Source organism: Psammomys obesus, unplaced genomic scaffold (assembly GCF_907164565.1).
Source record: "Psammomys obesus unplaced genomic scaffold, mPsaObe1.curated_primary_1811, whole genome shotgun sequence".
In the NCBI taxonomy this organism is placed as follows: Eukaryota; Metazoa; Chordata; class Mammalia; order Rodentia; family Muridae; genus Psammomys; species Psammomys obesus.
This window is the reverse complement of record NW_026592732.1, coordinates 10,149,488-10,288,609: the sequence shown is the minus strand read 5'-3', so window position 1 is coordinate 10,288,609 and position 139,122 is coordinate 10,149,488. Positions and strand designations below refer to the sequence as shown.

Sequence of the window (139,122 nt, the reverse complement as noted above, 5' to 3'; positions counted from 1 at the left end):
CACACACACACACACACACACACACACACACACACACACACACACACTATGGTGATAATAGATAAGCACAAACAGCCAAGAAAAACACTATAAACCCCAGCATTATATGTTATACTTCTAAGCCATGTTTAAATTTTTTACTATTAACATCATCACCTGTTAATATGATTTAAAGTTGACAGGTTCTCTTCAGTTCTAAAGAAAAGCTTAACCAGGGGCTGGAGAGATGGATGACTCAGTGGTTAAGAGCACGCTGTTCTTGCAGACAACCCAAGTTCGGTTCCTGACACCTGTGTCAGGTGGCTTTCAGTGCTGTGACTCTTCCGGCTACACACATACACACATAAACAAACACACCAATCTTTATGAAAGAAAGAAAGAAAGGAAAGAAAGAAAGAAAGAAAGAAAGAAAGAAAGAAAGAAAGAAAGAAAGAAAGAAAGAAAAAAGAAAGAAAGGGGAAGAAAGAAAGAAAAAATCTTAGCTAGATGGGATGTGCTTTTCTGTGTTCACTGGAATAATGCATCCAGTTTTTAAAAAAATCACATTTTTAATAATTTATTAATTATTTAAACTTTATAAAATCTTTTTTAAAAAAAGCAATGAATTGCCAGACTGGATTTCAGATAGCTTTTCTTCCTTACAACACAGAGTCGCACAGATGCTGCGACCATTAGTTACTGCCTAGGGTTCGATATTGTGTTTCTGCAGATGCAAAATGGGCCCTGGATCTGCTCAAAGTCAGTATGTTTCAGCTGCAAGGTCTATCCCAAGAGGAAAATTAGAATAAATTTTACAAGATAAAATCACTGATTTGCATTCCACAGCCTTAGCTGATTTCTACACTAATGTGGAAGAATTATAGGAAATCATTTCTGGAACACATCCATCATTAAGTTTCCTGAGAGATAGCTGCTTAAACAGGTTAGAACAAGAGCTGGACTCATGTATTCCTAGCTGCTGAGAACTCTTTGTGTCAAACAAATTCTGTCAGAGTATTTATCTCCGTACAAGATATTAGATCTTATTTGTAGATTTTCATTAAATTTCATAGAACAGGTGTATTCATAAGCAGAGATTTCACTGATATGCACCTCACTCCTTCTTTTGGAGCTCTTACCTTTAAAGCAGTATTTTAACAACTGGCTTTTTAAAATGTTCTTTGGTTTCAGTGCATCTCCCAGGGTCAAATCCCATTCTTCCAAAGCTGGATTGAAAAGGAAACTATCACTCTTTCGGAAACTCTTGGCTTCCCTGCAGTAGCTGTGTGTGCTACCACCTCTCTCATAGTCCTTCAAATCAAAAGACAGAGCTCAAGAACTGGAAACGGCCTTGCGATTACTGTGCCACCAACCTACTTTAAGAATGGCAATTAAAGCCCACAGCTGCCTCTTGTGTAGACATCAGAGCTTCGGAAATCAGCACCCCCCACTTTGTCAGCACTTGGTCCTGTGGATGCAGTCAGTTCAGTCTTAGGTTCCTGGTGGTGATGCCACCTGAGCTCTGTTTAACACTCCCCATGTTGCTGTTGTTCCCTAGCACAGACTCTTTCCCAGGCCGGGGAGCAGGCTCTCTCTTTGCATCATTTTGCTGCCATAGCTTTGTACATACTTTCACACCTTGGGTTGTCAAAGCTGGATGCTAGCTAGAGGCTCAAGCCTGTAATCCCAGGATTTTGGAAGTAGAGAGAGAAGGACCAGAAGTTCAAGGCCCTCCTTAGCTTTATAATGAGTTTGAGGCCAGTCTCAAAAATCTGAAGAGCTATAGAAATGGCTTAGAAATAAGAGCATTTGTTACATTTGCAGAAAGGACTAGGGTTCTGTCCCCTTTTAAGATGACTTTCTTTAGTATTTTGGAGAAAAGACTGATATAGGGGTTATTAAAGGTTACATAGACTATTCTAGATTTGGGCTCTAACACAGTTCTGAGTATTACCCTGCACATCACCATTTTGTGTATCTTTGGACAAACAAACTGATGACTCCAAGCATCTGGACATGTGGAAAAAATTAAAATACAGTACCACTCCATATGGTCATGATGATAGTTTAATGAAATCCAGTTCTGTAGCCATCACTGGACATATGATGGCTCATGTTTGTCCTTCTGATTTCAAGTACCCAAGGAGAAGCTTGATTTTCATCCAGGGAAAACACAGAAGACACAACATCATATAGGCAGAAACAGCCTTAAAATATCCACTCAACAATTAACACAGTCTCAGAGGTGAAAGCAGTTTCATGATGAGAGAAAGGAAAAGAACAATTTTCAATCTCATCTCAACTGGGGCAGCTGAAGGAAAGCTCCTCTGATATCCTTGTGGCATCAGTTGCACTGGTGAACTTTTACAGGCTCACAGATTCCAGATGCTTGGGGTTACCTAGGCCATAAGCTGTTTAACAATCTAACCAACCATTCCCTGTGGAACAGTGAGCAGCCCAGTCAGAGTAAGATGTGAAAGTCACCAGCACATTTCTGTCCTGACTGACAGGTGGAAAAATTAATTTTTTTAAGTTCATGTTTCTTGCAACGGTTGTCTTTTCTAAATTTATTGTGATTAATCTATAAAATCATGTTAATCTATAGGGTGATATCTTGATCAACTTAAAGAAGAAAGGACTTGTTTTAGGTCAGGGCTCAAGGTACAGTCCATCATGAGGGGAAGCTAAGGCAGTAGGAAGGAGCTTGAAACAGCTGGTTACACCACATCGGAAGAGGAGTGGAGCTCCCTTTCTCCACTTGTACAGCCCAGAATCCCAGCTAGGGAATGGGGCCACCCACAGTGGGCAGGTCTTTCCTCAACACAATCAGGGGAATGCCTCATGGGCATACTCAGAAGCCCATCTATTGCGTGATACCAGATTCTGTCATGTTGACAATTAACATTAAACATCACACAATCCTTGTCAGGTAGGTATACAATTTTCAGTGTTTTCCTGTGCTATGTGTGGCTGGATCCAGTTTGATGGTGTTTTGTGGAGGATTTTTGTGTCTATGTACATCAAGAATCTTGGTCTATAGTTTTCTTCTGTTGTGTTCTCATCCCGCTTTTATAGCAAGATAAATAACTTGAGAAGAACCGATGTTGGATCTTCTGGAAACGTTTTGTCAAGCCCAGCAGTGAATCTGGTGCAGGCTCTTCACAAATGGGTAGCATTTAAGTAATGACTCAAAAGTCATGGCTTGCTGCTACTCCATCCAGGCTGTCTGTCTCTTCATGACTCGGTGTTGTTCGACTCTATGTTCAAGAATTTGTCAATGCTTTTAGGTTATTATGTTTTTAGAACCAATCATAATAATCCCCAATGGCCATTGTATTTGTATGATACCAATTATAATGTGTCTCTGCTCTCATTTTCTTCGTCAGCCTAGCAAAGAGTTTATTCTGTTTATCTTTCAAAGAACCAGATTTTTATCATTAATCATTTGCATTTTGTCTCTGTTTTGTTGTTGTTTTGATTTATGCTCTAGTCTTTATTAAATCTTGCCTTTCACCAATTCAGGGTTTTGATTGTTCTTGCTTTTCTAGTTTTTTGAAAAGAAAGACAAAGTTACTTGTTTGAGACCTTTCTATTCTTTCTGTTTGAACATTGAGGCCTATATAATGTTTATCTTTGCTATCTTTGTTTCCATTTAAAAACAAATTATTGAGACATGAATTGTGGCCCAGCAGATGGCTTTTCCTGGAGAAAGCTGTGAGTGTAGTTAGCAGCTTTCTGACAGAATGTTCTGTAGATCCCAGTTAGGTCTGCTTGATGAAAGGCACAGTTTAACTCTCTGCTGGATTTTGGATGAGTTTCTTTCTGCACCTTTGAGCAGATTGTTAAAGTCTCCAGCCATAATTACACGGGATCAAGCTTTCCTTAGGTCTACTGATACTGTTTTAGAAATTATTTCTTCTTGCTGGATCGATCCTTTCATGATATAAGGTACAGTTTTTGGTGGTGGTGGTGGTGGTGGTGGTGGTGTGTGTGTGTGTGTGTGTGTGTGTGTGTGTGGTGTATGCTTGTGTTCATAATGGGGTGAGCTCACATACAGGCAGTGCAGAGGCCAGAGGTTGGTACCAGATGCTGTCCTAGCTCTCTGCCCACCTCGTTTTTCAAGACAGAGTCTCTTACGGAATCTGTAGTTTATCGATTTACTTAGATTGCCTGGCCAGCCATCTTCAAGGACCCCCTGGTCTTTGTGCCCCGACCCCAACCCTTGGGTTACAAATGTGCAGTGCTCACCTAGTTATTAAGGTGGTCACAGAAGATCTGGACTCAGGTACTCATGATTGTACAGCAGGCACTTTACCCATAGAGTCACCTTCCAGCCCTACAATACATTTTATCTGTTTAAGTATAGTTACTTTTGCTTTCTTTTACTGTCCATCCCTTCACGTTCAGGGTGCATGTGTTCTGCCAGGTGAAGTGAGCTTCTTGTAAACAACACATATTTGGGTATTGTATTTTTTTTAATCCCTAAAGTTGCTCTGTGTTATAGTGAGCATTTTAGTTTCTTTAAAAAACCCAGTTATGTGATTATGTTTTTGTTCTAATCCCAGGTATGGGATAAGAGGCCACTTCACAGCAGGTGAGTATGATTTGCCTCATGAACTAGTAGGGACATGATCTTTACCAGCTAAAGACAGTTTACATTTAGAATTCTGGGGACTCTAGAGAGGGGATAAATACCAGAGCCCTGAGAGGGTTGGTGGGGGGAGGACATGGAGAAAGAGGAGGAAAAGGAGGAGGTAACTGCTACCCCCCCCCCGCTGCTCCTGGTTGCTGTTGTTACAGTTTGTCAAATGATCCTGAGCAAAGTGACAAGAAGAAAAAGTTGGCGATGCCCTGACTATGAAGATTGGACTTTCCCCAAGGAATCCAATGACCCCAATCAGCAGGAAGTAGTCTAGAGAGACATATGCTCCCTTTCCCCTCTAATGTTCTTCCTCTCCTATCTAGTGTTGGGGTCTTGGAAAGGATTAGGATGGAATAAGGATTGGAAGGGAGGTAGAGGTAATATATAAAAATATTATATATATAATATATATATAATATATAACATATAATATATATAATATCATATATATATGATAACCCTATGTCACTCAAACTGGGTAAATTAATCCATCAATATTTACAGTAACTACTGAGAGTAGTTGGCACCACTGTCATTGAATGACTTTGTTTCTAGTTTTATTATAGCGGGCCTTTTCCCCTCCTGGTCTTCTAATGTTGTTAAGTGAATTATTACATTGATATGTTTTGATTCCTTGCTTGCATTTTGCTTTGTCCACCGATGGACTTTATTTTCTTTGTGTGGTGGTTTAAATGAGAAATTTCCCCACAGGCTTGGGTGTTTGAATACTTGGCCCACAGTTGGTGGCGCTGTTGGGGAGGTTTAGGTAGTGCAGCCTTACTGGAGGAAGTACAATCACTGGGTGGGGTTTGGGCTTTGAGAGTAAAAGCTCATCACCTTCAGCTCTGTTTGTGTTTCATGCTTACGAATTCTGTCAGCCTTTGTTGTTCTAGGAGAGTCTTTTTCACACCTGTATTGCTCTGTTTTTTCTTTTGTTGCCATTTCCTGATACTGGTCCTGCACTGTAAGCATCTGCCAAGAATCCCTTTGCTGCCGCCTCTTAAACTTCATCTCAGGCACACTTGGTTAAGTTTATCTGGCTGGTGACCTTAGAGCTTTCCTGTTCCTGTTGCTTGTACGCTCTAGTTTTAGAGATGTTGTCTGTGTTATTTCTCTGACTAAGGTTTTTCCACTGGGGAATTCTCAGGTCTTCCCAGCCCTAATAAGCCAAGTGTTTGCTCCCAGATCTCCCATTAACATTTTTTCCTTCAGTTTTTTTCTTCTCTTCTTCTCCACCTGTGCTTCTACTCTGCCTGTCTTTGAGCTCACTGACTCTTCTGTTTCATATGGCATACCACTGATGCCTTCTGTTACATTTTTTAGTGTATGTATTTGTTTACTTTGGTCACTTTCATATATTTCTTAAATTTCTCTGTTATAATATTGGAACATCACTGTTTTCTTCAAGTTTGTTGAGTTACCTTATTACAATTATTTAAAATTCTTTGAGAGTTCTCCCATGTTGAGTAGTATTTGGTTAATTTATGGCACCATCCTAAGTAAGATATAGTAAAACAGTTCTTGATGATGCCTTGCTGATGTGTCCACAGGATCTGGAATTGAAAGTGAAGTGTTCATGTATATGATCCCTGCCTAGTTTTATCTTTGTCAACCTTTCTAAAAATTCTAGCAAGCTGCTTGTTTTTTCTAAGTCTGTGTTCCCTTTAATATCACTGAATCCATGTCCACTGTGAATCTGTTGTTGCCATGTTATAATGAGAGAGTAATCCAAGCTCAATTCCATCCCCACTACGTTATAATAATATGGATATTATTATATATAATAATATAATAACATAGTAATTATAATATGTATAATAATATGTATATTATATTATTCAGAGAAAAAGAGGATAAGAAGAATCATCTGTCCCAAAGTCTCTCTCCTTGGGGCCAGGCAGAGCATACCTTGTTTGTAGTTACCACCTTGAGATCAAGAACCAGGATGTACCTGGATCTAGACAGTCACCCTGCATGGGTACTGGAAACTAGGCTCTAGTCTTCTGATGGAGCAGTGAGTGATCTTAACTGCTAAGTCATGTATTTAGCCCTAACACTTTCTTTTTCACATGAGAATATTTCCATGCTAAGCTCCTTAAAACGAAATAATTCATCACACAATGAATATCCATTTAAAACCTATTGGAGCCAGAGAGATAGATCAGTGACTAAGAACATTTGCTGCTCCTCCAAAGGATCAGAATTCAGTTCCCAGCACTCAGGTGAGTGGCTTATCACCACCCATAACTCCAGCTCCAAAGGATATGATGCCTTCTTCTAGTCTCTACAGGTAAATGCATTTATATGGCATATCACACAGAGGAGAGGGGCGGGGAGAGGGGAAAAAGGAAAAAAGGTGGGGGTGGAAGGAGACGAAGAGAGGGGGCATTAAAAAACAACTGTAGCATAGAATGCATGCTCAGAATACTTTGATGAATAAATAAATACTTTGGTGAATAAATATAGTGAAGCTGAGGGTGGAACCAAGTTGGAAGAGATCTTGACCAATGGGCACAAAGCCCTTAGGTTCAATTGCCAGCATCACATAAGATCGGCATGGAGGTACAAGTCTATAACCATATCACTTGGGAGATAGGATCAAGAGACCAGAAACTCAAGGCCAACCTCAGCTAAATACGAAGTCTGAGGCCAACCTGAGATGCATAAGACTCTGTCAAAACAAAGAAACAAACAAAACCCTAGACCAGAAGCATGTGGTGTTACAGACTAAAACATCTGTATAGCAGGACCAGGAATCCCGGGTTGGGGTTGAGGAGAGGGGTAGAAGTTTCAACCATCGTCATTGTAAAGTGAGCTTTCCGAAAGTCCCACGGAAGCACTGTGATTCCAGCTGTGCTGGGTACCTTCCATAGCTTTTAAAAGGCAGCCCAGACTTAGGGCCTATCCCAGCAAAATGTTCTTTTTATTTCAAGAGCTCCCTTCCTAGTGTGATCCTTGGGTCTTTGCATAAACAGGATCCTGCTTAGATAAAATAAAAATAGAAGGGAAGAAAGAGCACTATGGTCACAAGTGTGTTTTCCAATCAAAGAGCCTGTGTTCAAATCCCAGCAAAGTTGCTCGCTTGTTACGACCCTGGTTAGCTCACTGATTACACCAGCCAGGGACTATTGCCAAAATAAAGTATAAGAATTGTATTACCTTTCAAATCACTTTAACAAAACCTGCACTTTAACAAAACCTCCACTTGGCATGGAGATACAAGTCTATAACCCTATCACTTGGGAGATAGGATCAAGAGGACCAGAAGCTCAAGGCCAACCTCAGCTAAATACAAAGTCTAAGGCCAACCTGAGATGCATAAGACTCTGTCAAAACAAAGAAACAAACAAAACCCCAGACCAGAAGCATGCGGTGTTACAGTCTAAAACATCTGTAGAGCAGGACCGGTGCATTAACTTTAATAAGCAGCACTTTCTAAATGTATTCAGCAAGAACTTAATTGTGTGTATGTGTATGCACATGTGCATGCATGTGCAAGTATGTGTATGTACATACATCCATGATTGTTTGTGTAGAGACCAGAGGCCAATATTTGGTGTCTCTGCAGCCACTCTCCTCAATGAGAGGCATGTTCTCTCATTGAACCTGAAACTTGGCTTGCTGGCCAGAGAGTCCCTGGGTCCCTTTGTCTCTGTCCCTCAGTGGGCCCAGCGGGATTACAGGCATGAAATGGTGTGCCCAGATTTTTATGTGGGTGCTGGGGATCTAAGCTCAGGTCTACCTTCATGCATAGCAAGCACATTACCCACTGAGCCTCTCCCTAGACTCCTAAAAATCCACCTTTGTAGGTTTATAACTTATTCTTAACATATATACAAAAATTTTAGATCCCTGCTATAGGATTGTAAAGTTGGCTGGTAGCCACACAACAATCAGAGGGGAAAAGACTGAAGTAAGTTGATAGTTGCCTTAGTTACTTTTCTGTCTCTGTGATAAACACCATGACCAAAAAGCAACTTATAAAAGGAAGTTTTTTATGTGGCTTGTGGTTCCAAAGGGAGGGCCCATAATGGCAGGGAGGCATGGTAGCAAGTTGGAAAATGGCTGGACACATTTTCATAGAAACACCAAGAAACAGGGAACAAACTGAAAATGGTGTGTTAGGATGATAGTCTTGTGGAATGTATATAATTTACCCTTGTTCATTCAAATGCTGATTGATTTCCCCCATTATCTGGCTTCAATTGGACATACTTATTCTAAGCATCCTGTATCTCAAATTTGTGTAAACATGCCACCATTTGTTTTCTGTGTTGTCAATAAAACAACCATCCTCAATGCTGAGCAATGGAGAGAATAGGGTGGGACATCCTGGTCTAGAGAGGAAGAGAAGGAAGTGAATGGGAGTAGAGAGGAGAGAGGTTGGGAAGAGAGGACTTGGAACCATGAGGACAGGACTTGGAACCACATGGAGAGATGAACTGGACCTAAGATATGACTAAAAATAAGTATAATGGGTAAAACTGAATGGTAGGAAAGTATGCAGGCTTGGAGGTTTAGGATGGAGTAATCATTGCCCAGCATTGTGCTCTAGGTTAATTAAATAAATCCTAGTCTCTGTGTGGTGATTTGGGTATAGCTGGTTTAGGAATAACCACTGATTAACTAAAAGATTTAGCAATGATAAGTATTAATAACCCTCAACAGTGGGATGATGCTATAAATACTCAAAGCTCACCCCCAGTAACGTACTTCATCTCCCAAGGCTGCACCTCCTAAAAAGTTCCATAACTTCCCTTAACAGCACCACTACGAGGAGCCTAAGTGTTTAAATATATAAATCTATGGGGACATTTCTCATTCAAACCACCATACCAAGCCTAAGCAATGCACTCAGTGACTCTAGTGCTGTATCCATTTGTTCTTAGCCCCTTGCTTCACCCCAAGGGGTCATCATTTTCTTGATTACCAGTTGCTTTTCAGCAACAGACTGCAGTGAGCCCCTGGGCAGGCTCCCTGGGCACTTTTTCTGTATGGCTCTCTTCCCTCTGGTTCCTTGGTCTACAAGATATGAGTGTCTCAACCTCCCGAATCTCTGCCTTCTGTGTTCTCCAGACAAGACTCACTGGTTCTGTTCAGACTCCCCTTGAGTACTGCCATCTATAATGCAGAAAGCTGAGGTGCCAGCTTTTTCTTTGCTTTTTTTTTTTCTTCCTCCCAGGGACCACAGTCCTGGACTGCTGTGCAAAATCTGAACAAATCTCTTACATGCATATTTGTCCAATTTCCTGTGCTCTGGGTTAGGGGAGCAAGTCCAGCCTCAGTTACTGAGTTACATCTGGAAATGTAATGCCAGAACTGTTTTAATCACTATTACACTTTAGGCAAAAGAGCTTTCCAATTAAAGAAAGAGTCTCACGACTCCACACAAGACAGCCTTCCTCTTCAAAGGCCAGAGAGTCCCTTTTAATCACCGAGCAGATGCCCTGAGGTGATGAGGCTTAGTAGGGCTTTGATTAAGACAGGAGTTTCTGAACCCTTTCCACTGAGCTTTCTCACCTGCATCCCTGGTTCTGAATCCTCCACTTTCTTTTCTAAAGTTGTTCAGTAGAACAGTCTGTGTAATTATCCATTTGTTCATAGTCAAATTCCCCATTCAGGGGCTATAGAGATGGTTGTGCCCCAGGAGTGGTGGGGAGACTGGCTCTGGGGTAACTGCCTTTTTTTTTTTTTAAGCCAAGGTAAGAACACCTGTTCTTTTAGGAAAATACTTGCTGGAGATAACAGTTCTACCTTTATTGTTTAATACAGAAGAGAATGTCTAACCAATCAGTGAGGAACAGGAGCCTCTACCCGTCATTTAGAAGGAGCACTTTAATTAGGTTTGGACTTAAATTCATCTCCAGAAAGGTAGTTAATAATATTGGAGAATTTTTAATAATAATTAGCCAAAATATGCCTCTCCTTCCAGAGCAATGGAAGGGACCATTAAAAACACTGTCTATCTAATTGACCTCCTGAGAGTGATGACTTACACCTGGCAAGTATTTATAGGTTTTTAATCTGGGTTTGTTTTTACTCTTTTAAGTAATTCACCAAGGAACATGTGTGGAAGCCTTGGTTCATTAACTCAAGAAGCATTTACCCTTGTGTTGTGCTGGGTATTCCCTGGTGATGAAGTTGAGTGCGATCCAGTAGCCAAGGAGCACAGTCTCCAGAAGGAACAAATAGATATCTGGATCACAGTATGTGATTATCACAATATGTGTAATAGAAAACACAATGTGGACGCTTCCATCTAAAGACGATAGGCTTAGATAGCTGCTGGAGCACAGAGGCCTGGAGACGAATTCTTCATGGCATAGAAAATATTCCTAAAGGTGGTCCCATTCCGTTAGTAGGTGACGGACAACACATCTGAGCCAGGTGGAACTGGAGATCATGGCAGAGCTACAGAGAGCGAGCACTAACACTGTACTGTGGGGGTGGTGTAAGGATAGGTCAGAGATTCTTAGCTGTATTTGGATCATTGCCAAGAAGTGGGGCCAAAGCAAGAGGGCAGGCCTGACAGATGCCTGGAGGAAGGAGCCGGCCTCAGCTGTCTGAGGGTTGAAGAACACTGATGAGTGGAGAAGGCAATTGTCACATAAGTGCAGCAATGTCTATCTCGAGGCCTGAGGATAGACTTCAGATGACAATGAGCCCATTCACCACTACCCCCAAACTTGCCTTTTCATGTGTCTATATGTGCATTTGGGCAGTGAGCATTTATGTAGCTTCGAATAAAGCCTCAGAGTGTGAAGCCCACGGCTGTGCTGACTCTTATAAGATGGTGAAGTGTAGGAAGCCAGAAGACACAGGAGACTCGTGTCCTCCTAGTGTACAGCGTGGCCTTGCAATTCTCTATTCAAAATTCTGACTTGGTTCCCTGCACTCTGCCCAAATTTGTCTATGAGTCTCAGCCTCTGCTTCAATACCTCGATCAGTAGAGTCTTAGAGAGGCTGTCTGTGGTAGGCTCTTGTCCTGTTCCCTGTCTTCTCCTGCTTCCAATGTTTATCCCATTTGTCCTTCTGAATGAGGACTAAGCATCCTCCTTAGGGTCTTCCTTGTTGTTTTCATTCTTTAGGAGTACAGATTTTACTATATTTATCCTATATTATGTGACTAATATCCACTTATGAGTGAGTATATACCATGTGTGTCTTTTTGCTTCTGGGTTACCTCACTCAAGATATTTTCTAGTTCCCACCATTTGCCTGAAAATTTCATGATTTCCTTGTTTTTAATGATTGAGTAGTATTTCACTGTGTAAATGTATCACAATTTCTGTATCCATTCCTCCACTGAGGGACATCTAGGTTGTTTCCAGCTTCTGGCTATTACGAGTAGAGCTGCTACGAACATGGTTGAAGGGGAAGACAGAAAGATATGTAGGGGACAGGAGCTCCAAAAGGAGACCAACAGAACCATAAAAACTGAGCCCTGGGTGCCCTGAAGAAAATGATACCCCAATCAAGACAATGCATGGAGAAGACCTAAAACCCTGGCTCAGATGTAGCCCATAAAATCAGTCTCTGAGTGGGGTCCCTAGTAAGGGGAGCAGGGACTTTCTCTGGCATGAACTCAGTGGCAGGCTCTCTGATCACCTCCTCCTGTGGGGTACAGCCTTGTCAGTCCACAGAGGAAAACAATGCAACCAGTCCTGATGGACCTGATATGCTAGGGTCAGATGGAAGGGGAGGAGGACTTCCCCTATCAGTGGGCTAGGGGAGGGACATAAGGAGAGAAGAGGGAGGGAGGATTGGGAGGAGATGAGGGAGGGGGCCACGGCTGGGACACAAATTGAATAAATTGTAATAACTAACAATAATAAAATCTGACTTGAGCTAATGCAAATATTTTATGATTTATTCTAAATTATTCATTTCTCTGTGGAGTACAGAAAATCCTGTCTGGAGATTAGCTCCTATTCGCATGCATATACATGCATGTATGGGTTTGTGTGTAAGCTTCATATATATATATATATATATATATATATATATGAAGCTTACATATATATATATATATATATATATATATTGGTGTGAAAGTTTACAAACATACAGAGAAGGAGAGAAAATCATTAAAGAACTCTCATATGGCCATGACTGGTATCCAAAATTATCAACATATACCCATTATTGTTGCATTTATGCCTCTTCCCCTTCTCCCTTGATTGCTATGAAGCAAATCCAAGAAATGGTGTTTCATTTGTACACATTTTAGTATGTTTCTTTGAAAGCACACTTTTTCCGCTTTTTTCACTCAGCCAAGGCTGGCCTCAAACTCTCTGTGCAGGTGAGGGTAAGCTTGAACTTCTGATTCGTCTGGCTGGGTCCTCTCAGTGCTGGGATTACAGTGTACATAGTGGGCCTGGTTTATGGAGCACTAGGGAGGGACAAACACAGGGAAGGATTCGTGTATTCTCAACAGGCATTCTACCAACTGAGCTAATCCTCAGGCTAAGAACTCATTTGAACAAAATGAAGCTATCATCTAAACATAAAAATACACTGTCCCCCAACTATCACAGCCAATGCTCTGCTTCAAACGTGTTTAAACCTCTCTGATTGTTCTCTTTTTAAAGACAGGATCTTACTGCATATCCTTGGCAGGATTGACTAGAATTCACCATGTAGACTAGCTTGGCCTTGAACTCTCAGAGCTCCTGCCACCACATCTGGTCCTAGTTGTTTCCTTTAAGACAGAGTCCCAACCAGGGTAATTGATCTTTTGCTGTTGGGACTCTAAAAATTCACTTGATCTTGGCCATTCCTACCATCAGGAGCCCCAGGTGTTCCCTTGGGAAGTCCCCAAATCTGGCCAGGGATTGTAGCAGAAGCCTCAGGGACCAGTAGGTTTACATGAAAATTTGTTTTCCATTCCTTCCTCAGGAGCCCTTTAACTAGAGTGGGCCTGGTTTTGCTTTTATCTTCTGCCTTGGTTTCCTGAAGAAGACTTGCCTAGTAGACCCTATCTTTTGTGACTCCCGATGGCTATACATCATTTGGCATTCTACCTTGAATAATGTGTTCATGCCACAGTGTGCCTGGATGGGCCGCTATATCCAACACAAAGCAGCAAGAGTGTCGGAGGATGACACACATAGGCGGCTAGGAAAGCTTCTAACGTTTTTGCTGCTTCCTGGGCTGACAAGCCCAACCACCACATGAAACTCGAACTACTTAAAGAGACCTCACATAGGAACTCTAATTGGCAGTCCCAACAGAACCCAGTCCTAATGCCACCCCACTAGCTTCTATGCCTGTTCTTAAAGATGCTTCTAGATGATTCTGCCCTTTGTTATCGGGGTGCTCCAGATGCCTCACAGTTCCCAACTGAGCCTCTAGATGTTGTGAAGCAAGTAAAAGCCATTCTCACTTAGGGTGTATTAGAGTGTGAGGCCTGAACACGGGGCCTAAGAAACCATCAGCACAATAAAGTGGTGTGTTTCATGCTGTCATATTGTTGCAGTTTGGTAATGCATTAATAACCACTCTTGTTCTTGTCTTGCCTGTTTTACTTGGAGGATTAAATCCCCCCAAACTTATGACTCAACACAACACACAGAGTGTCTATAATTTAGCTGAGAATTCAGATAGATAAGTGGACTTAGAGATCTCACCATCTTTATGCAAAATGTAATGTCACCCCCATATCTACCACGCTGACTCACTCTGGCTTTTGGCCAAGTCTGTCATCACTACTTGCAGAGAGTATTGATTTAATTTTTGTTGTGCAAGCCTCCAGATGACTGCCTGGAGAGGGATGGGCAGAAGGTTTCCAACAGTCTAAGTCCTCATTGGTATTTCACCCAGCTCAATTTCCCTCTTGCTTCACTCCCTCCGCCTTGCCTGGATCCTGGAGAGCACAGCTGCTCTGCTGCTGCTTCTCAGCTCTTCCATCTCTACTAAGTCAAATCCCGACCCAACTGCTTTCTCTCTTCTAAAATATTTATTGGCCCGTCTTTGTTCTGTGTGTATGTGTGTCTTTCTTGATGCCCTTAGGCTGCTTTTCAGTTTGTTTGTTTGTTTGTTGTGGCTTTGGATCAGTCTTCTCAGTTCCAGCCCTCTGCTTCATTCTCATCCTCCATGTTCCTGAGGCTGAGGTGCGGAGTCCCGCAAGGTTTCTGTGGAGGCTAGCTCATGCTACTCCCCACTTCAAAGCCCTTCGAGTCTGCTAACAACACCTAACATAGTTCACACACTGGTGAGTGTCCAGTTTGCAGTGTGCTGACATTTTCTAAAACAGTGCAAAAGTAGGTGTATGTGTGAGAGTTAGTTATGTCTTTTACAAACTCAGAAAGATTTTTTTTTTTCCCATGCCTGGTCTGTAGCTCACTGGCTGAGTGCTGGACTAATGCATATAAAGCCCTGGATTTAATCCCAGGCATGGCAGGAGAAGGGGGAGGGCTGATTTCCTGTCCATGCTGTAAAATGAAAATAGGAATAGAGACACGTATAAAGAAATGCATATAAAATGCATACTAACACTCAAAAGCCATTAGCAAGTTTCCACATTCTAGCAACCAGAGGATGAGTGAAAAGAAAATAACTCCAGCTCTGGGCATGTCCCTAGAAGCCTGGGACAGGAACGTTCAACATAAACAGCATGCTATCCTCAGTTCTATTGGTACTTATTAAAAAAAAAAAAAATGTTCTGCACTCCTTCTTAGATTCCAAGCTATTTCATCATTGTATCATTCTAAGGCCTGCCACATCTGCTGTTCAGCTCTGAAGGAAATGTGGACGGTAAAGCTGGGCAGGATGTCCAGTTTCACAGCTAGTGACGAAGAAGCTTTGTAACTGCTTTGACATGGTGAGCTCGCTACTTTATTTTTCTTAGACTGTTTATTTTCTTTTTTCTTTTGTCTATCTGTCTGTCTAAATATATATACACATACATATTTATTTTCTTAATTTTGTCTGTGTCTGAATATATACATATATGCGTGCATATGTGTGTATATGTGTGTGTGTGTGTGTGTGTGTGTGTGTGTGTGCAAATGTGGATGCCTGAGGAGGTCAGAAGAGGGAGGGCCTCAGATCATCTGAAGCTCTAGTGACAGGAGAGGGAGCGCCGAGAACGCATGCTGGGAGCCAAACTCTGGTCCTTTGGAGGAGCTACAAAGACACTGAACCATCTCTTCAGCACTGATTTTAGATTTTTAAATACTGTTTTGCATATGGACTTAAAACTTTAAAGTGTACTTTTCTTTTTTCCATTGTCTGCGCTCTACATGGGACAGCATTCATGAACTACACATTAAAACCATAGATGTTCTGCTACTGAAAGTCAGTCAGCGCCTCAAAAAAACAAATGTCAAGTCTGCCAAACGGAGTCAGCTTACACCATGTTCCCATCCCTACGTTTTCCAAAACTGCCTGTTTCTCCCTGAAAATGCCATGTGCTCAACAACAGACACAGGGGATGCTGACTAACATTTAACAGGACATGATATTTTTTGTCGTGTGACAAAACATTTCCTGGAGAGACACACACCTACTCACCCCAGATAGGGAGCCCATGACAGACGAGAGTATGGAAATCACCAAAGTCCAACTTGGTAAACAATGATTTTTCGAGGAAGGGGAGGATTTACTTACAGGAATATGGGCAAAGAGTTACTTACAGGGCAGAAATGACCCAACGACAGCTTCATCATCACCAAAGTTCCCCCCGGCATGGTGACAGACCACAAAGCTGCAACCTGGAGCACACAGCCCGAAGGCAGCTCACCAGGTTGGAGGGTTCCAAGTGACATATCTAAACCTCTTCCAGGCAGCTCAGGTAGTTTCTGCTTCTTCCAGGCAACTTGTCTGGTTTTAGAGAAAGGGTTCTACAACCTTCTTAGTGCTACAACCCTTTAATACAGTTCCTCATGTTGTGTTGACCCCAACCATAAAATTTATTTTTGTTGCTACTTCCTAACTGTAATTTTGCCGCTGTTATGAATTGTAGTGTAAAGATCTGTGTTTTCCAATGGTCTCAGGTGACCACTGTGTCTAACTCTTTTTTGTAGTTTGGCTTCTTTACTTTGGGCAGGAGGTACCTAAGTGAATCTGGTCAATTTTAGGAACTTCCTGGAGCTATTTTGAGCTGTTTGCCTTTCCTGCTTAAGGAGCTTTCCTACAGGATAGAATGTTTGAGGAAACTGGTACACAACAGCATTCAAGAGTTGTTAATATGACTTCATGAGAGTGTACATGCACCCATCAGAATTCAGAAACAAAAGTAGAGTGATAAACTAATGTAATATATAAATATATCCTATAAATATGTAAATATATCCTAAGTGTACTTTGGAAGTTTGTGAGGAAACAATTATTCTGAAGTTTGCTCAAAACAAGGTAAAGTATGTATGGGAAGTTGACACATCACTTGTGGCACCCACAGTGGCCACACCAGCAATGTCCATGACTGCTCACATGGACGGTCTTTCCCGTGGTGTAGAGGTCTGGTGGCCATGCTCACACTGCAGAGGTGTGTGCTCCTCGCTACAGCTGAACAGATTTGCAACTGACACTTAGCACAGGTCAGTCAGCTGGGTTCTCTCAGCTAAGCATTTGAAATTTAAAATTGCATCTGCAGAGAACAGACTGAAAGAACACAAAGCTGAGCTGTGAGTAGGGTCTCTGGTGGTAGAAATGAGTCCCAGCTGGCTCAAGAGGGCTGCTCTAGGTGGGTGAGAAGTAACCCATGGGGGAATCCATCAAAAAGTCTTCATTCAGGACTCAGCAAACAAGCTGGCCTTCCAGACCAGCAGAAGGCCACCAGCGTATGGCATGCTCGCATCACAAGTGAAGTAAAACATCCCCAGTCTTTTAGAAGGGGACTCCAAGGAAACTTGGAGAACCTCTGATACAGCCACCTGCCCCATTTTAAGAAGTTAGCTCTAACATCTGCTAAGTCCAGAGAAAGAAGCTGTCAAGCAAAGCCAAGGATGGCGGTGCATGCCTGTACTCTCAGTGCTCAGGAGGCAGAAACCAGAGGATCAGGAGTTTAACGTCATTTTTGCCTACACACTGAGTTAAAGGCCAACAACCTGAACTGTCTCAAAACCAAAACAAAACTCAGCTCTTACTGTTCTAGTCTCCCTGCTTTGGTACAAGCTGAGCCAGAAACAGCGTAAACTGAAGAGCTGACAGATGCTAGTAAAGGGCTGTGGCCTCTCCATCACCGCAAATGGCTGGAGGCAGCCGTCCATTTAATAGGATGCTATGTGCTTGCTTAAGAAACCTTTGGAAACATTTGAAGAGATGTGTAAACTAACATTGGAACTAGGAATGTGTGCAAACCTATCACTTATGACAATATATAAGGCCGAAAGTAATGACTGAGTAATGACTAAAAATTAGGCAGCAAAGGGCTTTGGTTCTGTCTTCACATTTGTTCCACCCCTTATTTCGAGTTTCATTCATTATCTTTCAGAAATCTTCTAAATTAAACCTTGAATAAGCTACAACACGCCAAGTACATTATTCAGGGTGTTAACCCATAAAACATTTGGTCCAGTACCTCTATAATACTGGACATTCATGTAAAAATTGTTAAGAATTTCATCTAACAAAGAAAATTGACACACTTTATCCTCGCCAAAATATGACAGGTTTTCAGCAGCAAAACAGACACAATCACTCGAGCTGCACTGAAAATTAACAATACAAGAATAATTTACAACAGAAGCTAAACAGCCCCACCAGTAAGATTCCTGGTTTCCTAGTTGTTCAATTAGTGATGCATAAGGGAAGCTTCATCATACAGAGAAAAGCCTGTCACCTGAAATGTGCAAAACCAAGTTATATCCACAATATGACCCTTTAAGAACCGTCTAAAGCGGTTCCTAATGCTCAACCCTTTAATACAGTTTCTCATGTGCTGACTCTGAACCATGAAAATATTTCATTGCTACTTCACAACTGTATCTTTGCTACTGCTATGAATTATAAATATTGATATGCAGGATGGTTTTAATGACTCCTGTGAAACGGTCATTTGACCCCCAAAGGGTCACAACCCATAGGTTGAGAACCGCTGACGTAAAGCAAGAGCTTAATTCAAAGCATGCCCCTTCTAGCTTGATGGACACTGAAAGCACAGAGGTACCTTGATGGTTGCACAAGCTTTGTGTTGTGTGGCACCAGGCTGCATCCACAGAAAAGCACAGTGATGCATTATCCATGTCACATCTCCCCAGGACGCGCTGTCTTTGTTGGAGATGTCAGCTTCTAATTCAGGACTGTTATCAAATGCAATAAGAACAGGGATATTGCTGAGTGTACATGATGGGGAGAGGACAAACAAATATTGTACTCCAAGCATTTTAGTGGTTCTAGTCAAAGGGAAATAGATGTTCAGAAATATTCAGTGTAGTGGCTCTTAAGGCAACTTAAAAAAAAAATACTAATTCTAAATTCAAAAGCAACTCATCCAAAGAGAAAACAATCTTTTTAAATTTACTTATTGAGCTTATCGGTTGACTGGACTGGAGGGGGTGTTGAATTGCCTAAAACTGATTGTTTCTGAAAACATATTCTCACATATAACAACATAAAGTAACCAGAGGGCTGGCAATGACTCAGCTGTTACATGCTCAGCTCACAACCCAAACCATAAACCAGCTGGAGAAGCTTGCTCTCACCACAATGCACCCTAGGGCTGGGCTGCCTGGGAGGGAAACACTGCCTGGTTTTGTAGTAGAGCCCTCCCTCTTGTGGACATTGGGAGGAATTTTAACAAGTACCAGGCATGGAGATAACCTAGAACCCCTGCACAGATGTAGCCCATGGCAGTTTAGTGTCCAAGTGGGTTCCATAGTAATGGGAAGAGGGACTGCCTCTGACATAATCTGATTGGCCTGCTCTTTGATCACCTCCCCCTGAGGGGGGAGCAGCCTTACCAGGCCACAGAAGATGACAATGCAGCCACTCCTGATGTGATCTGATAGACTAAGATCAGAAGGAAGGAGAGGAGGACCTCCCCTATCAGTGGACTTGGGGAGGGGCATGCGTGAAGAAGGGGGTTGGAGGGTGGAATCTGGAGGGGAGGAGGGAGGGGCTTATGGGGGGATACAAAGTGAATAAAGTGTAAATAATAATAATAATAATAATAATAATAAAGGTTAAAATCTTCCCAGGATGCTTCATTGCCTCTTACTGTGCAAAGATCTGCAGTTTTGTGTAAGTTGTTTTAAAGTCAAGGTCTTTGGGACTATAGGAGGAATGAGATATAAACCCATTTTCAGGGATTCCAGCTAGAGGAGTTTGTATTTGTTGTCTTTCCCAAGTTTCTCCGCTGGATTACCAAGTGACCATTAGAGTGAGGGAATTAACTAGCTCATGCCTTAGATAAGAGGAGCATCAACTTCTCACTGTTTGAGGATGTGATGAAGAACCATCAGAGAATGAGCCTTTTCCATAAGTGGAGTCAGCAGTGCCTTCATTACAGTGCTAATACTCCACCAGTCTAGTGTGCACTAGGTCAGATCTCAGCCCGAGCTTGCAGCCATCTTTACTAACAGCTCTTGGCTGTGGAGGCTTGTTTGCTGCGATGTAGCAGGTAGACCCAGGAGCAGCCTGCATCCAACCCCACTGTTGTGATCATCAGAAACGTCTCCAGGAGTGGTCACTTCAAAAGAGAAACCACTGGAGGCCAGAGAGGTCATTCAATAGGCTCACTCAGAACTGACTACAGCCAAGTGACATACCGGAAGAAATGGGGTGTATATGTGTGTGTGTGTGTGGGGGGGACTAGTCAAATTCTGGTTGTTTTGAAGTTAGAGCTGGCAGAGAGTTTGAAAGAATGGTCAGAGTGTGACAAAGAGACAAGTTTGAGCCCCAACAATTACGTTTCCACCAACCACGTGAGAACACCTGGAGAGGCTGGCCTGGCTGCCATTCGGATAGCTATGTGAACACAATTTTGGACACTAAATTTAAAAGGGTTGACTGGCAAGATGGTTCGGTAGGTAAAGGCGCTTGCCACCTAACTTGATGGCCTGAGTTTGGATCCCAGGATTCACATAGGAGAGAACTGAGCCCTGCAAGTTGTGCTCTCACCTTTACATGCACACTGTGGCATGGCTATACACACACACACACACACACACACACACACACACACACACTAAAATCGTTAAATATGTTTAAGAGACTCAGACATCTAAATGGAGCTGCCAAGAGACTGAATACAGTGTGGAAATGAAGGTGGATCTGTTCTGTTATTGTATGTTTAAGCAGAACTAAACTTAAGGGTAACATTTAATAAATCAGAAAATGAATATTGTTTTAAAATTAAAGACACAGGATAAAGGCCTGAACACCAACCTTTTGATAGACGGGATGGGTGGGGCAACCAAGAACAGGAACAAGGCAGGAGACACAGGGACACATGACTCCAGGGACAACCAGGAGTGCTGGGGACATTTTCTATTTTCTTTCTTACTTGGATTTAATACTGCTAACCTTTTTTTCTTTTTCAGCATACATGTATTAGGATGAGTATAATTTGATAGGGATGGTTGGTGCAGGGTTTTGTCTGAAACCCTGTCTCAAAAGACAAAACCCTGTGATTTTCCTGCCTCATTAAGTGTTAGTATTACAGGCATACACAATGTTTTTTTTTTGTTTGTTTGTTTGTTTTCTTTTTTAAGCTTTATCACAAAAGTGGGACATATCGTGCATGCAAGAACTCAGGAGGCAGAGATAGGGGGATCCCTGAGTTCGAGGCCAGTCTCATCTGCAAAGTGAGTTCCAGGACAGTCAGTGCTACAGAGAAATGTCTTGAAAAGACACAGCAGGGACGACAGAACTTAGCAGCAGACACTACACATCATCCACTGGAAGCAGCTTGACCAATCCTGCTTCGTTTATATTCCCATCCATGTCTCCCCATGAAATGAATCAAAACCTAGCATTTAATGTATTTAGTAGGAGTCACAAAGACTTGTAAAGAGTAATTATAACATCATTATCACATCGGAAAAACATTATAACCAGTATATATTCTATTGTATACAATTCTAAAAAAACAAAAACAAAAACAAACAAACAAAAAGAAAACCTTGTTTGACTGATATTCTAAATGGGAGCCACCAAGTATAATTATTTCCCGAGTACTTCTTGGTTTATAGGTTCCATCTCTATTGCTTTCATCCCCCTTGAAATTTATGAAGAAAATAAGTGTCAACTACATCCTTTTGCTATGCCTTTCAATCTGATTTTCAGTTCTATTTTTTGCTAATTTGAAAGATGCTAAGTCTAGTAGGCAACAAGTAGGCAACTTTTTAAATATAATTTTTATTACAATTTATTCACTTTGTATCCCAGCTGTAGCTCCCACCCTCATCTCCTCCCAATCCCACCCTCTTTCATCTCCTTCCATGCTCCTTCCCCAGTGCACTGATAGGGTAGATTCTCCACCTGACCCTAGCCTATCAGGTCTCATCAGCACTGTCTTTTAGTCTTCCTCTGTGGCCTGGTACTTTATAGGGCATGTTTTTCCATCAGAAACACTCCATGTGACAGCATCCTTCCCAGTTTTAGCTACTGTTGATGCTCTCTCTACTGCAAGTTACAAAACCATGAGATCATTATTCCATCGTTAAGTTTTACATTAATTAAGTGGATTTTCCTCCCAAGAAAAACTGCCTTTCATCTATTTGCCTAGTGGTTCAAAACAAAATAATGGATACCAGCATTCAAAATAATGAATTAGTCCCTAACCATTTGCCAATGGTGACCAATTACTGCTCTGGTTTTGTGTTTCTCTGTATTCTAATTATGTATGAATATTCACTGACTGTTTCAATTCATTGCTTTTATCTTCTGTAACTGTTCAAACTGCCATATCCAGATTGGCCTACCCATATCACTACAGCAGACTGAACCAGATAGGATGTACTTTTAATGTTCAGTCCCAGTCATTTCCTGCGTAACTACTGTGTTAGGACTTCATTGGGAAAAGGGAAAACCACGAACCTTGCAGTATGCTCAATAATGCTTCACTCCAAAATGTCCATAATTGAATTTTTAAACCTGGAAATATGGCACACAACTGAACAACTGGGACTTTGCAGATCTAACTTAAGAGTGTGAACTGGGGGAGATTCTGCTGACCCAGAAGGACACAGTACACCTTATAAGGAAGACAGGGACCAAGGAGCAGAGATTTCAAGAGGTTACATTGGGCTATGATGGTGGAAGATGACCAACTAGTGAACGAACTGGAACTGACTGGGAAGAGGCAAAGGAATGGCAAGACCCTCCCACCACATCTGGGACTACCCTGCCAATACCTTGATTTCCGATGGAGGCCAATTTTAGATTTGTGGTCCCCAGGACTTGTGTGTTTGTGTGTGTTTTGCCACCCAAATTACAGCAGAATCAACACAAAGCTTTTGGCATATTTTTATTGTGAAATACTGGGTTTAGAAAAAAAGTACAAAATGTCAACAGTCAGATGTGTACAGGTACAGTATTTTGTTAATCTATACAAATGACCAGCATAACAGGTTCGTTGTAAAATGCATATTTAGACCAATACACTCTAAAAATGACTGTAATATTCACAGGCTATTAATACATGATAAACTGGAGCCCAAGTGGCCCTCACTGGGCTATGCTAACTGCAGCAAACAGGCTAAGAGCACAATACAGCACACCATAGCATCTCTGGACAGGCCACATTTAAAGACCATCAACTCAATAGGTCAGCACTACAGATCTGGGGCTGAGACTCAATTACTAATTTATACAATTGCAAAAGAATCTAAGTTATAAAATAAGTTCATGGAATAAAGAGTGTGTCCAATTAGGGCTGAATACTGTGACACCCTGCATTTCAGTTTTAGCCTTGCACTTTACAAAGCTTCACTATTTTAAACTGATTTTCAATTTCATGTTAGCTCTAAAGGGGAAGGGATTCCATTTCTATTATCTCCAACAAGGTATCAGAACTACTGTAGTTCATTTAGAATCGTGACTACTGTGGAATGTAAAGTGGCCAGGAAACTGTAATACATAAGTCATTACAAAATTCAAAGCAAAGTAACGACCACTTTATGAATGCAGCAAATCCGCCAGACATTAACATCCACATTAAGGCATTATCTACCATGGTTTGAGAATAGTAAATTATTCTTTCCAAATGTGACTAATTCAATCTTACTGTTACTTGGAAATTATGTGTTTCCAAACTGGTGGATTTGCTTTCTCTTATAGTAAACAACTGTGTGAAATTTACTAAAACTTGAATAATTTAAAAAGAATTGTTATATTTATGTACTTTTAAAAACACTAATCTTTGATATGAAGATCATATAAACATTTCTCTAAAAACAAAACCTTCAAACTGATGAAAACAAGGTAAACTGTTTGAACAAGAGAAGTCATATGGTGTTGCTAGCAATGCCTGAAGTTTTGAAATTCACCGTGAAGCCAGAACTAACATTAAGTAGATCAATTTTGGTTACTTGCTTAAAACCACTGAAGTTCAGAAGCTAATGCGTTATTTCTCAGAATCTATCCCACAATATCTTAACCTTTTATAGACAATTTTATTCTTTGAGACAAATTACTTATAAATAGTGTCTGAATTGTATGGATTTCAATCATTCAGACATAAGCACAGATTTGATTATAAAAAGTTATTTAATTTTCCAGATTTGTATTAAATTTACAAAGTATGGTGTACATAAATATTAACTTAGCCACACATTATAAAAAAAGCAGATATATGGACTGTTATAGAAACATTATAAATTTTAAAGAAATTTTATATAAAAATAAAGCAAAACATGTAACTCACAAAATATAAACATGGAGCAACACAACATAAAAATAAATCACTCTATCCAAATGGAGTTAAAATTAAATCTTTAGGAAAGTATTCCAACATAATTAAGTGAACTTAAAAGACCAACAGCTTCCCTTATGATACAGCAGCAAACCACAAAATCACCTAAAGTCTATATGCATTATCAGTTCATTCTTAATATGCAATCTTGCATTTACTAATAAGTTTGATTTTTTTGAAATTGGGTTCTGTACATATGCACTTATATACAAACACTTATTAACATGATTTTTTTAACAAACCATATGTACAAAAGATCAGCATTCCTATAAATAAAAACATTAGGTGGCAAAAAGGCACTTGTAAGTAAAAATCTACAGTTTTTACAAAACAAAAACACATTTTACCTTGGATGCTGTACAGTAAACATCAATCCTATAACAGTAATGAAATGTTAGATTACTAAACTAATGTTAGTGAAGTAACTTTTAAAAACATATTTACATATACTCTGAAGCTCTTTTAATAAAAGCACCATGATTCTCTAAATTCATGTTGATGTGAAGTAAAAATACAATTTAAAAAAAAAACAGGTTCACCATTTTCCTTGTTTAAAAGTTTTGCATTTCTAAATTGAAAACTAGTTATTTGAAATCAGCATAGTGTTAAACAAAAGAGAAACACAACCCCTGCTGCTGTTCTTCCAACCACACCATTATTGCATGTTGCATTTTATACAGCGCACACATGTGCACTCCACAACCGTTAATACTATTGCTAGAAAAAAGTTCTGGGTATCAAAGAATTAAGAAGTCACTCCAAACCAGCTGAAGTTTATCTGCATGTTTACAACTTAAAAAATGCTGTGTGTCAGTTACAAAAGTGAATAGGAAACACACCAATGTACTTGGCATGTAAAAATATCTTTCCACTGCACAGAACCTAAGGGTTTCACAGGACCCCTCACACACACTGTCAGGCAGAAATGCTAGACCAGTGACTTTCTCAAGGAGATGTTAGCACGCTTCCACTCTTGTCAAACTTTTTACCCTTTGACAAGGCTGCAACCTGTTTGAGTAGTTCTCTGTTTTTGGCCTGTGAGAGACAAAAATTCAAGTTTTAAAAAGTTTGAACTAATAAGCCAAAACTAGTACTTAATACTATTTCCTCATTTACATAAAAAATTGTATCAGTGAAATACTGAAGAGATCCAAGAGTTGGTATATTTAATCTTTTTAAGGTTAGATAGGTAGATAGAAAGAAAATTCTAGATTGTTTACCAGCCTTTTACAATTATCAATATAATTTGTCCCAAACTACAATTATTTACATAAAAAAATGGTAAACGGCTCTCTCCCTAGAGGATTCAAATTTAAAATATGAAAAAAGCTTTTGGTTCTTTAAAGCATGAAAGCTATTTAAATGCATGTTTTTCTACATAAGACTGAATCATATGTTTATTCTGGAGAATTTTCCAAGCAAGATGAATGAGGTCTTCTACTGGTAGGCAGAAAAAGAATGAGACTATTTTGTAAAAATCATTCTATCGTGTCGGCCTTTAGGAAGGTCAAGGTCCTTCTCAAAATTTTTTTTAACTTATTTATTTACACATGTGTGTGCGCGAGCGCGCAGGCCATGATGTACACATAAAGATCGAAGGACAGCTTATGGGAGTCCAGTCCCACTTCCCACTATGTGGGTCCTTGAAATTAAAGTCTGGCTGTAAGTTGCTACTCTTTACCATTTGTCACCAGACCCCAGTGTAACTTTCATGTATACTTACTTTAGTATCGTCTCAGCAACCCCCTAACAGTACTGGTATAATTTCATGAAAACCTTCCCCCCACATCTCCAATGACTCAAAATTTCACTTTACCAACGATCTGAATTTCCCCCTGACTACACAATGCCTGGTCTTCAGGCAACACTGCCTGCAGGGGTGCCATTTGGTAACAGCATTGCTTGTGAGGGATCTACAGGTAGGGTCTGCACTGAGTCTTTTCTCATTCATGTGTTTGTGGTACTATATGCCCTTCGGGAAGTTAGATAATCAAAGTCCCTCATGGAAACAGACAATCACCAGGGTCATTCTGAAGTTTCTGAACCAATAGAAACAATATGCAGCTCAGGTACTCCTAAGAAGCAACACAATTTTAAAATCCTCAGGCACTGGAAATAAGTTCCCATTACTCATTATCTGTCACTCTGACAAATCTAGTTGCCTGCCAGATGTAAAAAGTAACAGTGTAGCTACATATTATTTAACACTGAAGTACAGCAGACCCACTGGCTAGAAATAGGAAACTCAAGAAATAAATTTCAGAGTGCAGAGCAATGAAGGACATAGAAAGGCAAAGGCCAGGGCTGCAGAGGCAGCAGTTACCAGCAAGAATTTACCCTGGCTTATCAAATCATTAAAACTATGCTTTCAATTATCAAGAATAACTGAAATTACATTTTTTCCTTAATAGAACAAAACTCAGGAACTAAAAAATAAATCTTCAGTTTTTCTCTTGAATATTTTTGCAGCTAATTTTCAATATATATATTCATAGTCTCCCAATGATGTCACTAACTTTTTGATAAATTACACAAGACACAGGCTTTAAGAAAAATAGTGCACTGGTTGCTATTTTGAGTCTTATTTTAATACTTGAGTCAGCCTAAATAAAGGAAGAATATTCAATGAAAAACTACACAGACCCTGCCTATCTCCAGGTCCACTTACCCATGACTTAACTGGAGGACACCTTATCTGTAACAAGAGACTCAGGCAGTTGAAAGAACTAACCACACAGCCAAGGCTCAGCAGCCTGTACACAAGGCATTCATATGTAACCTCCCTTCCCCTCTTAGCTTGTCTTACTAAAGAACAAAATTATTACTTGGCATTATTGGTACTTAGGATTTTACACCACCTGAGGGACGAGTTTCAGTCTGTATTCCTAGGCTTGATAGTTTAAAAATATTTAAAAGAGCTATAAGAGCAAAATAAATTTTGTTAATCATTAAATTCTCTGTATTATAAATTATTAAGAAAACAGGGAGGAGTAAAGGGGCACAAATCCTAGTATTTGGAAGCTAAAGGAGGATCTTTGAGGGCAAATTAGGCTATACAGTGAAGCACTACTTCACAAACAGAACAATAGGAAAGATAAGAAAATAATTAGGTATACTCACCTCAATAACTGCTATAAAGGTAGTAGATAGGACTACACTTAGCTGTAAAGAGCGTCTCTAGCAGAAACTCAAAGTGTACAGGGAAGCAACTGATCATGAAGGACACACAGATAACTGAGTAACCTGAGGTATAAGCTGTTCCAGGACTGGGGAACATACAGCTAAATCTTGGATGTTAAGTGTCTATGTTTCACTACATATGTGACCAGTGTCACCTGTAATTTGGAGGTAACTCATAACTCAGTTCTTATAAGAAGCAAATATGGACAGCATATATAAAACATTGATCACACCTTCCCTTCTGCATGAATGGCTACCATGGTGGTAGCATAGAAAAATTCAGCTACAAGAAAGTAAGCTGAAGACACCAACCAGACTAAAGAAAAAATGGTTCTCTTGCAACTGACTTTTTTTTTTTGAAAAAAAAAAAAGAAAAAGAAAAAAAGAAGAGGAGACAGGTGAGGTGGCACACACCTGCAATACCAGCACTCATGGAGACAGAGGTAGGAGGATCACTGTGAGTTCGAGGCCAGCCTGGTTTACAAAGCGAGTCCAGGACAGCCAAGGCTACACAGAGAAACCCTATCTCAAAAAACCACAACAAAACAAAAAAACCCTGCTCTTTGGAGCAGTGGAAAGGAAATAACAAATCAAATTTAGGAAGTGCTTACTGTTAGCATGGGTTACTCTATATCTTAGAAGTATTTACTTCACTGTTTCAGTTATTTAAGGTTGATTATATCTCAGTGACTCAGTCAGTATAACACAGTAAGAATATAATAAAACAAAATAATGGCTGGTGGGCAAAGACAGTAACTAATGCACAAGAGGCCCAACTCATGATAAACAATCTCTGAGGAGGAAGGGCAAATGCATTTCCAGAAATCACCACCAATGAACACATTCCCTGGATGCACTATGTCCCTGCTTCTACTGAGGCTACTTTTCAAATTCCTTTCACTAATAAGATCGGGTTAAAGAGAAGGGCATATACATCTGGATTCTAGTAAGTATATAAATTCTATTCAATTATGAGGCAAACCAAACTATAAAAGGAATAGAAAATATGTCTTAGTGTTATGGAAAAATGAGCAGAAAACAAAACATACAAATGAAATAATATTCACACATTTCTTTCAAAGCTGCACTTTTCCTTCAAGTCTGAAGTCAGAAGATGACATCATCTGTATGGTTACAATTGAAAGCTTCCTAACCTAGGGGCTATGCTTCAGAATAGCCCTTACCTAGCATGAGAGGAAACCAGGGTTTGATCCTTAGAACAGTAAAACAAACAAAAAACCAACCTAATAAAACAACCCTAACCCTGTTACTCAACGATTAACTCTGTCAATGTAGTGTGGTTTCCTGCCGCTTATAAAACAGACAAAGACAAGTTTAAATAAGGGAATAGCCCTTTCTATGCTCACGATCACTGTCTACCCTCTTTGTGATAGTGGTGCTTCATTTTGAGTTACTCTGTGTGTGTAAAGCCTACACGTCCACACTAGACACAACAGTGCACCTACTACACTGCCAACACTTTCACAAGTCCACAGCTAAGCACGGTCTTGATTTGCAGCACTTGCACACAGCACGAAAGCAAGCCCTTCAATTATGGTCTTGAGAACTGGCTTTTTTTTTTTTTTTTTTGGGGGGGGGGGGGGTGCCGAGGAGGTTTTGAGACTTTTTTTTTTGCATAGCTTTGGCTGTCCTGACTCTGTAGAAGAGGTTGGCCTTAAACTCAGAGATCTACCTACCTCTGCCTCCCTAGTACTGGGATTAAATAGATGAGCCACCACCGCCCAGCGAGAACTGGTTTTATCTCTCTTCCGGGTATCCAAAAGGAAACGACAAGAATGATTACAGTGCAACTTCTCACCTCAGTATCATAAATGATAGCCTCATCTTAGCTCAGTAGTCAGGTGCACAGTCTTCACTATTTTTTTAGAAATCCCAATTAGTGCGTGTACGTTTGCAAGATAAACAGTGAATTACCTTTCAAGCGACTTCAACTTTTTAAAAAAACTTTATTTCATTTTATTTTATATGCATTGGTCTTTTGTCTGTATGAGAGTATCAGATCCCCTGGAACTGTAATTACTGTGGTTACAGACAGTGGTGAGCTGTCATATGGGTGCTTGGAATTGAACCCAGGTCCTCTGGAAGAGAAGCCAGTGCTCTTAACCACAGAGCCATCTCTCCAGCCCTCAAGTGATTTCAAACAAGAACTTTTATGGGATCAGGATCAAAACTTTAAAGTCAAAATTAAAACTGAAAATGCACAAAATAGGGGTAATAATAACAATCTACCTAAGTCAAGAAATACATAAATATATTTATTTAAATCTCCAGCCCAGCACTTCACATAAAACACCATTTACCTGAAGTTGTTCCACAGTTTCTTTGTGCGCTTTTTCCATACTGTTCATCTTAGTTCTCAAATTTGACTCTTGGTACTGAAAGTCTGCCTTCAGTTCAGTTAACTGAAATTAACAAAAAAAAAAAAAAAAAAAAAAGAGGCATTCATACACACACATACATCTGTCCAAGTATTAACACACTATGTAAATATTGTTTGCATCAGGCGCATATTTGTTATGAAGGTGGAGGAAGTTGGCAGTAGCTGCATCTTTTGTGACACAATGAGTTGTCTGTCCCAACACAGTTGGGATTTTAATGTTAGGAAAGATCTTTGAGAAGTTTCTTTTGGCTTAACTGTTCACTTTCACAACTAGCATGATAAAGGAAAAAGCTTAGTGGCCTGCACCCTGCAGAGTGCTTCACCTAAATGTACTTCAAAGTAAGTTAACAGGTTTCCTGTGAAAATCCTCTTCACAGAGGAAAGGAAAAAGGAAAAAGGCTTTATAATGGGCAAATTTACACAATGGTTATCAACCAAGAGTGATGGTGTTTGTAATTGTTAATTTGTGCCCACTATTATGTACACAAAGCCATTATACTACATTTACCTATCAGCAAAAATACATTCAATGTGGCATATGAAAAGCAATCACTGTAAAATATGAACCAAATTAGGCAAGTATTAGGAGAAAATTCAGTGTTGTGAGGAAGTAGAGACCACAAGACAATGTTTTCATTGATATGAACACAAACAAAAGTATAACATCTTGCAATTTCAAATTTATAGCCTAAGTCACTATGAACAGAACCACACAGAAACAGCTTCAGGTTATTCTTTTAAATTTCTGCCATTATGCAAGCTTTCAAAGTTTGTGTTTTCCCCATAGTTACCAAGTACCTAGTAAATAAAGAGGTACAAAAGCCAAGAAAAAAAGTGAAGAGTTTATGCTCATCCTTCCAAACAAAGGATTTTAGTCTCTTCTATGTCAGTATGTATATTATAGAGACTTCTGTTCTGAAATGCCAATTCGCATTTATTCTAGTCGCCGTATGCTTCCAGACTATGAACTTCTGAAAGGTAAAAACTACCTGCCTGTCATTCTTTCTGACTTAGTACAGTGAGTAACTGCCTGGCTTTGGGAGTTACTCAATAGCTGAAACAGGGGCAAAAGACTAATTTGATCCTTTTCGATTATAAAGAAAAACTGCAAGTGTGTAGTTTAATTTAGATACATAATTATTTTCTGTACAACCTAATTGTAAACTTGCTGGTGTTTTTTGTTTTTAAAAGAAACACTAAGGCAGGAAATGCTAAACTACTTAAACACAACAGTGATGCTTGGGATAAGGGACCTAACTGCCTACAACAGCAGTTTTTAAACCTGTGGGTTGCAACCCCTTGAATGACCCTTTTATAGTGGCTACCTAAGACCATCAGAAAACACAGATACTTACATTATGAGTCAGAGCAGTAGCAAAATTAGTTAAGAATTAACAAGGAAAATAATTTTATGGTTGGCACCCAGGGTGAAGGGGATAGGGTCACCACAACATAAGTAACTGTATTAAAAGGTCGAGGCCTTAGAAAGGTTCTGGGCTACTTGCAAATGCCTAGTTTGGAATTACTGCTATTTTGCATTAAATCTGGCATTTTATTCCATTTTGTTCAAGGTTAATGTAGACACTCTTGGCTCTGTGTAATATATTAAAGTTTTGTGTACACATTTTTAATAAAAGCAAATTAATTTAAAACTTCTGTCACTCATAAAGAACCATAAAAAGAAAACTACAATTATCCAATTTAATCTTGCATGCCAATTTTTATAAACTGAGTTTACTCAAGCTGTGATACATACTAAAATAATCACAGCACTGGGGAGGAAAAGGCAAGCAGATCCTGAGTTCTAGGCCAGCCACAGGCACACCTTGACACTCTGTTAAAATATAAAAATGGAACAGTAGTAGAATGAAGGCCACTAATCATCAAGGGCAAAGGGTGGGAACTATTGCACCAAAAGGGCTGAATGCAGGCTCAGGGACTAATTTCATCTTATTGGACCTGTCTCAATTTGAATCTCTTTGCTGATGGCAAGACCCTTTTAAAGATTCTAGGTCTTTTTTGTGCTCATTTCTTTTGTTAAAAATTGTATTAAAAACACAATTATTATTTTGTAGGAGTTATTCAAAATTTTTTTAAATGTTTTCCTAGTGGATGCTTGTCTGGAACTTCTAAATATGTAGATGATAAACAGGAGCACCAATACACTGAGCATTTATACATACCAAGAGCTGCAGGAAATACTTCTCTCACACACAATCATCACAGCTACTCCATTAAGTAGCATGAAGCACTTTATGAAATGAGAAATCAAGGCCTCAACTAGTGAACATGTTCTATTTAAGGGCACACAGAAATAAATAGCCAGGATTGGAATTTTATCCTGAATGACTAATGACTAAATGACTATAAAGCCAGTAAGTACATCCACTTCCTAAAAAATGCTCTCAGACTCTACTGCTAATCACTACCGCAGGACATGAGATTATTACTTCTCACAGCAAAAGACTGACACAGAGACATGACCAATATATATCAAAGACTGTTTTCAATTTCTTTTAACCCACAACATTTATATATTCCATTTATTATCTTAAAATTAAAATATCGGACCCATTTTAAATTTGCATGCTAACTGAAAACTATTTAAAAACTACTCCTGTAATTAGCTCTCAGTTCTGATTCTTAGAACTATGAACATTCTCAAACACCATTTTTAGTTATTTTTATTAGACAGCTCAGAATTCCAATTTTGACTTCTGTAATTTGTTTTGTAGGAGTTATACATTGTAAACATTACCAAAAAATTATAAAGAAAATTTGCAAGGGTTAAATAAAGTCAAGATGCAAATCTTACCAAGCCTCAGTGAATTATATTCTCACCTTTTTATCTTTTTCCAAAATGGTCTGGTCTCTTTGCTGTAAGAGACGCTTAAGTGACATCACTTCTTCTTTCAGTTGACTTATTAGGACAAAATTGTCTGTTCCCCCACTATCTGCTGACTGATTTATAGAGCTACTAAAAAGAAAAACATAAAACAGTTACATAAAGTAGAAGGAAAATCTGCAGATGTTCAAATTGCATAAATTAGACAATTCCACAAACATCCTTAAGGCTAATGCAAAAAAATATGTACCTGACAGAAATGGATGCAACTGGCAAATTACCTTACTAATGGCACACATTACATACACCTGCAGAAATATAATTCAGTATTAGCTTTTAGGGGGTCAATACTTCTAGTGTAAAGCAATAGGCAGCCAATTTGTACAGTAACATCAGCAAACGTTGGCTAATGAACTAAAAACAAAGTCACACTCATTTTAAATCAAAACATTTTCTAAGCAGGTCAATTTAAAAATACCACAATCAGATTTGTGTTTCTTTTCCTTGAAGAACAATTACAGTAATGTTCTCTATTCAGATTTGTTCTTTTCTCAAAACCCAAATTTATTCCCCAGTTATTACATAGTTCAGTGCCACTTTCTTATTGCCAAAATTAAATTTTTTCTTAACTGATTCTGTATGTTTTATTCTCCCGGTGACTTAAAAAAAAAAAAAGTGTCTAAAAAGTCGGTGTATGAGACCCAATGTATCTATTCTCAGATAAATATGTAGTGAAATTTATAATTAACCAGAATTATTCAATTAAGTTCAATTTTCATAGCACTAAAGACACTCATTTTTACCTATCTCCATTAGATGGCTTAGATTCCAATTTGGGCTTTTTCTTTGGAGTTTCATTCTGAATTGCTGCAGAGGATTTATGGCTGGAAGAAAACATTAGCAAAAATGATTAGAATATAAGAAAGGCATTAACTCATAAGCTAGTCTTCCTCTGAAATATCACAGAACATCTAGTCTTTTCAATCTAAACAACCACATTAGAGAGGCGACTTAGATACGTGCACTTCAAACACAGCACACACTTACCTCTGTTTCCACAGTCCCTGCTCCTGCTCAGGACTTAGACTGCTGATTCTGAAAAACACAAGAGTAACATCTGATAACATTATTTAACACTTTCTTTTCCAACAGAATCAAACTGTTATAGACCTTCTGTCACAGAAGCTATATAATCTGATAGACGGAACAAATCACATTTTTAATAGGACAAACTCTAATTCAATGATTACTAGCCAGCTTTAATTTTTTAAAGACCTGTACAAGAGTAGACTGCATTTTCTTTTTAGTATTTCCAGTAACGCAATTTAAAATTATATTCAGTTTTGGAGTACATGAGCACAAGACCACAGCAGGCTCACTTAAGAATCTAGGAATGATGATGTCAGCTGCCCTGGCCATTCCATATAGGAGACTGCATTAATTCGGCTCTGCTAAATGCAGATAAACTTCACATACTCAGGCTGCTGAGAACCATGTGTTAAGCTGGACGAGGAAGTAGCTTATTTCTCTCATTTCTTCTTACCTTCTCTAAGTAAGTCTTAGATCTCTTCAAAGTCTGTAGAACTCTTTGTCAGTATTGCATAAAAAAGTCACACTTAACATATTGGAAATTTCATAAAAACAACTGACTTCACTCATAATACTATGATTTCCTTTCCATTTTTCCATATTAATAACCACTACATAGTCTGTGAACCAGAAACCCATTTTTATACAACTTAAGAAATATACATCATCTAGGCTGTATGACCTTAAAGTTATTTAATATCCTCAAGTCTCAGTTCCACATCTGTGAAGTAGGTGTAATTCACTTTGTTTAGGGCTACAAGCACTTATAATTAACACTGCCTAATACAGCATTAATGTGTATAACAAATGTATACATGTATATAAAAATCATGTAAGTCACGTTTTCGAGGAAAAAAACAAACAATTAAAGTGTACCCAGACTGAGCTGTTAAGTGAAGAGTTGGGGAAATAGGAGTTGTGACCCTATTAACCAAGTTCATTCTTAGATGCTCAAACTTCAAATTTCAGTTCTAAAGGAGGAATTCCTCTGTACATGTGTAAGGGTGTTTAAAACAAATCTCATTACATTCCCAAATCACATAATTATTCATTTAAGTAGCAACAGCACATTAATGATCTGTCAGAGACTTCTGGAATCTCCATTTTAGTGATCTGGGGCTGTCATTCCTGGATCCAAACTGACTTTAGTGCCACAGCCTGCTACAGTGATCCCCTCATCATCCATCATCATCTATCATATCTACATGTTCTTCATTCTGATCTACTCAACTTAAGACCCAACAAACTGCCTTGCCTATTCACAGCGTGATCTTTACAGCCATCAGATGCAAAATTGTACTGTCAGCCCTGTGTATTGCCAGGTTCTGTATCCGAGGCTTCAACCAACTAGAGAAAATGTAAGTCAGCCTACAGTGATCGTCTGCACCAAAAAACACAGAACTTTTTGTCTTTTCTGCATAAACAACATAATCAACAATGAGTTATGACTATGTCCCTTATGTTAGGTATTGTACTACTTTACAATAAAAAAGAAGGCACAGGTCATGCAAATACTAGATCACATCATGAAGGAGACTGGGTACTTTGGAGTTTGGTATCCAAAAGACTTGGAACCTTTCTCCTGTGAATAACTTAGAATAATAATGTATATGTATTTCTTAAGTGCCTCTCCAAAAGAGAAAAAATTTGAAAGTTGGCATTTTCTTTTTCCCCTTTCCATTAGAAAATTGGTATTCTTTTAGAGTAGATGGCTGCCACCTAACTCTACATCTTGTTCTTTTCTATCATGCCAAAAAAATTCCTTCTGGAAACACAGCCAGAGAAGATATTCTAGAGTCAGAGTAGTAGTTCTTGTGGTCCATAGTTACTTGACCTTCTTAAAGCAAGAAACAATCAAGGCTGTGTTCCTTTGCTCCTAGGGCTACTCAGATGTAAAATCCCAAGATTTCTTTTTACATGTCACTGCATTGCAGTCAACCATCGTCACCCTAAGAAATACTACAATATAATAGCAAATATTAAGGCCTCAGTGAATCCTCAGTCCAAAAGGTATTTGCTGGCAGTTAAGCTAAAACTTTTATGTTTCAAAATGCAGGAGCCATTTGTTTCCTGCACATAAAATATTATTTTAAATAACTCTCTGAAATCTTAAAGATGCAGAGTAAAATTTACAGAAAAAAAAATTTATTCTGAAAAATGGGTATATATCATATCCTTATTTGAAATTTGCATTTACATATTAAATTTGTTTTAATGTTTTTTTTTTCTGCAAAAACTAAAATTACATCTTAAAAACCTCTTAATAGTACAGTTAACACATTGCTACTACATAATTTCTCACCATCCAAAATCACTTTAAGAATTAAGGTGCTATATTTGAACAGCATTACAACTACACAGCCAACAAAAGTCAAAAGCAAAGTACCCATAGCTAAAAAATACTATCCCTTATATTTTGGAACCTTTAAGATTATGTAAGCTTTCAAAGTTTGTGTTTTCCCCATAAGTTACTAAGCACCTAGTAATAAAAAGGTGCAAAAACCAAGAGAAAAAGTGAGTTTTATGCTCATCCTTCCAAACAAAGGGCTTTAGTCCTTTCTGGGTCAGCATTTATAGTATAAAAAGACTTCTGTTCTGAAATGCCAATTCCCACACTATCAACTGCAAGTATGTGGTTAATTTTAGATACATACCAATTTTCCGTACAACCTAATTGCAAACTTGTTGGTGTTTTTTGTTTTGAAAAGAAACACTAAAGCAGGAAATGCCAAACTACTTAAACACAATGTGATGCTTGGGATAAGGGACCTAACTGCCTACAACAGCATGTAGCTCAATGGTAGAGCCTGTGCTTAGCACACAGGAGACCTGGATTCAATCCCCACTACAATAATGACAATATTTCCTATCAGTCACAAATGATGTTACAATCTGTTCACAGAAAGAGCTAAACGTGTATTCCTCCACACTGGTTTAAATATGTTTTATTAAGACAAAGAAATGGCAAGTGAAATAAACTTTAGATATGGGGACAGTAAACAAGGGCTTCCTATGAAGCCTTCACCTGAGCTTCATCTCTGGAAGTCACATAAGGTGGAAGGAAAAACTGACTCTACAAAATTGTTCTCTAATCTCCAAGAGTGTGTTGGCAAACACACACCCATAAAGTTAAAAAGTAGAATTTATATAAATTAGACCCCCAAATTATCTTTAAAATGGAAGCTTTTGTTAACTAGCATAATTGAAATGTCAACGTTGATCTATCTTGATTTTTATACATGATGATTTTATAAATGTATTCTTTACTACTTCGATAAACAATGAATATATTCTGTGTGGAACTTATTCAGAGAGCATGAAATAGGGGCATGACCAGACACTAAAGCAGCTCAGTATGTGTACCAGAAACTAGCCCAGCATCTCACCACTGCATGGAGGCTAGTACAAGGATCATTAGCAATGTCAGGAAGGGTTTCACAAAGGATTTCAAAGTGCTTACTTGTGGTGGCCACTACTGTGGCGGTGGTGGTGATGGTGGTGGTGGTGATGGTGTTTTGAATGGTGCTGGTCTTTCTCAGTGAGAGATGAAGATGAAGAATTGGAATGTGAAGACCCCAAACTCTTCCTCTGTTCTTTTGTCTTCTGTAAAACTCTCTTGTATGATAAGGTACAGAGCCAGCACAGTAACTTCCCATCAACCTTTTAAGAAAATAACTGCATTAAGCACACTTGTAAACTAGCTCACGTGAATCCAGCAAGCATACTCAACTTGCAATTATACTTTACAATTTTGTGTGCAAAATTCTGAGTTTTATGAAATTCCAGAGTAAGTGTACATAGGCAGATTTTTTTTTTCTTTTTAAATCAACAATTTGACACTTGGAATAAGAATGCAAGAGAATTATAAAATTTGCTAGAATTGATTTATAGACCTTTGGTACTGTTAAAGTATTTTAATTGAGAGACACTTTATTTAGTCTAGAAATTAAGCACAGTAAGGGATAGAGAGATGGTTCAGGGAGTTAAGAGCACTTTTTGCCCTTACAGAGGATCCAGGTTCAGTTCTCAGCACCCACATGATGGATCACAACCACCTATAACTCCAGTTCCAGGGCATCCATGACCCTCTCTTAACTTCTGTGGGCATCAGGCAGACAAATGGTACATACTCATAGATGTAGGCAAAATACTTACAGACATAAAAAAGTCTAAAAAAATTTTTTTGAAAAGGAGTACAAATGGCTGATTATCTCTAAGAAATCTAGCCTGAATGTTTTAGTCTCAGTATAATTAACCAAAATAATAAGAGTATTTCCTACAATAGTAAGTACTGTGACTTTAACAAAATCAGAAGCCTAAATATCAGTTCTCATTATATTCAGTTTATATACCTGTAGATTTGCCTATTATCTCTAAGTCTAAAAACCTTTTTACAGTCATTCACACACACACACAAAGCAGTACAAAACTCCTGTCAGATGTCACAGCCCCTACTATAAACAACTGTTCTTCCCATAAGTCATTCAGTACTGTCATTTTTAGTTTTAAAAATTGTTCCAAAGGCTGTGATGGATCTTATAAAAACATGTTAAGTTTTATTCAGCTATTATTACTGCTCCTGGCTATGAGTTCAATTAAATTCACATATACGTTATCTTCAACAGACACAAAAATCACAAATGTATTGGTGAACTGTCAAACATAAGCAAGAATGCAATCCTGCATTTCCCCTTAAAGGCCACAGCTCACTATTCACTGGTGTTTCTGGCAATTTTTCAGACCATAACTACTGCAAATAATGAGAATCAATCATATGAGTCCAGTAGAGAGAAAGTAATTTCTTTCTAAAATTAAGATTTAGTTTCTGAGCCAGGTATAGTGGCACATGCCTGTAATCCTAGCACTTGAGGAGGCAGAGGCAGGTAGATCCCTGTGAATTCAAGGCCAGCCTGGTCTACAAAGGGAGTCCAAGACAGCCCGGGCTTCACAGAGAAACCCTGTCTTGAAAAACAGAACAAAACAAAACAAAAGTTTCTGCCTTTCTTCCTTTCATACAGGAAATGCAGACATGTCTTACAACTAACGTACATACAGTGCTGTTGGGGACCTGGGTAAGTCCCTCAAAGACAGTCATCCTCCAAAGACAGTGAAACTGACAAACAGGCCTGTGTGAGTGCTGGTCAGCAGAGGAATGGCACATGCACACCTAATAATTAAGTCACTGTAGGCAGAGAGAAACAAACAGTTTCAAACATGAGCCCAAACAACAGGCAGAATACTAACTTGGAATTTTATGTGCTAATATGCCACCGGTTATTTTTTTTTCACAATTTCAAGTAACCAGCAAAAGGTTATAAGCGAAGGATTTACCCTGTAACTGAGCTGGGGTGAACAGTGAAGAATAAATATCAAAGTAGTTTTAAAAACTCTTTGAGACAGTTTTACTGTATTGTCTAGGCTGGTCTTGAATTCCTGGGTTCAAATGATTGATCCTCCTGCTTCAGCCTCCTAAGGAGCAGGGACTATAGGCATACACCATATTTAACATGACTGACTTTTAAAGTATAGTCATCCTAACTGATCAAGATAAATCAATGCATGATGTAAAGATAATATGCTATCCTGTCATTTTTGTTTTGAGGCAGCAGAAACAAATGTCTTAGAAGTGTACTGATTACAGTAACTGCTACATTTTTTGCTCTTAATTCTAGAAGACATCATAGCATAGATAAAACATACTTTTCTTCTTCCTTCCTCCTTCCGATCAAAAGCACATTGCTGTTTGCACTGTTCACAGGTCTGAGGTGGTCCGTATTTTTTTTCTGAATTTGTACACCGCTGACACTTGGTACCAATAAATGCTGCAATTATGTTACAGTACTGACAAGGTTTAGGCTGAAAAATAAACACACTTAGTTTAACTGAGATACCTTAAAACCTTGTTGTATAAGACACATCCAGTGTTAGTAAAATTAGGAAAGCATTTAAAATAAAAACATTTGTTCTGCTATATAGTCAAAGACAAATATAGCGTGTCTATTCTTTCAACTAATATTTATTGCTACAGTCATGAAGTTCAACTACGCCTGCTCAGAAATCTGACCATTGTGAGAAATATACTCAGCACATTTTATACAAGACAAAATTTGCTTATGAGGTTAAACAATTATTCACAAAAAGTCTCATAAACCTATAACAAGGATATACACTTGCAGTGATATGCTAGTTGGCTTAACTGTTAAATCATTTCTTCAATTAAAAATAATTTTACCATATATAGGGTGTTACCACAATAAATAATAAGTATCTTTCCAATAATAAAAAAATAGCATAAGCATATTCAGTTAAGTAACAATGAACACCCTTGACTTCTTGGATACTCAGGACACTACAGTCTTAAGCACTTTGACCAATTACTATGCTAAAATCTACAGCATACATGTTGGCCTATTTGTACCATGATACCGTCATGAGTTTTGAACACCTGAATGGTGCCGCCATATAAAAAGTTCCAGAAATCAGGGAATGTTTGAGTATGTGGAGAGTGTAAATAAATGTTCTCCACATTAAGGACTTTGCTTTATACTTTTAAGAAACAGCTTCAGAAATTTCACACTGCATTCACTATATAGCATGTAAAGCATGCAGCTGTTTTTTTTGGTCATCAAAACTATAGAAAATATTGCCCATGAACTACTTTGATATGTTGAGATACAGAAGTAGAATGGCCAATAACAATGACTTAAAATGAAAAACACACTTACTGTTCCAAATTGCTTGACATTTTGAGCACACTTCTTACAAATTGTATTAGTTTTGCTGAAAAGGAAATTATATTCAGATGATTATACTCATGTAGCTTTCCAGGATAAGTAACACATGCTGACCTATAATAAATGGATGAGTCAAAGATTTGTAGAGTACTTATTCTAATTCACAATGAGTAAAAATATAAATAAAAAATATTAAGTTTAGGATAGTTTTTTATAAACTTATTTCTCTTAAAGACAAATTTTCTATATACTATTTACTTATTAGAAACAATGCCTCCAGGTCTCAGGATGTATCCCCAAGTTGGTCTCTAAGTGGTAATTCTCTTGCCTCCACCTCCAAACACTGTGCTTATAGGTAGCCAACTTACCGTACATTTTCTGAAAGGAAAACAAAGCAGAAGTGCTAATGTGTTCCCTCTGGTTCTAAGCTCTCCCTAAGAGTACAAATGCACATCCTCCTGCATCAGGGCCCACCTCACTTCCAGTCACCTTTTCTCCACTGTAATGTCCACACGTACTCAGTAATAAAATTATTTTGTGAGCTTAGTTTGTGTCCTCTAAAAAGGAATTCCCCATTAAAAACATGTTTGCCAGAGTTACTGCTAAAGTCGGTGACTTCAGTCTTGAAAAGCAGTTGGTACCTCAGATTAATTAGCAGTTTTCCACTAAAAATAGTTTAAAAGTAATTGTTCATATTTTGATTGTTGGCAAAAAAGTGTTTTCTATCCATCAATTTATCCCTAGTTTCTCATGTTCAAATTGAACTCTATTTTTAAAACCAGGATCTTTTAGTCAGTGCGTTCTCTCAGACTATATATAAATAGTTCTTAATTTTAAATTTAAGAAACAGAAACATTTTTTCAAAGTTCTTTCACACAAACCCCAGATATTCCTTACATGAACTTGTAACAATGAAAAACTGTTCAGTATACAAACCTCTCCTGCTGAAATTCTGATCTGCAGTAAGTACATTTTACAATAGGATGTGCAATCCGACATTCCTGTAATAAGATAATATATGTCAGTATGTATCTCAGAGAGCCAATCTCACTTTTCTGGTAGAAATTACTCGACCTAATCAAGTGCCTGAAATGTCAATAAAATGTGGCTAGCAACGTAAACAACTGGGTGACTTATCACATCAGCAGCCAGTCTCAGTATAATTCCATGGGAAGGCCACAGACATTTTTGCCATTACTGGACGTGGAGGAATATGGAAAAGATAAATTAGGGAAGCTGTCAGGACTGGCTTCCAGGGGTGATTGATTACATGTGAAACTACTAGTTATTTTGTACAGTTGCTCACAGACAGCATCCCGGCTTTTATGGGATGGGAGGAGCTCCAAATCAGAGCATTCTGTTCCCAAACCAGTCGCTTCACTTTCCGGGACAGGGAAGCAGGATGCCATCAGCTCTGCAGCTTCGGGTTCGGGTTCCTAGCAAGAAAGTGCAAACACGGCGCCCTGCCTCCCAGTGGAAGGAGAGGGCAGCCCCTGCCAAAGCTGGGGTGAGAAAGTCTGCACCGGATCTCTGCGACACGGTGGACTGGTGGCCGCCTGGCTCAGCCCCACCCGAGACCGCCAGGAGCGGCCGAGCCGGCCCCAGCCTGCAAGCAGGCGGAACGCGGTCGACCCGGGTCTCGCCCACCTGATGCCCGGGACCCGGCGGGGAGCGCTGCGCTGAACGCCCGGCGCCCACCGACCTTGCAGAGCTGTTGGCCCTGCGAGAGCTCCTCGAAGGGGTAGCGCTGCGTGCACTTGGTGCAGGCGTACAGGGCCGACGCCGCCATCCTGCTTTCGGGCTCCTCCGCGCGCGCTCAGGCGGGGCCTCCGGGAACTCGGCTGCCCCGCCCGCGGGCTCCTCGGCCGCTGCAGCCCAGGCCTGGCAACCGCCGGGCCCCCCGCGTCTCCCTCCGCCTCCGCCGCCGTCCCGGGACACCCACTGCCGCCCTCCCCGCCGCTCCCGCTTAGGCCCGGACCGTGGCGGAGGGAGACGAAGCCGGGGCTAGGCTGTGGATTCCGCTTCCTCCTCGGCCTCGCGTCCCTCTCTATGATTGGCTGCAGAGAACCTTACGTCACTTGAAAGCTCCGCCCTGCCCATGGCCTATGTTACACAGGAAGCGCCCACAAAGAGGGGAAAGCACCGACCAATAGGAGGCCGCCTCTCTGAGAGCGCGAAATCCGCTTTGAAGCAGTCCCGCCCACAAGCCACAGCCAGTCCTCGTGTGGGCGATGCGCCAGAGCTCATTGGGCACAGGTCGCTCTTTTTAAGCCCTTGGTTTCCATTGGACCATGTCATTAAGCCCCTCCTACTCTTGTTCTTTATTGGTCAAAAGATCAGTACTTCACCTGGAGAGGCAACGCCCTCTGGAATTTATTGCTGGGGTACTGATGAAGTGTTTCAACTTCCCAGTCGCCTTTGTTCGGCTCCCGTCATCCGCCGCAGCAGCAGCCGAAGGCTCCAGAGGCCCTAGCCTTTGCTTCCTTCTCCTGAACAGCCACCCCTTTCCAGATGCCCCGAGCCGTCGGTCAACTCACGGCGTTGCCGGACCCGTAGGCTCAGTGCCGCGCTACCTTGTGACGTCACCGAGAGAAGAGGCGGGCTCTCGCCTGCCACCAGAAGATGTCCGCTTTTCTGATTGGTCACTGAAGACGTCCGTCAGGACGCGTTGCCCTTTCCGCGCGCGCTGAGTGTGGCGTCCCTGTGGGGTGTGAGGCCGGGATTCCTGGTGGGTTCACCCCGTGCCCGCCCCTTCCATCGGGGGCTGGGCTTCAGCTCACCTCACGCGGGCTGCTTTCGAAGCCGGAGGAGGGGCTCGAGGACGGCGGCCCGCGGTGCGCAGGCGAAACATGGCGGCGGCCTCGGTCTCCGCGGCTTCTGAGGCTCAGTTTTCGGTAAGCGGCGGCGATCGCGTGGGCTCCTGGCAGGCTTCTCTGGACCTCCGGGTGGCCTCACGCCTCAGGAGGGCCCTGGGTGTGGCGACAGCCCGCAGGGCGGCGGGTTGCCCGAGGTCGCGAGCCGCTCCGGGAGGGTGCACCTGTGTTGTGAAGCAGCAGCCCTGCCCGCCTCCTCTCATGCCTCCCTGCGTCCCCTTGGCCTCGCAGGCGGCGCTGTGGCGCGTTGCCCCGGGCTGGGGTGGGTGCACTCTCAGGCCTGCTAAAACAAAGCTCCGTCGGTCACGTGAGCCTAACGGCCTCTGAGAACAGGTAGGTGTGCAGGCCCGTTGAGTGACAGCCGCCGAGGCGTCCGTGGTCCCCGGAGTGCATTTTGGACCATGTGTGCAGTGCCTCTCAGTGACAGCCGGAGCTCGCAAGTTCCCACTTCCCGCTGCACGCCTAGGACTCAGGGTGGAAATTGCTGCTTTGGAGGAGCGATCGAGGGCATTAAACACCGGAGGGTTTAGTCACTGGCGTTTGTAAAATTGGATTGTGGAGCTCAATCTTTTGGAAAACGCTCCAGTAAGAAGAGATTAGAATTAAATGTGACAAAGTATTCCGATGTTGGACTCCAATTGACTAGAAACTCCACTCTGAAGGAGGAGCAAGGCACTGTGCTGGTTCGATAATTACTGCAGTGCATGTTTTGATACCAGAGGAGTCTGGGAGAGACTGATTGGCAGTGTTAGGGAAAATAGTTTCTTGAAGAGAGGAAGAGGTAGCTGCCCGTTGAAGGAATTGTAAGAGAATAAGGCACTGCAAGCTTTTTGAGGTACTGGCAAGACAGTAGGTACTTCAGGACACCAGAGGGTAATTTGGAATAAGCTGAGGTAATATAGAAGTAAAGTTGGGCAAGAAGAGCTAGAAAAGGGTGAATATTGAATAATGAGGGATGTCAGAAAACTACCAGGGTATTTTCATAGTAGATGAAGGAGAGACTACAGAGATTGCAAGTCACCTTCAGGAAGTCACATTTAGGGATATCAGTTTCAACTTTCCATGCCTACTAGAATTTGTGACAAAGTCAGATTATCTCAAGTTTCCCACACAGTATGGTACCTTTGCCAAGAAGTCTAGAGGAGATTAAGAAGTAATGAAGCAAGCAATTGGGAGTTCATTCACTGTAAGATCAATAAAAGGCAAAAGAAAAGCTATGAGAAGTGAGTCAGGGGATGTGTGAATTATATAGGAAACACGATTGATTAAACTTGGGAAAGGAGGGCTCTTCCTTGCCCTCAAAACTTAGAAATTGGAGAGCAATTAATGAGTACATAATGTTAGCTTGCACTGTACCCAAGGCCTTCAAGGCAATGCCACAGGGATGTGGTTAATCCTTAGTCCTAATGATAAACCCAACAGAAATCCTAAAGCCTGTTCAGTAGGAAAATATATGAATTTTGTGCACTGGCATTTTTTTTGGGTTTGTTTGTTTTTGTGTATTTGTTAGTTTTTTGAAAGGGTGTATTACAGGTGTTTGAAATAAAAAATCATATTGCTGAAAAATTGGTAAGGAGATAGTATCAAAGGCGTTAGGAAACAAAACAAGGCTGGGACCATATTATGTGGAGGTTTTATAAATTATAGTAAGAATTTTGAATTGTACTTTGTTTTGGAAAGCCATAGAAAGGTTTTGATTAGAAATAATTTGAATTGATTTTTTTTTAAAAGGATAGTTATAACTCGCAAGCTGTTTGGAAGAGCATACTTACTGAGTTTGAAAAGTAGTATTTCACAGTAATTCAAACTTAAAAAATAACTATAGGAACATCAGGGGTGTAAGGGATTCTAAGTATGTTATGGAGAAAGAACCCTGAATGATTTACAGAGAGATTGGATATGAGGTGAATGGAAATGACTCCACACAAAGATTATGTACAGAGCAATTTAGTAAATGGCATTTGTTGCAGGATATTTGATACCATTCTGAACCCTGTTTCTAGTTGTGGAGTGGCTCGGTGGCTCAGCCCTAGAATACAACTTGAACCCAAGAACTTTCTGTTTATTGTAAACAAGTACTTATGTGTGTGATATACGCCTTTAATTTAATCCACAAACTGTCTGTACACAGGATTCAATCAAGTTAATCCTAGGTCAAGAGTCAGAGCAAGAAGCCAGCTGACAGGGAGTAAACAGAAAGGAGGGACACTGAGAGAAGAGTATTTAAGACAGTGTGGAGAAGAAGAAAGGACTTTTGGGCTTTTTCCTTCTGGAACAAGAGCTGAGTAGGAATGTCAGCTGGGTGCTTTCTCTGTCTCGCTGAACTAGCAGGGTTTCACCCAAGCATCTGGCTCCTAAGTCTTAATTGGTAAAATTGAATGATTGGGATTTTTGTTTACATGGCAACATGGCAGTGCCATTTGTTTTGGTATTCTGTGAAAGGAGCAGATTTGGGAACTAACCAAGAATTTGGTTATAGTTATATTACATTTTAGGTGCCTGTTAAGACATCCAAGTAGGTAATGAGTAATCTGAGTTTGGAGTTTTAGGTTCAAATCTCAATTCAGTATTTTAAACTTGAAAGCTACTGACAAGTAAAAGTTAAGATGCCTGAGAGCAAATGAGATTTTTCAAGAGAATCCATGTAGACAAGAAAGGAACCTTGAAGACCAAATACTGGGGAACTCTGGCATTTAAAAAAAAAAGTGGCAATTAATCTAGGGAGTTTATGAGAGAGAGGAATAGGAGATTGAAGAAAAACACTGTTCCCTACACTCAGTGAGGTGTTTAGGTGAATGATTTGTGACCCACGCTTCTGAGAGTATTGAATTCAGCAATGTAGAGCAATTGGTGAGCTTGATGAGCTGTTTGTGTCATAGGACTGAGTAAAAGAGGGTTGACTTAAAGCAACCCTTGCAAAAATTCCTTTGAAAGATTATTTTACGTAAAAATTTTATAGTTGTTATTAGTGTGTACATGATGATGGGGGGTGGTGCATGTTTTAAAAATTCAAAATCAGTCTATGGTTGAGGACTCTTGGAGTTCAGGAAAAGGTTATCCTTTCATGGCACTGGAAAAGATGTCATGGGAAGAGGAATTAGAGGCACCAAGAGGGGTTTAATTTAGGAACTGAGACTTTGAGAAGTACAGACAGGCAAGTTTTATGTTTGCTGCTTGTTTTCTGTTTAGAACTAGTTGATTTTTTTGGTTCAGATGGTCACATAAATTGATTCTGCTGCTTTTGTGGAGGGCAAACTCTATAGCAAAATCACTTAGCTTATTCTGAATGTTAAATGATGAGATTCTAGCTGTTCCAGATAACCAATGAAAACACAATGTTCTCTATTAATTATGTACAAGATTAAGGTTTTGAGACAAGTCATAATGCTATATAATAATGACCATATTTTAATATTTTTAAGAATTGAAAACTTTCTGTTTTTCAAGTTACCTTCAAAACCTCATACCAATTTGCCATTACACTTTTAAAAAGATAAATGTTAGTCCCTGCATCCATATGTTAAAATGGGGAGAGGTCTCATTTGATCTTATCTGAAAGGCTGAGAAATGATAGCATGTGATTATGACTCATTTTGAGATTTGTCCCTACTTTTCCTAAGCTCGTTGCCCCCTTGTAGTTTTCACAGCAACAGTGTGTTTTGCAATTGCTCTTACAATGGATGTTTTGTTTTACTTGTAACACAAAAGTACAAATTATTATAATTATTGCTATTATTATTATTTGGTTTTATTATTATTTAGGTATTTGTATAGTTTTGTTTATTCCAGGAAGTGGTTTATTCTTTGTCTCTACACAACTATACCAATACTTTAACAATAACATTCTTTAGGAGATTGAAAAATCGTAATTTGTTGTGGCAATCTAAAAAAGCAAAATAGATATGTGAGAATTTGGCAGTCATCCTGTCTTCTACCTTAGCTCCTAACATTGCTATTATTTCCCTCTTATCTAGAGTCCAGCACTATAAATTCACCTACTACTAAAATTCCATTTAACATTTAGAGGTTTACTATGGTAAATTTGTATCATGTAAAGCATAATCCCAAATTTGCCAGATTCATGGTAGATTTGTGGCAAATGGTGTATGTAGAGAAATAGTTTCATATGAGAATATTTGATAAGCTGGAATGTGTTACAATTGTTTCCCCCTTTTGCTAACTAAATATAAATTCTTTAAGAACATGCTAATGTCTGGGGCCATGGTTCTTGTTTGTATGCTGTTCCCTGAAGCCAAGTCTATGTGGGTTGGGCTCCCTCTGGGGGCCAAGTCTGGGTCAGTGGTCTACTGCATCTGGGGGCCATCTTGATGTCTGTGCTCTGTGCTCCTTCTGGAAGCATGTCGATGTTCATGGGCCAGCCTGCGCTAAGGCCTATATTGGTTTTTGTGGTCCATGTTGCCCCCGAGGCCATGTTGTTGTCCTTGGCACAGGCTGCCTTGGAGGGGTATGATCATGTCTGTGGCCCATGCTATGACAGAGGTCCATGCTGATATCTGTGTACTGCTACTGGAGACCATGCTGATGTCCTTGGCAAATGCAGATGCCAGAGACCTTAAGGATGTTCGTGGTCTGTGTTGTTGCCAGAAACCTTATGGGAGTCCATGATCTGTGCTCCTTCTGACCGTAAATGGGAAGGAATCTGCTTTTTCAGTGAAATTGATAACTGAAGATGCAAAGTTAAGAAAGAGGGACATAGATTTCCATGACAACTTCTCCCCGCAAAAAAAAAAAAAAGTAACAGCCCAAACAGGAAGCCATTGAAGATAGAACTCTTAAAAACTGTGATAAAGATGCTGAAGTGTAGCTCTGTACAGTTGATGGCTTCTGGTGGGGGTGTGGCTGGGGAAGGACTCAGTTTTCTTTATGGGGGCTAGCCACTCAGAGTGTGACCATGCTCCAGTGAATATATGGGCAACACAAATTGGACTTAGAAGTTTTTTTGTATGTTTGCAGGGGTTGGAGGTGAGTCACAATGGTAGGGGATGGATATGGGAGAATTGGGAAGTGAAAGTGATTTTGAGTGCATGGTGTGAAATTTCCAAATAATAAAGATATTATGTTGTTTATTGATGATAGAGTAATTCAGCAATTTGTGTCTGTTTCTGATCTAAACAAAGATTTGACTTGCCTAAATGTTTGTACTGAGGTATGAGCATGATTTATTTTTACCATGTGGCTTAAATAGATAAACATTTAACCCTAAAAGTTATCTCTCTTCATAATAAATAGTGGTTGGGTTGTGTTGTAAGATCAGTGCACAGCTTTTCTATTGTCTTTTAGAGAAGCATACAGTATTATTTAATGTCTGAAAGGAAAGGTAATTTCGGTATTTTATTTTTCAGAACATCCCAGCTGAACCATCAAGATCTAACGGAAGTAGGGTTCGTCATTCTTCATCTCCGTATGTATTATATCCACCTGATAAGCCTTTCCTTAACAGTGATCTGCGACGCTCCCCAAATAAGCCCACACTTGCCTATCCAGAAAGCAACAGCAGAGGTAATCAACAAAGTAAATGCTGTTTGTTTACTTGTTAGTTAAAACAATTTTTTTACTTGTGTTTTGAAATTAGAACAGTGTAAGTTTCACCTTTATGTCTTTGAATTTATTGTGCATTTCATATTGACTGCTGCACATTATTCACCAAATAATGGAAGCTAAAATACTTTGAGTCACATATTATCAATCTGTCATCTCTAGAATCAGTCAGGAACCAAAGTTTTAGGTAGGGGCCTGAGTGGTGGCTCAGTAATTAAGAACACTAGCTGCTCTTCCAAGAGGACGTGGGTTCAATTCCCAGCATTTACATGGAAGAGCACTATAGGAATCTGATACCTTCTTCTGGTGTCATGCACATGGTGCACAGATATATATGCAGGCAAAACACCCATTACCATTAAATGAATAAATACCTCTGTAAAAAGTGAGGGTCATCTGTAGACAGCACTGACTAGACTCTGAATTACATTTTTGTAAATAAAACAGACATTGTTGAGAGTGTGTGTGTTACAGATCAGGTCCTGGGGCAGTGTGAAAGGAAGCAGATAAATATGTGATCAATGTATGTTACATACGTATATGAAAGTGTCAAAGGATAAACAAAACGAATCCTTTTTATTTTTATTTTTTACTTATTTTAAGCAAGGCATTTTAGCCCATTTCTGTTCCCACTGCTGTGTACCAGAGGCAGACATATCTCTGAGGTTCACTGAGCAGCCAATGTAGAGTTTTAGTGAACCTCAGTTGTGAAAGACCTTGGCTGAACAAACACTGTGTTACCTGAGAAATGGAAGCCAAGATTGACCTGTGACCTCCACATGCAGATTTATGCACTTGTGTGTACATACAATAAAGACTTTTAAGATGTCTGTTCTGTGCCTGTTACTGGGAATATATGAACAAATGTCTGCTTGCCGCAGAGGTACCAACCACAGACAAAAGAAATAATTCCATTAAAGACCATTTTGATGAAGCAGTAAAGTCTATTGAGCTTCCGCACATGAACATGGGCAACCTACAGGTGACTAAGAATGAGTCTTCCCTGAACTGACAGTTAATATCAACTTCTGAGGAATCTCTAGGAAAAAGGACCTTGTATAGTGTGCCTCCTGAGCTGCTTGGTAGGCTTTGTGAGCCTCCTCATTTTTTAGGAGGGAATGTTAGAACACTTTTTTAGGGTCTTCTATGCATAGCCATAGCTGCTGATTTCAGTGCATCATCCAGGGGCCATGAGGTTGACAACATTTAATGGTGTACTTGGGACTGTCTTAATGTTCTGTTGCTGTAAGAGACAGCAGGATGATGGCCACTCTTTTAAAGAAAAGCTTTAATTGGGGTTTGATTATAGTTTAAGAGTGTTTTAGTTCATTATCATGGCAGGGAGCACAGTAGCATACAGGCAGACACCGTGTTGGAAAGAGAGCTAAGAACTCTACACCCAGACCTGAAGGCAGCAAAAAGAGAGACACTGGGAAACCTGAAACCCACCCCCAATGATACACTTCCTCCAACAAGGCCACACTTATCCCAATAAGAAGTGCCATTCCCTGTTGACCAAGTATTCAAATATATGAGCCTATGGGTGCATTTTTACTCAAACTACATTCTACTTTCTGACCCCTATAAGCTTGTAGCTATAACATAATGTTGCAAAAATCCATTCAGTCCAACTTCAAAAGTACCCAAGTGTATCAGATTTTCAACATTATTTAAAAATCTTCTGAAAGTCACAGAAATGTCTTAATTATAACACTGTGTAAAATCAAAATCAAAAAGCAGATCACGTACTTCCAACATATAATGGCACAGAATATATGTTACCATTCCAATAGGGAGGAAAGGGTGTGTACTGAGGAAATACTGGATCAAAGCAAGACCAAAACCAGAAGGACAAACTCTAAATTCTACATCTCAAGTCTGATGTCAAAAATCTCTTCAGATCTTCAACTGCTTTCAGCTTTGTTGACTGTAACACACTTCTTTTTCTTTGGCTAGTTCCACATATCCTTAGCAAAATATCCCACAATTCTGGTATCTACAACAACTTGGGGTTTCCAACACAATCCCAGGCTTCACCTTGACAGCTTCATGCAGTGCTTTCTTTCTATAAGAGTTGTCGTGCTCATAAACACCTTTGACACTTGCCTGCCCTCAGCAGTTTTCCTTAGCCTCAGAGGGAGATTCCACAACCCCTTTCTTGTATTCTTGACTGTAAAGGAAGAAGTAGCACATAGCCAAAGCTGCCAAGTTCTTCTGCTTGCTGGTGCCGGAACTTGGCCCCCTGGTTCAAATACATTTTCACTAGTTTTCTGTTGTAGATGGATTCCTTCATTGCTTAAACTTTCTTTTAATTCCTCTCACAAATTGGAAGCTTAGGTAGGTGAGGTCTTGACCTGCGGTCATAACTCCCTTTATTCCATTTAGCATCCAGCTTTTTACTCTTTTTATCTCTTGAGCATTGGACTTAGTTTTATTACATTTCCTGGAGCTCCTTTTCTCTTTATGCTATACATTTTGTATTTTTTTCTTGTCAGCTTGCTCCTTTTCATTATAGATTCGCATAAGTATGACCACTAATAACCAAGCCACACAGTTAATAGATTGCCTTTGAAATCTCCCCAAAGCCATTAATCCAATATTCTTTAATTTTGCCTCAGGCAGATTTTTTTGGACAAGGTTAGAAAGCAGCCACATTCTTTACCAAAATATCACAAGAATGGTCTCTAGGCCACTTACTGATATTCTTTTCTGAAATCTCTTGAGAGGGGGCCATCATAACCTATACTGCTCTCAGCACTGCTGTCTTCCACACTCCTACTAGTAGGGACCATTAAGCCCCACTTAAAGTGTTCCACTGCTTTTCTAATCCAAAGTCCACAAGCAGCGTAGTCAGCTTTGTCACAGCAATACCAACTACAGTTTTAGTGTTCTGTTCTGTCAAGAGACATCATGAACACCCATAATTCTTACAAATGAAAATGGGGCTTGTTTATGGTTTCAGTGGTTTAAGACTATTGTTATCGTGGCAGGGAGCATGGTGGGATGTAGCTAGATCTGGTTCTGGAGAAGTATCTTTGAGTTCTACATCTCAGCAGGGAGAGAGAGACACTGGGCCTGGCTTGGTCTTCCGATTGAAACCTCAGAGTCCACCCCAGTGACATTTCCTCCAACAAGGCCTTATCTACCCCAACAAGTAGTGTTAGTCCCTGTTGACCAAATATTCAAATATAAGCCTATTGGGGTCATTCGTATTTAAAGCACCATAGGTCAGTTGTGAATTGAAGCATAATTAGCCAAGAGAGTTTTGTTTTGTTTTTATTTTTTTTTCCATATTTTTTATTTTTCTTTTTTTTCATTTTTATTATTTTATTGTTTTGTTTTTAACTTATGAAATAATGGTTGGTTGTTTTTTTTTTAATGATTTGCTACTTGACTTGACTTGCATCAGTCTTCTAAAATTTTCTTTTCAGAACTAGGCTCTATGGCTCATACATATAACTCAGCCCTTGGAAGGCTAAGGCAGACAATTGCTGTGACTTTGAAGTTATCCGGGCATACAAATCTCTTTTTTTGATGAACTTCTCTGTATGCATTGTTGACTTGGGTGTGCATTTTCTATTTGGCAGCCATATTTTCTGCTCTTAAGAATCTTCAAGATAAGATTCGACGCCTAGAACTGGAAAGGATTCAGGCAGAAGAAAGTGTGAAAACCTTGTCTAGGGAAACAAGTGAATATAAAAAAGTATTGGATGAACAGATACAAGAGAGAGAAAATTCAAAGAATGAAGAATCAAAACACAATCAAGGTTTGTTAATTATGAAAGAAACTAAAATCTATCCAAATATTGTACATTATTTTAGAATTCCACATTGGTATTTTGTAGTGGTCACTGTCTTTAGCGACTACAGAATTACATCATAATCAGGTGATTGTGATGAGCATGTGACATCACTGCTTATTGGTAGTGTGTGTCATATTTCAATCGCAGAAGAAAGAACATAATATCTTCCAGAGAGGTTTCTAGGAGTACTGAAAGGGAAGAGACTGGCAGTTTGTTTTGTAGTATTCTTACATACTGAGCAAGCACTCTACCACGAACCTTAGCTCTGGACCAGTTCCTGTTTACAAGCTGTTGGGACAAGCCTATGTGTTAGCTAATTACTACTTTTTTGTATGTATTTATTTTAGAACTGACATCCCAGTTGTTAGCTGCAGAAAATAAATGTAATCTTTTAGAAAAACAATTGGAATACATGAGAAATATGATAAAGCATGCCGAAATGGAGAGGACATCTGTCTTAGAAAAGCAGGTATGACATCTCCCAATTGAAATCAAGCAAGAATGGAGACAGATAATGGAAGACCTCAGAGAGGCCTGATGGCACCATTGTTTTAACTCCATGCTGGAATTTCTTAGGTGCAGTGTGGTAGATGGCGGTTTGATCGCTTTTATTTATTATGATTGTTGTACTTCTTAGACTTGTGCTTAAAATTTGAAAAACAATCTTTCATGTTAATGTCTTGGAGTCCGAATTATCAAATATGTAAAATAACCCTATGTACCTCTGAAATCCACTGATCTTAGTAAAATTCCATGCAGTTAAAAAATACTTTATAATTAACTTGCTTATTGAAACAGGGTTTTGTATAGCCTTTGTGGGTTCATTTATGTTGTCCAGGAATGATCTGGACCATCTGATCTTCTGGACTCCATCTCCAAAGTGTTGAGATTACAGGCACACACCACTATGCCTGGTGTATGTGGTACCACTGTGGATCACCCCTTCTGGTGCTAGGCAAGCACTCTACCAAATGAGCTATATGCCAAGCTACTACACTTGTTAAAATTTATATCAGTGTCCAGTATAGATTTTAAATATCCTTTTCATATGAACAATTTAACATGCTTAGATGCTAGATAATCTCCAGTTGTAAAAGAGAAATACCATTTTCTAGCCCCTGTCAACTTTTGGTCCCAGTTTGAGAAATGATACTTAAATGCAGTTATATACAGTGTTTGGAAAGATGTGCCAGTGATTAATCTCAGGTTACCCATCTCTTGACTGTGTGATTGCTTGGATTGTTTGTTAGTATTCATAGCTCTCTTATAATTCCCCATTGTCATGGACATGTGAAGAAATGGCAGTGTGGCATACTCAGGTGCTTAGTGTTGGACTTTTCCAAATATATCCATCTAGTATATTTGCCCATTTATTTTGATTTGTTTATTCATTCCTTAAATATATAGGCAATCTTTCCAAATGAGACCCTAGGTTTGGAGGGAGAAAGTATATTTTGCTTTCAAAGAAAATAAATACTTAATGAGTTCCCATAGTTATTAACAGGTTACTTAATAGGATCAGACTGACTGGAAGTATTTGTGTATTTATGTACTCTGTGTCTCTACTAAATTTATTCTAGGGTGTAAGGATATTTTCATTAATATGAAACCACATACCAGGAAAATACTGTAATTAAGATTAATATTCCAATATTCCAAGGCTGGTGAGATGGCTTAGTGGATAAAGGCATTCGCAGTCCCAGAAAAGCCAAGCTTGGTCCCTGGGACCCACATGGCAAAAGAGGGAACCAGCTCTTTTGTGATGTCCTCTGACCTCCAAAGGCATGTGAGACTCAAAGATTACTATACCACTTAGGTCTTCTCTTAGTGTTCGATTCCTAGAATCCATTTTCATTCCCAGTAGCTCTGTGAAAGGACAGGCAAATTACAGGTAGTATGATACTGGATTATTTGCAGTGTTTTTAACTTTTTTATTATCATACTGTATTTTGATGCTGTTTCTCAGGTTTCCTTAGAAAGAGAACGGCAACAAGATCAAACCCATGTTCAGAGCCAGCTGGAAAAACTGGATCTTCTTGAACAGGAGTACAACAAGCTCACCACAATGCAGGCCCTTGCAGAAGTCCGTGAACATGACTTTTACTCACGTAGAATGCTGTGGTTGTCACTAGTTTTCTCATAAACGTGTATATTTATAATGTAAAGGTCTTGTACATTAAAGAAAATATTCATTTTTAAGTTTATTAAAACTGCATTTCTTTAAAAAGAAAAGATAATTTAAAAAAATGTTGGCATTTTGCAATCTTGGTAGTTGGACATGAGATAGTTCTTTTTGAAAACTGAAAGGTGAAATGTTTTTGATACTTAAAACTGGCAGCATGTAATTTTTTTTAACTAATTTTACTTTTGTTTTCCTTGGGAGATATTGTAAAGATCTAGATTTATCTTTATGTAGTCTTTACCTTTATACAAAGCTGTGTTCTTTGGCCATAGACATTTTTTTCCCCATAATTTGGCCATTTAACTCAAAGCTACCTCACTAATGACTATTAGTTGATCTATTAGGATACTCTTGGGAGAATGTCATTGATATTATCTAGGCCTGGTCCAATACTCACATGAACTAATATGCCTTGACTATCCTTAAAACTCTACAAAAAGATAACTTTTTTGACGTTGTTATCACTAGAAAAAAATGCAAGAGTTGGAGTCAAAACTCCGTGAAGAAGAACAGGAAAGGAAGCGTATGCAGGCTCAGGCAGCAGAGGTGAGTGGAAAAATAAACAGTTAAACACCGTGTTCTAATGGTTACTATTTACACATGCGCATGCCAGCTTCCTATATTGACCTCAGAGATAGCTTAGTATTGGAAATTAGGAATGTAATTTTGCAAAGTAAAATTTGAGCAGTTCTTTGGATGTTTCAAGTTACAGAGTCTGGATCAGTAGTTGAAAAATCCATGAGGTTGGAGCTAGAGAGATGGTGCAGAGTATTAGAGCATTTGGTTGTCCTTGCAGTGGACCTGACTTGGATTCTCAGCAACCCACATGGTGGCTCACAATCATCTACAACTCTGGTTCTATAGAGGCTGACACTCTTCCAGCGCCTGTGCACCAGGCACATGTACATACATAAATGTAGGCATAATATCCATACATGTAAAATATAAAAAGCACTTGTGGGGTAAAAACATGTCAGACAGAGAAGTGTTTGTGTAGAGCATAGGTGTGATAAGCTACTACCAGATCATTGAGTATCCAGTGTACATGTGTGTCTTGGGTTGGAGTTACAATTGAGTGGAACAACTGCCTAGCCTTCATAAGACACTTGGTTCAGTCCTCAGTGCTGCAACAACAAAGCTGCCACTTTTCCTTGAAACTATTAAGATACCAGGACACACATTTTTTATTTTTATTTTATATACATTGGTGTTTTGACTGCATGCATATCTGTGTGAGGGTGCTGTATCCCCTGGAACTGGAGTTACAGTTGTGAGCTGCCATATGGGTGCTGGGATTTGAACCCGAGTCCTCTGAAAGAGCAGTTGGTGCTCTTAACTTCTGAGCCATCTCTCCAGCCCAGGACAGTTGCCTACTCTAGTAGAAGAATGAACTCTCTCCTAGTTTTGAATTTTATACCATGCAGTGGCCAGCCACCTGGTGGTAGAACTTCTAGATTCAAAGCATATGTTTATGTATTCCAGCCAAAACTGCATTATATAAGACACAGTGACAATAATAAAGTCCTGTTTAGGCTCTGTAAGATAAAGTTTTATATTTTAAATAGAGACTTTCATCTGATTATTTACTTGCATATTTCCCAGATCATCTTTTCCAACTTCTTTAAGATTATGCTAGTGCATGACTTTTATTATAGTAACCAGGAAGCAGGTCCTGGTCTCAGAAGTTATCAGTGGAGACTTTGTAGTATAGTCTGGTGCATCGTGTCTAGTGCCCTGCATTCTCAGGTGTCATTGCAGGAATACATTACGGTATCTTTCTTCTAGTAATTCTTTGAATCATTGATTAAAACTGATAGGATTTGTAGATCTACTCTTTCTCTGTGTTTGTTGCATTAAATGGCCACTTAACCATTTTTGATTAAGGGAATTTGTTCTGATGTTAGGGAAAACTATTTTACTGTGTCTCTGCTCCTCACATGTAAAATTGAGGGTTAGTGTATAGTCCTTGTATGCTAAGTAGAAATTTTCACAAATTCACTGATTGATGAATTATTATCAGTTTGAGCTCTGATGGCGAACACTATGGTAGTGGAAGGCCGGTGTTGAGGGAGATGCTTTTCTATTTCTTGCTGGTTCTGGTTTATATACTTGAACAGATTATTTAACCATTCAGAGCCTGGGTTTTTTAGTGCTAAAGAACTCACATAAGAAATGATAAGAGAAGCACTTTAAAACCCAGGCACACATATAAGATGTCAGCTAGAAAAATAGAGGCATGAGCCAAAGTCAAAAAGTAGCTCTTAAATGGTTCCCCTGTTTCTGTTCACACTTGCTGACATTGTAAATATTCCAGAGGGATGCTTGCTTGTGGAGTTATGTCTAGTATAAAGTATTTCTCAGTATGGTCAAGGGTGTCATGTTCTGAGGGTGGAGAGCCCAAGACTGTGTCCTCAGAGTGCATGATGGGGAGGGTGTGTTCTTAGTATTACTTGCATTTCATTCACTACTTCTGCTGTTTCTTAAAAGTCAGTCATAACTTCTGGGGAACTTTTCCTCACATAGAAATTTTAAACTTTTTAGGGAAGAAATCTGGTTTTTGGGATTTTTACCAAATTCAGACTATTTTTGGTATATAGAGAGGCAAAAAATAATCACGTTTATAGATTTTTGGAGAGTGTGGCTGTTGAAAGCTAGTTCAGAGAAATTTGCAGCTTCCCCCCCCCCCAAGATTTATGTTTTATGTATAAGGGGGTACTGCCTACTTGTCTGTATGTGTGCCACATGCATGCAGTGCTTGCAGAGATCACAACAGGGTGCTGGATCCTTGAACATGGGGTTAGATGATTAAAAGCTGCCATGTGGGCAGGTGCTGAGAACAGGGCCTCTGGTAGCAGCAGCCAAAACGTGCTCTTAATGCCTGAGCCATTTCTCCACCACAGACAGTGCAACTTAGAAAAACAAAAAACGATTGTAGAATTTTTACCATAAGTGTAACATTTGCTGAAATAATTTTTGCCAATTTTGAGTTTAAAAAGGAAGAAGTGTATTTTGCTCTTGAGCTGCTCTTAGTCTGGTTTTAGGGTAATCATGTTTTTTACAGCATGATGTCCGTTTGGAGCTACATGCATTCCATTTAATTCCTGAGTAACCACCAGTAGTGAAACCGTGCTTCCAGGGAAGACGTGAACAACTGTAGCTCAGCAGTGCACACAAATGAGAGACTAAAGACATACTGTACAGCCATGCTTTTTTTCATTGAGATGATGTATTTTATAGACTTTTTTATATATCTCAAATGTGAATTAAAGCTTTTATTTTACAGTATTGACTTTGTGCTAATTTTTTTTTTCTAGTTGCAGACTGGTCTAGAAGTTAATAGACTTATTTTTGAAGATAACACAACTTCATATATTCCAACCAGCAATAGAAGAATTAAAAGAAAAAAGTCTAAACCACCAGAAAAGGTATGAAAACTGAAATCAGTCAAAGTACCAATTTTATTTAGAAAACAAAAGCCCTATGGTATTAAAACCTTGGAACAGTAAGTCTCGTTTACTCTTAGTTTCTATACTCAAAAGTGAAGTAAAATTTACTCAGGAGTTCTTACCCTGGTTGTGAGGCCCTATATGAAAGCATTGGTAACTACAGAAGAACATAAAAATACTAGGAATATTCAGCCTGTGTTCAAATACTTGGTGAATACTGTTCCTGTAATTCTGACATGTTTTCTTAGTGCTGACCATCACTCTTAGCCTTCAAGTAATACTAGGTTGCTTAACACTATATGATCCCAATATAAACAAATGGTGTAGTGTGAATGTAAAATGTCCCCTATTAAGTCAGCGGAAAGCAGTCCTAGAGGTTTTTATTCTGGCCCACCTCCTGTCTTCTGTCTCTACTTCCTGACTGTTGGTGCAGTGTGATGAATACCCACCCACCCCCAGGCTACTACTGCCATGCTTTTCCATGATGGGTTGTTAGCCTATAGTTTGGTTCAAGTAAACCCCTCCTTAAGTAGCTTCGGGAAGCCTTGATTCTGCTTGGTCACAGCAGCAGAAGAAGTGACTGGTACAGCAAGGTAGTCGGCAGTTCACAGTGAGTTGGAATGCTAGGTTAGTTCACCAAAATAAAATAAAATAAAATGGTTTTCTTTTTCTCCATCAGAGAAGTTCTAGAAACTATTTTGGTGTACAGCCACATTACAGATTGTGCTTAGGCGATATGCCTTTTGTTGCAGGAAAGGTGAGTTGTAGCTATTGATTTTTCTGTTTAAATTATTTCAGTGTCTTTTGCTTTTTTCTTTTTAAGTTTATGATCCCATACACTTTAAGTGTATGGGTGTTTTGACTATCTGTGTGTCTGTGTACCATCTCTGTTTAGTGTTCAGAGGCCAGAAAAGTGTGTTGGATACCCTGGGACTAGTGTTACAGCTTACAGTGTAAGCTGCCATGTGGGTGCTGGTAATTGAACCTGGAATTCCACTGGAAAAGCAGCCAATGTTCTTAACTGCTAAGCCATCTCTCTGGCCTATTTCAGTCTTTAGAACACATTTTGGGGGATATAAGCAAGCTTTGAACTGGAATCGGGAGTACATGTTTCCTCCTAACTCTCTGTATAAACTTCTGTAAGTATGGTTGTAATGTTATTTTTTTATACAAACTTTTGTTTTTTATTTTAAAGTGTTTATTACAAACTTTGTTTTCAGAATGAAGAAATGGGGAGTGGGGTGCACTGATGGCCCCCGTACATGAGAAGGTCAGGGTACAACTTGAAGGGAGTTTTCTCTTTCCACAATGGGTTCTGGAAATAGAATTTAGGTCACCACACTTGTTGAAGTTGCTTTATGTATTTAGGAAATGTTATTCCAAAAGTTTAAGAAAACAAAATTCCTTAGCTGACCTTCTCTGTGGGTTTTGAAGAACCTGTTTATAAATTACTTATTGTTATAGAGCCATTCTTATGTAATAGGTAATAAAAATGAAACACTAGAAAAGATTATAAGCCCAAATTTTTCATTACATTATGAAATGCAACAGTAACAAAACTTTTCATGACTTGTTCATTACATATTAAAGTATACACATCAGCCATTACACTCTCTCTGCGTAAATAAGTGACTGCTAAGTAGTGATTATTCTGATTGTCATTAGCCACTTTTACATTCCTTGGGTCACTCCATTTGGGTTTAGCTGTAGGATTCTTTTCCCAATGCAACTAATCAGGACAAGCTTAGGCAACATTTTTAAGCAACAAGCACATTAGGTCTTAAGTTCTTCCCCCAAGTCTGCATTTTAAACAAGCTGTCTGCTGGTGGCTTATGGAGTTAAAGACAAGCCCAGCTAACAATTGAGATTATTTTCTATCGGAAACAAGTTCATGAAAGCTACCGGGTTTTATTCTTTATGTTGTGGCAGATATAGATATACTTCAGTACTTCCTACTATTTAAAGAAACCTGAGCATGGTGCATACCTGTAATCCCAACCCAAGAGGCTAAGGCAGGAAGCATGCAAACGAGAGAGACAGAGAAAGAGAACTATAATAGTGGAGACCACATGCCAGGTGGTGGTAGTGCACACCTTTAATCCTAGCATTTAGGAGGCAGAGGCAGGCATCTCCAGGTTCAAAGTCACCTTGTTCTACATAGTGATTTCCAGGACAGTCAGGGCTACACAGAGAAAACCCTGTCTTGAAAAACAACAAAATGTTTTTAAAATGTGCACTGAGTCTAGAATAGTGTTTCTCAACCTGTGGGTCATGACTCCTATGCCAGTCAAAAAGGGTTGCAGCATTAGGAAAGTTGAGAATCCCTGCTCTAGGCTCTGGAAGAACAGTTGAATATGTAGAATAGATATGCAGGCACATAGAGTATATTGTGATAAACACAATGATAGACAGATACAGAAATTGCCAATAGGCAAAGTGAAGCTGATAATCACCCAGGCCTTTAGAAATATGGTTATATTTGATCTAGGCTTTAAGGCATCATGAAAAACAAACAAACAAACAAAAAGTCATGTGCAAATAGTTTGCTCACAGAATAAGTCAAGGGACCATAGAAGGTAAAGCAGGAAGTGCAGGCTGTGCCCCACAGTTAGAGAGCTGTTTTCTCCATCCTAGAGTTTGACTGCTTGAGGGCCTATCACAGGATTTCAGGTAGAGTAATGATAAGGGTAATGATAGCCAGGAACAAGAAGCTGAGGCAAGGCCATTTGAGCTGTTTGGTTTTGGTGGTGTTAAGTGGTGTTGAATCCCACTTATTGGGCACACGGTGAACAATTTCTGGCCCTCTTGCCTCTACCTCCCAAGTGCTGGAATTACAGGTGATCACCACCATACCCAGTTTATATAACGCTAGGGACAAAAGAAGGGCCTCATAATTGTCACTTAAGCACCTGCCAGCTGAGCTGCAACCCCAGAAGGCTGTTCTTTATTAACTAAAGAGGTAGGTACATCAACCAAGTGTGTAATGGTGGATGGGTGGCTACTAATTTGCCACACTATAGTAATTTATGCCTTAGGCTTTGGAGGGGCAAAGTAAGGCTTTACTCTTACCTAGATTAAGAAATAGAAAATGGGAATAGAGGGTACTGCTTGCTTGACTTTCCTTTCTCTTTAGTCCACCAGTCCCAGTCATGCTGTGGTAGCCAATGTTCAGCATGTATTGCATCTGATGAAGCACCACAGTAAAGCTTTGTGCAATGACCGAGTTGTTAACACTATTCCCCTGGCAAAGCAAGCCTGTTCACGAAGTATTAAGACTAAGAAGTCAGTGATGCCTCCATCCAGCACGGTTAATGAAGAACTGTCAGAAGTCTTACAGACTTTACAGGATGAATTTGGGCAGATGAGCTTGTGAGTTTTGAGTTCTTGAATTTAAAGTTACATTTGGTTCTAAAATTTCATTTTTAGCTGCTTGAATTTATTAAGCCTAATTTTGTTAACAAATGTTACACTAGCCCACTGGCTGGAAGTTAAATAAACATAACTATCTGGCTAAACCCCCCTTTCTAATTGTGTTAGATGCCGACTGCCAAAGCTTAGGTAAGAGCTTGATATCATTGAGGGTTAGCCAAATGTAACTGACGAGTTGGAACAGTGTTTGAAAACTGGTGTCCTGTAAAATTTGCTTTATATGTAATACTGACAGAGGGAGCAGAAAGTAGATAAAAGGATGAACCAAACCTGTCTGGAATTAAGAATACTTGAATATATCTTCATTTTGTAAACATTTATTTTATTCATGTGTGTATCGTGTGTTCAAGTGCCCACGGAGGCCAGAGGGCATCAGAGCCTCTGGAGCTGGAGTCATAGCTGGTTGTGAGCCACCTACGTATCGCATGCTTGCTGGGAACTAAATTCAGATTCCCTGGGAGAGCAGCATTTTGTTAAAAAGCAAAATGGGTCATGTTTTAAAGAGTGCTGAGCCCCATGCTGAGATCTAAAGGACATAACGTTAAAAATGGGAAGTTTAAAGTAGTCCCATTGTGTTTTCCATGCAGCGATCACCAGCAGCTTGCTAAACTCATCCAGGAGTCACCAACTGTGGAACTAAAAGACAACTTAGAGTGTGAACTGGAGGCTTTAGTGGGAAGAATGGAAGCAAAGGCCAACCAGATAACTAAAGTGCGAAAATACCAAGCACAGGTAGCTCCTCCCTTCACTTGTCTGTCATGATTCACTTGTCCCCTTTCATATATGTTGATGACACTGTCTTTACCTGTCTAAGCTGTTCCTGTGAATTGTTTTTAAAAAAGTCTGTGTTAAGTGGTTTACTTAAAGAAGTTCTGAGATTTCATTCAAGTCTTTACTGAATGTATTTAATATCCTTAGCTTTATAAACACACTGAACTGGTTGAGTTTGACTAAATTGTCTAACATACAGTTAGAACTTGTTGGTTTCCAAAATAGTAAATATGTGAAAAAGTAGTACATTTGCTCATACTAAGTAATGACTCAAAGGTTTACTCACATTAAATAAACCCACTCAGGGCGCTTATCAAGAGCAACACACCATGTATTTGAGATTACTGTGAAACAGAGCAAGGACAAAGGAGGAGTCCAACTCCTGGGCTGACAATAATTTGGAGTTTGGAGGAGAAGTAGATTTTAGAAGTTAAAATATCAAGCTACCAGATGCTGCATGATATGGAAGAATTGTTTCACTGATACAATACCAAGTATCTGAGAATGTCATCCTATTTAATTTCCATAAACCCCCTGTGAAGTGGGTGGTTCCCATTTTATAGGCGAAGAAACTGGGACCTTATTTCTAAGATATGGCCCTATTCTCAGTGGAATGAAATAAGTAGCTTGCCCAAAGAAATCCAGGCTATGGTTAATGGTGAAGCTATACTTCATCTTTCTCCTCTAGGAAAATATCGCAGTATTAGTTTAATAAATATTCTTACGTACCTGGTTGTGTATCTTCACACACTTAAGTACTGAATCGTAAATGATTTAAGATTTCTGCACTTTATGTGCCCACCTAGAATCTATCATTTGAGTGTTAAAGGAAGATTATTTAAGTTATTGGTGCACTGAAGAGGTTGAGGCAAGAGAATCAAGAGTTTATGACTGTATGTATAGCAAGACTCTGTATCAAAAACAAAGTACCTGAGCTAAAAGAAAATGTTTTTATTGAATTCACTTTTTCTTCTGCCTTGATTATTTGGATAGCTGGAGAAACAAAACATAAATAAGCAGAAGAAGGAATTAAAAGTTAACAAAAAGACTCTTGATGAAGAAGGAAATAGCAGCAGTCGTTCACCTGGAGTCACAAAGACCACAAGTAAGAAGGATTTTGCCAAACAGAGACCTGGAGAAAAAAGCAAGAAAAATCTTCAGTTACTGAAGGACATGCAAACCATACAGAATTCATTGCAGAGCAATAATCCGTGTTGGGACTACTGATACCAGGTCATAAATAATGTACCTTACCGGATAATGACAATAGACTTTTCCAGGTTTCATGTTTGCTAATGTTGCCATTACTAGCAGGTGGTAAGGGGCCCAATTTTCATTACACAATCTCTTGTGTTATAGCACAACTAAATGGAAATGGAGTTTTACAGGCTGAGAAGCTGCAGTGTTTCTTTGAATTTGCTGTATTCATATACTGCATTTTGTAAACAAATGATGAGCTTTTTTTACTTTGTGGGTGTGTTTTTAAGTAGGTGTAGATATATATATATATAAATTGGGTTTGAAAATTCAGAATATGGGGCGGTCTCCATAGTCAGTGCTTAAAAAGTCTTGTTTCTAAATCTTCCCATAGCATGAAGTGCCCACTATTTTTCCTTCTCCATATGACCATTAAATGTACTATCTTCAACTGCTGATAGAGACTTTCTGTATTTAAATATTTATATATTTAAGAGGACTTTGTTTTGCTTTTTGGTGTTTCAGATGTTCATCAGTATTGAATTCACTGTTAAACACCCAAACATTTTAAGTCAGTTACCCATGAAATATGTAACAATTTCTTTATAAAACCATAAACAGTTGTTAATGAACTTTTGCAATAAAGACTTAGGAGAAGGGAGATGTTGTAAAGTGTACGCATTTGCAGATTTTAGACAATCCCTATCTGTAATCATGTTATTCATTGAAGCACTGGTTTTTAATCTTGACTCTTAGAAAACCCCATGCTTTTTTAGCACATAGTATAACAGTAGAATGTGAAGAGAACACACAGCTATCATTATGTCAATTTAAATTATAATTTTGAATAGATGGACATGTTAAACTTCATAAATTTGGTACTTGAAATAAATAAAGCAATTTTTAAATTTAACAGTCAGCTGACAAAAGCTTTATTTGTTGTACAATCCCAAATGTGCATTATTAGTATCCTGATTGAGAAACAAGAGTACTCAATGCATGTCTGTTATTCTTGTGCTTAGAGACCTAAGCCCAATGTGACTGAACGGTTTAGACAGGCTGGTGAACATGCTAGTCATATACTATAATAACTGAGAAGCTTAATAGCATGAATTGTTTGTGCTACCTGGGCACTCACTGGAAGTTGCCTAGTCTCTTGCTGAATTAATATTCTAGTTAGAATCTTTATATAGATTTTTTTTTTTGAGATTTATAAATCTCCAGTAATTATATATAAACCTTTACTTGTGTGTGCAATTTTCTGATGAGCAGGTTTGCAGCAACAATGAAGTGACAACTGAGTTCATAGACCCCAGAAAGGTGAGAAACTGCTCTGGTGATATGGTAAATATTTCCATCTCAACCACCATTCTGTTTACTCCTTGTTTGAATTTCAGGACATTAAACTGAATAACTCATTTGAATAGAAATGGCTCCAACTCCTAATTAGAATAGTAATTGAGAGATGCTAAATCCTACCTATCTCCAGCTGGATCCAAAGTGTAGGGCTTTGGGTTTTGATCCTGCTTGTTTCTTGTTCACTCACTCACAGCAGAGTTCCCATGTATTCTCTGTACAAGTTGACAACATGGATCCCATGCTGAGTAAGAAAGGAGTGCTTTCAAGCTGGGGGAAAATGTGAATTGTTACCTCGGTACTATATACCAAGAAGACAGCTGAATTCCACATAAAGTGCTTTTAGTGTGTACATTATACACTGAAGATATTTTGGAGGTCATAGAACACGTTAGAAGGTTTAGAAGGGAGACTCGACAGAGTTCCTCTTATATTCTCTGGCTTCTGAGTAAGTGTATGATCACCTTTAAAGTCTGGATCCCATCAGCATTCCTTTGTGTCATACCACAATGATAAAAGTTTCAATGAGGAAGCAGACTAGAGAGGAAAGTGTGAACTACGTAGAAACCTTACTTGAATGCTAGTTAGTAACATAAATACCTCCTAAAATTTTTCTAATAACTAATTTTGCACCAACCAAATCATTTGGTACCAATTTTGTTAACACTGGGTATGCTGGGGATATAGTTCAGTAGTACAGCACTTGCCTTGTAAGTTTAAGACTCTAGGTTCAATGTCCACTTAAAATATCCAAGGAAAAACAAAGAGAAGAAGAGCTCTGTGTGCATATGTATATGATGTACTAATTCCAACATCAGCAACAGGATATAATAAATTAAAGAACTATATATATATACACATATATATATATTTAGTTTGATTTAGGTGTCAAAAAGCCTGGGGGGGGGGGGTCAAATTGAACATTTCTAGGTAACATTTTGGGAGTTAGGGAGGATACTTTAGACAACTAGACAGGACAAAGTTTGAAGTCATTTAATTAAAAGACCAAGTGGTACGAAGTTCCTTTGTTACAGTACATTACATATGGCTCTTATACAGAGTAAAATAGACACCAGCACCCTACTCAGGTGAGCAGAGAAGCGAGGCTTTACTTGCTGATACTGAGACTAACTCTTTCAACATGCAGTGTTCTTTGGTAGTGTTCATGTGAAATTTAAACATGGCACTAAAGTCAGACTTTTAAGGTCTTAGAATACTGTTTTAAAACTTGCCAATTATCATCAACATAAAGTGGAGTAATAAGGTTTTAAAATGTCTTCTGTGATGTTTATGATCAACATACAAATGTAAATTCATCTGAAAGGCGTATACTGTTCTTTGAATTCTTGGATGACAGCTACTACTTTGTCCCTTCATCCCCTCAAAGCACATATATAAGGCATCATTTCCTAACTGCTGTTGCGAATACCCTAGTTACAATGTCAGCAATTACTACTATGCTGTAATAGTCTCAAGGCAATGCTTTTTACTAAATTGGGAAATTTGACAAAGGAGCAATTTTGACCTGACAGACATCAAGGCTCTAAGTATGCTCTCTGTAAAAACAGCTGCTCTTGTTTTTCTCCCACCTAGAGAACTTAACCAGGTCCTCAGTTCTTAAGACATTTTGAAATGAAAAACTTGTACCCACCGTGGATACTGGACTGCACTACTTTAGTATTCTTTGGGTGACTTAAGGTTAGTGTCATACTTTAATTACAAATGATCTCCATTGTCACCTGCAATGCTGTTTCTAAACTCATCTAAGAGAGACTTGAAATAAATCTCCTGTAGATGGATTTAAAACATGAAAGGCTTTCTACCCATAAGGTGCTGTGATGCAGAGTTCCTGACCTAATAGTCCTTTCATACAACAGTTTGGACAGGAGTCACACACTGTGCAGGAGAGCTGGCTCTTTCTGAAGAAGAGGTTGAGCGGTTGGAAATTTCTCTCTGAAGTTCCTCTACTTTTCTCTGAAGCTCTGCTCTTTTGGCAAGAAGTTCTTTGTATCTGCTGTGGATAGGTTCCTGCAAGAGCAAACAAAATCACTGCAATAGGAATCCCAGGCAAAGTAGATTTTAACCATCCTTGAGCTTTCTGGCATTGGCTGTTTCAGCTGTTGGACAGCCCCACCTTCAGTTCCTCAATGGAATCCACATGTTTTGTTGTCACCACTGATCTTTCAGTGGCTTCAGGTATTCCAAGAAGATGCTACTTTGCAAAGTCATCATTTAGTTAAAACTCTTCGGGACTATGGACCTGCAGTTTTTTGGCTTTTAAAAAAAGCTTTTCTTCAGTATACTTAAAGACCACACAGAAAGATGTGTGTAGTCAGGAAAGTCTCCTGACAGAGTGGAAAGTTTTGAGAGTGACAAACCTAGGAGAGTCATAGTGTATGTACATTGTAGATGTGTACCTGTGGTTTCATCCGGGGGTTCCACCTTATATAATATCCCACCCAGAGCTCTAGGTGGCGCATGCTGGCTACTGGGTAAAGGACATGATTGGAGTAGCTCCCATAGAGAGGATTAGTGAAGTCTTCCAGCTGGCTGTTTATGTAGGACCACAGTGACACCGTCCTCTTAGGAAGATTCTGTAAGAGGGAAAATAGATAAAGATCCTCCCCTACCACATCAGCCATTTAAACCTTAGATGAAACCTATGTTGGGCTGTGTGATCTTTAAAATCAACAAAAGAGGATGCTCAAGATAGGATCAGAGTTCATCCACATTGGGTAGCTGAAAGCACCAGCTCGAGGGCATTCAATACCTTCTGGTCTCCCCAAACACACACACTCCACACACAGAAAAATAAAAGTGCTCCATATGGTTAAGGCAATACTGTTTACAACAGCCAAAATAAAAATACAAAGGACCACCAACTGATGAGATACACATAATGCAAGATTATTTGAGCACGAAGAAAAAGTGCATGCTAGGACATAAATATTGAAAAGATAGTAAAGGTGACGTGGATGATTCCATTTACATGAAGTGTTCATAAGAGGCCCATCCATAGAGAAACCTGATCAGTATCTGCCCAAACCTAGAGGAGGACTAACAAGTTTGGGATGACTTCTGTGTGGTGAAAATGCTCTAAATTTTAACAGTGTTGGTCCCACAATTCTGTGGTTATAAAAGAGGGTTTCTGTGGCATTTAAATTATATGAATAAAACTTTTAAATCAAGGGTAGTTTCTCAACAGATTGACTGTAATTACAGTACTGCTGTGCTATTTGTGATTATCTAATATGCCACAACATAATGAAAGCCTACATGCATGGAAATACATTCACTATAAAGTAAAAATACAGTCACTATAAAGTATGCTTACAAGGTACAGTCTGGGGAGCACTAATTTCCACAACAGTAAACACTGTCCCTGTTTCACAAAAACAAATGAACTTGCATAATAGTGAGTCTAACATCTGTAATAGGGCTTTCCAGTGTGAATACTCTCCCAGAATAACCTACTTTCTGACCATGCTTTCTGAGTAAAACTTGATGTCCACGAGGGCTCTACCAATACCACCAACAGTTTCTACAAAGAATGGTTCTTTTGCTGTAGCAAGACTGAACCCGACACTGAGCCTGTACATCTCCAGCATCTTCTCTCTGCATCTTTTCTTCAAATTTATTTTGAGAGGATCTGTGTTTAAAAAGCTAGCCTCAGATTTGTGGTCCTTCTACCTTAGCCTCTAGAGTATCTCGGATTATAGGTGTGATCCCTTATCCCCACTTATAGGTAGAAGTAATCCTAGTACATTTTGTGAAGTACAATATAACTACATACATACCAGAGTGAGAGCCAGAGCTCATACTTTACCTCTTTTCCCCTCTGCTGTTCACTGTTACAGAGGAATGTTCCAAATAAACAGCTGTACAAGTGGTCCAGGATGGTAATGAGAAAATACTCGTTGAATTCAAATGCAGTAGGGAACTGCAAATTGAGCACCACAAACTTGAGACATTATCAAGCATATTTATCTGTCACAAGCAGACCTTTTAAAATAGTACTTAGATTTAAAACTACCTAAGCCATCATGGCATTATCTGTTTTCCAAGGCAGAGTCTCTCTCATGCAACAAGTACTGCATGGTCTTAGGTCTGCTCTGCTTTGACCTTACAGTTGCCAGCCATTGAATTCTGACTTGGAACAATTCTGGTGAGTCTAGTCTTCCTTTCTTAACTTTTCTTTTAGTTTTCAACATGTCTTATTTCTAAGAATTAAAATATCAAATGTGCCCAGCAAATACCATCAGTATATACACAGAAGAAAGTATTCCATATACATATGGGCAGACAACTTACAAGTCAACCTAGTTGTCTTGTGGAGGAACAGGTTCTTGTAATGCACAACTGACAGTCCAACCCAAAATTCACCCTTACCCAAGCCTCAGTGGGTATCTTAATTTTCTACAACCCAATTTTGGAGGGCTATCAAACTTAACCCCACTCCTGCTGAAACCATTCTCAAGACCCTGCAACTCTGCTTCCTATCATAATCCCAAAGTGGCATGTACCTTTTAGACTGAGTCAGGTTATACCACTATTTCAAACAAACCTGTTGCCTAAAAGGCTGTTAACAGGGTTCCTAATAGCTCCATGATTAACAAGGGGCTGAGTCATCCCTTCCTTATACTTTCTGCCTCAATACTTCCTTTAAAACTGCTAAAATGACTCAAAATAGTGTTTATTTTAGGCTGGAATTTGATGTAGCTTGTTTTTTCATCTTAGCAAAGTATACAGAACTCTCAGTGAACAAAGAACTATTTCAAAGGAGGACTCTTTTTTTGATTGTTATCAGTGCTCTGGGCTGAGATGCTACTAGAATCCAACTGTTTATTAATATTTATTAACATTACCCTAAATAACAAGTTTTAATACCGAACAATAACAATAGCTATTGCCAGTGGTATTCTACCTAAGAATCATAAGCCAATCTGGACCACTGTGAGCTTAGAGTAGGTGTGAGGGAAGGGTGTTAGCGGATGGTTTTACCTGTCTTGTCATTTGCCAGACACAGTCAATAAATTGAAGAAAAACAGGTGATCTATCTGCATCAGCATGGTTCTTATCTCCATGGCCAACTCTCTGAAGCAAAGACAATGAAATGTCACATGTAGGACATTTTACTTAGTAGAATTTTGTTTTCCAAAAGTATAATTTGGTCAGTATTTGTAATTTCTTTAAAACATCTTTTAAAAGTACTACAAAGTAGAAATCATAACTCTACCCAAGCAGGAACTTATTAACATTTCCACACTGCAAACTTCAAGATTACTACTTTAATAAATGAAAGCCAGATTCTAAAACAACAAAGAAGAAACAGTTCTTACAGCCCAGATATTTGTCCCTAGAGATGTCTCAGTGGTAAGACATTCCTTATGGACAGTTACTAGACAAAGAACACCTTCTCAGGAGATAATTACATAGCACAAATCTCAAGAACTTTCAAAAGTTCTTGGATCTGTCCTTCACATAAATGGGTTCCCACCCATACAACTTAAAATCCCAAAGCAGGCATTCATTCAAAAAGTGAGATAGCCGGTCATAGAAGCAGCACACACCTGTAATCCCAGCACTCTGGGAGGCAGATGCCTGTGAGTTCGAGGCCAGTTTGGTCTACAAAGTGAGTGCAGGGCAGATAGAGCTACACAGGAAAACCCTGTCTTGAAAAACCAAAACTAAATAACTAAAATAAACCAGTGGGATATATAACTTCTGGGGCAAGCTTCGATTTAAAAACATACTGTCGTAGTCCTAGGCCATTGCTTTGATTTGCTTTCCCAGTGTGTAGTATTGGTACTCCTGGTACAAACGAATATACTGCTGTTGGTTGTCAAGTTGCTAGCTCACTACTAAAGGGAAAATGTCAAGTTTTCTTAGACAAGTATCACTGACAAAGCAGGAAAAAAAATTGTTACTGAGTAAATATTTTAATGTGACAAAATGGAAAAGGTCTGTGTGTGATTTGCTATTATTCTGTGCATCAGGATAAAACAAAGTAACATTTTAATATAAACTATACATTATAAGATTTTAATATTTGATGTTTTTCAAAAATGTACAGTTTGTTTTCCTTACAGTAAAGTACTATGGATAGTATTTGCTGCTAATCATGTAAAGATTGGAATTTTAGTCAACTTTCACCTTCTCTACCTTTCTGAAAAACCACATGCATATGCCTCTGCTACAGTAGACAAAACAGCAGATCAGCAGGTCTGCATAACTATGAGCTAGTGTTTTTTCTATAACCATGATGGCACAAATATATATATATAGAAAGAAAAATTAGGAGACCAAAGGAATTTAGTATGACAAAGGATTAAAAAAAAAATCTTTTTTTGGATTCCATAACCTCTAAGGAACCTCTACTACTTGCTAAGTTCTGACAGATTTCAAAACATCCAAAATAATTTTCAAAAAAGGCTACTAAACTACATAGAATTTTCCTCATAAATTTCAACAAACTGATTGTAGCATTAGTCACTAGCATGCCTTCTTGACTAGATGTTCTTTAATGAAAGAAAGCAAAGAAAAGGACCCCCTTTAAATAGTGGACCAGAAAGAGTGGGATGGGTGACCAGAGCAAGTAACAAGGAATTTATGGTTTTGAAACATAACTGGTTTTTTCTTTGAAGAATTTGTTTTAAAGAGAGTTTTTTGATAAGTGCATCATTGTATAGACAAAGTGGGAAAATGTAAGCTACTGGGAGAGAATGCTTCAGGTGCCTAATTTTGCTTGACAGTTCATGTTCAAAAGAGTCAACCAATTTCAAGTGCTAGTTTCTTGAAGTTACTTATAAACACTGCTAGCAAACCCTTCTAAAGATTAATATTAAAGCGCATCCATGCAGATACCAGGACCTATACATATCCCTCTGTGCCATCTAGGCCTCTAATGTTCTGGCTTCTCCCTCAGTTCAACTCTTGCCTTGTTCATCATTTATTCTCAAACTCCTTCCCCTTCCTGGGAAGATGACTCCGTCATCACTTTAATTCCAACACAAATAACACAAGACCTATAACGTTACTGTAAGTTTTCCAATTCCAAAACAGCATTGAACAGAAGCCATTTAACATTCCATTGAAGAACAGCATGAGTCCAAAGCATAGCACAGGAAAGCAGAGACCAAGTGTTTTCTTAAGTTGTGGGTACCACACGTCTAGACAGTCATAAGTACACTGACAGACAACTGGGATGGGGAGAAAAGACCAATCAAGGATGTTCATCTTGAAAAGCTGAACTGTTTATGGGTGATACAGGGAGATAGCTAGCTATGTTCAAATATCTGAATGATAACAAGGAATGATTTTCATTTGTCTCCAGGGGGAGTGTGAAACCATAGGAAGCAGGAGGCCTCACTCCATTATCACAAATTCCAGCAAGGGAGTCTAAGTGGGACCGATGGCTTCAAGAAGGGGTATATGCCTGTTGTTAATGAATAGAAGCACTAATTTAGTAGGTACACCTTACTGTTTTAGGCATATACTTCAGATTCATGGCTAAACAAACTTTGAATCCAACTAAAATATTCTAGGATCTCTTAATTTTAAAATTTACCATTAAAAAAAAAAATTCTCAGCCTAGTCCCAGGAGTACATATCAGAAACTCCAGCTACTCAGGAAGCTGAGACTAGAGGATCACAAGTGAGACTATAAAGTAAGTCAGTCTTGGAAACTGGGCAAGACCCCATATCTCAGAACTTTTTAAGTGGAAGAGTGCTTGTATTGGCCCTGGGTTTAACCACTGTCTAAGTAAATAATAACACTTTGAACAGTACAAGGCTCAAAATTTTGTCATTTTCATAAGACTACCTGTGCCACTTTCCAAATTTATGGAAAGCATAAATAGGAAACTATATTTAGTCCTAAGGAGTTAAATATTAGTTAAAGTTTTTATTTTTATGTACATATAGGTATGTGTACATGATACCCAAAGGCCAAAAGAGTCAGATCCCTCTAGTGCTGTACTAATAGGTACTTTGGAGCCACTTGACCTGAGTGCTGAGAATCCTCCATTGAGTGCTCAAATCCTCCACAAGAGCAAGAGTTCTTAATAGCCGAGACTTTTTTTTTTTTTTTTTACACCATTATCCAGTTTTATACCTTGCACAAGATGTGAAACATTAACACATTAGGAATGAAGGTGCAGGATGGCTCAGCTGGGAAAGTGTTTACCACAAAAACATGAAGACCTGAGTTTGGTCCCAACAGCTTAATAAAGATAGGCATAGCGTGCATGCCTGTAACCCCAGCACGGAGAGACAGAAATGGCAGGTCTCTTAGTTTTGATGGCTAGCCAGCTTACTCCAAATCTGTGAACTCCAGGGACAGTGAAGAACCCTGTCTTTAAGAGTAAGATAGGAAGTAACTGAAGAAAACTGACAACCCCTGACTTGCACACAAATGCACATGCGCACATGAGCATAAGAAGACCAGACACACAGTTAAATGAAGGTTCTTTACTCACTAGTTGGAATCGATGTCCAAAGCTTAGCCACTCTTTCTCCACGAGAACTTCAAATCCTCGGATGGTTCGATAGTATCCATCCAGCATAAGCATGGCCAGGGAAGTGAGCTGAGCTGTGCGATCCCAGCCATCACTGCAATGCACCACCACAGAGGTCTTCCCCGACTCTACCTTGTCAGCAATCCTCAGAGCCCCTGCAAGAATGAGCTGGAAACAAGAGTAAAATGAAAGTAAAATTTAAAAAGTGAATCACAGTTTTGTTAGATATTACTGCCTCAGTCACATGGCAAGAAGCATCAGTCAACAGTCATTAAAAAGGAGGCAAGGTGCCAAGGCTCATGCCTATAATCCCAACAGTCTGAGAGGAGGACTACCTGGAACTTGTCTCCAAAACAGACAAATAAATGAACAGCATATTAAAGTGGAGTGTGGGTTGAGAACATACGAAGCTGGAAAAGAATACAATGTGTGAAGACAGAAAGTGAAATATCTGGAGCATGGATAGAATTCAGATGGATGGGGAAGCAGAAAACAAGGAGCAGCAGAGACACATGTACAGCACAGGTAAATGTACAGCTTCTTCAGAGTGTGTACAGAGACACTGGCCTCCGTACTCATCAAGTCCCTCTTGCTGATTTCAGTTACAAGATCCAAGGGTGGAGGCCTTAAGAAAGAGTAACAAATACCTTAATATGTTCCAGCCAGTGTGTAGATTCCAAGTTAGACAACCAGTGAGTTTCCTCAATGTTGGGGTACACAATCTCCTTCAGCTTCCGCAATGATTCTCTCATAACATGGATATTATGAATATCCAGAAAAACAAGTTCTGCATTTTGATAAGCATCTTCACTTTCATAACCTCCCCCCTTTGCCTGCAAAAGGGCACATATCACAGAAAACCATAAGTGAATGAATAGCTCTCTTCTATAGATATTCTTACAAAATTCCATAAAATGTATGGAATACCTAAAATGTATGAAATATGAATATTGCTGTACATAAGGAAACCCTATGGGAAGCATGGGTAACTCAGGGCCACTTAGAATAAACACATGCAGCCTCATAATATCCCTAAAACAGCCTGTGCTAAGCCTATGTGACAGGATGTTAGGAATCATCCCAACGTACTTTAGCATTTTAAAGAAAATTTCACTATGCTTATCAGTCCTATCGAGAACAAAAACTTCCTTTCAAACTCACTGAAACAGATCATCAATTCCATATTCAAGAATCCCATACTCACCCAAGCCTTTTCTCCTTTTTACATCATTTCACATTTAATAACTGAAAAACTCATTGTAGCCATAATGACTTCCAAGTTAGTGTTCTGTTGCCATGACAAAATGCTTGAGGAAGGCTTTATCTGGGGAAGATTTACTTCAATTCTACAGGTTTCAGTTCACAGGCAGGCCCCACATTTCTAGACTGTGATGCATCACGGGGAAAGAGCATGGCAAAGGAAAACCATTCCCCTACATCAGCCCTGTTACAGAGAAGAGTGGCAGGAAGGGCAGAGGCCACCCCTCAAAGGTGTCAGAGCTTTTATTTATCAAAATGTCCTCACAGATACACTAGTCCTCTTTCCAATCAAGTTGACAAGATTAGCTATCATAGTTTGCTTATATTATAAGCAGCTAATTCATTTTAAGTTAAAAATGTTATAAAACAATCCCACTGACATTACTATCTTCAAATCTATAAAATAATAAAATCATGACTACGACACCTCCGAATTCAAGTCCAAACTAATTTTAAAAATTAGTCAGACTTCTCTTCTACAGAGTAATTTATATTCAAAGTTGTCACAAAAATTAATGTCAGTGATACTTGTTAACAAAGACTCCTGAAGAGTGAGAATGGATGTTATGGTTTAACATGGTATATCAGGCTTTTGTGTTGTATACTTATGTCTCTAGTGGCTAGTAGTATTTGTGAGATTGTTGGAGGATGTTTATAATGTGAGGCCTAGATAGAGTAAGTAGGTCTCTCCCGGCACATCTCAGGGAGCAAATGGCACATGCTCACAGCAGCCCTGTTAGCCATTCTGCCACAGGATGTAACAAGTCTAACAAAGTCATTCTTAAACTGAGGCCAGAGAAACTTTCAAAGCAATTCTGCTGCAACAAATTTAAGAAGATGTAGTAGTTAATTTACAAGCCCATCACAGAAATGGAAAGAAATACTACAGAACCCATAGCATGGCAGTAGCGTCTTCATAAACCCACTACAGAAACAGGATAGAATTAATACAGAACCCACAGCCAATATGGACTGTGAATATTAAAGGAGTAGACACTTTCTTATGGTGAGTGCATTTTTTATCTCCATTAAGTATTTTTTAATGGCAACTACATGATAAAACAAAAAAATGAAAATCATTTAAAACTGAATTTGTTGATTAGCTACTCTGAGTCTCAAAATAGCAAGTGTAGGGAAGTGTGGGACAGACTACCAATCGTCCCAAGGGTTGACTGCCATCAGTGAATGGGAGGCAACAGTGCAATGGATACAGATGACGCAGAGAAAAGAGCATGAAGAAAGTCACAGTTTTCGGTTTTGTTTTGTCTTCTTTAATCTTAGAAGTGTAGCTAACCTGGCCATGGTGTCTCACACCTTTATCCCTAGGCAGACCCACTCACCAGACAGAGGCAGGTAGATCTCTGTGAGATCCAGGGTGACCTTGGCTCACAGTGAGAGGCTGTGCAGCTGAAGCTGTCAGGAGCCCTTTCATCCTGACAGCTAAGTGCTAAGACCTATAGTAGGTGTAAAGGGCCAACACCATATAACACCCTATAACTTCCTACCTGAGCAGCCGGGGACACCTCTGGTTTCTGGGAAGTAAGAAGCACTTATCTTGATTATTCAAAAGATAAAAGAATTCAACCAGTATCTTTAAAAAGTACTATCTTAACCCAAGCTAACCAAAGTAACTTGGATCCAAGAGTCAGCAGTGGCCCATAGAATGAATGGAACCTAAATCTGAATAAACCTCAGGCTCATCTCAAAGGTTTGGGGACAAACAGAAATAATCCACACTATGATACAGACAGTTAACACAGAAGGAAAAGCTGGACAGGCATGAGGATTCCCCATATAAGACTCCTGACATTGAAGAGAGTATCCTGGAAGATGAATCAAAACTGCAGAGTGTACACCTGTATAATAGCATAAAGTTGTGCAAGAAATACAGGGCAAGAAGAGTGGCTGCTCCTGGGCAGAAGATGGCTAGGTCCTGGCCACAGGAAGTTACAACAGTAACTAAGCAGGCTATGAAAATGCTTCCTCCAATACTTGCTGCAACAGAGTACATATGTGTGGTAAAGAATTTTCCTGAATGAAGTTGGGAAGAGGGGAGGTGGTGACTACAGAAACATCAATGTTTTGCCCTACCTTAGTTGCTGCCTTCTAGTCAGTTTTTGCTCAGAAGGCTAAGTCTGACTCCTGCTTTTATTCAGGGCATGGAATTTAGAGAGGAAACCAGCACTTGCTAGAGAATACATCTGACTTCTTTTGGCTACAGGGTTCATTTATGCATCCCACTATCAAATATCAAGATTGCTGGTGATAAGCAGTGTATTAAAAAGTGTGATACAAAAAATTATGACAAAGTATGTCTATGGGTGATGCTTATTTGATGTTTTTAGTATAAATGTATTTCAAAAGATGCATAAAGTTTAATGAACTGAAAAAATGCCTGTAATTTTTGGCATTCAAATTATTCAATACTCAATAAGTGAAAGAATTTTGTGCTATAAAATCTTTTGGGATGAACTTGGTTTCATTTTTAAGACCAATAAAGTTTATAAGTTTAACTGACAAAAAAGAAACAATAAAACAATCATGCTTTAAACACTTGCAATGACTTGATCCTCCTTCACCTCCTTTTAAAAGGACCACTTGCAAGAACACCTGCGACTCACAATGCCCTCAAAAAAGCTATGCAGATGCAGAATGAAGAATATCCTCCATGAGCTAAGGACAAACACTCAAGCACCACTCAGAATGGGAGGACAAAAAAGTCTAAGTGCAGTTTAATGTGATTAGTTATCAGACACTAAGATGACATTAACAATTTTCATTGACATAAAATGTTTTAATTAGAAAAATTATTCCATTTTACTTCAAATATTTATGCACAACTACACAGGTCTGGAAACATAAGCAAAGATTAATGATGCTACAAGTTTTGGCTATTTAAAAGCATTTCATCATTTGCTTAGCTGACTGCATTAACTAATTTTTCTATAATACATATGAATGTAGTCTCAAAAAGGTTAAAAACACTGAACTCGTTCTCATCACCAACCCAGCACAGTATGGCCTTTGTCTTTACCTCTGTAGGGTCTGACCACTTTACCAGGCTATTGTACAAATTCAGCTGACTTTAGTAACAGCAGACTAGTGACAACTAATTACTAAAGAAAATCTTACCTTATTGGCGACAGCGTTGACACTTGGCCGAGCATCAAATATAAATATTTTGTGAGACTGGGCGTTGGAATCCATGATGGCCTGAAGATATTTCTCATCCTCTTTGCTGCGCTTCCCACTCACTCCAACCATGGGCTGGCTGCAACGAGTGACTGTAGCTTGGCTTTCAGGATGAATCCATGACAAAACCTTAATGGAAGGGACATGGTGATAATCCCCCTACTGTGCCCTGCTTGTGAGCCTCCTAAAGAAAAGTCTTCTATACAGATGCCTGGCAGGACAAGAGCCCTCAGGGTGCCAGGAAACTGTGCCACCCTTCTTTTTAGTCAACTCTGCTAGTTCCTAATCAGATACCGTTGCAAAACTCACTGATTACTGAGAAGTCTAACCTTAAAAAAAGTACATTAAACAAAGCCAAATAAAGCCTGCTTGTTTTTTTTATTACTATTACTATATCAGTAAAACTGTAAAGTCCTTAGAATCTATACATTTGCAACCAGAATTATTTCATCTGCTCCTTTGAGATAGTCATACATCATAAATCTGTAGTTTCCTACTTCCTTGGATTTAGTGACCAAAAAAAAAAAACAAAAAAAAAAAACCCCAAAACAAACCAAATAAACATTTACTGCCGTGAATAAAGAATATGTGATATAGAATGCTAACTAATGCACAGGGCAAATGTTTTTGAGTCAGGAGCCAGGCAATTCTGTTTCAACTTTACAGTCTGATATATAAATACTATGTCTCATATAAATACTATGGCTTATCACCCAGCACCCATGGATGTACCCACTTGGCCTACTTACTGGAATCCGGCCCCGTGACCTGAAGGATGCCACTTTCTTTAGCTCCTCATCAGGAATGTTTGCTGGCACAACCAAGAGGGCAGGATACGTGTCACAAAGTTCATAGCGCTCATTTATCTTTGTTATTCTCCAGCTTTCATTTGGAATTCCCTACATTGACATAAACATAAGACGAACTGTCAGCTAAAATACAAGATACCAGGACAGTAGCCACCCATGCCAATCTCATCCATCTCCACTTCCTATTATCTTAAAACTGATCAAAAAGTGATAGCCAGAGTTTTAGGAAGCAACATTTTAATGTGGGGATCTGATTTCCTTGGCACCAGATATAATGTTAGCAGGCTTATCAGTTCATTAGACACTAACAGCCTGTGCTAAGAATACATGTGGGTTGGGGACAGAAAAGACCTCAGTATTCTGCCCTCACAAGAGCCGTCTCAGGTAGTGATTAGATGACTGATTTGCTGCTGATATGTATACATCCTCCAAAACTTTCTCTGGTTGTTAGCACTCTGTCAGGAAATGTTTTGATTTTACTTCCACTTCTGCAGGATATAATTACTGGTAAATGATTAGCAACTAGCACTTTTCATTGTACAATCCTCTAGCTTCTACTTTACTTTTGAAAAACAACCTGCCAGCTGAACTTTTGCTTTAGAAGACAGTAATAAAAAAGAATCAATTATTATTACTGTAAAGAGTGAGTACAAGGAAGGGGTAAAGGCAGGTACTATAGCCTACCTGTAGAGCCCAAAGGACAGCTAAGTGCAGCGGGTTCTCTGCTTTCACCTTAATGCTTTTGGGGGGTTAAACTCAGGTCTCAGGCTTGTGTGCAATACTATCTCTCCACCCCACAGTAGTCTATGTCTTCTAGCTATTCTTAAGACTTTGATGTTCTACAGTTTCTCTTTGTCTGTGTGTGAACTTCTTTACAGTAATCTGAGGTTAACACATGTATTCACTGTACAGATAGGTATCTGTCATTAATCTGACTGAAATATACTTTTTTGAATGAATGATGTTAAGGCATATAAGAACATTAAATTTTACACATACTGATCCCATTTTCATCTTTATACTGAAGTTTTAGACAAACTTATACTTAAAAACTCCTAGATAAGTAAAGATGGTGTGTATTCTGGAAATCAACTTAAAGAAATAAAAAGGAACGAAACAAATCAGGGTTAGCTTCCACTTAAAACAGAAAGGAAGAGACATGAGAGAACTCCTTACTCTCTGATCTACTGTTTATCAGGAAAATAATGTAGAAGATGAAAGCTGGAACAGAAAAGCACATACCTGCCTTCTATACTCTAGAAGGGGGTCATACAGTTTCCACCCATTTTCAGGGAATACTTCTTTATACTCAAAAGCAAAAAGAGGCTGCAAAATAAATAGTTAACAGTGTAAAGAGACATTTAAGAAAGTAATGTATCAGAAACATGTCCTTGAAGGGTTATAATCACTTGTGTTTTAATTTACTTATCTGCAAGAATATTTTATATTGCCCTTTTAAAATAGTTTTAGTTTTTGTTTTATTATTGACATTACTATTTTACTTACAACACTAAATATTTTATATGCTTTAAAAAGTACAGAAAGGACAAAGGCCCATTTATAAAGTTTACCAAATGCTAACCTATATCCTTTAAATATTTTGCTAGCTTTTATAGGTTAAGTCTAAGTAATAAATGAAATCTCCAAAACGTTACTTTCCAGCACAAATAACTGGTCCAACACCAGACAGCAGCAACTAAGTGGCTTGAAATCCATTCTGTAAGTTCTAATACATTGAGCAGCTGTTACTTCAGCATATAGAGTTTTAACATATAACTAGAAAAAAAATGTGCTGTTTAAAGAAAAAGAAAATTGCAACTGAAGTGAGAACCAGTATTAACTCCAGTACTAGGTTAATTTATTCCCTGCCTTATGCATTCTGGCTCTAACACAGGAATGCATTCCACAGGAATGTGGAAGTGAAATTTTCATGCAGTTGAGGGAACCTAGCACTGTTAAAATAATGCTAGACTAGTAACTCTCTAGAGTAGGAGATTTCAAACTTTCTATAAGGAAAGCAAATAAAGCTTTCCTCATAGAAACATCCTAAAGAAAAATACTATATAAACCAAGATGGCGGCACAGGCTGTAATCTGGGCCTCCTGGGGCAGTGGCTGGAGAAACTGCCTGTGCAACTCCACAAGGCCCTGTCTCAAAGACACACAAACAAACCGCTCTGTGGTATAGCACTTGCCTAGTTGTGAGACCCTGGGTTCAATCTCCAGTTCACTCTTCTTCCCGAGAAATCAAGACGTAATTATAGAATGTGATTACTGAAATGGACCTAGGGCACAAGCTAGCCTCTGCCCAAGTGCAGGGACAGAACAGGAAGGATCTCAGCTGAGCTGAGTTTGTTCACACTAATTACAACACAGATTAGAAAGACACATTTACCAAGCTGTTAGACACCGGAAATGCATATTTCATTAGATTCTCAAATATGGATCTTCTGGTTCGCCCCTCTGGTTTATGAGCAAATCGTAAATTCCTGATATCCTAGAAAAGATATAGTATCCGATTAACTCACTTTGTTCCTTTTTAATGAACAAATGAGGTTACTTGGAAATGTCGGGTAAAGGTTAAGATCTACATTTAAAATACAAACACAGCTCCAGGGAGCAGAAGAAACAGGAAGCACTCTCCCACATGGCAGAGAATCAACCTGTGCCCCTGGGTTCAGTGGGGCCAAAGGGGATATCAATGACAAGTACTGATGAATACCCACAATCAGCATTTGTTCTCTACTAGGCAAGAAAGGTAGCTCAGTAGGTAAAGAAAGGGCTTGCCTCACAAGCACAAGAACCTTAGTTCAATTCCTAGAGCTTGATTTTTAAAATAATTTAAAAAAAAACCATTTGCATTATGTATGACAATCTTTCTTGTATTTATTATTGCTTCTTAGGGTCACTTTACATCTCTTCTGCTGGACAGACAGGACAAACCAGCTTCAGTTCTTCCTCCATTTCAGGGGCATTCCTAATAGAAGTCCCAATATTTCTGGATGTAACCATCCAGGCTTTGCGCAGATGCAGCTCTACACTGGGATCTCAGGGACTCTGCATGTGTCCTCAGCCATTTCTCATGCTCAGGCAGGATGACAGGAATAGTCAAATTTATGCTATTTTATAGAATTTAGTAAAAGAATGTGAGAATAAAGATTATTCTAAAGTATCCATTTTTATTTAAGTATTTCAACATAGTCAGAAGCTGATTTTACTTGGTTTCGGTCTTATTACTGGTTGAGATAAGGCTGTGCACTACTCTATGTTACTCCACATTGCACAATAATAATACATTAATAATTTTTTTTTAAGTTTTGGTTTGAATCCTGAGCCTTGCCTCAGAAGACTCCATTTTACAAGCAATGTCTGCATTATGGGGAAGAAAGGTGACTGCACCCTCAGGAGGACTCAGAAATGGCACCTGTTCATTACATCCAATACAGACAAATGATTTATTCCTGAGAGCAGTAAGGGAGCTGCCCTGTAAGTCCAGTGTGCTGAGTTGAGACAGCAAGGGCACGTAGTGCTTTAAAATCCTATCAGGGAAACCAAGGCCAAGAACTTTCCAGACACAACAGACTATGGAAAATATCACTCCCTCACCTGGATCCTATAGCTCCCATATCATCTGACAGCTGGTGTGCCAAGAACTGAGAATCCCTGGCTACTTCTAGAGCTCTGGCTCTCCCATTTGAATCTAACTGGTCACTCAAACCCACTTCCTGCCCTGGCTGGCCTCACACCCAGTGGCAGCTTGCTCCATACGGCACTGGTCTGATTCACTACCTACAGACATACTCTCTCAGCCTACTTCTGAAACCTCCTGAACTCCACTGCAGGCTCTTTAACTTGTGTTCTGTTAACCATAAATATGCCAACTAATATACAGAAACAATTACTATGTGACCTGTGAGAGAATATTAGCAATTAAGACTAAAATAAAAGAACCTTCAGCCAGGCCAAAAGGGTAGGTGGGACTATATGACACACTGCTGTCGATGAAACCACTAAATGTTGTAAATTCATTGCTATTTAATAATTCTGATATCAGAAATATACAAATGTGCTAGCTGTTTTTTGGCATAGCACACTACCGGTAATTTTAAAAAACCACGCAGAGCCACACTACAGTGCACTTTCAACACAAATAAAATAGCTTACTGCAAACCTGAGCCAAACTATAGTACCAAATGTACCATTCTATAAAAACACATTTGTACATTGTATATTCCTATAAAGACATTCATATCACCTCTCTGGTTATCCTCTCTCCAGGAAAGACCCAACTATAATTCATAATGGTATGGGTCCACAGAAAAAACATATCTAAAATGTTAAAATTTCAAGTCAGCCTCTTTCATGCTGTCTTATACTTTAAGCACTATTTACTGCTAAAGAGAAATGACAGAAATGCAGAAATGACAGCCATTATACTCATAGGTCATGATGTCAAGAATACCAGTTACCAAGTCAATAATTTTAACACCAAATTCGACAAATTTCTAAGATTAATATGTTCAAATGTTCTGGATGATACACACTGTTTCAAGACTGAGAGAACAAGACAGAAGTCTGGAATTGAAATGTGCTCAAGCCAGATGGTAATAGTGCACACCTTTAATCCCAGGAGGCAGAGGCAGGCAGATCTCTCAGTCTGACGTAAATCTGGTCTACAAAGCAAGTTCTACAACAGCTATATAGAGAGACCCTGTCTCAGGAGAAAAAAAAAAAGAAAAAAGAAAAAGATGGGCAAAGGTGTTGATTAGGACCTGGTATTAAATGCCATGCGATGTGACTTAATGGCAAATAACATTTGCTTCTACAAGAATACATTCCTAGTATGCAATCCACTTATACCAGCTGTCAAGTATAAGTTCCAAATCAAATACAACACACCAGTATTGTAAAATTTACCTTGCACACAGTCTCCAGGCCATAAGAGTTTTCACCTCGACTAGATGCACCACCAATTTTCTCTACTCTACTTATTACTCCAAGAGAAGCATCTAGAACAAATGGGGGGTCCTACAAGATAAAAAGAAAACATTTTTTTTTTTAAGTAAAGTGCTTGAATAACATGAACAGTACCCTGGGTTCAATCTCCAATACCTATTCCCCCCAAATTTTAAAAATCATAACCATAAATGCTTTCATCAAATATTATCCAGAAGTGAGCTGGGTGTGGTGGTGGTGGTATACACCTTTAGTTCCAGCATATGAGGGCTGAGGCAGCCAGATCTGAGTTTGAGTTCAGCCTGGTCTACATAGTGAATTACAGGACAGGCATAGCTACATAATTAAGACTTTGTCTTAATGATTTAAAAAAAAAGTTAATTGGATCAGAAGTAAGCAAATATCCCAAATACACACAAATATACAGGCAAAAGCAAAACCAAGAAACCTCACCCGTTCCATGCTCTTGAAATACAATCTGTAATTTGTGACAGTCAGTGTTCCTCGTACAGTACCAGTGAAAGGACATATGTAAGTCACATCTTTGGCTAAAAAGACAAAATAGGCATAGTTTACTTAACACATTCTATAAAATTAATCTGACTGGCTAATTATGACAAAATAAATTACTTAAAAACTTTCAGAAGCCTAAACTTTTTCCAAGCTTCTAACTTTGACTTAATCCAAGAACCACAGAATAAACAGAAAGGCAGAGGCATGGCCTTTCCTGAGACAGCAAGAGGGAGCAAAGATCATCCGTCCCCTGTCCCTTTCCCTTATCCTCTGACAAAGCAGGTCAGAGGTTAGAATGGCAGGAAGAAGGTGATGATCAACCTCATTTTCCAGTTTGTAGGCCACTTTCAAGACCAGTTGGTATTCCCAGCCACAGTTCAGATTGCACTAATTTCTCCAAAACTAAAATGACCACAGTACACACAATACTAGAAGACTTTGAGCTGACTATACTTCTGAGGCATGAACAACCTGCAGACAGAATAGCACAATGTTTGTCTTTCATGTACATCAGCATTTTGCCTGCATAAATGTATGTGCACTTTGTGTGTGTGTGTCTGATAGATGAGAATATCAATGTGCAGCAAAGTAAAGTGAACCATTCAGCGTTCCAGAACCAGTAATTATTGTTAAGACTTGAACCCAGTTCTCCTGGCTAAACATATTTCTTGCCATGGATTTGAAGCTACCTCTTAGCAAAGCTAACCCCCTAGCATAGCACTGTCTGCTTAGTACCTGACCCCTCCATTAAAGGCTAAGTAACTCCAGTGTAGAAGTATCAGTCTATAATTTTCTGAGACTATTGATTACTATAGCATTTATTGAATCATTCTTATTTGTTATTCTTTTCAGTTGATTATAACTAACTAGTAGGTTTATCCACATCTAATTTTTTGCATTTTATTACATTTATTATATGTGTCTATGGGTGTGTATATGTCATGGCCACAGCATGCATGTGGAGGGTTCTTTACCGTTATTAACTGTGTCTACTTCAAGTCACTTAGAGGTACCTACATTAAAATACTCAAATACCTCCACATGTGGTAACCAGGATGGCAGTTAAATTACAAAAGCACAGAAACAGAGATAGCAACCGCTGAGGGCAAGAATGCATGATAGAATCTGAGGATTAAGAACATTTGAAATAAGATACCTGGGATAGTAAGACCAGGTTCAGAGGCAGAGGCACTTGTTTACATGAAGGAGGACAGAGGGAGGCTCTGGTTGAAGCACATGCTTGTACTCATTAACCCATATGTGGGTAAACCTACTAATTAATCAGCTGAAAAGAATAAGCAATAAGAAAACTGGTTGTAGATGAAGTCCCAGGAAATGCTGAACCTAAAGGAAAGTGGCCAAAGATTGTTGTGTAAGACTACACACTGTAATGGAAGCAGTGCGGGCATTGGGCTTAGAACAGCAGAAAAGAAATCATTATGGGCTGAGCTCTCGTTTTATTAACTAGGAAGCCCCCTATGCTGGAGTTCCCTCATCCCACAAAGCAAGCTAATGTCTTTCTCACAATATTACTCCAAATATCATTATGATAACTACTCCTAGCACTTAGCACCCCATACTGATAATAATATGTCTAACTCAACAGTAGCTCAGCAGGTCAAGTTTAGTCATAGATAGGGCTGAGAGGGACAAAGATGGAGAGAGTTACTCAGGGTAAAGATCAGAAAGACAAACAGTGCTAAGAAGCTAAGCTTAGGAGTTGCTATCCAACCACCTGATGGCATTTCCTCCCTCTGGCACGCTTATTTTAGACCCAAAGGAACATGCAGGGAAAATGAAGCATTGCCTTTAAAAGAATATAACTGACCATAACACCAAAGATGGTGCTTACTTTAGCTACGCAACCACCTTCTTCACCCTCCCAACATATTACTCCTCCAAACCTATGAATAATTGTTTTGTGAGTGAGCAAAACAAAGCAAGAATATAAAGTACAGTTTTCTGTCTATGAGTATTACACTGAGAAGCAAACCTTATCTATATACAAATGCTTGTTCTGCAATGGAAATAAAAACTTCATCCAAAAATTAACCTCAGCTTATGCAAGGAAGAAAACTATAAAAAATAGCAAATGAGAGGCTATACTTTAATAAAAATCACTTGTTTGATGTTTTTAGCTAGGTGACCCCAGTGTCTGAATGAAGTATTTCAAAATAATAATAAATATTATAATAATAAAATGTTTCTTCACAGAATTCAGCAACAATTTAAAAAGAGTAACATTAAATTTGTACATTTTCCAATAGCCAGACAGGAACACTCCCCAAAGCTCTGGGCCTGCGCTTGTAGCACACAGCCTGGAAGCTACAGGAGAATGAACACCTGTGCACAGTCAGAAACAAAATTTAAAATTCACTACAGACCCATGTCTTTAATGTTTTCTCCCGGAAGCAGGGCTGGTTCCTCCATTTCTGCTAATTTGTTTGACTCTCTCAGGACCTAGAAGGGGTATGTAAGAAAGAAACATTTTTTATTCAAAGGCTATTTTTTTTCATTCAAATTTCATTTCAGACTGTTTGCTTTTATTTGAAATTATAATCGTATTATACTACTTCAAATCAAATTATAGAAACTGCAGTATTGCTGTTATTAAATATAATGTCGCGAGGCAGTACCATGGTACGCCCATGCCAGCGTGTGCCTCTGAGAAATTCTGTGATGCAGCAAATCTGGTATAAGGAGGTTTACCGGGGGGAGGGAGAGGAATGAGGATCTCAAGAAGGAGTAGAAGCAGACAATTAGACATTTAGACAGGCAGACAGATGGGTGCAGAACTATGATGGCAGAAAAGAGGGGGAACAAAGAAGGAGAAAAAGGGGGTGCCCAGGGACAGAAAGGGGTGTTGGGCAGTCTTTTATATGCAACATACACCTGACACACCTGGCACACCTGGTGGCAGCAGGTGATGATGTAAGCTGTTGCTAGGTCCCTAAGAGGAGCTTAGGGGAATCGCCTATAAGCTAACAATTGCCACATACAATATAAAGCTGCCATTTTTCTACAAGTATTTCTTGAATGCCTAAGAATTATAAAATCTTACATCCATATAAAAAACTGTATATTTCACAACAAATCCTTAAAAAGCATAAAAATAAAGTTTTTAATCCTCATTTCATAGGTGAGGAAATAAAGGTCAAATGTCCATGATCTTATTCAAAGTCACAAACAGCAGCCTGGGTCCCATCATAATGGTAGGAGACTCCAAAGCCCACTCCCTTCCAATAAGCCACATTAAGGGTGCAGAGTGCATTTACAATCAGTAAAGTTAGGTCCTAGTACAGAGTTACTATTTATAGAATTATTAAGTGATACTGATAAACAACCTTACTGGGAGAAAAATAATAAAACAAACAAAAAAAGTTTTAAATTAAATCTTGACCCAGGGAAAGATAGTCCACTTTTCTAAAAACCAGATACAGAACCATGGTCATGCTGTCAGATGCCTCCTAAATATTTGTCTGTACACAGGTGCCAGTGTTGCCCTCGGCCAGAGATGCTATTCTTTGCATTGGTCAGTAATGAATGCAGTCATAAATGGCCAAAGTGCTGAGAATAAGTTACTATTGAGTGCTTAGCTCTAAACAGACAGCTATGTCTCCATCCTCCCGGTCATGCTCTGCTCCCCCTCTCATCCCAGCTCCACATGCAGAGAAACAGCTCAGGGAACTCTGCAAAAGTGGGGGCAGGAAGAGCCAGAGGATGCAAAGTAATGTTCTGGAAAACTCTTCTGGACATGGCATGATCATTACATTGGGAAACTCACTGTGGCTATGGTTACTTGTATAAGAATCAGCAACCAGAGAGAGCAAGGGGAGAGAACATGAAGTGAAGGACAACTTGCTGAGGGTGGCAGGGGTAACAGGAGAGGGGAGTTGAAAGAGAATATGCCCAAGAGCCATTGTTTACATGTTAAAGAATAAACCAGGGTATAAAAGAAGAAAAGGAACAGGATTCTCTGAAAAATAGATTATGGTGATACACCCAGGGCAGGGTGTTGGCTGAGCATCTCACAATGCAGAAAGTAAAGACCATCAGCAAGGGTGCGGGCTTTATGAAAGACCTTCCCAGTGGGAGCTTCCACACTGAGTGCACTGTCACTGTGAGGTTTAAGTTAATATTCACAGGCACACAATGAAGTAAATGGCTTGGTAAGTATCTCAAACAAGGGAAGGCAAAGAAATGTATCTCCCATTAATAGTACCAAAAAATGTACACCAGCTTCTGCTCTGGATCAGGTAGCAGGGTACAGCTCTCTAAGATGGGCTATTTATGTAACAGCTTCTTTCCAAAGACTAAACATAAGAAGACAGAATATTCTACACTAAATAATCCCAACACTTCAACCACTAAGTGGCTAAGGTGAACTTTATGATTATGAGCCATGGTGACAGGGTAGAACCCTGATATGGCTAAGGACACACCATTTCATCTCTGAGGTCTTTCCAGCCTGTAACCCCAGTTTAACCGTGAGTAAAATGGTTCATATTCTACAGAGTATCTGCTCAGAGCTTCTCCAAACTGAGAGTCTTAGAACTGTCACAGTGTTAGGATGCCTTAGAGACTCAGCTGTCAAATGTTCTGGGTGAGAGCTAGATCCTGGAGCAGAGAGGACACAGATAAAATGGAGATCTGAAGCAAAGGCAGCCTTCAGAAATGGGAGTGCTTCGCTGAATGTGACACACACGCTACACTAATAATGTAACACGAGACACTGCACATGACTATGTAGGCACTCTTTACTAACAGTTTGCAGTTTTTCTTTAACTCTACACTGATCTAAAATTAAGGTGACCTAAAAAGAATAATAATAATATTTCATGTGCAAATGAACACTCTGGTCCTCATTATGTCTAAGCATGAGCCAGTCACTTATTACTTCTGGCGTATGTGTATCCTAAGAAAATGAGAGAAGCCTTTATACCAGTGGTTCTCAACCTTCCTAATGCTGCAACCCTTTAATACAGTTCCTCATGTGTGGTGACACACAACCATAAAACTGTTTTCATTGCTACCTCATAACTGTAATTTTGCTACTGTTATGAATTGTAATATACATATTTTTGGAGATAGAGGTTTGCCAAACCTCCGTCACAACCCAAAGGTTGAGAAATGGTGCTTTATGCAGCAATGGTGAAAATAGAAGTAAATTTTGTTTTTAACTAAAAAAATTACATTTTGAACCAATTCTTTTGTTAAGTAGTTAAGAGCTGACAAGTAGACCAAAACAATTCAAAATTAAGCTTATGCCCTATTTTATTTTAATTAATCCAATAACTGACAAAAATAGATATAAACCACGTATTTGTCATGTTAATAAGGATAGCAACAATAGACTATACCCACTGTTACTAGAGCCAAGCCTGTCCTAAACACACGTGCTCTTCCCTATTGTAACCATCACACCAGAAAGCCACTATAATTAGGACAGCACACACAGAGATTATGAAGATAAGCCCTAGAACTGCAGAAATGCCTTTAATACCGTGTTTCACAAAAGACAATGACAAATATTGTAGAACCTTTATAGATCTCCACTCTGTCATCATGTATTCATTAAAACGAAAGACTATTATCAATAAATACTAAACAGCAAAGAACTTCATTACTGAAGATATTTATATTCTCCACAATATGTGATGCAAGCCAGGAAGAATATGCTTGTCGACACTGCAGCACCTGAACAGACTTCCCATCTTTCAGAACCATGAAAATAAGTATCTACTGTTTAAAAAGAAACTGTAGAAAGGCTTAAAGAAAAGCAGATGAATCCATAAATATACCAAGTACTACAGTGAACCACTGAAATGGTTAATTTTGGTAGAAATAAGACAAAATTTTTAGAATACTTTAAAAAGGTACTGAGAGTGTAGAAATGACCTATCACCCTAGTACTTAAATACAGAAAGACTCAACAGGATAGAGCACTGATGTAATGGCTAATCTTGGCTTTAACTTGGAATCAACTAAACCCAAGCAGCTAGGTAACCAGTGAGGGATTTTCTCGATTAGATCATTCCCACCCTATCTAAGCCACTCTTTCTGATGGCAGCCCACATAAAAGGACATGAAGAAGGAAGCTTTTGCTTTTTGCCTGCTTGCCCTCACTCTTGCTGGCAATCCTGTTGCTGAAGCATTCTTTCACTGTTGTTAGAATATACTTCTTCCAGATTCTAACATAGACTGAAGACAGCAGCTCTCTACGAGTTCTCTAGAGTTCCAGTGCCAATTAGGGACTGATGAAGATATCTAGTCTTGTGGACTGCACAATTACCAGACTTTTTGGCCTTTCCTTCAAGAGAAAGCTTCACTGGACTGCTAGAATCAGAGGCTGTAAGACACTCTATTAAATCCCCTTTATGAAAATGCTTTTCATCCTATCAGTTCTGTTACTTTAGAGAACCTTGACTAATGCAACTCACAATACAACTGTTAGCTACAGTATTAGCTATGAGGCCCTGGACACATTACTTAATCTGAGATACTATGTGGAAGTGACAAAACTAGAATTATTACAAGAGATAATTTCAGTTTAGCTCTTTAGAGCAATGGCTGGCTTACTGTAAGTTCTCAATGCATTTTAGTTATTTTTCCCTGTCATTATGGAAGTGATCAGGAAAACCATATTACACAAAGTACTATCTTTAGACTTAAAAGCATTACCTTAAGGAATGAATCACTTTTTTTTTTTTTTTTTAAATATTAAGTAAGCATTCATATTTGCTGGCCTGGTCTAGGATGATCTATAAAAAGTGAGGGCTTTGAGAATTTTCTGCCATCACCTACTTAATTATTACAAGTCGTACTGATGGTGCTGGGCAGACAATGAACAGCAGGGATATCATCAGTCTGTTTAAGCAGCATACATACCCTCAAATCAGGAGAAAAGTTGTCTGCAGAAGTAGAAATGGAGTCTGAAGACACAGCAGAAACTGACTTGGTATGCACCGAGTTCTCTGAATGAGAAGTGGAAGCACTACAAAATAGAAAAACAGTATGTTTGGAAAATGGTGCTTTGTAGACTAATTTTAAATGTTTGATAATAACTCCAATATTTATTGCAATTTTCATTGTGGTAGATTCTGGATAGCCTCTTCAGTGGTTTCTAGAAAGACAGGAGAATTGCAGCCTCTGTTCTTTAAAAGTTAAGTATTCTTGCCACTCAAGTCTGAATAGACTCCCCAATACTGAAAAGCATAATTTGGATGAACGCCTTCCTTTCATCCATCCATCCATCTACCCATCCACCCATCCATCCATCCATAGAGAGGGGGCTGGCGAGATGGCTTCCCTCAAAGTCTGATAATATACACTCAATTCTGACTCCTCACAAGTTGTCCTTTAACATCCACACACATGCGTTGCACAAGCACCCAAATAAGCACATACACACACAAAATAAATAAATGTAAAAAAATTAAAAGAACATTCCAATATGCACAATTACTTCACCAGACACAATGTTCCAAAGGTAAAATTGGCACAATCCCCATGTGCATGTGGTTCACAAGCTTGTGTGATAGCAGCTCCTCCCAGCATTTCCCCACCATACACACACCAGAAAATTCTGGGAGAACTTAGGCAGTATTTCATGATCAGAGCTTTCTTATATAAAGCCAAGGACTGAATCAGATTTCATGCTTGTTAGGCAGTGTCTCCACTGAGCTATATCCCAACAGTTTGCAGAAATGCTTTTGCTTTGTTGAAAGTTTTCAGTGCCTTTACCAGGTTGGCAGGATCAGTGCCTGGGAACTGAGTCCTGAAAAGAGCCAACTGTATAACTAATAAATAAAATCACTGCATAAACAAGCAAAACACCTGTTATTTCATTTAAATGGATGAAAGGGGGATGTAGTTATAACCAGTAGGCCATAACAGTATATACAGTGCATCATAAATTTTATATATATGATAATATATATTATATATGTATATATTTTAATATATACATATTGTATATATTATACAATATATATATTATATATAGTAATATATATAATATATATATTACAATCATCTAATTCTATAACATAAAAAAAGAAAAACTGGTGGGTTGAAAATGTTCTTCTTGTTTGTAGCTAACCTCTGATGAATTTAACACTGTTTGCCTTGGCAGGTGAAGTAAAGCTTAAGGCCACAATTTAACTGATGTTCATTTGCTACACCATGTAAGAGTCCTGTCCTCTTCCATTGCATCTTGTGCTGAGCCTCAGAAGACACACACAATTGCTTTAGTTCTCTTGTGGCTAGGAAGACCAGAAGAGACAACTCTGGTCACTGAGATTAGATGGGAAGTCTAGTAATGGCAATGAAAACCCTTTCTTACTAGAAGAGAGTATAGAGTATAAATAAGATAGGCCTACTGTCTTCCCTTTCCCTTACCTGAGGTGAAAATATCAGTACTCATTCTGTAAACAGGGGGCCTACAAAAAGTCTACCAGGACAAGGGATGTGTTCTTAGGGCGTTATAGAAGAGCTGAACAGCTACAGGTATGCCCATAACCCTAAAATTGATGTCACATAAAATAAGTGAGCCTCAATTCCTACAATTATTGCAATTGGGTTTTCTGTTCTCTACAACTAAATAAAACCCTACTAATACAGCAACTTCAAGGTCTTTTGGGGAAAATTCAAATCCATATAGGACTACCCTCACAACCTTGAGTGAATATGGATAATAACTTTTAAAAGCAATAAAGCACAAGTAGAAATTATAAGCACTACATTATCTAGAAAGCCAATGACAGAACTGTAGCACGTAGCACCGAGGAACCAAATAACTACTAAAGGCAACGTGAAAAAATAAATACAAGAAATAAACAAACAGCTCAAAGCCTCAGATTTAGAGTTCTGGGCTTTTAAGCAAGAATGTGCTGGCCAGTCTTTAAGTTCTCATTTCAGGCAAATGATGAAACTGGAGGGCACCCTGTGATTATGTCAGAAACACACACACTGGCAGGACTGCTGAAAGCTGCTGTCCATATCAAGTGCTGCTTTTGCTGGGCTTCTCAGACTAAGGGGCCACAGCACAGAAGCACAGCTCTGTTTCAGGACCCTTATTTTTCTTCTCCGGTAATAAGTGTATTCAGTGCTCTGGTCACCAATGGCTACTAATACAACATGAGTAATTTCCACTGTCCTCCCCAGCCCCGCATTTCTTCATGATTCATCTTCATGTCAAGATCTGTTTTACCAATTGTTCCACAAGCCCAAACCTGCTGTCATCCCACACAGGCTATTTCTTTAGCTCAGTCCATTTATTAACATTAACATGCTACCTTTCTTATCAGACTCAATGAAAATCTAGGTTTCCCAAAAAGTTCCAAGGCCTTCCAGCTGGAAATGAACTCTCCATTTTCTATTTCCACAGTCTTTAACTGCACTTAATCACTTTCCTCAGAATACTGGAGAGCCTGAGTTGCCAGGGACACCTCCCCTTTAAATTATAAGTTGCCAGACAATGAGAACCTTGTAATTGGCAAGGCACTACATCTCAGGGCAAATTATACAGACTTCATTCATCATCCAATACCACTTTGGTCCTCAGTTCCCTAGGCACACACACTTCATTAGTCAACCCCACATCCCTGTTACTCTTGTTGTCCTGGCATTCTTCTATTTCAAGTCAACTTTTAGTTATATGTGTTTATTACCATATTACTCAGTTTCTTCCACCCACTTTCTCTGTCCAGAGCATCCACCAACAACTCTCCCCAACATTTATGCTCGAACTTTTATTCCTAAAAGACTATGTGCATGTGCTATACCCCTTATAAAAAGCCAGTGACTTCTTTCCCTTCCACCCTCACTCAAAGGCAGCCTCTACATACCTCACCTCCTTCTAGCTATGAAGTCTATATAAGAAACCTTCACTATTCTTGATACTGCTAAGACGCACCCCCAATGACCTCAACCCCACAGCTCTTTCTCTTTGGCCTCCTCATCTCCCTCTTCAGCAACAGGCTGCTCTAACCATCCCACTCTGGCACCCACTTTCACCCCATCAGCAGCCATCAGCTGTTAATCCCCACCCCACTTTCTCACTCCTGCTCCGAAGTGGGACACACTCTATCTCTCCCCATCCAGCCTAATGCAGCTCAGTTTTCCCTTTGTGGGAGGCTACTAGGGTAAACAGCCTGGTCGAGGTACATGTCCCCTTTTCATTAAGTGAAATCTCTCAAATAAAAAAAATAAATAAATGGGATCTTACACCTCCAAGTACTCTCTCTACTTTTATTAAAGAATTTCAGTGTGTTACCCAATCCTATAGTCTCACCTTCCACAACATATATATGATCCTAACCAACTACCAACTTCCAAAGAGTGCAGGCAAGTTTGGGAGCAGGCTAAAGCACATGCAGATGAAATCTACCAAACACAACACACTTGGCCAGGGCTGAGATGGTCCCAATCAAAATCCCCAAAGGGATACAATACCCCAGAAGGCATTTTAGCTAGAGATCAGTTTATAATTTGCCTCCTGGCCAGTCTCCAAGAGGTCTTCCAGGACAAACATGAAAATCCATCTCAATTCCTAGAATGCCTCACAAAGACCCTCTTACATTATACCAATTTAGACCTCCAAAACCCAGAGTTTCCTCAATATTAGGGCCACACTTATGTACTTGGAGAAAGGACCAATAACCCCAAAGGCAGATATCTTAGCACTGGCCTTTAAGGTGGGAGAGATGACAAAGCCCATAAACCAAAAAATATCAAATGCTGGCCAAGGCCGTTCAACCAGCTTCAGTGACTTCCCAGGCTCCCTTGCCTCTTAAGACTCAAAGATCTTAGGTCCCTGTTTCAAATGTGGAGGAGGGTCACTGGGTCTAGGTCTGCCCTAACCACTGCAGGCCATCCGGGCCATGACCAAAGTGCCACCAAGAGGGACACTGGACTGTTGAATGCCCCCATGTCTCTTGTGGCCTGGGAACAACAGACCCAGATCACCCTCCAACCGATCTTTTAGGGTTGACCATGATGACTTGAAGGAGGCCCGGGCTCCCTTGGTCTGATTGTCATCTCCAATGGGGAGCCCCAGGTAGTCATTAAGGTATCAGGGTGACCCATTTCCTCCTGGACACCAGGGCCACTTATGTGGTCCTGATGGAGTTTTGGGAACCCACCTCTCATTTCCCTATTGTTGGTGTAGGAAGACAGCCTTACCAACCTCACCAGACCCCACCTCTCATTTGCATTTTCAGGGGGTATTCCTCCCACTCATTCTTTCCTTGTGGTGCCAACCAGTCTCATCCCTTTATTGGAAATGGATCTTGGAGGCAAAGTTGGAGCCTCTATTTTGTTTGCTCCCCTCATTTGCCTGACCCCAAGCTTGCCTGCTAGTAGCCCCTTTCCTCCTCCTCCTAACCACTCAACCTACTAGCTCTAACACGTCATTTCCTTTGCCTATCTCCCATGTGGACTCTCAAGTTTGGGATTCCCAAAACCCCTCTGTTGCTAAACACCATTCTCCCATCATCATCCAATTACAAGACCCTACCCAGTACATCACCCAAGCCCAGGATCCACTCCCACTCCAAAGCCTCAGGGCGTTTAAACCTATCATCTCTGACCTCTTTAGAAAACAAAACAAAAAAAACAAAAACACAACTATATCACATCTTTCCCCTTTCTTAAACTCCCATACCTGTAGCTAAAAAGCCTAACCTACCATCCGCAAGATCTCCAACTCATCAACTCCGCAGCGGTCCCACTCTACCCTGTCGTAGCTAACCCTTAAACACTCCTTTCCACCATCCCCTTCAGGTGCCTCCCATTTCTCAGTCCTAGACCCAAGGATGCATTCTTCTCTATTCTCCTTGATACCCGGCCACAAAACATTTCTGCTTTCACCTGGACTGACCCTGACACCCACCTCTCTACCCAACTCACCTAGACTGTTGTAGCACAGGGGGGGTTCCAGGAATGCCCACACCTATTTGGCTCCAGGCCCTGGCCTCTGAACTATCTGCTGTCTCTCCACAAACCTAAACTTACACAATAGGTACATTACCTTCTCCTCTGCAGTCTATCTCTACAAATAGCCTAATTGACACTTCTGCTCTTCTAAATTTCTTGTCCAGCCTGAGCTAATAGAGTCTCACAATTATCCACTCTTCAGGTCACCTATTTGGAACAAACCATTACCCCAACCCACAAATCCATTTCCTTCGATAGAAAACATCTAATCCAGTCCCTTGCAATTCCCTGCATCAAAGAGTAGATTTTTATCATTCCTAATATTTGGCTTCTTACATTCCTGAATCCCCTTTTGCCCTTCTTGTCCACTCCCTATATGAAGCAACCCTTGGGCCCCTCACACGAACCCCTTCTCTCACCCATCACCAAGCCCTTTCAGAAGTTCCACAGTCCCTTGTCTTGGTCCCAGATTTGTATCTCCTAGATCTAACCCGTCCCTTCTCCCTCTATGTAACAGAAAAAGAAGGATATGCCCTTGGGCTCCTAGTCCAACTGGACTTTCCTTTGCACCCATAGCATACCTGTCAAAAAAAAAAAAATAGACCTTACTACCCACTTTAGCAGCTACTGAGCTCCTTCCTCATTTGAGAATCCAAGAAAGTAACTCTTAGGTCATCTACCACTATCTTCTCCACCCACAACCTCTCCTCTCTTAACTAAAGAATAAAGGCCTACAAACTCTTCTCCCCTGCCCCTGGTTTCTTTCTCTCCAGATAGTACTAGTGTTGGTATAATGTTCTTCGTTCTCTATACTGTCAATTAAACAACTAGCCCCAAAGCTGTACAATGGAGAGGACAGGGTGGGTCATCCTGGTCCAGACAGGGGAGAAGAAGGAAGTGAGGAGGGCAGGAACAGAGAATCCCCGCAGGGGAGGTCTTGGAACCATGTGGAGAGATGGACCAGACCTAAGATAAAACTAAAAGCAAGTATAATGGGTGAAATCTGAAACTTGGGTTTGGAGGTTTAGGATGGAATAACTATTGCCCAGCACTGTGCTCTAAGTTAATTAAATAAATCCCAGTCTCTGTGTAGTGATTTGGGATTTACAGCTGGTTTAGGACTAACCACTGCTTAACTAAAAGATTTATCAATGGTAAATATTAATAACCCACAACACATTAGTACAAGATGCTACACTTATTTTCCAATCATGCTCACCACTCAACATCTCAAATCTTCTCTAAGGGAAATAACTGAGCAGACAAGGCAGTGAGATCTATGGCCACTGGAGGGCTAGACCCATCTCACCCATTACAGGACATCCTTGCACACCAAACCACATCACCCGTCACCCTGGCAGCTGGCAAAAATTCTGACCTATCTACACTAGCTCCTTCATCCCAACAGCCAAGCATGACTTACTTTGTTAAAACCCACCTGCAGCCCACCTCTGAGGATCTGCGTTTCTTAAGGGCGATTACTGTCTCTTGTAAAATCTGTCAGATGTCAGACCCCAAAATCCAGTTATTACAGGCCCCTTTTCCTACCCACTATGCCAGAGGCTCTCTCCCCCAAACCGACTGGCAATCTGACTGTACCCACAGGCCCACAGTCAAACACATCAAGTACCTCCAGGTCTACATGGACACCTCAGGGTGGGTGGAGGCATCTCCTACCACCAACAAATGGGTTCAGACAGTCTCCAATGTACTCCTCCTGGAGATTGGTCCCTGCTTTGGAATTCCTACCTCCTTCCAGTCAGATAATGGCCTTGAATTCACCTCCCAGTCTTCCCAAACCCTCAGCATCCCTTGGCATTTCCATATTCCATACCATCCCCAGTACCAAAGGCCCACTGCTCTCTGATACCAAGTGAAGATTAAATGCCGCTCTATATGACAGCTGAAGACCTACCATCACTGCCCAGCCATGGAGGACACAGAAGCCTAGGACAACTGTCTAGGTGATGGGGAAGTTTCTGTCACTGTTATTGATACACAGGCTATTTAGATTATACCTCCTAATATAATTTATTCTTTTCAGATCTCTGATGATATTCAAAAGTATCAAATGTACCAGCTCCTCTCCCAAGCCTTATCTTCATATGTAATAATCAGGCCTCAGGCTTCACTGGAGAGCTACTTGGTCTCCACCTGAGAAGACAAACAGTTTACCTTGCCACCAGACTCTAAAAGGAGATAAACTCACAAAACAGATTTCAATGTAACTTTTTATTACTCCTTCATTTAAGGGAACATGCTTTGCAATGACTGCTCTCAGTAACCAACCGCTGTGTCTCATGGTACAAAGTTGGATGGAAAAAATGTTTAAAGTTTATATGTTAAAAAGGTCTAAGAAAGTGTTTTAATATATGTAAGTTCAAGTTGTAAAGGTCTAAGTTGTGGGGTCTAAAAAGCTGCTGTGTATAAATGCAATTTGTAAAGGTTTAAAAGTGTTTAAGAAAAAAAAATAAAAAATGTTTCAGATCTCTTTCTCTTTGTTATTGTTATATTAAGACTTCAAAATTTCAGAATTTTAACATTAATCAATGGAGTTCTGATAAGCTAATAATCTAGCTCTGGTAAGTAAGCACTGACTACTATTATCACAGTCACAAGCTCAAGATTTTAAATTTCCTTTAGTTATCTTCCAAGGATAGACTTAAAAGTGCTTCTCAATCATGCTAAAAACATCTCTTGCCCAAACTATATAACCAGCACTCTTGTAAGAGTGTTCATGCTTTTAAACCCAAATCATTTTAGGGTTCCCTCAAGGGTTTATTAAGACTCAAAGGCATTAGTCTACTTGACTTTTCCTACAGTGAATTTCAGTACAATTACTAACACTAGTAATGCTAACATAGCTAAAACTTTTACCTTCTTGTAAACTTAAAAAAAAAAATTATTGTAAGCTTCTTGAATTCACCTCTCACAGCTCAATGGCCTCCATAAACACTGTGAACCAACAGCCTAATTTCCTCCCACCCATTGCCTATTTTTAAGGATGGGCTTTCTCCCCCTTCCCTGATCTTTGGACTCCCTCCCCCAACTACCAGGGCCACGAACCTAAAAGTTTCAAATGTACATCCAGGAAAAAAATTTACCCTTAACGTCACCTTCTCTCTCTAGTCATCTGTCCCAGCAGATTTCAAATCAACTCCAGACTGTGCCACAAATCACCAGCTGCTCCAGGTGTTCCCTCAGAATTTGCTTCTTAGAAGGCTCCAATGCCAATAGCCCCAGTGGTCCAGCCTCACAGACCTGCCTGTACTTCCCTAACCCCAGAAGATCCCACAGAGCCTGGACACTGAGTGAAATAGCTTGCTCCTCTTGACCAGTATTCCAGATTTCTTGGGTCACCAACGATGCCCCAATGTCAGCAGAAACTAGTCAGAAAAGATTACATTGCCCCTTATTATGTACTTATTATCTACAAAAAGATTGGGATGCTAGGTCTTAAATACAGGACAAATGGCTGCCAGGTTCTCCCGGCATCCCCGAGTCCTACTTGTTACTGGGCATACCTGGCATACACCACCTCCTACTCTAAACTTCTGCAGCCCATCGGCTGGGCTTCCCTTTCCCCCTTGCCCACCCCTGTAAAACACAGCCATTTTGGTTACCTGGGCCTTTTTTGGTCTACCCTTCACTCTCTTTGCCAGTCTCTTGGCCCAGGCTGTTCCTCTCCTGCTCTCCCTCTCCCTTCATCCTCACATGATCACTCTGGCTTCTCACAGATGTCCCTTCCTCTGACTGTGCTCTCCCTTTTATCTACAAAGAACTCCTACACCATTCCTAGGAGCAGTCATTTCCTTCCTTTTTATTTCTTTTTTCATTCACTCAGAAACATAAGCCACAATTTCTTAAAGTTTCATTTTTATATTAATTAATGTTATCAGGAGCTGTATTTCTAAAATGTCTGAGAAATCCAGCTAAATCATAATTCCATTTCAAATGTATGCAATTTCAAAATATACCTCATTCCAAATGATAAAAAAGGTTCAGAGAAGAGAGGTGCCCTAAAAATGGACTTGACCAACTCAGGCATTTTTCCTCTAAATAAACATTCAAAACTAGAATAGGAACATGAACAATTGAATTTGAGATGCCAGCCTTGACAGTGCTAGACAGGGTTCATGAAATGATGATGTGCACAACAGATACTATATGAAAGAGGTTTGTTGGATGGAGATGGAGAGAGAGAGAGGGAAGGAGAGAGCAAGACATGATAGAGGAATTGGAAGGGGGCACCCTGACAGAGAAAGGGGAGAGAGCAAGAGAGGAGGAGAGAGAAAAAGTGCCAGTTGGTCCTTCTATAGCTTCTGTGCAACTGAACCGCGCCTGCCAGGTGTGGCTACCTGGCTGGCAACACATGATGACAAATAGGTTACTAGACAACCCAGAAGCAGGCTGCCTAAATACTAATAGTTCGGTTTCCACAGCTCCTTATTTTGATTCACAGACTTCTTACCCTCAGCAGTCTGGGGCTGCAATTAGCACAGGTGGCATCACTCATCTGGAGTGCTTCTCATCAAAGGTGGAAAGAGGAAATGAATGACTTGCAGAGATCAAACTTCTAACAGCATTTGTTTCTTTCAAATACACACACGATTTTCTTCACCAGCCTCTCTCCAGACCAGCAGACCATACTTTATTTCTCAGAGTCCAGCCACTGCTTTCAATTCAGTAGTCTCTGGAATTCAAGGTCTTCACCGCCCCCACCCCAACCCCATATCCTTAACCCCTTGCAATCCAGGCTGATATATTCAGTTTTGTAAGAAGCCACTGGAAGTTTCTGTGCCTTACAAAAATTAAAGAGTTAATCAAAAAGTGAACTGTGGGAAAAATCTGCTAACAGACTAATAAGAACTTTGCTAGATAATTTTATGTCGACTTGATAGAAGCTAAAATCATCTGAAAGGAGGAAACCTCTATTTAAAAAAAAATGGCGAGGGAGGGAGGGTAGGATTGGGAGGGAATAAGGGAGTGGGATACAGCTGGGATACAGAGTTAATAAAATGTAACTAATAATAATAAACAATAAAAAATGGCTCTCAGACTGTATGCAAGCCTGTTGGTTATTTTTAAATTAGTGATTGATGTGGGAAGGCCGAGCCCAGTGTGGGTGGTATCATCCTTGGGCTGTTGGCCCTGGGTTCTAAAAGAAACATGCTGAGCAAGCCAAGGGGAGCAAGCCAGTGAGTAGCACTCCTCCATGGCCTCTGCATTAGCTCCTGTCTCCAGTTTCCTGCCCTGTTGGAGTTCCTGTCTTGACTTCCTTCAATAATGAATGGTGATGTGAAAGTGTAAGCCAAATAAAATAAACCCTTTCCTCCCAAAGTTACTTGGTGATTGTGTTTCATCACAACAGTAAAAACCCTAAAACGGGAACGTTCTAGAAACAGAGATAGAGTCCAAACTAGCAACAAAAATTAAATAGGAGTGGCCATAAAGCACACAGCGACAAGAATCAACAGAACTTAGCACTGACTTGGTATCACAGTAGGGGCAAAAGAAGAGTCAAAATATGATCCCAAGTCTGCTGACCAGGAAAGCACTCTTCCAACTACACAAGAGAGAAAACTGAATCACCGGTGGAACTGATGGCGTTAGTCTCAGGATTTTTCAGACAGAGCTGGCTTGTGTGCCACTACATGTACCAGGAGGCTGAGGGATTCCCCTGCAATGCATTTATACATGTGTTACTTATTTATTTGCTCGGTGCTGACTTACTCATGCCTTTCTGCTAGGTGAGTACACTGTAAAGATGTACAGAGTACAGTATTAGATCTGTTACCAGGGAACAGGCCCCAGAGATGCAGACTGAGAGGCTTTTCCTAGCAGGGGTTTCCTCCTTTCAGATGATTTTAGCTTGTGTCAAGCTGACAAAATTATCCAGCAGAGTTTCCTATTAGTCTGTTAGCAGATTTTCCCACTCTTACAGTCCACTCTTCGATTAACTGTTTAGTCTTTTAACTATGGGCCTTGGTGGAATCAATGCTCCAAGACTAACTTTAAAAAGAAATGCCACAGTTACATGGAGAATAGATTGACTGTGACTGAAAAAGGTTCAGTGTGGTAAAATTCTTGAGTAATATGGCTTATCAGGCAGTTACATCATTTACTAGAAAACTAGAAAGGTCCATGGTATAACACACATGAGATACACAGAAAAAACTGATTAAACAGATGGGGAATGTAGAGAGAATATAAAGAATGTCGATGCCATTGAAGGCGAAGTTCTTTCAAAACTACTCAAGTTGATATGTTCACTAAACAAGCAGAAAGTTATGGCTCCACGAAGAGATTAAAGCTGGGAAGGGGCTATACCAAGTTCATATAACGATCCAAGAAGTAGAGAAAGGATTAAAGGATTTAGTATTTAATGGGCAGAACTGTATTTCTACTGGTATACAGACTAGAAGTAAAACAGAATCTCCAGAGTCCAGAACCTACACTCCCAAAGGGAGAATATGGGGCCCACAGGTATGAATAAACTTGCCCTTTGAAGTAGAACCAAACAGAGAACAAAAATTTTTAAATGTTATTTTGTTTTGTGACATAAAGTTTCATGTAGCCCAGGCTGGCCTTGAATTTCTCACCCTCCTATCTCCACTATTTAAGTGCTGGCATTACAAGCATATACCAACACACACAGTAATATTTTTATTATTTTAAACAAAAAACATAGGAGATAAATCATATCCATTATGTGAGCATGGGGGGGATATGACACATAATTACACATAAGCACACATACACATAGAAATACACACAAATAAATACACATAAACACAAACATAAATATACATACATATACAAATACAAACACAACATACATATATACACTAATACATACACACAACACACATATAAACAAATACATACACATAAACACAACACAAATATATACACATTTGTAAACACATATGCACACACTTATTAAACAGATAATGACAAAGCTCAAAGCCATAACTTGTAACTTCCAAGGCATTGGATAACATGTAAATATTAATAAGATTCAAAACAACATAAACCCAAGTGTCCTTTGGAACAGAAGCAATCACAAACACTCCACACCCCAGATCATTAATGTCTCCCTCAGAGAACCAAGCATGTTATGTCAAGACAGAAGGCATAAACAGCACTAATCTTAGAAATTAACGAAGCATTACAGCAAAGCTGGTCAGAATAAAGCCAGCACTCTGGAAACCTGTCCAGGACATCAATTACACTTTACATTATTAAGGTGGATAATTTTTCCTACGAGAAATACCCCTCATAACAGCACTACAATTGCACTCTAATGTATTAAATTCTGACTGTCACCCTTTAAGAAGGCCATTAACAACTCAGGAACAGCTGGGATGTAACTTAAATGGTTGCGTGCTGGACTAGTAAGTAGAAGCCAACCCCCCTGGGTTCAATGCCCATCACAAATGCATTTATCCAAAATTTCAGCATCACTCTTAATAAAAGTGGAAGCCAATCTAAGATTCTCTTTCTATCCCAAATTATATTCTTCTTAGTTCCTACTAAAAAAAAAGAGTAAACCTAGTATTATTTAAATGCTAATTTCCGGTCTCAAAAATGAATGAGCCTATACATCCACACATAGCTCTGAAAGAAAAGAACTTAAATCTACAGTGAAGGCAGGCACAAAACACTGTTCATTCTCCATCCCCAGTTAACCTCCCTCCCACTTTCTGCCAGTGGCATAGCTTCATCCACCACAAGAACCAAACAGAGCCCCATCATCTGACTCTTAGTCATTCTCGCACATCTGCTCATCTGCTGTTGTACCACAATGTCCTTTTTTCCTTTGTTGCCCTATTCAAAACTTCTACTACCACAAAGTGCAGTACTGATGTGAACAGTAATACAAGCCAGGTATTGGAAGGGAGACAGGAATTATTTTGTCCTTTTCCAAATAGTGTCAAAAGATACAGAACCTTCTACTTTTCTGGGGTTTGTTTTACTTTGGAAGCCCTGTCCTCCAGTTACACATATTCCAGAGACATGACTAGGATACAAACTTGCAAATTAAGAAAGTCCCTCCTAAACAAATCAATGTTGGTACCTGTGAGTACCTACAGAAGTAACGAACACAGTATTACCAGATTTACAAACATCCTTACTAATGCTGCTAAAAAAAACCAATGCGTCTATAAGGTTCACATAGCACCTCAAACATCCTCATACCTCAAGGCACCACTTCAGCTTCAGGCTGTAAAACACACACACACACACACACACACACACACACACACACACACACACACACACCATGCACAACTTTCAATCCATTCAAGAAGCTAATTCAAGCTTCGATCACATAGCCAAGTCTACCACCGTTATTTTTTAATGAAAATAACAGCAAAGTATTATCTCTGAAACATTGGTTTTCTGCTCTGTCAATAAAATCCTCACTTGTAACATTGTCACTTGGCAGCACTCAACAATAATAAACAGAAAATAAAATCTAAGCATTCACAGATTCTAATATTCATGCTCCTGATTCCTTCTAACCCAGTACTCCTTAAGTCAGTAAAACACTTCTTGGAAGAGTGAAAATTAGAGATACAAGAAATATAACTAGCATCACACATGCTTAACTCAAAACAGCACAGAAAGTTAGGCACATGTCACATCACCTACTGTTCACACTCCTAGTAAACAAGTCTCAAGAGAGCTCAGGATCCGCCATGTTTCTTCTTCTCCCAGGCTCAGCCGACCACGGTTGTTACAGTAAGATCTTTACCACTTGCCTTGTATAAACGACTTTTCTCACTGCCAAGTCAACTTTTGTTGAGTAGCCCATAAAAAGAAGTACTTTCAGCGTATTTTCTTGTTATTAATGTCGCCTGTCCATGAATATTAAAGAATGCCTCTGTATTCTGATTGGGAGAAAGCTTTTCTAGGAATGCAAATTTTGCTCTCAACACTCACACAATGGACTGTAGTGTTTTTCCTAAGCACTGTATGTGCTTGTTAGTCATTCTGCTGAAATTTTTACTTAAAAAATAATAAAAGACTTGAGTGTGTTTTGTAACACAAAAAACTTAGTCAGAATATGTCTCCAAAACAGAAAACAAATTCACCAGAACACGGTAAAATGCACATTTAATCACTTTTATTCAAATGCTATGCCAGCTCTACATGTTTAAACTTAACCCATCTACAGAACATGCGAGGTGTCAGAAATGATGTTTTATCAAGGTATGCGACAGAAATGAAAGTCTGCATTCAGAGCACTAAATGGGTCTGAGTTCTGATAGCCCTGACTGGTGCTTACTGGCATTTTGGGAAATGGCAAGGAAGTAAGACTAGGTCATCCAGGACACACAGTTAAACTGGTATAGTTTTATTTCCAGATCAATTCAGTGTATGTGATCTATTAATTCCAACATAAATATGAACAATCATTTACAATGAATAACAATTTACACTGATAACAGCTTGCAAGACTTGTTTTTCCCACAGTATGGTTTTTCAAGGGTCATATTTACAAGTTTAAAAAAAACAAGTAAGCCCCTAAGCACTGTAATAAAAATGAGTGTAAACATGAGATGGGGTGAGGCCAGGAGCAGGACTCCATGGCTCTAGCATCAGCTCAGCAGCCACAGCAGTCCTACAATAACTCCTCCAAATCCACCCATGTTTTCAGCAAGCAGTTAAATTAGTACTTAAGTGGACTCACAGTGTAGTGTACAAGGAAAACCTTTCACCTCAGTTACTGAGAGAAATACTCTAAACTGAAATGTGCCAGATTATAATTCAGGTTACCCTGTGAAGCCTGAACTGGCAGGGTAGCCAGCTTAATCAGTAAAGCTCTGATCTGGTAGCACTCTGATCTCAGCAACATAAAAAGCACATGAACACTGACACTATTCTGAGGAAGTGTTTTGTTTGCATGTGTATATGTGCTCAACATTCACGCCTAGTGCCTGCAGGGATCAGAAGAGGATATTGGATCCTTGAACTAGAGATATGGATGGTTGTGGACTGCCATATAGGTGAGAAGTGAACCAGGGTCCTCTGCAAGAGCAACAAGTGCTCTTGACTTCTGAACCATCTCTCCAGCAGCCTTTTACCTCTTAATAAATGACTTTGTAATCTTTGCATGCTACTTGCGAATTTGAATTATAAAACAAATTGGTATCAATTCTTAGGCTAGGCAGATACTATTACTATATATGTCACTGTCCCACCAATTAACTAACTTTCCACCCAGACTTGGGTAGAGATGAGGAAGTGGAGTTAGGTTATGTTTGCTTATTTCCTCATCGCCAAGCCAAAGCACTAAGAAAGCACACACCACACCCCATCCTCTTCCTGGACTGGGAAAGTTAAATACTTTAGTTATCACTCATGGATTCCTACCTGCCAATGGTGTGCATCCATATTTTTGAATTGTAACCTATCTAACAGACTGGTTGGATGCCAGGAATAACAGGCCACAAAATCATGACTTCTTGCTTGCTTCTGTCAGTATTTCTCTATCTATGACAAGACTGAGGGATGCCTTTCACCACCCTAATCTTCCTCCCCACAAAGCAGTTTTAAATAAATAAAAAGAGAAGACAGAGATGAAGCAAGAATCTTTATAGACTTAATTGGACAAGATGAGCCTGTCATCAACTGTGAAACAAAATAAATTTCACTTAATCAGCAAAATGTACACCCTGTTAACTTTTACCACTTCTGCCCTACAATTTATGTTGGGAGTAAAGACAGAAGAACACTTAGGTGAAAATCCAAATTCCTATTCCATCTTTTATTAGCAGGGACATCGGAAAATTTTAGGTCTGTTATCTGTCAAATTAGGGCTCTCCTGAAGAACCGTGGACTGCATAAGCAAGGCAGTTTTGCAACTATAAAACTGACACCTAACTACATGCTTATTAGCTACTGTTAGTACACTGAAAAGATGAGCAAATATTAATTTATTTGTTAATCATTTTCTTCCATGAATATTTGCTGAAAGAAGTCTTCTAATATAGTATCCTTTAGTATTTTATTACTGAAGGTAATAATCTGGATTGATGACTAATGTTCTAGTTTCTTTCCCCATGGCTGCATTAAAACACCTGACAAAAGCAAGTTAAGGATAAAATAAAATAGTTCATTTCAGCTCACAATGCAAAGATGAAGTCCTTCATGGCTGGAAAAAAAATCACAGCAATAGCAGCCTGAGATCCACAGTCAAGAAGCAGAGAGGAATGAACTAGTGCACAGCTCACTTTCTCCATTCTGTGTAGTCAAAGTTCACTTGCCTAGAGAATAGTCCCAACCACATTTAAGACAGGTCTTCACCAGGTGCGGTGGTGCATGCCAGTAGTCCCAGTACTCAGTGAGGCAGAGGCAGACAGATTGACTTAAGTTCAAGGCTAGCCTGGTCTACAAAGCCAGTGCAGGACAGCCAGGGCTACACAGAGAAATCAAATGCCTTCTTAAGGAAAACAAAACAAACAACAACAACAAAAATACAGGTCTTCTTCCCACATGGAATAGTATCATCAAGATAACCACCACAGGGGTATATGAGGTCCATCTCCTGGGTGATCCTTAATCCTCAACATATGTCTAACCATCACAGACTCCGACACATGAAAGTGAAATCTGGGCTACTTTAATAACACATGTTTAATGACTCAATAATATCTGAACACAAGAAGACAACAGATCAAGCGATGAGTAATCACACTTTTCATTCTGATTTTAAATTTAATTATGGCAATCATACACAGTTAAATAATAAGACAACTCTGTAGGTAACAGTTACATTGCAGCTGTGACAGTCTCCACTTTTCAAAACATTTCAGAGATCACTGTAGAAATATAGTATCATTGTAAAGTATATTTCAGCATGCATGAAATTTCTTCAGTAAAATTCCTTTGGTAGGAAATTAACACTACATAATAAGAAAAAGTCCTCTTTTTCTTTCTTTTTCCTTTTAGAATGCTGGGGGTTAAACCTGTGAATATCAAACACAGACTCTTCCATTGAGCTGCATTTCATTTTAGCGATGATCTACTTGGAACTTTGAGCCTATGTTTACAAAACCTAAGATAATGGAATTGGTGTCAGTAAAGCCAAGGAGAATTGTGCACAGATGAGCAACTTCTTACAAGCAGCACTTTGCTTTGTCCTCCACATCACAAAGCAAACAACACCTAAAAGGCCCTTTAAAACATACCTCAAAACACTCAGAAACTGAATAGTAACAATTCAGGAACTATGAGACACAATATAAAATATGTACAATAATAAAGTTAATTCAAAATGTATAGTTTGAAACATTACTTAAAGTTTGTTATAAATACTAACATATTACAAATACAAGTTATTTTCAACGATAAGAACTATGGTTTGGTGTATGAAGCATCAGATTCCAAACATAGTAAACTCAACCACTCCTAAATAAGCTTCACAGAGGAGGAAAAACAATGACAGAGGGGCTCCCAGAACAGCTGACTGGCACCTCCCACTCACAGGCACTAAAAAAAGAACTTAGATCTTCAGATAGGAATATGAATGTCGTAAATTAAAAAAAAAAAAATGCTTTTTCTCCAGCAAAATTATTACTCAATGATTCCGAAGTCAAATCAGCCATACGTCTGGCTAAAGACTGAGAAACAGTGTGCCAATGATATATTGATATCAGGCAAATGATACATGTGTGGCTTCTATGTCTTTCCAAGTACAATTGTTACAACGTTATGGTTATGATGTAAAATGTGGGGTGGAGGCGGGGCTTATAAACATGAAGCAGTGAGACTAGCCCAACAAAAATTAGAACTCAGAATTGGTATATAGTACAAAATACCATGACTTTGAAGAGGAGCACTAACCTTTCCCAACCTGCCAAAATTGGCTGTGTCTCTGGATAAATAAACTTCTCGAAGTCTCTTCCCTCACCTGCAGACTCTTGGAGCTGGACTAAGACTCCAAAAAGCATCGGAACTAATGGTTCTCAAACTTCTCAGTACAGATTCTGGGACCTTTTCCTCAAGATTCAGAATGGGCTAGAAACCACCAACCAATGTTTACCTGGCACACCTGTGACTAGAACATGTATGTCTCCAGAATGTCTGAGAAGTACCAAGTGATACTGATGGACCTAACAGTAATACAGCTGTCACAGCACAAGCAATCAAGAATTCAGGAACTAACTAGCAGAGAGCTTGCCTAGCATTAAAAAACCCCTGCGTTTGATCTGCAGAATCACATAAATCAGGTGCAATAATGGTGGTGCCCTCCTGTAATCCTGGCACTTGGAGGCAGAAGTAGTAGGACACTCAGCTACAAAGTGAGTATGAAGCCAGGCTGGGCTGTATGAGACCCTGCCACAAGAAAAAGAAATAAATACAAATGCAGATTCTAGCACACAGAGTATAAGACATAGTGAATACTCCCCAAATCAGAAAGACACAAAAAGAGGAAAGAAAGGAGCAGGTAGAAAAGGGAGGGAGAAAGCGTGCCCTCTTTATGACTAAGAGATTCAAAATGGTAGCATCATAAACCACACATGTATGTTACCAGAAAAGTCTCCACACAAATATAATTTGTACCCTATTCACCCTGTTCGCATATCACATTTCAAAGTCCTAAGGCAGAAAAGAGAGGAAGTATACAGAAGCATTCTCAGGTCTCAGAGTCTAATGGAAAATTACTAGATGACTAAAACTTAACGACTGCTTTCCCCAGGTAGAAATCACAGGATGCTCTTGACTGGAACATGGAATTGAGATTAAAGTTTGAAGTCACTGGTTACATATACACACAAATTTCATCTGGGATAATATCAGATTCGAAGATATTACTGGCAATATTAATTTCTGTTCATTTTTTTTAGTTTCCCATTCACTTACATTATAATTTTTGAGATGTTTTATCTTCACTTCTGATGATCTTCAAATGTCAATGGTTCTTAACACATTAACTGTAAACAAACACAAAGGAACTTAGGGGGTTCAGATACTGAATGAGCCCTCGAGTTAAGTATTCTAAATGACTGTGTAAAGTCTGAGGGGCAGGGAAGGAGGGGAAAGGACTTCACTTGCGTAATTCATGGGAATTTCAAAGACAAAACTGTCCTTGTAAATGAAAACTATACAGCCACTAGACATCTTTCTTATATATTCAAATCTACAGAAAGTTTCACTTACTAACATGCATCTACACGTCTCCACATGGCAGCATGTTCAGAACACACCCCTTTAGCCAATCGGTCCCTCTAACCACAAAGCTTTGTGTAGCCCTGGCACCTAATCTTCAGGCACTTCTTCATCACACAGACCCTGGAGTCAGACAGACTGGGGATCGAAGGTCAGTTCACTCTGATCTTTAATTTTCTTATCTGTAAAATGGGAATTTTAATACTGTCTAGCTCATTCAAGCTTATGTGAGAAAAGCACATAAATAATAGTGTCACAATCAGCAGACAGTAGGCCACAACAAACATTCAGGACTATTATTTACATTACACTGTTTGTTAACTCTGTTTGCTGCTGTTGCAACTATTACCTGGCAAGCAAAACTTACCCTAGGTGTTTCTATTATTGTTAACACCTTTAATATAATGACAGAATGCTTTTTTTTAATATTAGAAAAAGAGGATTTATTGATTTCATTTTTGACCTTTACAGACAGGCACCTTTGATTAGGTCAAGAACTATATGGCTAATAGTCTCACTGGCCCATCACAAGTCAATTACTATCCTTTTTACAGAATACAAACTCGAAGTGAGGCATGTAACTGCTTGAACAAGGAATCCTACAGAGGAGGAGATGGACAGATTTGTTATTTGTACCTGGGGAATCCTACGGCCTGATGAAAAATGGTACTATCAATCCACAGAACACTTACCTACTCATTTTCAAATAATTTAACTCCTGATGTTTGAAAACACACTCTTAAAATATTTAGGTTAGGGGTAAAAAGATGCCTTAGTGGGTTAAACATATGCTTCAAGTATGGGGCTGAGTTCATACCCCCAGAAATTACATAAAGCCAGGGACAACAGCACGCATCTGTAATTCCTGAGCTAGCTGGGTGGTGACAGGAAGAGTCTGGGAAAGCTCTGGATTTGGCCAGAAGGGCACATGCAGCAGCAACCAAGACAAGGTAGAAGGCAAGAACCAACACCTAAGGCTGTCCTGACCCACACACACACACACACACACACACACACACACACACACACACACACAGAGAGAGAGAGACACACTATAGCATGCATGTGTCCACATTCACATCCACACATCCACACACACTACATCCACACACACATAACATACATACAGAAGGGATTTTCCCCCAAGTTTAAGAAATAATTTAAGTTAGGTAGTACAAGGATTCATACAACATTGATTTCTCTGGATTTTTAGTGTTTTAGGAAAGGATTAAAGACAAACAGAATGTTGGTAGAAGTATTCATAAACTAACATGGCTTAAAATGGCCAGGTTTATTTCCCATATAAAGATAAAAATATATGGGCAGATGGTTTGGAACTAAAGAAGAGGAAGAAGGTAGCAAGCAAGCCCAACACTCCCACAACCTTGCCCTGTGGTGAGCTCTCTGAAGAAAGTAAAGTGCAGCATAGTTGGCTATTCTTTGATCCTACTTGACCAGCTCTTCCTGGCCCAACAATTACTAAGTACTACTTTCATTTTAGACTCTGAGATTATCACCAGTAAAAGAAATCACGCCAACACAATACACAAAGAAAGCACAGTTCAACTTGAAGCTAAAAGGTTCTGACAAGTTTCTTGGTTTGCTACAATACCAGCCTCATTTTCTTTTGTGGCCACTGCCTTGCAACCAGAGGCATCTCCAGCTTACAGGGGCATCAGAGGAATGTGCTTTTTGCTTTTAATGATTCACGGGTGTCAGGGAGAATACACTGCCTGCATCCTAATCTTTCTCTCCTCTCTCCCTTTCTCTCTCTCCCTCTTCTTCTTCCCACCTTCCAATCTCCTTCTATTCCTTACATCAAAACTTCTATGTTTTGCCTTAGCATGAGGCCTTAGAGTCTACAGAGCTTAATATCCTAGACTGCCTTATAGCTAGCCATAGCCATAGGACTATGCAACAACCAATTAGAAAGTAGCTTAAAAACAACTTATGATCTCCAAAAACATCATGTTTTTTAAGTAGAGAAATTGTTCCTCTTCCTGAAATTGCAATGTGAGGCTCTAACTACAATCTTGGCTCCTATGGTAACAGTGGAATGTAAAACACATGAAGAATTTGTATTCTTGGCACTGAGATCCACTACATCACAACTGCATTAACTCTCCAGGCTTTTACGTAGGGAAAAAGTTTCAAATCAACATTACTTCAGGTTTTCTGTTGTACTCTGTAAAGTCTAATCCTAACTTTAGGTGTAACTCAATGGTACACTGTTAGCGAATAGATGTTCCCACCAGCCTGCCTTTCAGGGCCCTAACAACCTCTGATGTCATCATCTGCCACCACCAGGTGTGTGCCTGATAAGGAATGTGCCAGCCTCCCTAGCTCTTTCTCTTACACTCTCTCTCTGTCTCTGTCTCTGTGTGTATGTCACTGGTGCCCTCCTCTCTCTCCGTCCCTGCTCTCTATTCCTCACAGTTTCCCACAACAAACCTCCATTATAGCAAATACACTGTGGTGGCACATTAATCATTCTTATACCACTACTTCCCTAGCAGACATAAAACCCTAGGCTCCCTCATAAGCATTGCAAAACATAACTAGAATATCAATAAAAACATACAATCTAGGACCTAGGCAACAATTCAGTAGAGAAAGTGTGTTTGCTGTGCAGGCATGAAGGCCGGAGTTCAGATACCCAGCACCCACAAAAAGGCCAGGTGTAAGTGTGCTTCTGTATCTCTGGTGCTGGGCATGAAGAAAGGTGGATGGTGAGGGTAGAGGGACTCACTGCCTGGTCAGTCTTGGCAAAATAGTCAGTAGTCAGCTCCAGTTTCAGTATGGACCCACTTAAAAAAAAAAAAATGGAGAAGAGGAAGACATCTAAAATCAACCTCTATCATATGTGTACCTACATTCTCACACACACACACACACACACACACACGAGAGAGGGGGGGGGGAGAAACCCAGCTGTGCATACATAAAACCTAAATTAAAAAAAAAAATCAGAATTTTTCACATACCAGTCTTTAGATGGGGGGGGGGTATACATTAAAGCATATTTTTAAAGTTCATGTTTTATATTGAAAGCCCAATTTTATATTGAAATTATTTGTCAAAATTTAATCTAGATTAAAAAGTATTCAAAAAGCTCCAGGATATTCACAGTAGCAATAGTCTGTGAAAGAAAGTGGTTCCTACCAAGAGTCCTTTGTACCCAGTGAGGAGCTGCGCAGCTTGTTTGTTCGGTGGTCTCAGAGCACAGTTAGCTGCATGTAACAGTACTACAGGAAAAGCGGACTGAAATGATGATGGTTTCCATTTGGAGGGCATCTCCCACAGTTCCTTGTTCTCTGAGTATCAGGAACCTTCTGACAATGTCACTTTTTTTAATTTTAATTTTTTTAAATATTAATCACAGGATATTTACTTTGTATTCCAGCCGTAGCCCCCTCCCTCATGCCTTCCCAATCTCACCCTCCATCCCTCCCTCACCTCCTCCCTGTCCCTTTCCAAGTCCACTGCGAGGGGAGATCCTCCTCCCCTTCCATCTGACCAGTGTCACTTTTTACAAGCACACTTTAACCTACACTCTGTGGGAAGCCGGCTTATAAACTCATTCCAGTCCTTGATAAGCCTCTCTTCAGGAGATTCAGCCATTTATTTAACAAGGCACAAAGATAGCAAGGACTACACCTATTCAAGGCCATTTTCCCTAGAAAATGGAAAATATTCCATACTAGAATCTGGAGACTTTCCACTATTCAAAACCTTAAAACACATTTATCTTAGGACCTAGTGGTTCTTTAATACAATAGCACTAACTTGGCAGCTTTCCAAAATAAACTTCCTATCTTCTGGCCATCTGTGCCCTGCCCAGTTATTTCCTCCCCTTGGGTACAAAGTCAGGTTGCACTGATTTTATTTATTTATGCTCTTATATAATTTCTCCATCATGATAGTTTTTTTTAATGTATTTTATGTATCTTATTAGAAATCCTATTTTTAGGAAAAGTACTAGAGTCTACACTTTTGGCCATAATTAACAGCTGTAAATAATAAATACAGAGAAGGCAAAGAGAAAATTCCCTTTAAAGATGAGATTTAAGAAAAAAAAAAAAAAGCAAACAGGACCAATCTCAGCTTTAATCTCAGCTTTCATAGTTTTGAATAGTAATAAGGCTTTTTTTTTTTTTTTTAAGTCTTCATAGTAAGCCAGGTGGTGGTAGCTTAATTCCAGCCACCACCTTTAACTCAGGAGGCAGAGGCAGGTGGATTTCTTGAGTTCAAGGCCAGCCTGATCTACAGAGGAAGTTCTAGGACAGCCAAGGCTACGATAGAAATCCTGTCTCAAATAACGAGGGAAAAGAATTTTGATAATAAGTTCATAATAATATTGAATCTTAAATAAGAATATTAAAGTTATTTTAGGGTCTATAAGTAATAAAGTTCAAAATGATTTTTAGATTACCAATACAAACAGTACCTGACTAAGTGCTAGTAATAACAAAACCAAGGGAGACAAGCAGCCAGACAGTGACCTTGTCCTGAAGCCATAACTTCTAACACTAGTCCTGGCCAGCTGCCTCAGGAAGCACACCACAAGTCACAATTGAATAGACAAGAATGTGTCTGTATATAAATCTATCACTACTGGAAAAAACTGGAAACATTTTTCCTACCAAAGTATCACTTTGAAGTGACCTTAAAGCTAAAACTACAGGTGAGATTTTGCAACAAAATATGCTTTAGGAATCCTGGCAACTCTTTACCTCATAAGACTGTAATTAAAATTCCCAGAAACAGTAACCCAGGATTCACTATTGCCAAATAATGATAATTTTAAGAAAGACGTGCAATTTAAAAATGCAATTAAGTTGCGAGGTAGGAGAGATGGTAGCCACCTGTAATCACAGCACTCATGAGACTAAGGCGGAAGATTTTTGTTCAAGGCCAGACTGGGCTACACAGTGAGTCGTTCTCAAAAAAAAAAAAAAAGCAAACACTTGTGAATGACCTTCAGTACGTATATATGTTCTTGTTTTGTAAATGAAAATTAAGTATAAATACAGGACATGGAACATGCAAGCTAACAATTTTAACAACCAGAAAGCAACTGATAAAAATCAAAATAAAATAAGTACAACCCATAATACCTACATCATGAGGATATGTTGAAGCAAAAGGAGACATTAAAATGACTGACAGGGAAAATTAGCAAATAGGGAGTCAGAGTAATCAAAACAAACAAACAAACAGACAAACAAACCGGCAAAGGACATAAGGCGCTCAGTAAAGAGAGGACTGTGCACAGAAAAGAAAATGCTGCAATAAAGACCACACAGGGTGTCATGTGGTTTCACAAAGAAGTAAGCTGAGGATGAACCTAAGCTTAACCAAAGCTGGAAGATGGAAATTAGACCTAAGTGTAATATTACAGTAAACTGTGGAAGGTTAAGTCTATCTGAGCCTTCACAACTGGCCTACAGTAGGGATTTATTTATGTTTATATTCCATAGAACATACCAAGAATCTGAACAAGACCAACAAAAGTAAAGTTATAGAACCAGATGGACAACCTGTATGTTAAATTTTGATGTGTGCATAGAAGGCAAGAGCTGCCTAGATAGAGACAGCAGTACCAAGCAAGATTCACCACACACTGCTTACTACTGTTGATCGGAAACTACATGAATGCTGCATAAAGAAAAGAATTGGCTTTTTAAAGCCAAAATGTCAGATCTATATTGACCCAGAAGATAAAGTTAAACCAGCAACAAATCCAAAATGACTTACGTAATCCATCAAGAAAACACACCTTCCAAAGCCTTTCATCCAAATTCACCAGAGTATGACCATTTAAAAAACCAGTGAGCCCTGAAATGAGTTACAGTGTTCATTTTCATATTATATTCTTCCCAGAAGGGTCAAAAATATACAACTAACTACTCAAACATGAGTGCCTTATCAACCTCAGTTATAAACTGAATGATTTCCATTCTCCAACATAATAGAAAGTATTACGAATTTTTGCATACTTCTCGTAAAAATTTAAGTCAGAGCTGGGAAGCTGGCTCAGCAGTTGAGAGTACTGGCTGCTCTTGCAGAGGACCAGGGTTCAGTTCCCAGCACTCACACGAGGGTCACACCTGTCTGTCCTACAGTTTAAGGGACTCTCACCTCCTGGGCTCCTGAACGCACGTTGTATATAAACTCATGCAAGGACACACACAGAAAAACATTTTAAATAGTAATAAATTCATCAGTCACCTGGGTGAAAGAAACTGTGTGATACACTAAGCGATATTAAAGATGATTTTGTAGAGTATGTGAAAGAAAACTCCTAAGATAATTTCTTATTTGAGCCTCTGTATAAAAAGAAAAGATAAAGAACAACTTTAGAGTGACAGGACAGAAACAAGCTGAGCTACAAGAGTCAAACATAAATACTTCGCTTGTAGACTAACAAAAGAAAACTTGAAATAATGTAGATATACACTTAACATAGTGAGTGAAAATAACAGTCTACCTTGCCTGTACATTGCCTGTCACCTGTGACTGTTTGCCTACATTAAGCTTAAAATTAAACTAACAAGTCTATAATGATGCTATTATCTACAGTTAATAACAGTACCCCAAACAGACACCATATATAATGTACATTATGTTGGTAATGTCACTGATGTTTACACTGGCTGAGAAGCTGGCTCTGGGAGGCTGCGCCCTTCCCCATTTCAAAAGCTAAGCATGTTTGTCTCAGAGTGTCCTCCAAGGCCACTTGTCTGGTGATGGGCTGGCCCCCAAACTCTGTGACTAGGACAAAAGAGTGATAATGTCATGCCACTGACAACAAAACTCCTGATAAAGTAAAATCGCTGTGTCCTTAAGCATAACTGGAGTAACCTCCAGGGACGGTAAACGAGCATGAAGAGGGGCAGTGGCCATAAAGAAACTGCATTTTCACCTCTCACACCCAAGGCCCAGAAGAGGAAGCACAGCTGCCGGGTTCTCCATAACCGCCCGTGGTTCCTGCTCTCTTCACGGCCCAGCCTCTCTAGGCCCAGGTCTCTTCATCCTCTCACAACTCTGCCCGTTCCATCTCTTCTCCCCCAGGCCCCGCCTCTCCTTCGGTATGCCCCGGCGTCTCCATCCTCTCACAGCCGGGCCTCCCTCCCTCCCTCCCGCACGAGCAGCTCCAGCGTCTCCTCCCGCACGCCCTGGCGTCTCCATCCAAGCTCGATTCCGGCCTCGGTCCCGGCGCGGCACGGCTACTGTCCTCACTCGCCCCGGCCTCACCTGGACAGTGAGTCCTCGCTGGGCAGCCGTGCTGCCGGGGGCTGTGCGCCGAGACTCTCGCAGCTCGAGCTCTTCTCCATGGCGCGAGAACAGGAGGCCGCTGCGCCCTCCGCCGCCGCCGGCGCGAGATGCAGAAGGAGGAGCGCACGGGACCGCAGCCGCTGTCAGCCCCGCGCCAGGCTGAGTGCAAGACCGGAAGCGGCCATGTTCCCCCAGCCTGCACAGCGCGCGGGGGCTGATGGGAGCCGGGCCCCGTGGCCATGCAAAGCTGGGCCGTTCGCATGCGTACTGGTTGCCCAGGGAGAGGCCTGGATGAGGAGAGGGTGCCTAAGAGCAGGGTGGAGACTTTCAGCTCCGAGGGAAGTTTCCAGAAGGAAATTTCCGGAAGGAAGGGAACACCAGTATGTCAGAGAGGACACAAGGATGTGAAGGCTTTGGGAGCATGGACTCGAGGGAAATGATTGGAATGTCGGCAGCCTGTGGGCTGAGGGGTTGAGGTGGGAGATCGAGGGGCAGGAGTATTTAAGGATGAAGTTAGAGATAGAATCATTATATAAAGGTAGCAATGAAGCTAGGCAGACTCAGCAGATTCCACTGCCCCCAGGTAACTTGTCTTTACATTAGCTTCCCTCTATGTAATTGTATTAATCTCACAGAATAGGTGAGTGGATAGATGTAAAATGCCTAAAACAAAACTTGTTTGAGAAGCCCTCAAACAGTAGCCATTGGGTGCACGTTTATAAACAGTCTAACAAAGGTGAGAAATGGTAACTGTTAGGAGAGAAAACTAAAGGATGACAGACTAGGAACAGGTGGTTGGTGGGAGAAAGTTAATAGCAGCTACGTCAGATGGGGGAGGGGAGGAAAAATGTCGAAAATTACATTTCAGGCCTCCTGTGGAAAAAGGCTGACTGTGGCTTGGAAATGTATCTGTAGGTGGCAAGCACTTAGACACCAACCCATAAAGCATAGGAAGAAGTATTGAAGAGAGAATGAGGGAGAAATTGCCAAGATCACACACACACAAAAAAAATTAGACATAAACACTGCTGGATGCAGTGATTTAAAACAGAAAACAGACTTACCCTCCCGTGTGCTTCTTTCTCCATTTCAAAGCAGGGAGGGACTGTAGATGGAATGTGATAAGGGAACAGGAACTGGGTAAAGGGGAAATGTTAATACCAGTGACTTTCTGTTACTCAGGATGCAGGAAGGATAGTACTAGAGGAATCATTCTAATTGTGACTCTGTCTTAATCACCTCACACATACAGAAAGTTAAATTGATGCAAAGATTATTTCTGTAAATAAAAGAACCTTTTAAAAATTTCTTGCTAGGATAAATATAATCATGCTGATAATAGATTTAATTTAAAACAACTACTTGGCTCAAAACAAAATCTTAATTTATAGAACCAATGAAATAATCTGTGTGCTAGCTTTTCATTACTGTCACACTATGCTTAATGAAAGATTTGTTTTGGATGATGGTTTCAAAGATTTAAGTCCATACTCACTTGGCTCCATTGTTTTTGAGCCTGTGATAAAAGAGGCCATCCTAGCTGAGAAGATGTGGTAGGAAAATCTGTTCATCTCCAGGTGACCAGAAAGGAGAGAAAGTAAGAGAGAGAGAGGGATTCCAGTCCACCTTTAAAGGGGAATCTTAACTAGTCCCTTCCTCCTCCTCAAATCCCCACTACCTCCCAGTGACACTATCAGTGGACAGCCTATCCTTTAAAGCACATAGTTTGCGGGAGATATTTCGGGTCCAAAACCTTAACAACTTGTAAGTATATTTACCTACAAGATCAACCTATCCCAATTGTATTCTTCATAAACTAGAAAAGGTATCAAAGAATGAATATGTGATTGATTTTTATAATCCCACAGATTTGAGGAGAAAGACCATTGACCCAAATCACCATGGCCAAATTAATTAAAGCAAGCTTTTTGTATTTGTGTACATGGGCTGTCTTTCCCTAAAAGGCACAGTTCAAGAGATCAGTCTTGGACATGGAGAAAGTTTTTAATAGTTCAGGGGTAGTGTTTTCCAGATGGGAGAATTTGGCAGGCAAATAGGCTGGGTTACAGAAGCGGAACATACAAGTTGGTTATAACAACCTTCTGAAACAAAGGTATGATTGCAAGGTGGTCATAACAACAGGTAGTCATAACAACCTTTTTGAAACAAAAGCATGGTTGCCTTTTCCTGGAACAGACAGTACAGAACCATTTGTAATCAAGGTTATGAGTGGGGCATAGCCCAATCTTTGAGAAAGAAAAATTTAATCATAAATAGCCAAGAACCAATTTTGTCTTTACTATAAGATGGCTTTCAAGTCCATGATGAAGGCAGACTGATTCATCAATAACCTCAAAAGATTTAGGCTTTCTCTTCCATTTTCCGTGCAAAGACAGATAGTAAGCAATTGTTTTTATCTCTGTAATTTTTCTAGAGATCTTAATTGTACCTCTGATAGGCCAGGAGGATAAGTAGTCAAATGAAACACTTTGACAAGCATAAATATCTGTAAGATTCATGAGAGAACGCATCTATTGCTTCTCTGTCCCTATCAGCCTTTGTAAATGCTGATGAATGATCACTTGATACTTCAACTTGTGTCTTCCAAATTACAAATGTTGAAGGATGAACCCATCTTGTGAGGAAAGGAAGACTCCTTTCTAGCACTGTGTTGATTATTATAAGCGTGTCTTCTTAGGTACTCCAACTTCCGCATGGCCCCCTAGTGATTGTTCTGGAACACTGTTAAAGGGAGAGAGATTGCAACCAGAAAAGCTTGCATTGAAATTCTGTCACTAAACTTACTTTGAATGTTTGTTTCTCATCTCTGAAAAGAGAACAGGTTGTTTTTCTTAACAGTCAGTTGCACAGGGAGTTCTTAGTTAATAGATCTGTTGCTATTATTGTTTCTTTTCCAACTGCACTCCAGCTTTACTTCTAACCTGAATGATGAAGAATCAAAAGAAAAGGCTAATTTCAGATGAAAGTTAAATTGCTGCATTCCTTATCTTATACATTGGCTATGTCACCTTCCCCAGAAAAATGAACCTCAGATTTTGTGGCCCTCAGAGGTCTCACTTTTATAATAACATTTCAGCACCAGGGCTTGGGGAGACAGCTCAGTAAAGTGCTTGCTGTGCAACCACGAGGGCTTGATCTCCATCCCCTAGAACCTACATGAAATAAGAAAGCTGAGCCTAGTGGCCTGCCTGTAATCTCACTGGCAAGAGAGCCCATGTCGGGTACTCCTGGTTCTCTCTGTTCAGCCAGCCTAGCCAAATTGAGTTCAGGTAAAAGTGAGTGAGTTTTTTGAGTGGCTATGCTAGTCAGTTTCTGTCATCTTAACACAAACTAGAGTCAGCTGGAAAGAAGGAACCTCAGTTGAGGATGGCGTGTGGGCATGTCTGTGGGGCTTTGCTTTTTTGTTTCTTTGTTTTGATTGGTGATTGTTGTGAATAGGCCCAGCCCACCAGCTGTGGGCAGCACCATCCCCAGGCAGGTGGTTCTAGACAATATAAGAAAGCAACTGAATCACACAGGCCAGATCCACATCATCTCTGAACTGTGGGAGCGTGTGAAAGGGCTGGTCCTGCTGGCCAAAGCTGCAGTCTCCATGACACAGGGCAATTAACAGGATAACTGGGAGAAGTCCCAGTGAGGATCCAATATTATAGGTGTGACAGATGAACCAGAGACCTTGAACCAGACCAATGACTCATTATGATGAACATTCTAAGTAAGATGTATGGACAGAGGGGTATACTGTGACACACTACGATACACTACAGCTTCCATGGCGAGATGTTTTCTATGCTTTGTTTCATTTACTTTTCTGTTTGTTTTTTCTTTTTCTGTGGGGGGGGAGAGGTTGCAAGGGCAGAGGGCAGATATGATGGAGTAGGAAGATGAATGTGACTGAGGTGCATGATGTAAAACTCATAAAGAATCAATAAAAAGTAGAAAAGAAAAAGGAAGAAGAGAAAAAAAAAAGAAAGCTGAGCAGGTTATGTAAAGCAAGCCAGTAAACAGCTTTCTTTCATGGTTCCCGACTTCTCTCTATGATGACTGTTATGGAGGTGTGTAAGCCAAAAACCCTTTCCTCTACAAGATGCTTTTGGTCATGGTGTTTATTGCAGCAGCAGAGAACCAAACAAGATTAACTGTAAGTAATTCGGGACACGACAGAGAGAGTGGCAATTGAGAAATTACAGGGTAAGAGGAAGAGACAGAAAACTGAGGATAGATTTGAGAGGGCTATCACTCATTACTAAAGTTTGTTTTCCAATTCCTTTTTAAAGACAAAGCAAACACAGTTCACACTGGTCCAAGGACAGGGTTAGTGAAGCAGTTAAGCTTGTTTTCAAAGACCACATTCCTGTATGGCAGACATGGTCCAAGGTCTCACAGGCAAGTTACAGAAACTTGGCAAACCTCCTGCTTATTTCTGTCTCAAGGTAAAGGCTAAAGCATATTTTTCACTGATCAATCTATAACAAAACAAGCTTGCCAGACAAGCAGCTATTCAGAGCTTGAGAAGAGCGTTCGCCTCCCACACTGGGACAGGCACCTGAGGCACAGGAGGCGGCCGTGCACATGCGCGCGTGCCCCTGTGCGAAGCACACACATTTCCATATTACACAATACTCACAAACATTCATATGCTCATTTAAAAGGCAGAGTTGGAGAGGTGTCTAATGGGTAAAGCGCATGTCTTATAAGCATGAGGCCCAGAGTTCTGTCCCAAGTGCTCAGGTAAATGTTGGTGGGCGTAGCCATCCTGCCTGTAATTCTAGCACACAGGATGTGGAGACAGGCTCCCTGACACAGGTAGGTGGCTAGACTGGCCAAATCATCCATCTCTAAGTTCAAGAGAGAGAATATCGATATATAAGACAGAGAGACTGGGAAAGACACCCAGTGTCGAAACCTGGCTTTCAAATGTACATAGGTATGCCCAACCACACAGGTGAACATTCATACATACATACATACACTGCACACACATGTGAAAAAAAATACTCAGCCTATCCCACATCATACAGGAGCTGTTACATAATCAACTTATAGTCTAGGAACATATTTTATGTAAAATGGGTAATTTTAAAGTTCTTCTCCAAAGTTAATTTCTAGTGTTTAACTTACACTAGTATTTCTCAAACTGCCTGTGGCAGAGACAATTAGAGTTTTAATTTCAATCATCAATATTTTTAAAAATAGAAGAAAACATTTTGCTAAAAAACAAAATTTAAGGGTCAGGAGAGATGGCTAAGTGGTTAAGAGCACTGTCTGCTCTTCCAGAAGGCCTGAATTCAATTCCCAGCAACCACATGGTGACTCACAACCATGTATACTGGGATCTGATGCCCTCTTCTGGTGTGCAGGTGTACAAGTAGGCAGAGCATTCATACATAAAATAATAGACTAGGATCAGAAGGAAAGAAAAGAAGACCTCCCCTATCAGTGGACTTGGGGAGGGGCATGCATGCAGAAGGGGAAGGAAGCAAGGGTTTGGGAGGGGAGGAGGGAAGGAACTACAGGTAGGATACAAAGTGAATAAAGTGTAATTAATGAAGACTTTAAAAAAATTCTAAACATGAAAGGAATGCAAAAATATAAGGTCAAATTTCTTTTTAGAGGTATCTGGTACGTACTCCATGAAAAACTCACAGACATAATAAACATTCTTTCATCGTGGATTGTTGGTAACTTAAAAATTACTATATCTCTTGGTTGTTATCCAGCAGTTTGTCAAAATCTGCTTATTAGATTATCCAAATCTAAATAAGGAAATAAGTATCTTTTGAGATGGTAATATGAACTATGACTGGGAAAGCATAGGGATAGTGAGATGAACTTCTCCCAAAACACATAAGCCTTAGAAACATCAAGTATGCATAAACCTTTTTATTTATCTACAACAATCTGGGATCTCATATCTCCACAGTTTCAGTCAACTGCATTCAGCCTCACTGAAGATACTACCTGGAAAATTCCAGAAAGGGTACATTTTAAAGTGCATGCCATCCTGACTGGCTGATGGGCTCTCATGCTACCGTCTTCCAATGCAAGATAATGACATCATGGGATATTCACTTAGTGGCCATCTCCATTTTCATATAAACTGTTATAATATCACTATTTCAGTCCATGTGTTCAAGAAACCTTCATGTAGTGGACTACAGCTATATCACAATGTCACTCACCTCCACTTCAGCACAGGGACGTTATACCATACCATGTTTTATAATGATATACAGGAAGAAAGGTTGGGCGGGGTGCAGTGGCTCACACCTGTGATCCCAGAACTTGGAGGCAGAGGCAGGTGGCTCTCTGTGGAAGCCAGCCTGGTCTACAAAGCAAGTCCAAGACAGCCAAAGCTAAACAGAGAAACCCTGCCTCAAACAAAAAACAAAACAAAACAAAACAAAACAAAACAAAAAAGAAGAAAGGTTGTACACTAAAACAAGAGTATGTGAAAGATCATATTTATTGTAAATTATTCTAGATTCATTAGCTACCATTACATTCTTAATGTGTCTTATTCATATTCTCAGCTTTATCACAGCGTATTAGTTACTTTTTGCCGTAATCACATACCTGAAAGCAACTTAAAGGAGACAAGATTTACCTGGCTTATCATTTGAGAGAATACAGTCTGTTGTGGTGAGAAAGTATGGGAATAGCTTGTGGGTGGGACCCCTCACCTCTATACAGCTGAGAGGAACCAGAAGCAACAATGGGACAGAAAACAGGTCAGGGCTATAAACCTCAAGGCCCAATCCTAGTGACTTCTCCTAGTCAGGCTCCACCTCCTGAAGATTCATGGGGAAGTAAGGAAATGGTGTCAAAGGGCAGCTTAAAAGTGAGAGAGTTTTCAGGAAAAGAGAACACTGCATTATGTACCAGTCCTGCGAGTTCTGGCTAGGCTCTACTTTAGTCTGAACAACATGAAGGCAGAGTACAAATGACTTGGATAGAAGAACAGAAAGTAGGAGAGTTCGAGTCAATTCCTGCTGGAATTGCTGAACAAGATCTAACTTGTTTCCTACATAAGTAATACAGAGTTCATGTCTAATCAACTTCATCTTCTACTAAGCAAAGGCATTAATACTTTCCAGAAGATTAGAACAAAACCCAGAGATTAGAAAAATAATGTCTAGGACATAATCCAAAATTGCTCCAGACATACTTTCAAAGGAAAAAAAATCAAAAGAAGGTAAACTCAAAAGTCCAAAATGTCAGAAATGCTAGGCAATGGCTTTAAAGCAGCTAATATTATGAGGTTCACTGAAGCAAAAGTAAATGCAGTGATCTTTAACAGAAAAGCTCTATTTGTTTTTTAAATTATATATAAAATACGTTACATATTATGTAAATACATTATAGTATTATAATATTTAGAGACTTGGCCTGTACTTCTGTGGCATAATGACTAACAAACAGAATAAAGGTACAATTAGCTCACAGTTTCAGAGGTTTGATTCAATCAAGGCCAACTTTGTTGTTTCTGGACCAATAGTAACATGATGGACAAAGAGCAATGATAATCAGGTCACATCACCACAGACAGGAAGCAAAATAAAGCTGTTCATATCACAGTAGTCAGGAAAGAAGCAGTGGACTGTAGAAAGATACCAGGGCAAGCCAGAGCCCCTCCCACCTCCAGTGACATTCTTTCAGTGATCTAGTGCCTGGCTGGGCCCCCATCTTCTACTCTTGGCCATCTCCTACTTGCTCTATCTCCCAACAATGTCATAATGTTAAGAATAGGTGAAGTAATTAAACCACAGTTATGTCAGAGCACTTATTATCTAACAACCCCTGAACTATCCATACAGACACAGCCAAGGTGTATTGTAATCCAAGATAAGAAGATTATCCATCACAGTGCCAGTTGTAGATTGTCTAGCATGCAGGAGGCCCTGGGTTCAATTCCCAGTACTCAGTAAAACCCGTTTGTGGTGGGGCAGGAGGATCAGAATTCAAATTCATTTTCAACTATGCAGAGATTTATAGGCCATTTTGGGATAAAGAGTCCACACCTACAATCTATCTATCTATCTATCTATCTATCTATCTATCTATCTATCCATCCACCCGTCTATCTACCTATTCATCTGTCAATCCGTACACAGAGATGGACACACAGAAAGACAGAGATCACTCAATGAGCCTATGGAAGTGATGAAGGAATTGAACATCCCTCAGCTTTTACTACATACATTACACTGTTAACAATCTCTGACTCTCAGAATGAGTCCACTGAGAAAGTTTTGTTTCTCTATAATTACATAGTAGCTACACATGTGCTATGATTCTGCTCTATACAACTTCTTTCTGAGATGCTACACAAAGGAGTAGCCCTAGCTGAGGCCCAACTAGTTCACTTCCCTGGTGGCAGGATGAAGAGGTTCTTAAAGCTTCTTTCTTCTTTTACAGGACATTTATCATTTCATTCATAATCTGGCATAAGGAGTATATTCTGGCCTGGAAGAGGAAGACCTAATATAATCATGCTCTATAGACTGGAGCAGCAAAAATTTTGAGTAAGTAATCCACTCTCACACAGTATTTTCCATAAGGTATGTTTTTACCAACAGAAGAACCAGCAACAAAAGTGTAAACATTTGAATCATCGGAGGACAGCATGACCCAGACAAGGAAAGAAATCAAAGAAAGAAAGATATACAAACAACATGATTAAATGAGCAAAGTGGGGACTTGGGATGCTGCCATGAGAACTGATGCAGTTCTATAAACAAACTGCAATGTGGGGATTGAGAAACAGACCTTCAACGTTAAAGCCAAATGGCAAAGAGATGCCCTGCTTCACTTCCATTTTCTTGGTCATGTGTGAGTCTCACTGGCGCAACGGAAGTCATGTCCAGATTCATACATTCATAGAAGTCTGAAAACTGTGTTTTAGCTTTCATCTTCTGCAGGTTCCGAAAGAATATCTAAAACACTAGTTCCGTGCACAGTCCACTGCAAGTCATTCCTGCAGCTATGCTACTTTCATAAGGACCATCCTATTGACATGTCAAATTCCAAATAACAACTTCAACAATACAAGATATACATCCCCAGCCATAATAAAATTACCCTACACACAGACAAAAACACAGTCCCTTAAGAAGACACACTAAGTCCTCAAATCTGTATCTCTGAGTGATGTTTGTTTCTTTCTTCATAAATCAGAGTGACATGATGCCCTAAGTAGATGGGGCTGTTAATGATAATACAAAATGATGAAAGTGAGCAACTGTACTATATAACACAGTAAGGAAGGAAAGAAAGATGCATAAAGCAAGACGCTGAGCAAGAAAGAAGATATGGCGTGCATTTGTGTGTGTGCTTCATGTGTTTGTGCTTATGAGGGTCAACTTGTGTGTTAGTCCCACTTCCATCTTGTTTGACCTAGGTAAATGATGGTCACCATTGGGCTAGTGTCTGTAGGTTATCCTGACTCCATCTCCCATCTCCCTGTGGAGCTGATGCTTGCATTACCGTCTCCTGCTTTTATATAGCTTCTGGTGATTGGAACTCGGGTCATCAGTCAACAAGCACTTTGCGGGGTCCCTTCCCCAGCCCACAGATAGCTTTTCTGTCATTTATCACCAAAGCTTTGGTGGATATTTATAATTCCTTAAGATCTCCTTCCGTGTTCCTTCTGCCTTCCTTCAGCACCTCAGTTAGCTGAGGTTCTTTGCTTTTTTAGGTAAATGAAACCTATTGCTTCTTGCTACAGCAACTGCTTTCTACACACTAATTTATTCACTCTAGGATCTCAAAATAAGTTCAGGGAATTCATTCCTGAGTCCAGTTTGGTGAGCTCCCAATTGCACACAGACAGGCCCACAGGCCAAGACAGTGTAGACAACTCCTCCCTGACACTCCCATCCCAAGTGAGTTTAGCTTGTGTCAAGTTGACAGCTAAAGCCAGCTATGAGCTAGGGAGGCTGAAGCAATAAAGACTGCCATGAATTCAAAATCAACCTGGGCTACACAGTAGGCTCCTGGCTAGCTTGTGCCAGATAAGATGGACCTTATCTCAAAACACAAAAAGGAGACATAGAACAGGAGAAAGGAAGGAAGAAAAAGATAAAATGAGGATATGTAACATGGGGAAGTTTGTACACAAAAAAACAGCCAAGTGGCTGTGCACCCTTTCCAGAGCCTGTAGACTTACATGGATTGACGTCTGTAAAGAAGATGTCAATTGAGATAGCTGCTTTGAAGACGTGAGCCGGAAACATTATGATATAAGCAAGCAAAGTACAAACGTGTCCTAAACCATAAAACACTTGCAAAGAGCAGGGATTGCAGTGGTGTCTCTCATGCACCATATAGCTTTACAGAGTAGCAGTTCTAGACTCTGCTTTAGCATCTATCCTCTCTGGGAGTTCTGTCAGGGTGGAATGCAGTTCCTCCTTTAAAAAATATTTGTTTTATCTTTTTCTTCCTTCCTTTCTCCTTTTTTGTTTCTTCTTTTTTTATGTTTTGAGATAAGGCCCAACTTTGTAGCTCAAGCTGTCCAGGTGATTGCTGTGTAGCCCAGGTTGATTTCAAATTTATGGCGGTCTTTCTTGCCTCAGCCTTCCAAGTTCTGACATTGCATACACGTATGAGTCACCACTCTAGGGTATTCAATTTTTTAAAATAGCACACATTAGTAATATAAGATAATGAGTTTTCTGGTGACTTTGTCATCTCTTCCTGACTGCTCAAATCCTGTGCACATAAATACCAGCATGCACACGTTCAAATGTTAGCATGAAGCAAAATGACATGGAAAGGCATCGAGTGTCTGACAAATGTGCCAGAACCCTAATTTGCTAACACGGTTGTTGCATTTAGAGAGGCAAGCAGTGTGAGTCAGACTGAAAAGGGCCAGCAGATTGAGCATTGCTACAGTTTTGGAACTAACTGAATATCCCCAAGGTTATTTTCTTTAAGAGAACCTAGGGACATGCTAAATAATATCCAAAGACAGAACCACTTGACATACATGTTATATATATATTGTTTTTAATTTTTTTAATTAGATACTATTATGACCTATTTCAGCAAAATGTTTTTGTAGTTCTCCTTCCCCTGCCTCATCCTACCCCCACACTCTTTTCACCTTTTATGATGTACATATTTTACAAAAAAAAAAAGCTCTTTCTGCGTTTCAATCCATTCATTTCATCTTCCCAGGTAACATGAACTGTGTGGCTGTAATTTAATTGAGCAATGGCCATTTTTACATTGAGAAAATGATTTGTCTCAGTTTGATCCCAGTTACTAAACTCCACAGCTATGCACGGGCTGCCATCATCCTTTGATTCATTAAAATGACTTTCACATTCACTGCCTTCTCATGACTTCTCATATATGGCTCTGGGCACTGAGAGGCAGATAAAAACTTGCTGGCATAGTGGGAAAGGTAGATTTGTCCTGGAGGAGATGACATCTTGATACATTGTTGTTGCATCTCTTGGAGAGTGTTGTATGAACTGCCAAGCTTCGGTACCTGTCCTAAGCATCTAACATTCACTGTCTAATGTGTATCACATTGATGTAGTGTGGGAAGCCTTGCATGTCTGTTCCAACCAACAACAATGAAGAATACACCACCATTCTGGACACAGAGGCACCAACCTGTAATTTCAGCATTCTGGGAGGCAGAGGAAGGCAGATCTCTGTGAGTTCAAGTCCAGCCAAAACAACACACAGAAACCCTGTCTCAAAAACCAACAAAACAAAACAAAAACAACAGCAGTCACCTACCTCTCCCTGACCTTAAATGAAGTTTGCATTTTGAGCTGAAAGCTAATCAAAACACAAGCATCTTCACAAAGTGCTGAAATCAGTTTGCAACATTCCAAACTGAAGATAAAATTCAGTCAAGATGATCTAAAGCTTATTTTTGCTTCAATCTCTCTTGCCAAGGAGTTTGGCATGCCTTTGCTATCAATGATTCCATCCTAGTATTAATGCTCAAGTCTAACCAGAGATCTCCTTGCTTCTGTCTACCTTAAAATATCCTATTTAAAATCTTTACATGCACCCTACACTCAGATTTCCTCTGTTCACCTTTGTCTTTTTATACTTTGTATCTCCTGTTTATAATATAGTCAATATATTATTTTCTATTGCTCACTATGTGTTAATATGACCCTCGGTTGTACATAATGGAGTTTATCAACATTGCCCACCAGTGTTTCTCAACCATGTGCAAGAGGCCATGTCATGAGATAGGAGTTCAACAAGATATTAGGATGAATAAATACATGTATGTAGTTCACAGTTTAAAATTGATATGATTTGATAATGTTCGTGAAAGTATCATCTAAGCACAAAGGGAGAATGTTTGATTTGAGTTCCTGAAGAGTGAGCGTGTCTCTTGTAAAATGTGTTTATATATCCTTCCCTTTCTAAGGAATCTGACCATGACCAGGTCTAGTTCTAAAACTAATGTTCATTTCTTTATACAGCTTTCATGCTGTTCAGTGACTTTAATCAGTTCAAAACACAACATCTGTGTGCTGAGACACAGACAAAAACCTAGTAAATCTTGTATTATAGAGAACATTGAGCCTTGTCTACATTTCAAAATTTAGATTCAACAATCACAGCACCGTACTATTAAATGCTGGTGTTATACCCATAACACTTCAGGGCAAATGAATACTGATTTTAGTGACTGTGTGTATTTGTATGTGGTGGCTATGCCTGTGTGCTTGCATATATATCGACATGTCTGGGAGTAGATGTAGAGGCAGAGGCCCAAGACTGGCCTATAGCTTCCTCTATAGATCTCTGGTTGATTTTACAAAGACAGTCTCTTGCCAGACCTGAACCTCACTAATTAGGATGCTCTAGCTAGAAACTTTGCCCAAGGGATGCCCCTGTCACTGCCTCTCATGAGCTGGGCTTGTTTATAAGCTGGCCTCCATTTCTCTTCTGCCCACTAACTCCACCACTACTGCACAGACAATCACAGTTGTCCTCAAAACTTTAATTCCATCTCAAGGAAAAACTGGCTCAGGGGTGGAATGTCTCTCAGCATGCCCAGGTTCTGACTTCAATCTCTGCTACTGCAACTACAACAACAAGAACAAAAACAACAAAAGTCTATCTTCTTGGGTTGCCATTTGTATTACAAATGTCTTGATAAACTAATATAATGGCTGTGGGATCAGGATAAAGTCTAGAAATTTGGAATCATGAACATATCAGGGCTAATAATTATATATTTAGAAAATCTTAATACAACCTTTAACTACAGTAAATCAAATAGTTGACCATTTAAAAGAGAAACCGAATAACTTTAAGAGTCTAGTTCATAATATGTTGTACCTTTGTAACTTGAACTGAATTTTTAAGATCACATAGTAGGACTGCTGAAATTAAGCCTGAATTCTTGTATAGTACCAAGAATTTCAACCTTTCTTTGCCTCAATTTCTGCTTCTGTGCAAAAGTACTAAGAGTTGTTTCATAAAGTCTCTGGACACATCACGTGCTCCAATCGTCCCTGTCACATAGAATGTGGCATCTGCTGTGATGATGGTTACCATGTTGACAAGCCCTCTGGATAGAGACCTTTTCTTGTTACTGTCACAAGAACATTCCATGAGTGATGCTTAGTTATGTATCTGCTTAACACATTTTATACTGCTCAAATGGATTTTCTATAGGTATCTATGGGCTCAAAAATTTTTCAACACTAGACAGAAAGAAAAGTAAAGTCTTCTAAGGAAAGATGGAAGGGTGAGCTAGAGAAACGAGAAAAAAAATCCATCCAGCTTCAGCTACTTAGGACAGGCACTGGCCTCAGCTCCTGCTCATACTACTGTCAGGCACCTATCACATTTCAAGAACAGGAGGAAATAATAAGTGATATATTTCTGAATAAAAGGGTCATGCAAGCTCAATGATTTTTACGATTCTTGTTAAGCCATACAAAAGAAAACTAGAAGAGACTATGAATACTATATGATAAAATAATGTCTAAAAAGTAAGATGGAAAAAACAAATATTAAGAAATATTGATATAGAAAAAGTGATTACAACTAGGTAAATAGAAGATGTAAGGTAAAAATTATAGAATAAAAGGCTGGAGAAATGGCTCAGTGGTTAATAGCACTGGCTACTCTTCCAGGAGACCTGGGTTTGATTTCCAGTGCCCACATGGTGGATCACAACAGTAACTCCAGTCCCAGGGATTATTATGTCCCCTTCTGGCCTCCATGGGCACCAGGCACACATGTGGTGCACATACATATATATGCAGGCATCACACACACACACACACACTATATATATATATATATATATATATATATATATATATATATATATATATATATATATATATATAACCATACTTGATAGGTAAAATAACTTTTATGTTATCCTTGATGGAGGGCGTAGGTAGGGGCTGTTACAGAGGGAAGTGCAAGTGGATGCCTCTGAAACTCCCGTCAATCTCCGTGGAATTACAGAGCACCCTCTTCTGGTCTCCAATAGCACTGAGGACACTTATGATGCACAGACAAACATATAGACAAAACATCCATACACATAATTTAAAAACATGTACTAAAGATGTTATAGGAACGTGGAAGCAATGCTAGGTAACTGATTCTTCAGTGTGCAGACAAGAACATATGCTGTTTTTTAAGGAGGAAATAAAATTACACAGTTAAAAAGCTAACGCGAGAACTTAGACTAAGGTAGATGTCTAGAAAATTTCTCTTTCTTTTGTTCCCCTTGGCGTCCCTCAAAGAGTCTTCTAGCTTAGTACAGACACCAGCCTCTCTCACTGTCCCTTAGGCCCAGTTTCCAAAGCATGCTGCTCTGAGCCCTTTCCCCCAAAGCAGAAAGTGGGTTGCTTTCTCCACCCTAGCCCTCTCATTTAACACTTGAGTTTCTTGGTGCCTTTTATTACCCAAAAGGTGTCCCAAAGTTGTGTGGAGTGCTGTTTCTTGCTCTGGGGCACAGCAGTGAAACAAAAGCAGGGGCTGGAGAGATGGCTCAGTGGTCAAGAGCACTGGCTGCTCTTCCAGAGGAACCAGGTTCAATACCCAGCATCCACATGGCAGCTCATAACTGTCTATAACTGCTCTTCCAGAGAATCCAACACCCTCATACATGCAGGCAAAACACCAATGTATATAAATAACAAATAAATAAAATAATAATTAAAAAAACAAGCTCTGGAAAGACTGCAGTTGGCCTTAAAGGCAAATCAGTAAAGTCTTATTTTTTTAATTTATGCACAAAATGTTGTTTCATTGCAAACAATCAATGTTTTGAATTGTATTGTAAAAATAGTCATAGTTTCTAAAAGGCTACTGAGAACACACTCCTACACTAAAAGACACAAGATGGCCCATGTCTAACTGTACCACGGACATCCACTAGTCAATTAATCTAGGACATTTACGTTTTAAGATAGGTTTTCTCTGTTAGAAAATTCCCCAAACATGGTCCCACGTATCACTGAGATGATGCTCAAATGGAAGGAAGGGAATTCTTTCCCACGGCCCAGTCCAGGTGCCTGCACTAAGGGGCTAATGGAAGGGATTCATCAAGAGGCCTCCAGCTTTGAAGGGAAGAGAAACGTCATCTTTGGAAAAGCTCTACAACTAAATGAACTTTTTAAGAATTGGACTTTCTGAATAAAACACCACATGTTTTAACTTAAACACTTAAAATTGTGCAAGCATGCTTCTCTTGGGTGAAGTAGGAAGGAAATAAGTGTATTTGTTTCATGGCTCTCTTCCGGGGTCAGCTAGCCTTAGCTATCTATACGTATTTGGAGATAATTTTCTCTGTGTTCTCTAATGAGATGCAACTGACTTTATGGCAGTGTGAATGACATCCTTAGAAATAAAAATTATGCTGACAAGAGAGATGACCTCATCCTGGGACATCTGTGCACAGTCAGTGTGGAAGATTCCCAGTGGACATTATTTTATAAGTCTGTGTTTTTAGATTTAATGCCCTATGATTATTGTATTTAGATCTGAAACTACCTTTTCAGAGAGCATCCACTCCCTTTGTCCCTTTGAAATGTTTTTTGTTGTTGTTGTTTGCTCGTTTTGTTTTTTCCCCCCGTGATAGGGTTTCTCTGTGAGGCCTTGGCCAGCTGGACTCAAACTCACAGATCTGCCTGCCTTCCAGAGTGCTGGGATTATAGGCCTGTGCCACCGCGTAGGCTCTCCCTTTGAATGTGAAGGGACAGGCTTTGAAACAAGTTTTGGGGGAAGTCTTGACAAACTCATCAGCATAGCCATATGTCTGTTTGTCTTCTCCTAACCTCTCATCCCCAATACTCACATCTATACTACGACATAGATGCAATGCTGCTCTCTTCATATGGTTTCTGGATTAGAAACAGGGCAGGGCATATTTTTCCACAATAAAGTGGTCTTCTAACTTGAATTGTCAAAATCTACTTCTTGAAAACACCACCGGTGTTTGCTTTTATGAAATGAACAAGGACAACGGTTTTGCCACTCTCCAAGCAGAATTCCAAGCATTCTTCACCAGGCCAGCAAAGATTAGGGAAAATGTCAGCAAGCTTTGAGGGAGAATAATCTATCTTCCCAATGATAACGGAAGAATTGTACAAGAGAAGACAGATACATGTTACACAGAATAGGTGATCTCGCTCCCTGCTCCACTTGCTGATTCTAGAATGCTTTGTGGCCACACATTCCTTTAAGTTTACTAAAGAATGAGTAATAAGAAAACACAACCTTGAATATAATTTAGTATTCTATTCATTCATGCTTCATATAACCTTTCTTAATACTTAATAGAGAATAGCTACTTTTATAAACACGGAGTCTCTACACCATCCTAACCTTACCTTCCCATACTTCTGTGACTATACGCAAACTTCATTCTCTGCAGATATTTCAAAGCTATCTGCAAACTTCTGTCTGCTTGGCATTTAATAAAACAGGTCCCCTTATCGCGGATGTAATATGAACAGAAGTAGTAGCTATTTAACTTAAAAAATAAAAATAAAAATTGGATGAGGAATAGAATTACTTATGTGTATATGTGCATTGTATAAAAATAAATTTATGTGACCTAAATGTGTTAATTTAAAACTTTCTTTTCAGTTTAACGCTTATAAAGTGGCATTATCCACAGTTGTGATTGTGTGAGGCTGGGACCTTTCTTTCAGCTATGGCTTTACTCTCTGACTCTTGTGCAGGCCACTATACAACACATTTTCTATTATTTCAAACAAGATTTTATTATGAATGAACACCCAAGGACACTTTAAAGCAATCTGAGTACAAAATCTTTAGTGATTGAAATATTGGTTTATTGCCACCTCTCACTTGAATTTTCACATACCTAATCTGATAGCATTTATAAATTATTTATTGTGAAACACGTCAAGTATTCACAACATGTACATATATATATATATACATACATACACACAAATATACATAGTACATGCATACATGTGTATACACACACACATACTTACAATCTAAGAAATAGTAGAATATGGTGGAGTACACTGTGTTTGTTGCTATTACAAATACATGACAAGAAGTTATTTAAGGGGGAAAAGGTTGACTTTGGTTGTGGTTGAAGAGATGTGGTCTGTGGGAGTGATGTCTTTGTGCACTGTGTATTTGAATGCTGATTTCTGTACCTGCAGAGATCTGATTACAAGCTGGACTTTGGTATTGTCATCATTAAAAAGCACCTTCTATGTTAGTATTTTGTAAAATTGTTCTCCATCACCTTCTGATTGGTCAAATAAAGAGCTAAATGGCCAATAGCTGGGCAGGAGAGGAAGGTGGGACATCTGAACCCAGTGAGAGGGTAGCAGGTGGGGGCAAGGCAACTCAGGAGAGGGAATGGGTCCGAAAGGCAGGCAACAAAATCAGAGACAACTATTAGGAGTCCCACAAGAGGACCACGCTTTACAACTGTAACATGTATGTGGAGGGCCTAAGTCAGGCCCATGTATGCTCTCTAGTTGGTGGTTTAAGTCTCTTGGAGCCTCTATGAGCTTAGATTAGTTGATTCTTTAGGTTTTCTTGTGGTGTTCTTGACCCCTCTGGCTCCTACAATTTTTTTTTCTCCTTCTTCCACAGCATTTTGTTCTATTGTGGATCTCTGGGTTATCCAGCACCTGGCTCCCGGGCCTCTAGGAAGTGCCAGGAGTGAGCTTCCTCTCACGGCATGGGTCTCAAGCTGGACCAGTCATTGGTTGGCCACTCTTACAATTTTTATGCAACCTTCACCCCAGCACATCTTGTAGGCAGGACAAATTGTAGGTCAAAGGTTTTGTGGCGGTTTGGTGTCCCACTCCCTCCACCGGAAGTCTTGCCTGGTTACAGAAGATGGCCAGTTCAGGCTCCATATTCCTCATTGCTAGGAGTCTTAGCTAGGGTCACCCTCACAGATTCCATATCCGCTTATACTATGCTTTCCCATGCTTTAGAAATCTTGTCCCCATTTATCTGTGTTTATCACCAAGCCATGAAACATTTATGTTTTCTTCTCTGTATTTCATAGTTTTAATTTTTTGATCCACTTTAACTGATTTCTCTTAACTAGTGAGAGCTAAGACTCTAGTTTGAATGCTGTGCAGTAGACATCCAATTTATTCAGCAGAATTTATTTAAAAACAAACAAACAAACAAACAAACAAACAATTCCTTATCCAGTCCATGTTTCTAGATATCACTGTTGATACCTGGTATCATGGTACCAGTCTACCTAGTTGTAGACGTGTGGGCTTGCTTCTAGGATCTCTGTTTTGCTTCATCAGCCTGTATCTGTGTTTAAGCCAGCATCATTGCCATGTGTTTGCAGAATGCTTTAAAGTTAGAAGGTATAATGACCCTTGCTTTGTTCTTTTTGCCTGAAATTGTTTTATTGGGAGTTTTTCATGATCCCATATAAATACTTAGGCTTGTCTGGTTCCATGAACATTGTCATTGGTATTCTGATGAGAGCTGCATTAAATCTTAAGTCACTTTGTATAGTAGGTATTTAAAACAAACAAACAAACAAACAAACAAACATCCTTCTCCTTTAGCCTCTTCCTGTTCTAATTCTCTTTTTCTTCCTTTTTCAAATTCTTGGCTCTTGTGAATATAAAAATGTCTCTTCAACTCAGTGTATGTGTGTGTGTGTGTGTGTGTGTGTGTGTGTGTGTGTGTGCAACAGAGAGAGAGAGAGAGAGAGAGAGATTCCTCCTCCCTTTCCCCCTTCTTCATGCTTGGATTGAAACCAGCAAGCAGATGCTAGGCTGTCACTCTCCCACTGAGCTATCTACACCCATGAGCTCCTCCTGACCCGTATTTCTGCTAGAATCAGCTGTCTCTAGCTGCACCTGTCTAAGGCTATGAGTCCCCTTCGGCAATAGGCCATTCATAACAATGTGGCCTTGGGTCAGACCTAGCACTGTGCTGAGCCTGCTGGGCTCAGGTCATGATAGTTTGGTTTATTGAGGGCCATATTTGCATCTATCCTGAGAGCTTGGGGTTGGTCCCTCACAGCAACTATTTCATAGCTTGATTGTATTGATAGCCATAGGTAGTGCTTCCTTAGGTTGGAAGATAAATGTTGGACACAGTCGTTTGGCCACATAGGCTGACTTTAAGCTGGAAGCACCTGAGATTCACCGTTGCTGAGGGCACAGCCTCTAGAGGGAAGTACAGGTCTCGCCACCTTACGTGGCTGCCAGTCTGTTTCTTCTACCTATGAGCCCTGATCTGCATCGAGGGCCTTCAGTTTGGGCGGGTGCTTCCTTTCGCCCTGTCAGGCTAGGCTCTGAACTCCACCACAAAGTCCTGTGTTGACTTTGGAGTGCATCTCCCCAGCAGGTGGCGATATGCTCTTTGCTCTGGATAAGGGTGGCTCAAGCAGCCACAAGTCTGATTGCACTTGAGGCTCAGCTGCAAGAGTCTGTGTGGTTGTGGAGGAAGGCAGGTGCTCCCCAGGCCTGCTTCATGGCTGGGAGGAGCCTGGGCTTTGGTCTGGTGGTAGAAGCTGTATGCTTACCTAGCTCCAGTTGTCACCAAGGGGGACCCGGTGCCAGGTTTCTTTTTGGTAAGGGACATGACACTGGTTTTCTTTGAAGCTTAGTAGGAATATTTGAGCCTTCTAAAAGGGTTAGTGCTTATTTCTACTGCAGGGGACACATCACATACAACGGTTTTCTCTCAGGTTATTGCTTTTGGACACATACATTTTAAATATGTTTTTATCCTTTGATATTTTATATATACATACAATATGACAGATCATATTCATCACTCAGCCATCCCCCTAACTCCTCCAAGATCCACTTCTACCCTCCCTCCCAACTTCAAATCATTTTTCTCTCTTTCCCTCCCTCTCCTTCCCTCTCTTTTCCTCTCCCTCTCCTTCTCCCTCTCTCCCTGTTTCTCCCTTCTTCCTCCCTCCCTTCTTTCCTTTCTTTCTCTTTTTCTCTCTTCCCTCCACCTCCTCTCTCTGCCTCCCCTTCCCTCTCCCCACTATGAAGGCACACTGATGGGACACAGACTCAAAGTCACATGAATGTTGTTTGTGGTCACATAACTTCAAGGAAGGCTTTTCTCTTTGTGATGCCAAAGACTGATTTTATTTTCACTGTCTTTGGATGGCATCCTGTGGAAAAGCAGCTCTATTCTGTTTTTAATGTAACAGTGACAGGTTTCCATGGGGAATCTTAGTATTATAGTTCTGGTCTGGAGCAAGTCCTCCCTTGTACATCCTACACATTGTCACCTGTGGAGTTGCCATAGTGCAAGTTCAAGGCCTCCCAAGCCCAGCTGTCAGGAAAAAGCATCACCTACACTTGCTTTTTGCATACTCTGGGGTTCACCTCATCTCTGGGCTTATCTTGTCTTTACTTCAGTGATTGTGTTTGTAGAAACTTTTTTTAAGAGCAACTTTATTGAGTTGTACATCACAGACCATAAAACTTATTCCTCCAAAACCCACAATTCATAGGTGGTTCATGCCTTTAATCCCAGCACTCAGAAGGCAGAGGTAGGTCGATCTCTGAGTTCTAGGATAGCCAGGGCTACACAGAAAAACCCTGTCTTGAAAAACAAAACAAAACTAACCAACTAGCCAACCAACTAACCAAGCA

At 39.6% G+C, this 139,122-nt stretch overlaps 3 protein-coding genes across 8 annotated transcripts; 1 reads left to right on the top strand and 2 right to left on the bottom strand.

Moving 5' to 3' along the window:
- Positions 1–23,021: 23,021 nt before the first annotated feature.
- Positions 23,022–42,688, bottom strand: Fam76b (family with sequence similarity 76 member B). 2 transcript variants are annotated; one of them, XM_055615607.1, is made up of 10 exons: positions 42,431–42,688; positions 41,665–41,729; positions 40,720–40,774; positions 39,695–39,850; positions 37,455–37,654; positions 33,953–34,000; positions 33,709–33,789; positions 32,902–33,037; positions 29,981–30,082; positions 23,022–25,514 (listed from the first exon to the last, which is right to left on the bottom strand). In XM_055615607.1, the coding sequence occupies exons 1-10, from the start codon at positions 42,515–42,517 to the stop codon at positions 25,425–25,427; spliced, it is 1,020 nt and encodes a 339-aa protein (XP_055471582.1). In that variant the 5' UTR covers positions 42,518–42,688; the 3' UTR covers positions 23,022–25,424. The 2 variants fall into 2 exon arrangements, with proteins under 2 accessions (XP_055471582.1, XP_055471583.1); XM_055615608.1 differs by having other exon boundaries at positions 23,028–25,514; positions 32,902–33,034.
- A 699-nt stretch (positions 42,689–43,387) lies between these two features.
- Cep57 (centrosomal protein 57) lies at positions 43,388–64,901 on the top strand. Of its 2 annotated transcripts, XM_055615419.1 has the most exons (11): positions 43,388–43,622; positions 48,965–49,121; positions 52,748–52,927; positions 53,311–53,432; positions 54,930–55,046; positions 55,614–55,691; positions 58,460–58,570; positions 59,271–59,348; positions 61,725–61,960; positions 62,608–62,752; positions 63,785–64,901. In XM_055615419.1, exons 1-11 carry the CDS (start codon positions 43,578–43,580, stop codon positions 64,016–64,018), a joined length of 1,503 nt encoding a protein of 500 aa, XP_055471394.1. In that variant the 5' UTR covers positions 43,388–43,577; the 3' UTR covers positions 64,019–64,901. The 2 variants fall into 2 exon arrangements, with proteins under 2 accessions (XP_055471394.1, XP_055471395.1); XM_055615420.1 differs by lacking the exon at positions 43,388–43,622 and having other exon boundaries at positions 48,970–49,023.
- Positions 63,728–118,204, bottom strand: Mtmr2 (myotubularin related protein 2). Of its 4 annotated transcripts, XR_008721061.1 has the most exons (17): positions 117,965–118,204; positions 91,478–91,583; positions 86,974–87,049; positions 84,530–84,624; positions 84,038–84,148; positions 81,516–81,617; positions 80,364–80,447; positions 79,062–79,211; positions 78,253–78,441; positions 74,508–74,693; positions 73,822–74,028; positions 70,346–70,438; positions 69,171–69,284; positions 67,762–67,938; positions 67,199–67,372; positions 65,468–65,614; positions 63,728–63,923 (listed from the first exon to the last, which is right to left on the bottom strand). XR_008721061.1 is itself a non-coding variant. In XM_055615417.1 (16 exons), the coding sequence occupies exons 1-15, from the start codon at positions 118,042–118,044 to the stop codon at positions 67,211–67,213; spliced, it is 1,932 nt and encodes a 643-aa protein (XP_055471392.1). In that variant the 5' UTR covers positions 118,045–118,204; the 3' UTR covers positions 63,728–63,923; positions 67,199–67,210. The 4 variants fall into 4 exon arrangements, 3 of the variants coding, with proteins under 3 accessions (XP_055471392.1, XP_055471393.1, XP_055471391.1); XM_055615417.1 differs by lacking the exon at positions 65,468–65,614; XM_055615418.1 differs by lacking the exons at positions 63,728–63,923; positions 65,468–65,614 and adding an exon at positions 110,402–110,472 and having other exon boundaries at positions 66,323–67,372; positions 117,965–118,038.
- Between the last annotated feature and the right edge of the window lie 20,918 nt (positions 118,205–139,122).

Bases quoted from the DNA above. Each gene is read 5' to 3' on its own strand.
- Mtmr2 (XM_055615417.1), bottom strand. From the start codon at position 118,044: ATGGAGAAGAGCTCGAGCTGCGAGAGTCTCGGCGCACAGCCCCCGGCA. The intron at 79,212-80,363 runs GTATGTGCTTTT...ATGTCAATGTAG, and splicing joins TTCTAGAGTATAGAAGGCAG to GGAATTCCAAATGAAAGCTG. The intron at 74,694-78,252 runs GTAAGATTTTCT...GCCCTTTTGCAG, and splicing joins TCAACGCTGTCGCCAATAAG to GCAAAGGGGGGAGGTTATGA.
- Cep57 (XM_055615419.1), top strand. From the start codon at position 43,578: ATGGCGGCGGCCTCGGTCTCCGCGGCTTCTGAGGCTCAGTTTTCG. The intron at 55,047-55,613 runs GTCCGTGAACAT...TGTTATCACTAG, and splicing joins CAATGCAGGCCCTTGCAGAA to AAAAAAATGCAAGAGTTGGA. The intron at 55,692-58,459 runs GTGAGTGGAAAA...TTTTTTTTCTAG, and splicing joins TGCAGGCTCAGGCAGCAGAG to TTGCAGACTGGTCTAGAAGT.
- Fam76b (XM_055615607.1), bottom strand. From the start codon at position 42,517: ATGGCGGCGTCGGCCCTGTACGCCTGCACCAAGTGCACGCAGCGCTAC. The intron at 33,790-33,952 runs GTAAGTGTGTGC...GTTTTCTTCCAG, and splicing joins CAGGGACTGTGGAAACAGAG to CCATAAATCCTCTGCAGCAA. The intron at 30,083-32,901 runs GTGAGAATATAA...TGTTAATTTCAG, and splicing joins TTTTGGAAAAAGATAAAAAG to TTAACTGAACTGAAGGCAGA.